Genomic DNA, 144,179 nt, shown 5'->3' on the forward strand with positions numbered 1-144,179 from the left:
CTGGGACATCTATAAATGGAGCAGAAAGCCCCTGGGAGTCCTGTTACAAAGCACTGTGGTCTGTGGGTGCATCTGTGGGTGCTCCTGCCCTCCATGCCATCGTCTTCTGCCCGACTCCCTGACAAACACCAGAGTCGGGAGTCCCCGAATGCCCCCCAGCGGCAGATGAACCTCCTGAGGCAGATGAACCTCCTGCGGGATCACCACAGGACAGGCCGGCTGCTGACCACCTGTAGACTCACGGAATGGCACTGATGAAGCTCAGAGCTCTGCAGCAGGAAAGGAGCTGGGCCAGACATGAGCCACGGGATCCTGTTTCAGATAGGTGTCTGTCCAGGGCCCGGCCATCCTGGTGGAGAGGACTGCGAGGGACACGGAGGTTCATGCTGACAACGATTGCCATAGTGTTGATTCATGTGCCCTAAACTCCCTTGTGGTAAAGGCCTGGTCCTCTGCCTACAGGGCTGTTGGGAGTGGTAGAAGCTCCTGGCTGGGTTTCCAGGCACACACCTTGGGGAGGCTGAGGCAGGAGGATCACAAGTTTGAGCCCAGCCTGTATGGCTTAGCAACTTGTTAAGATCTTGTCTTAAAATAAAATAAAAAATAAAAGGTCTAAGGGTGTAACTCGGTATGAAGGTCCAGGACCACAGTCCCAGTAACATGCACAGTCACACACACACACACACACACACACACACACACACACACACACACACAGGAGGTGAGGCTGCACAGAGAGAGGGCAGGGGACAAAGGACCCTTGGCTGCTTGCTGTGTCTTCTTGCTTCCAGGACCCTCTGAGGTGAACAGGCCGCCACTCCACGCACTCCTGGCATGAGATTCTCTGCCACCACGGCCCAAGGCAGTGGGGCCGAGAGACATGGACTGAAACCTCCGGAACCGTGAGCCAGCATCAAGCTCTTCCCCCTTTTCAGGAGGTGACATTGGGCTTTCTGCAAGAGCAGTAGAAAGCTGACCAGCACAGCGGCCTTCTCCATCCTGCAAGGCCGTAGTTTCCCGCCTGTGTGTTTGCCTCAGCGCATCAGCGCAGTTTTACCTGTTGTTCGAGTGAGTTACACTTCATAATGTTGATTAATTGTTAGATGAAGGTCCTCTGAGAGGCTGATAGATGTCCCACCGAAAGGAGGCAAGAGACTGAAGTAACCTGAGGAATCAACAGGATGGGGGCGGTTAGACGCACTAATTTATGCAGGGCTTCCCAGAACCTCTGCTTAATGTGAACCACGATACATTTCTACTTTTCATTAAAAAGAAAGCAGGAAGTTCCCCCATCAAGTGAACACCTGCTCTGAGGAATTCCAAACTACAAATCAATCCAGGGACATTTTATCGAGGTGTTTTCTTGGGGTTTTGCAGAGTGCAATGGGAATGGCCTTTGGGAGGTGCTGGGGAGACCACAACTAACAGGAAGTAAAGGATGGGCAGGAGGACAGATATGGGGTGCACCTGCATCTGCCCTGCCAGGTCGGGGAGGTGACGTTGGAGCCCTGAATGCCCCATTAGGTCCCCTGGAGCTGAGGCAGCCTAGGAAAGCGGCATCTCTAAGTTTACACCCCTCCAAATGAGTACATCTGGGCAAAGGATACTTTGATGTGTGTGCTTTGTTCAAAAACTTTCTCTTCTGCTGTGACCCCACTGAAAAGGATTCACTCCGACACTCCAGGCCGACCCTTGTGTGTACATCTTGCACTGGATTACCCAGAAATGAAATGAACGCTGACTATTGCCTATGACTGCTGACTGTGCCAGAAATGTCTTGGGGTTGGGCAGAAAACCTTCAGTTGCAACACCTTGAAACAATGTAAGGAAATGAAGAAAAGAAAAACAAATATTTTAAATGCCCCTGAAATTTAAACTTATATGGTCTTTTCAAAGAGATTTCCCTAACAAGACCCAGCATTTCATCTCCTGGTGTGCTGAGCCTTCTCTGCCCAGGTCTGGCTCTGCCCACCCATGGCCTAGCTCACGGGATCCAGGGCACCCGGCAGCCTCTGAGAACCAGTGTGCTTTACTAGGCAGGAAGGAACGAGGTTCCTGGAGTGTGCCTGTGACAGAGCTCGAAAGAATGGTCCGATAGGAGATTCCTGCTGCCTCGACCCGTAGCTGCCAAGCAACCCGGAAAGCACTTAGGCCTCGGTCATACCCGAACGTGCTCAGATCCGAGAGCTGGTGCAGGTTCTCCTGCACAGAAAGCTTCTGCACGATCCGCGCTGCAAAAGATGCTGTCAGATGTGGGTAGAAAGAAGGAACAGGGCTTGCATTAGACAAATCTGCGAGTTTCTGTCCAGGACGAAGGATGTAGGACATATCGCAACCCATCTCAGTCGTTTGTCGTCATTCTAAACCCAAACCTCCTCTAGGCTTCCAAATCCAAAGGAAATGCTGAGAAAATATCCGTGAAGGTTGCTGCACCCAGGGGAGACTCAAAGGGCTGGATTTGGTTTAGGTCTCACGTGACTGTCACCACATGGTGGCACCAGGCAAAACACCCTTTTAGATGGGTGGCCTCCTGGAGCCTCCTTGGTGCCTGGCTTATGGTGGGAAAAGCATGTGTGTGTGTGTGTGTGTGTGTGTGTGTGTGTGTGTGTGTGTGTCGTGTGGTGTGGTTGCAGCCCTTGCAGAGCTCCTGGTGTGAAGCTGAGAAAGAGCCTGGGTCACGAAGAGGCTGGGTACAATCTCTCTCATGTTATCACCACAGTGAGTGGGACTGGAGCAGGTGACCCTGGGGCCCTTTCAGTGCTTCTGCAAAAGTCGTTGCTTGTAAAGGTCTGTATGTATGAGGGTACCTTTGTGAGGGTCCTTGTTTGTCCTCCCGCCGGTTGGCGAGGGTCTTCCGAGTGCGCACAGTAGGCACAGGGGAGACGACGAACACACATTTTACGGTGTACACAGGCAAATGGCATCGACTGGCTTCCCGGCTTTCTTCTTTCCCTTGTGGGACTGTGTGACAAGAGGCCCCAAAGCACAGGGAACTAGGAGGAAGGGGAGGATGGACAGGAGGACCGCAGGGTGAGCTCCTCAGCCTGCAGCGCAGGCACCACAGGGCTGATGGACTTGGACCATTTGTCAAGGCTTGGTTGAAAGCCAAGTAGAAATCAATGTAGCTAAAATCATTAAAGATCTCTATCTATATCTGTCTATATCTATATCTATATCTATATCTATATCTATATCTATATCTATTTCTCTATCTATCTATCTCTATCTCTCTATATTGTGTCACAAACCCTCAGCAGGTTGCTGCAGGCCTCCTGCTTGTCATCAGTTCCCCCCAAGCCACCTTCAGGGCTTGCTGGGACACAGGGGACCGTCAGTCCTCTGCAGGCAGCATCCCTGTGTCTTTCTGTCCCAAGTCAGCTGCAGCATGGTGGGGAGACCAGGGAGACAGTGCTCCTAAGACTCCATTAAGAGTTGCCAACTGTGGAAACTGACAGGTTCACGTTAAAAACAGTTATGGAGCCTCTGGAAAAATTTGCAGCTGTGTGCCTCCCTCAGGGCAGGGGCTGACAGGGGACAAGAGAGAAGACCCGAGCCGGACCCGAGCTCTGCCCTGCAGAGCTCCACCCAGGCCCCTCCAGCCCCATGCCCACAATCACTACACACATTGGGTCTGGGGACTTCTGGAGCTGCTGCCCTGTTCTCTGAGCAAGGGTCAAGTCCCGGGGCGGGACTGAGCCCTGTGTGGGCCAAAGTCCATCTTCCCCTCCTCCATGGTCCTCTGGAGTGACAGAGACCTTAGCTCTTCCCTTTTAAAAAAAACTTACTTATTTAACTGTTTCTATCTTATCCTTAATTCAGAAGTTTTCTTCAAAAATAGGTTCTTTGCACAAAGAGGAAAAAATCACAAAGCACTAAAAAGCATTTAAAAAGATGGCTCCCAACCAATTGCCCTCTCCTGGGGGATGTGTGAACCTAAATTACCCACCAGCCCCTGCAGTCTGCTGTGTCCATTACTTCATTCCAACAGCAATCACTATCATTTCCTGTGCATCTGCGGGTCCCAGCAGCTCCTTCCACAGTCTAGGCTCAGAGAGAAAGGACCACCTGTCCCCTCCTTCTTCACTGAAGTTTCTCTCTTCGCTCCCTCCTTGGGCTTCCATTCTCACTTCGGATCCTCCTGGGTCCTGGAGGCCCACCTCCTTCTTCTCTTCCTCACAGTGCTAAATTCCAATGTCTAGACAACACATCTCAGAGAAGCTCTTTCTCTGCAACTCACCACTCACCACTCCGCCTTCGGGTTTCTTCCATGGCTCAGGAAAGCAAGGCTTTAATAAGCTGCTAAGATCACAGCGGCTTATCTAGACTCAGCCAGACCACAGATAAGTGTGTTACCTGAAAAATGTGGAGAAGTGTCCGGTCGGCACAGGCAGGCAGGTGTGAGATATAGCACAGGGCTGCTTTTTTGAAAGCGTAAATAAAATTGACCACTCCTTAGCCAATGTTACCAAAAAAGGAAAGAAAAGACTCAAATCTATGCAATTGGGAATGAAGAGTGAAACTGCACCAAATCCAGAAAATCATCAACACCCACTTTGAGAACCTATATTCTAATAAGATACAAAGTACCGAAAAAATGGACAGATCCCTAGATACATATGATTTACCAAAGCTGAATCAAGAAGATAAAAAAAAAAAATTCTAAATAAACCAATGTCGGTCAATGAAGTTGAAGACATCATTAGAAACCTACCAATAAAGAAAAGCCCAGATCCTGACAGATTCATTGTTGAATTCTACAAGAAATTTAGAGAACCTAATGCCACTACTTCTCAAACTCTTTAATGAAATTATAAGGGAAGAAATACTCCCAAACTGACTCCTGGAAGCAAGCATTACCCTGTTACTAAAACCAGAGAAGGATCCAGACAAAAAAAGAACTGCAATCTCCTTATGAACATAGATGCAAAATTTCTCAGTAAGATACTAGCAAACAGCAAATCATCAAGATTACATACCAGGACTAAGTAGATTCATCCCAGGAATGCAGGGATAGTTCAACATATGCAAATCAATATATATATCATACCGTATTAACAGAGTAAAGGACAAAACCACATGATCATATCAATAGATGCTGAAAACACAAGTCTAACATCTGTTCATGAAAAAACCCTGATGAAAATTGGAAAGGATGGTCTTTGTTTCAATATGATAAAAGTCATTTATAGCAGACCAACAGCCAATATCATACTAAAAGGTCAACAATTGACCTTTTACTCTAAAGTCAGGAACAGAGAAGGATGCCTATTGTCTTTTTCAATATAGTCCTGGAAACATTACCAGAGTAACCAGACAAGAGAAAGAAATTAAAGGAATAAAGATCGAGAGGAAGAAATTAAATTATCATTATTTGCAGGGTATATGATACTCTACAGAGAAGACCCCAAAAGCCCCACAAAAAGTCTTCTAGATTTAATAATCAAATTCAGTAATGTAGCTGTATATAAAGTCAGCACTCAAAGATCAATAGCCTTGCTATGCACAACCAATTCACTGAGAGAAAAATTAGTGGGGGGGGGGTTGTAATAATAACATCCAAAGAGCTAGAATATCCAGAAGTTAATCTAATGAGTTAAATCAAAGACCTCTATATTGAAATTTACAGTACTCTGAAAAAGCAGATTGAAGAAGATATAAGAAAATGAAAAGATATCCCTCATTCCTGGGTAGGAAGAACCAATATAGTGAAAATGACCATACTTCCAAAACTGTTAAACAGATTTAATGCAATCCTGGTTAAAATTCCAACAGCATATCTCAAAAAGTTAGTGAAAACAATTCTACAATTCATTTGGAACTAGAAGAGACCCAGAATAGCCAAAACAATTCTTGACAACCAAGGGAAGGCAGGAGGCATCACAATCCCTAACTTGAAAGCATATTGCAAAGTTACTGTGATTAAAAACAGTATGATACTGACAAAAAAGACTTGAGGATCAATGGAACAGATTAGAAGATGCAGAATTAATTCCATATACATTAATGTTTAACAAAGGGTCTAAACACATTCACTGGAAGAAAGATAGCCTCTTTAATAAATGGTTCAGGATAAACTGGCTTTCTACATGTGAAGACCAAAACTAGACCCATGTCTATCTCCACTAAACTAAAATCAAAATAGATCAGAGATCTAAATATTAAAGTATAAAGAGTAACTGCTGGAAGACAGACTGTGTAGAACTCTTGAAGACATAGGCATGGGCAATGATTTCATGAACAAAAGCCCTACTGCACAGGAAATACACAGAGTCAACAAATGGAATCTCATCTTATTAAAGAGCTTCTGAACAACAACAGGAAATCGCCAATAGAAGGAAGAGACAATCCACAGAGTGGGAAACAATTTTATCATCTGTTCCTCAGACAGAGGACTAATATCTAGAACATATAGAGAACTAAAAAAATTGCCCCCCCCAAATTTAAAGACCTAATCCAAAAATGGGCATCTGAGATGAATACATACTTCTCTAGGAAGAAGTACAAACAGCAAATAAATACATGGAAAAAATGCTCATGTCACTGGTCATTGGAGAGATGCAAATGAAAACAATGCAGAAGTTCCATTTCACTTCAAAAAGAATGGCTATTATCAATAAATCAACCAATAAAAATTGCTGACAGGGCTGTGGGGAAAAAGGACGCTGGTCCACTGTTGGTGGCAGTGTAGAGTGGTGCCACCACTGTGGAAACCAGTGAGGAGATTCCTCAACAACCTAGGACTAAGGGTCCCACTTGACCCAGTAGCTGGTAAGGGCAGATATTAATTATCGAACCCACTGTTATAGTTTTTTCCTCCAAACTTCCATTACTCTTCCAAAAGTCACTCAGTTGCAGCCTTTGATGGGGCTCCTGTTTACAGCCGGTTTCTGCAAAGGAGAGGCAGCCATCTGGAGCTGCTTGTTTTAACCCTCCTCCTCCACAGAAGGAGACTCAGCACAGTGCTCAGAGGTTAAGGCTGTCCTATACGTTCTAGAATGGTTTACAGATTAGCCTCTTAGCATTTTAGTGACTATGCAGGATTTTTAATGCAGAGAACTGAGACTGCTTCTATCCACTCTGCCCTCAAGCCTGTTCTGTTACAGCTGTTCTTAAAGCTTCAGAGTGCTGTGTTAAATAGGACTGTGCCATTCTTTATTGGTCATTTTAGGGCCCACTCTAATCTACCAGGCCCATTACCCTTAGGAAGTCAGAACTGTTGTAACCCCTCCAAAAAAATAAGGCCCCATGAGATGAAAAATGGGGCAAGACCCCCGAGATGAAAAATGGGACAACATCTTTTTAAAAGAAGTGCTTTTATTTTAGCTGCCCCAGTAACACAGTGCAGATGGAATTTGCAAAGATGTGCAACTCAGTTAGAATTTTGACTGATTTTTATAGTTCATTTATGATTAGTTCATTGATCATTAAGTACATAGCGATGAGAAACAGAAACCAGGTGGGCCTTTGTTCCCCTTTGCTTGAGGTAAGAGGTGTTTCATAGTGGGTGGTTAGCCAATTCATAGCCCTTGGTCTGCCAATTCCAGGAACATTTGTGCCTCCTAAAGGGAACAATGGTTGACACAGCATCATTTGTCTCTTACAAGGGGAACAAAGGTTGACACAGCAAACAGGTTACTAGGGTGGAGGGGGAATGACACATACAGAACAACATAACAACATGGTCAGTTAATTTATAAATAATTTACAACAATGTGGTCGGTGCTCTAGGTACATGGTTACTAGGGTGATAAGCATAGAGCATAAAAATAACACTGAGACTCATCAATATGGTTCCCATGTTTGATAAAGCAGAACAGTTCCATGAATATTTTCATCAAAATTCAAAGACTCTTCAAAAGGAATTCAAATTTACTAGAACACAGGCTAAATGTATCATCTCATCATGCTCTACCTGCCAGTTTATTCCTCAGTCTATTTCACAACAGGGTTGTAATCCTAGAGGTCTTGATGTTACTCATATTGCCTCATATTGCAAATGGATGTTACTCATATTGCCTCTTTTTTTTAAGTTTATTTTGAAAGTAGTAAAAATGCAACAGCACAAGACAGAACAAAACCAATCGAGACAATGCAGTGAAATTGGAATAGGATTTCACAGTAGGATACTGGGATAGTAATAATAGGTACTATGGTGTATCTCTTTAAATTCACAATAGTGAATAGGATTAGGGTTAGTCGTTAGGTTTAGGGTTAGGGTTACGATTAGGATTTGGGTTACGAGTAGGGTTAGGGTTACGATTAGGTTAAGGTTAGGATTAGGGTTATGGTTAGGGTTAGGTTTAGAGGTTAGTGTTAGAGTTAGGGTTAGGGTTAGTTTTAGGGTTAGGGTTAGGTTTAGAGTTAGGTTTAGGGTTAGGGTTAGGGTTAGGGTTAGGGTTATGGATAGGGTTACGCTTAGGCTTTAGGTTACGGTGAGGGTTAGGGTTACAATTAGGTTAGGGTTAGTGTTAGGGTTAGGGTTAGGGTTAGGGTTACGGTTAGGGTTAGGGTTTGGATTAGGATTAGGGTTAGGGTTAGGGTTAGGGTTAGGTTTTGGGGTTACGTGTTAGGAATAGTGTTAGGGTTAGGCTTCTGGTTACTGTTAGGGTTAGGGTTACGATTGGCTTAGGGTTAGGGTTAGAGTAAGTGTTAGCATTTGCGTTAGATTTAGGGTTAGTTTTAGGGTTAGGGTTAGGTTTAGGTTTAGGGTTAGGGTTATGGTTAGGGTTAGGGTTTAGGGTTAGGGTTAGTGTTAGGGTTAGTGTTAGTGTTATGGTTAGGGTTAGGTTTAGGTTGAGGTTTAGGGTTTGGGTTAGGGTAAGGGTTAAAAGTTAGGTTTAGTGTTAGGTATAGGGTTAGGGTTAGGGATAGATTGAGTGTTAGGGTTAGTGTTAGAGGTTAGGGTTAATGTTAGGGTTAGGGTTAGGGTTAGAGTTATGGGTTAGGGTTAGGGTTAGTGTTAGGGTTAGGGTTAAGGTTATGCTAGGGTTACGTTTAGGGTTAGTGTTAGGTTTTACAGTCATGTTTAGGGTTAGTTTAAGGGCCAGGGTTAGGGTTAGGGTTTGGGATTAATGTTAGCTTTGGGGTTAGGGTTATGGGTTAGGGTTAGGGTTAGGGTTCGGGTTATGGTTATTGTTAGGGTTAGGGTTAGGCTTAGGGTTAGGGTTAGGATTAGAAGTTTGGGTTCGGGGTAGGGTTAGGTTTATGGTTGCGGTTAGGGTTAGTGTTAGGGTTAGGGTTAGGGAATAGGTGTTAGGGAGAGGGTTAAAGTTAGGCTTCGAGTTACGGTTAGGGTTAGCCTTACTATTAGGTTTAGGGTTAGGGTTAGGTTTACGGTTAGGGTTAGGGTTAGGGATAGTGTTAGGTTTAGTGTTAGGGTTTAGGGTTAGGGTTAGGGTTAGGGTTAGGTTTAGGTTTAGGGTTAGGGTTAGTGTTAGAGTTAGAAGTTGGTTTAGTGTTAGGGTTAGGGTTAGGATCAGAGCTTAGGTTTAGGGTTAGGGTTCGGGTTAGGGTTAGGGTTCAGCTTAGGCATTAGGGAGAGGGTTAGGGTTAGGCTTCAGGTTACGATTTGTGTTAGGGTTACGATAGGTTTAGGGTTAGGGTTAGGGTTAGTGTTAGGGTTATGTTTAGGGTTAGGTTTAGCCTTATTTCCATATATTGATATGTACAGAGTGGGCTATGTTGTTCCCTTCTCTCTTGAATTGGTAATCCTCAAGGTCAGCCTACAGCATCCTGTTTCTTCACACCATGTTTCCTATAAAAGGTTTAAACACAGTGGGACTGCGGAGCCATTGAGTTCCACAAATGCCAACAGGGTATGAGCCTCAAAGTAAGAGGCTATGAGTCCCAGGGCACAAAAGTTTACATATCAAAACTGAAGCAACATTCTCCTAAAACTATACAAATGCTATCTTAATGGAGTTATATAGACTGATCCTTCTGCATATCATTCTCCCTACATATTGCAAAGATGCTTTTCTCCCTACCTGGCCAACCAGCTCAGGATACTCACATAGTTCCCACCATCCTCACTGTCACTCATCCTTGAACCACTCCCTACTCAATAGATAATAAATTCTGGGAGAGGTCTTGGATCAATGCCTTTGTCCATGTATCACCACTTGATTCACCTTTGAGAGCCCTTGGCTGCCCTTAATTTTGAATATGTCTTCATGCTTTTACTCTCTCTCACATGGGTTGCATGGGAGGTAGTAAACTGGAATTAACTCACTGGAATTCCAGTAACATTTCTATGGGATTACAAATATTATTTCTGAATTATGAGGTGATTTGAAAAAGGATTAAAATATACAATAGTTGGATTTCAGTAGAAGCCACCTCCAGGTCAGGCCTATTCTGCAGCTCCTAGGCCTGTGCTCAAGGCAATGGGTTATGCTAAGGACTTGAGTCCGTGACAAAATGGTTAAAAGCTTCAGTCTTTCCCTGAATCACATGGACATGTGAGCCTTTGTTCTCAAGGTCTGAAGACATGATCCCCACTTGGATCTTTGGGCGAGCCCCATCCTCTAGCTTGTCTGGGTTCTGAATTTTAGGGAGTTCTTAACTGAATTCTCGGGCACTAACTGAGAGTAGGAAACAACTCAGAATCTTGCAAGAATCAGTATCAGGAAATACGCCCTCAGTTTTACCCTGTTACCACCAGGGACCTTTACCAGGCTCAAGGTGGGAAAAAACAAGGTGGAGTGGAGTTGAGGACAGCTCAGGCCCCTTCCAGAACAGACTTTGAATGGTGAGGGACAAATACCACAGTCCAGCATGCATCAAGATACAGCAGGTATCATGGACGTGTCTACGAGTTAGGACTTCAAGAGAACATTCATCATTTTTAAAAAATTTTATTTAAAGAAAGACTAAACAAAACAGAAAATGGGTAGAAATAACACATAAATTCAGAGAAAAAATAAACAGTAAGAAATCACTAGTTAATGTTTACATACTGTCCTTTTACAAATAGTTGCTCAAGATAAAAAAAAAGTGGAACATATAAAGTGGGAATTCAGACAGCGAGACTGCAAACAGTTCTGTTCCACTATCCAACAAAAACTTAGTAATATGGTTGTCAATGCTATACACTTAAACATACATGCAGTTATCCATATCTTCATTTATGTTGGGATTGAACAAACTAAAGCAGGTTAAAATCATTTTGAACAAAAAATAATAGTATTGCTGGATTTTACATTATGACACTCTGGAATCAGCACGGTACTGTAGTGTCTTTTTTTCTAAATTTAATTTAAAGAAAGACTAAACAAAACAGAAAATGGGTAGAAATAATACATATTTTCAAAGAAAAAAATAAACAGTAAGAAATCACTAGTTGATGATTACAGATTGTCCTCTTACAAACAGTTATTCAAGATACTAAAGTAGAACATATAAAGTAGGGATTCAAACAGTGAGACTGCAACCAGTTCAGTTCAACTATCCAACAAAAACTTAGAAATATGGTTATCAATCCTATACATTTAAACATATATACATATCTTCAATAATGTTGAGATTGAACAAACCCAAGCAGGCTAATATCACTCTGAACAAAGAATAATACTATTTCTGGGTTTCACATTATGACACTCCAGGATCAGCACTGGGTACTTTAGTGTCTCTTTTTCTTCAAAATATCTGTTCATTTCATCATGTGTCATAAGATCAGTTCTCATAAACTGTTTATAGATTCTACACATGCATGAGTCTTAACATGCATTTCTATCCTTTCTATATTAGTGGGAGAAACAAAGCAAGACAAAACAAAACATATTCCTATAAACACATGAAACAAAAGACATATAAGACCATTGTACAAGGAGTTCTACCATAGTTCCTGTGCTGTCTCTTGTTATCACCAATAGAATTGGCTATATCATCAGACATAGTATAATTGAATATATTAGTACATAACAGTATTAATAAAAACACAACTTTGTATATAGTATAAAACTTCAAAAACAAGCAGTTATCAAACCAGAATGTGTATCATAGAGTCTTGTCATCTTCAGTGTAGTTGCCTATACTCTCAGACTGATACTATCAATCATATCAGTTTTGAATAAAATCTGTCAATACCAAGCAGCAATCAAACAAACCAGATTTAACTAAGATCAGTCATGATAAAACAGTATAAGTGATACAGGGCTCCAGATTAAGATAACAGGAAATTAAAGATGATTACTGTGCTATATCCTGATTATTTTTGGGTAGCCATCTGTGACCTCAAATCTAATGCAAGTAGACAAACTGGGACGGAATAAAATCTATCAAAAAAAACAATAAAATTTATCTAAGCAGAGTGGTGCGAGTAATGTGGGATTTAAATCCTGATATACTATTAATAATATCTTCTGCCATCTTTTTTTATTTAAGGAGAAAAAGAAAAAAACAGAAAAAGGGTACAAGTAATACAAGATTTAAAAAATAAACAGTAAGAAATCACTAGTTAATAGATTACATATTCTCATCTTAGAAATAGTTGTTCAAGTTACAAAACTGAAGCATATAAAGTGGACTTTCAAACAGTGAGAGTGCAAACAGTTTTGTTCAATGATCCAAAAAAACTCAGTAATATGGTTATCTATCTTATACATTTAAACATATATGCAGTTATAATCTTTAGAACACTTTATTTTCTTTTCTTTTGTACAATGACAATTACACATTTTGGGTTTTATTACTCCCACAGTTCTTATTACTTTTTTTGAAGAGAGTAAAACCAAATGTGACATATCAGAGCAGAGTCAGTCAAATCAAAAGGATGGACATAATAGGTAATGTAAAAACAAAATACAAGGTGATCAACAATGGTTACCATACTGCCTCTTGCTATTTTAAGAATTGCCAGTTATAATAAAATTGAACAAAACAGTAAAGAATAATACCAAAGCATTGGATACATTACAGGACTTTAAAAGAAGATAATAGTCAACCAGAATGGGCGTCATAATGATTCTTATTGTCTTCACAGTTTTGCCTATACTTTCGAACTTGATACTATCAAGCAAAGCAGAATAGGGGAAAATCAGTCAAAACAGGATGGTGAGGGCAATACAGGATTTCAAATCAAGTTAATAGGAAATCAAAGTAGGTTACTATAATGTATCCTACTATTTTTTATTTATTTTTCCCTTAATTAAAAATATAAAAAGAAAAAAGTAAATAAAAAGGGGGGATTGAGATAAAAGAGGACATAACAACAGAATAGCGCAGGTCAAAATATAACCATTTAAGCAAAATAGTGTTTCACCACAAGATATCCTGACATAAAAATAGTTACCATAGTGTCTCTTTCCTTGAAATTTTGAGTATAACTTCGTATACTGTAGCACCAAACTTATCAAGACACTATAAAACCATTCAAGAGAATGACATTGTTACAGGATATTTAGAACCAATTAACAGAAAATGAACAATGGTTTCTGTATAAACTCCTTGTCTATAAAAGTTTTTACTTATATTATCATATATAATAAAATCCAATAAGATACAACCTGTTAAGACTGATGGAGACAGAAGAATACAAGTTTGATGGGACTTCAAAACAAGATGATACCAAATCAGCACTAGCTATTATGATGTCTTGTTTTCTCCAAAATAGCTGTTCCTACCATCCATCCTTCTCTGCCCCATTTCTGTTGAGCTCTTTTTCTGTCGTTTGTTGTCAGTTTGTCTTCATTTCGCTTTCTGCTCCATTCATTGTGGCCTCTCTGCCACTGTTTCTGGTATCTTGGTATTTTCCCTTTTTAGAATATCCTGCAGTATTCTCTGTAGAGTTGAATTGGTGGGTGCAAATTCCCCTAGTTCCTCTTTATCCTGGAAGCACCTTGTTTTTCCATCAATTTCTAGGGACAATTGTGCAGGATATATCAATCTTGGCTGGAGGTTATTATCTTTCAAAGCTTGAATTATTTCCCCCCATGCTCTTTGTAATTTGATGGTTTGTGCCAAGAAGTCTGCTGTAATTCTGATGGGTGTTCCCTTGTAAGTGATCTGTTTCTTGTTTCTGACAGCTTTTAATATTCTGTTCTTATATTGGATTTCTGGAATTTTGATTATTATATGCCTGAGTGTAGTTCTGTTTGGGTTGTAGGTGGCTGGGGTCCTGAATGCCTCATACATCTGAGTATCTTTACCTTTTGCTAAATTAGGGAAATTCTCTTGGATTATTTCTGTGAATAGCCTTTGTAGTTCACTTGTTTGTGTTCCTACTTCTTCTTTTACATCCTTAATTGTTAGGTTATAGATCCTCTTATCATCTTCTAACCTTTGTATTATTGCTGTTTGTTTCCTTGTTATTTTAAAGAAGTTTTTCATTTCATGCTCCCACTTTACAAATCTGCCCTCCAGTTCAGATTCTTTCAAGCTGTTATGCCAGCTTTCAATAGAGTTTTTAGTTTCCTGGTAATCTCTTTGAATCTGCTTCAGGTATTCTATGTTTTCTCTATTTTCTCCATCAAACAATTTTTCCCTTTTTTTCTGTTCTTCCATTCCACCATCTTTTTTCTTGGGCAGTGCTTAGCATTTCTCTATTCTATTTGTATCTTGCTTTACTTCATTAAATACTTCACTTTTAAACTCATCTATGAGGCTCTCGAGATACTGCTTTATGTCTATTGGTGCCGTGTCTGATATTGCATGTTTTCTTTCCTCATTCTCCTTTGCATTTACTTTTCCTGGATCAGTGTTCTCAGGATTGGGGACTGAGGATGCTTTCTTGTTGCTCCCTCTTCCCATACTTTTTGTTCTTTCCATACAAGTGTATATAGGAGGCCAGTTTCTTTCTTTGTTGGTTACAGTTTGTTTGATTGCACCGGCTAGGTGTTCCCACCCAATGCAGTGTACTAGGGAGACACAGACCTGGGCAGCCTCTGCTGGGCCCACCCCTCCAGGTCAACCTAGTGAAGGCTTCACTGCTAGGGTACATCACCAGGTGCTGGGACCTGGTTTTGGCTAGCTTACTGGGTCTTAGTCTGTGGTGTCACCCAGGCCAAGTGCTCCCCACCAATCCCGCTTGAGAGGGGAATATGTGACTAAAGTCACTGCAGCGTGCGGTTCAGCTCATCTGCTTCGTCTCAGAATGTCTTCTGTTCGAGCCTCCTCCTCTATGGAAAGGTCCCCATTCTTCTCACTCGCTGCAGGTCGATGCAGGGCTCACCACCAGTCCTGCTCTCAACTCCATTCACCAATTCCTGCTCTCAGAGCTTTCGCATTGTCCCTGCCATGCCAATTCAGATGCAGCAGTGGTGGCAGGAAATTCAAATCACGGCTTCCAGAGGCATGAGTTCCAGCTTCCGTGCTGAGATTTCATCTGTTCTGGTTATAGCACCGGTATTGCATTTCCAGTTGGTTTCTCTCAGCTTAATTCATTCCTAGGTCGGCAGGGTATATCTCCCCTTGCTTAGGACTCCTCACACTGCACTATTCCTGGATTCTAAGCTGGCTTTCTCAGAGAGCCTCCATAGCTGCTGTTCTCTGGGATCTTGATTATTATATGCCTGGGTGTAGCTCTGTTTCGGTTGTAGGTGGCTGGAGTTCTGTATGCCTCATTAATCAGAATATCATTTTCTTTTCCTATGTTTGGGAAGTTTTCCTTAATTATTTCTGTGAATAGCCTTTGTAGTTCCTTTGTTTGTACCCCAGCTTCTTCATTCACATTTTTTATTCTCAAGTTATAGATCCTCTTTTCGTCTTCTAGCCTTTGTATTGTTACTGCTTGTGTCCTTGCTATTTTAAAAAAGTTTTTCCTTTCATACTCTCACATTGTAAAACTATCCTCCAGTTTGGATAATCTATCCTTAGTTTCTTTCAAGCAGATTTGCCATCTTTCCATAGAGCTTTTAATTTCCTGGTAATCTCTTTGAATCTGCTTCATGTATTCTATATTTTGTTTATATTCTTCATTAAGGTGGGTTGTTCTCTCCTTTATTTGAGTTCCTCCCTTCTTGCATCTATGTCTGCTTGATGGATGCTTAGCATCTCTTTTATTAATCTTCTTATATCTTGCTTTTCTTGGCCAAATATTTCACTTTTGAACTCATCTATGAGGTCCCAAATATATCTCTTTATGTCCACTTGCACTGTGTCTGAGATTGCATGTTTGCTGTTCTCATTCTCCTTTGTATTTACTGTCCTGGGTCAATGTTCTCAGGGTTGGGACCTGGGGACTTTTTGTTGTTGCTTCCTCTTCCCATCTTGTTTTGCTTCTTCCAGGAGGCCACAGTTTCTTTCTTTGTTGGTTACAATTCTTCTGAAGCATGCTAGCTAGATGACCCTTCACACTGCAGTGTGTGAGTTGCAGACAGGGACTGGGTATGCTGGCCCCTTCCCTCCAGATTAGCCAAGCTGCTGTGGCCTGCACTACTGTATTACTTTGTGCTGCCTCCCTCTGGACCAGCCACTGGGCCAGTGTGGTTAGTGTGCACGCTGCTTCAAGGACTTGACCTCAGATAACCTACTGGGTCTCAGCCAGATCATGTAACCCAGGTCTAGCTCAGTCCACCAATCCCATTTGGGAAGAGGTCTCTGAGGAGCTAGTGTCTCCATGCTCACTGACCAGGGATCACTCAGGAGTGTGGATCTCCATGCTGACCAGGGGTCTCTGAGGAGTGGGGGTCTCTGTGCTGATTTAATGGGGGTCTCTGGGGAGCAGGGGTCTCTGTGCTGACTCAATGAGGGTCTCTGGGGAGTGGAGATCTCTGTGCTGACTGACCAAGGGTGTCTGGGGATCAGAGGGCTCTGTGCTGACTGGAGGTCTCTGAGAAACAAGGCTCTCTCTGAAGACTGATTGGGTTCTCTGAGGAGTGGGGTCTCCATACTGACTGACTGGGGGTCTCTGGGGCATGGGGGCTCTCTCTGCTGACTGGGTCTCTGGGGATCAGGGGGCTCCATGCTGACTGAATGGGAGGTCTCTGGGGAGCAGGGTCCCCATGCTGACCAAGAGCTCTCTCCCTGGCGAGTCTCTGGGTGTCCCTGTCACTGATCAGGTGCAGCCTCCATGTGAGGTCTCTGGTTTGCATGAGATCTCTGAGAGGTCTCTGCGTGAGGACGCTGGGTCATTTGTGAAATCCAAGGTCGTCTCAGGAAACAGTTCTGTGTACAACCCAGAGGTCTCTGGGGGTCTCCGCTGGGGTGACACAGGACTGAGAGCTTTGTTATGGTCCTGTGGGAAGCAGGAAGATCCCAGTGTACCACTCACACCTGAGGTAGTCTCTGGGTGCTGTCTCCAGGGGACATCTGAGAGGTCTTCTGGATGTCTTTCCCTAGCCTCGTGGTCCCATATGGATACTGAGTATCAGGACAGAGGAGCATGCTGCTTCTGGGTTCTGCCTGGCCCATCAGCCCAGCTGGCTTAGAGTATTTATGCTGGCAGGAACCCTGTGTCAATGTCCAGCTTCTCTATGTTCCAGAACATTCCTTAGTGTCCTGAGAGGACACAGCAGCACTGGGCACAGCCCCTGCTGAGGTTGGGGTCCCAGCTGTGTGCCACCTTCTCTTGAGCTCCTGAAGGACCAGGGCTACTATGTGCCCCAGGGTCCAGCCCCTCCTGCCAGTCCCAGCTCTTCCATCATGGATGGGTCCACTGTGGGGACCAACACAGGCATCCAGGTCTCTGAGACAGGATGAGGCTGCAGGGCAGCCTGCAGCACCAGCAGGCAGGACCAAGGAACATTGCCTCCTCTCCCCTCCACCAACAGTATAGTTCTTCCCCACAGGGGGAAAGCCAACAGGAAGGGAATCCTATGTTAGAAACAAAGTAACAACATAGCAGGCTGCCCATTTGGACTAGTGCTGCCTCAGGACACTTAGACAAACACTTTCAGATTCCTTGCGGTGCAAACCTGTGTGACCACCCCTTCCCTGTGTGCCTGTGGCTAAGCAGGGCTGGACGCCAGGCAGGACTTGCTGTGTGACACCAGCACAGCCCCTTGACCTTCCTTGCACCCCCTCTCTAGCAGCAGTCCTGGACTACACACATATAAAGGTCAAGGGATTTTGAATCACATCTCAGGGACCCTTGTCCTGTGCTCTCCACCCACTGTCAGTTCATCCTCTCTGCAGGAGGTGAACATAGGCAACTGGACCAGATGTACTAATGAGAAATCAATTAATGATATTCACTGGCACACTTTGCTCCTTCTCAAACCTGGCTCCGTGTGGGACCTAAAGGTTCTGTCTCTGAGTCAGGATCCGGAGCAGGCAGGGCCCTGGGGTGGGGCCAGAAAGAGCCACATGGCCCCTGATGGCCCCTCCTGTCTGCTGCTGGATGGCAGCTGAGCCTTGGGAGCGCCCCATCCCCCCACCAGTCACACTGGCCTCAGGCCACTCTGCTCCCACCTCAGCTCCAGCCTTTTCCATTTCCTCCCACAGCCCACACTGTGCCCAGCGCCTGAGCATCAGTTACTGAGCCTCACATCCACAGCCCAGAACCACTGACTGGAGTTGGGCCATGTGAGATGGACCAGAACAAGTGACCAGGAGCAGGGCCTCCTGACACACAGCTGGATTTTCCCTCCTCACTGCTGCTCTAGAATGAGGGAGCCCGGATCCTGGGACAGGGACTCTGAACTTTCCATCAAAGCTGAGCCCAGAAAGCCCCTCTCCATCCTGGCCTTTGCCACGGAGAGGCAGGGCTCCCCAAGGGTACCATCCTCTGATTGCCACCATCTGATCCTTGATGGAGGGCAAGATCTCTCCTGCTCCTGATCTCAGGGCCCACCATCCTCTGTGCCAACTGCCACCCATTCTGGGACCCTCCGCAGCTACCTGGCTCAATCCTTGCTCAAGTGTGTGGGAATTTTCAGCCTAAGAGGTCTCTGTGTCCCTGGATCCTGCACTGACGTAAGGTAGAGGGAGAAGTGGCAAGGTGAGGTGAACCAGATGCCAGGGTGGGCTCTTCACTGCTTTTCCTCTGCTTGTCTTTAGAATTTTTGTTCCCCTAATGATGGAAAAGGGGATCACTGAAGGAACTCAGGTGGACCTGGGCTTGTACCCCAGTTACCCTCTACCACACTCCACCCCTCCAGACACCAGAGCCCACCCCAAGCACAGAGAAGACACAAACCACTTCCCCCTTAGGAGGAAAAATAGGTATATTGGGCTACAGTAAGTCTCAGGGATGGAGAGTATGAGAAAATCATTTTCTGCTACATAGCACATTGTGTTCCTGGAGGTGCGTTTCCCTAGTCAGAAAGAGCGGAGAGAAATCTCTCGGTTGCTCAGTTAAGACCCCTCTCCAAAGAGAATGCCTGGGGCAGTGATGTTGGCCTGGTGCCCTCGGGACTGAGGGGCCACGCTGGGCAGGGCTGACAGGGCACACAGGCTTGATGGGCACTGAGGAGTGGGGAAGCCTCTGGCCCTGCTGCTCCCAACCTTGCTGTCCAGTTTTCAAGGACTCCTGGGGGGGCCTCTCCCTGAGACCATGGCTGCGGTACTCGGGGGCCACCACATATCCTGCTGCTCCCCTGTGCTCTAAGGAGCAGGGAGCCTGGGAGACCCAGTCTTGACCTCCTTCCTGTCTGTGCTGATCCAACTTCAGGTCACGAACTTCACGCTGAAAACATATTTTAGTTTCTAGCATCTGCCCAACTGGGGTCATGAGCATCTGAGCCTCATCAGCACCACGGTCCACACACAGTCTGCCTGGGGCCGGTCTCCAGCTCCGGTAAGTGGCCCCTGCAGGCTTGCCTTTTTTGGGGGCATCTTCCTGCCCTTTCATTTTTTTTGTGGGTAAAAACCACTGCAGAAATTTCTTCAGGGCTCTTTTGAAGCGGCCTTATGAAGGCACTGGCTGCTTCTGTGGGAGATGCCGAGGGTGCTCCCTCTCCAGGGGGCCTTGCTTTCCCCAACCCTGGGAGGCCAAGCCTCCCATCCTGTCTTCTTGTTTCCCTGGGGCAGTCCCCCTGCTGACCTCCTGCTTGTAAGTGGGGGCAAACATCCTGCTGTGGCTCCTCTGAGAGTGCTGGTGCATCAGGACCCTGGGCTTCTGCTGGCCCAGGCTGCACTCTCTCTGTGCCATTAGGTCACCTAACCTCTGAGAAGCAAGTACCTGGCCTAGGGGCCTGAGGTGGTGATGGCACTGGGGTGGAACATATACCAAATTGTCTGGAAGCTGGGACCCCGAGCCACTCTCTTGAGAACTGTTTGCTGACTTCATCTCTTCATGCTGAAATGTCCTCATGGTGTCTGCCCAATGGCCTGGCTCTGCTGCATCTTGGGCAACATATGTTCCAGGATGCAAGGGGACTGTTGGGTCAGCCCTGCTGACCATTTGAACAATCCTGCTGTCACGGATTGTGTCACCACTGCTGTATGAGAGTTGCTCTGAAGGGCCCTTGATATCCTGTCCCGACAGGGGGCCCTCTGATAAAGGCTGACCGTCAACCAGTGGGACACCTGTGGGTTCTGACTTGGTTTCTTCTAGCACAAGAGGGAAGACCAGGGGACTGCCCAGTGGAGAGACAGACTCCTTGACCCTGGCCTCATCCTCAGGAAATGCCTCAGGTGGTTCCCCCAAGAACTCCGCATCCTCAAGGATCAAGTCTACCCAAGAATCCCCAGAAGATGAGGAGGGCGGGGAAAACTGTGGCAAGGATAAGAGCTGCGCCTTTGTGGGCCTGAAGAGGTTTGCAGCCTTGAGGAGCTTGAGGAGGAGACCCCACTTGCGCTTCACCCTAAACCTGGTGAGGTGCGTCTCCAGGTCCTGTAGACAGCTTGGGTAGCAGACGGAAAACTTCTCGGTGGGGTTCATAGAGATTTCCTGAGCCCTGGAGGATGCTGGCTTTCTGGTCCCCATGTGGGTGTCAGAGGTGGAAAAGGCACCGTGGACACTGAGCCAGGACAGGCGCACTCTCAGCGGGATCAGCCCCTGGTGGATCTGCCCCGTCTTTGTGCCCAAGTGCACTTTCAGCACATCCTCTATGTGCCCCCTGTCAGCACTTCCTGGGGAGTCATTACCAGTGTCTCTCCCCCTGGTAACAATCAGGGTTCTCTCTGACTCCTCAGAGGGTACCCCCTGATCCTTGTCGGGGTAGCTTCGTGAGGCCCTGGACAGATCTTTTGGGACATTGCCTAGAATATGCCCCAGATTCCTGACCGGGTTCGTGCTTGGCTGGAACCTCATCTGCTCATCCTGGCTGCTTTCAGCTGTAGACAGGAGCAGATGGGAAGGCCCAGCCTTGTCCTTTGCCTCCCAGGAAAGAGTCAAGTCACTTGGAGGCTGGGTGAGTCCTGTAGACCCCTGGGTCTTGCTGGTTAGGTCTCCACAGTGTTGAGTGATCCACCTTTGAATGTGCTGCTCCAGCTGTGCTCGGACCTCAGGGTTGAGCGGAAAAGTCCCAGGAAGGGTGGCAGCAGCATACTTGCCTTGGTGAAGGCTGGAAGTGGGGTGGCTATCGCTCCCCTGAGAACTTTGGGCTGCTGAGGGCGCAGCACCCCCACGCTCCAGTTGTTTTGTGGACAAGGGCCATCCTGGGTGTTGAATTTCAGTTGGAACCTGAGACTGTGGGGTGCTATGGGGTGCAGAGCAGGCTGCTCCACAGTCCCTGCTGTGGGACGCAGGAGGTGATAACAGGACTGGGGGAGAGGACCGTGGGTGGGTCTGAGTCAGGGCATAACCCAGAAGTGGGGGCTGGAATTGGGGTGGGGATTGGGGCTCCAGATAGGAGGGGGCCTGGGCCTGAGGAAGCACCAGTGACATTTTCTCCTGCCGGTGAGTTGGGTGAAAATGTGAGGTTTTGTTAAATGAGGAGGATTGAAAGTGGGGAACAGCAGTGTTCGGGGAAATCCAGGCGGCAGCCACTAAGGATTCGCTGTGCAGAGAGGGCAGACCCCAGAACAGCTGGTTCCATTTCTGCTCAAAGTGGAGCCCTGGGATCTTGGGATGTGAGAGTTGATGAGGACCGAGCTGCTGATTTGGCTTCTCTGTAGTGTCCCACCAGGGTTGGGGGGTTGTGGTAGATTTGAGGGGACATGGTGGGGGGAGGGAGTGTGGAAGTGGCTGAGGTGAAATTCTGTCCAGCAGAAGCAAGGGCTCTGGGGGCTGGGAGGAAGTAAGGGCTGTGGGTGAACATTCAAGATCCGAGGAGGTTGTGGACCAGCCTGACGATGGAGAGGAGGCCAGAGGCAGAAGGTGCCGAGTGAGAGGGGAGGGGGAAGCCTCTACTGAGGACAGAGTGGCGGTGTGCACGTCCTTCCCATGTGGCTGCGGGGCTGTGGCAGGTGGACTTGTGCACACAGCAGCAGGATGGTCTTCATCAGGGAGCATCCTCAGGAGGCTGTAAGAAATAGGAGGCGCAGCTGCAGTCAGAAGAGGGTCTGAGGCAGGGCAGGCAGGTGAGGGCCATGGCCCTCCACTGCCTGCCATGAGGACCTCAAAGTTCTCTTCTGCCCTTTGTCCGAGGGCTCTCACATCCCCTTGTCCCAGGATCTCCCCCTCCCAGGTCAGATGGAAGTTGCTTGGTGACCCTGGGGTCTCCACAGGAAGGAGACTGGAGAGAAGGGGGAATTCTTTACCTTTCTGGAACAGAAATGTGGTTCCGGGTCTCCTCCAGGAATTCCCGGTGGTCTACAATAGGAATTAGGAGCCTGGGTTACATGGGTTAAGGGCAGAGAAGGGATTGAGGATTTATAGGAGCCTGAAGGGAACATCTCCTTGGAAGAGACCATGTGTCATTAGACTCTGGAGCCCAAGCTTCAGTGTCCAAGGTCCCAGGACCCAGGCTGACACTTGCTGCCTGGTCCCACTACTGCCTGAATTGCCCCAAGTTGGTGACACCTTCCCTTGGCCCAGCACAGTTTGCTCCTGAGCAGGGAGCCTGACAAGCGTCCCCCTGATGACTGCTTTCCCAGGATCCCTCCTTTCAGGGCTCTGTGGCTGACATCCTGGGAATGCCGGCCTTGGTTGCTGGGGACCAGGTCATGTTGGTTCGGGGGCTGCAGGACTGAAAGGCAGAGCCTCACCTCTGAAAGCGCCCGTCCTCTTCCTGGTCCTGCTCTTGCTCTTCCACCTCATCCGCACTGGACGCTGAGAAAGAGGGAAAGTCGTGAGGGGTCCAGGAACGTTCAGCATTCATAAGCTAAATTAAGGCACTATTTTTCCTGTCCTTCTTTGGACACACACAAAGACTTTCTAACACAAGATCCCCATAAGTGGCCTTTGTATATTAAAAACTGGTGGTCAACCTAACACCAGATGAATTGAGTCAGCGTGGTCTGAGAATGGATGGCCCATCTGAGGACTGTTTGCCAGCACAAAAAGGAGACCTGAAGAGGAAGAGCAGCATTGTGGGTTCTCCTAAGTGCTGCTGCTGTTTGGAGCTGTTGGTTGTCCTGGAGGGCAAGTCATGCTGGTTCCCCTACATGAACACAGCTGTTATCATCAGAGGAGTTCAGGACCTTTTTGTGGCTGAGAATGGCTGTGGTTCACTTTGGGGGAGCTCTGGTCCTTATGTTGAGCTTCACCTCCTGGCTCTGGAGGGGAAGATGCATGCTGTTTAATTTCCAGGAGAAGCTTGTCCTGCTGGTCCTGATCTGAGATGGCTGTTCTCATCACTGGAGGAGCTTGGGACCTCATTGGCACTGAGGTACTTTTCAGGGGAGCCCTGGTTCTTATTTTGAGCCTTACTTCTTGGGTCCGGTGTAGAACCCTCAGCCTACTGGCACAGCTCCTTCACCCCACTGTCGTAGAATTTCTAGCTTCCACCACTGACCTTTGGACCTTCACAGTGCAGATCCATAAAACAGACTTGCATAAGTCATGGTTGTGGGCTCTATACTTCCAGTTGCACACATGGGTGGTATTGTCCTTGGCTCTAAGTCTTCAGCTGGACTTATGCAGGACACTGCTGCATCCAGGCCCTCAGCTAGACTTTCTAGGTCTTTAGTGCTGTGGACAGATTTCCTGCATTTTCCTGTATTTAACTTTAGGTGGCCATCATAAAATATATTATAAATTCTGTGTCCTGTATGTAATTGTTGTCCTTGCAACCCTTGACTACAACAGGTATCTTCGATCCTCTGCACAAGAGACAACCTGATCTCACAGAAGCATCAGAGACCATGGTGGCTGCAGCCTGGAATGGGACTGGACTCGCTCAGGCCCTCAGTACAGCCCTCAGATCTACCCTGCACAGAGCAGAGGCTGGGCCTGGAGGCGTCTGCCATAAGACGTGGACGTGTACCAGTGCGAGGGCCTGGTCCCTCCCCTGGGCTCCCTCCTCTCAGAATCCAGTCCTCACCCACCGAGTCCCCATGTTCTGTTTGCTCTGGCACCGCCAGCAAATCACAGAGGTCTGAGAGCAGCGGACAGAGTCCTGGTGGCCATGTCCCCTGCCTGCCCACCTGTCCTCGGGGAAGAATGTTCTGTTCTTTCCAGAGGTCTCCCCTCTCCACAGTCTCTGTCCCCTTGATGTGGGAAAGCAGAAACTGGTAGAAGGAGTCAGAATCGTTCTCTGCTGGGTCTGAGCTGTGGGTTTCTCACCTTTCTGATGGTTCTAGTTCTCCTGGATGGGGGCAAGGATGGTTCACCCGGGAGCCAGGGCAGTAACAGGAGGTACAGCCCCACTCCACACACAATGGCAAGGACCATGTCCATGGCAAAGGTGGTGGAGCTGGGGCTCAGCCACGTGGCGCTAAGGCTTTTCAGAGGAGTGAGAAGATTCTCCATCATCTGAATCGCAGTGCTGCTCTCAGGCAACTGAGCCCTGAGAGTTCTGTCTGGTAGCAGGGAGGGGTCCCAGGTTTGCATCACAAAGCTGTGGCCTCCTCATCACAAAGGGCTCCTGGGCTGGGGGAGGGGTGAGGAGAGGCCCAGCCACAGCTTTCCCCCTCCCCCACTCTCTAGCACAGTGGGTGCTGCACCCTCCTGGGCCTTCTGGACCCCAACTGCCCAGCCTGTCAGAGACAGACCAGAGTCTATTTTGTATTCATCCTCCCTGGAACACGGGTGTTACCTGGCTGTCTAATCCAGTGGAGCTCTGGTTGATGCCAAAACTTTATAGTGATATTTTCATAAGTGTACAGCATTTATATTCTTAACTGCACAAGGTGGTCTTAAGGACTACTGTATGTATACACACACAGACACCCACATCCTTTTACAAACCAATCTAGTATTTTTCACAAAACAGTCCAGTATTTTCAATTCCATTATTTTCTCATTAGTATCAGGAGAAGGCCAATCACATCTACAGTGAGAGATACCATTGTACTCTATTTAAAAGACTATAATAATTATTTCTAATACTAGCAATAAGCTGGGAGTAGTGACACACACCCATAATTCCAGCTCTTGGAAGGCTGAGGGAAGAAGGTCACTGTGAATCCAAGGCCAGCCTGGGCTACATAAGCAAGTTCAAGGCCAGGCCCAACTTGTCTCATAGCGAGACCCTGTCTCAAAACAAAGTAAAATAAAACAAAAATGCTAGCAAGGATGTGGAGAAAGAGGAACTCTCATACAGCATTTGTAGGACTGTGAATCAGCACAGCCACTATGGGGAGCAGTCTAAGGGTTCCCCACAAAACTAAAAGTAGGTCTACCATTTGGTCCAGCATCCCATTTTGGGGAATATATCCAAAGGTGATGCAGGGAGTTCACTATCCACAATAGCTAAAACAGGATGGCCACCTATCAATTGATGAATAGAGAAAGTGACCGATACACGTGCCCTGTTCAGCCAAAAAAAGAACTGGACCCTGTTGTTGGCAGCAAGGATAGAGTGGGGCAGGGGGTCACCTCATTATGTGAAATGAGGCAGATGCCAAAAGACTGGTGCTGATTGTTCTCACTCATGCAGAAGTTTAAGAGACATGGACTTGAATGGAGGAGAGTGTTAGAGGCTAAGAAGGGGGTTGGTCCATGAAGGACAGGGATCAGTGAGTGCTATATCTGTGTACTGAAATGCCACACTGAACCCTGTTAATAGGTACAATTAGTGTTTTTAATAAAAATGGATTTATGTACTGTCTTTATTTGGCTTTCTTGTGGTAATGCTGACCTCATAAAATAAATTAGAGCATATTCCTTCTCCTCTTCAGTGTTTAAAAGAGTGTGTGAAAGTGTTCTTCTCCTCCTCTAAATGTTTGGTAGAATTCCCATCAAACCCTTCTGGTCCTGTGTGGAAGACAACTCCAGTGTCGCCCTTTGAATCCAAAACAATTACTGTGACTTTGAATATTTGGAGACTCATTTCCTTATACTAATATGTAAAAGGGTGGCTAGGGTATTTCCTTCTCTTCAATAAACTCTGAGTTTTGCAAATAAGGCTAGCTGAGGTGCTAATATGCAAAATCTATAGCTAACAGACAGTCCTGTTTCCTCACATGGTGCTCTTCACATACAGGATTGAGCTGGTGAGATGTTAAAACAAACAGCTACAGGAATGTCATCAGGGTAGAGCCTCAAGGTAAAGAGGCTATGACTCCCCGGGGCACAAGAGTTTGCATATCACAAACAGAAGCCATAGCCCCCAAAACAATTCCACTGTTACCTTAATTGGATTATGTAAATTGATCTTCTACATATCTTTATCTCTGCAAGAGATGCCAATCTTGCACCTTGCCAGCCAGCTCAAGTTACTCAGTAATCTCAGACATCCTGACAATCACTCATCCCTGAGTGACACCACCCCACCCCACCCCCACCCCCCACCCCCGCTTTCTTCACAAGATAACAAACGCTGGGAGAGGCCAAGGATCAAGGCCTTTGTCCACATGTCCTCACGGGAAATGGATTTAGGACCCCTTGGCTGTCCTTAACTTGGAATATGTCTTGGTGTCTACTGTCACAGTGGGTTGCATTGGTAATGGTAGATTGGAATTGACTGGCTGGGATTCCAATAGCGTCTCAATGGGATTACAAATATAACTTTTTGGATTGAGAGGAAATCTAAAAAGAGGATTACAATACTTGGATGACTGAACTCGATATTTTGGTTTACAATAGTCCTAGACTACTATGTTAGGAGGTTTATGATTCCTGATTCAGTCTCCTCATTCATGACTGATCTGTCCAGACTTCTTGTTTCTTAAAGTTTTATACATTTCTAAGAATTTCTCCATCACTCAAGGCTATCAATTTGTTAGTGTACAACTGTTCACAGTAGATTCTTAGATCCTTGTATTTCTCTGGCATCAGTTGTTGGCTTCCTGTTTCTTTGCTAATTTTATTGAAATCTTGTTTTTTTCCCTAGTCAGACTAAAAGTTTATGAATTTTTCAACAAGCCAGAAGTTTTGTTGATCCTTTATATTACTTTGTACACTCTGACTCATCTTTCTGTCCTGATATTTGTTGATTAATTTCTTTATTTTGGACCTTTTGCTTTTTGAAGGCATAAGTTCAATTGTTCAGATCCTTGATCTTCATGCAGGCATTTACCTGATGAACATCCCTCTTAGAGACCACCTTTGCTGTATTCTGTAAGTTTTGGTACACTGGTTTCCATCTTTGTTTTTTGTCCCAAGATACTCTATCTCCCTTCTGATTTCTTCTTCGACTTATGAATTGTTCAAGAGTTTGTTTTTTTAAATGTCCAAGTATTTATGAATTTCCCAAATTTTCTCCTACTGACACCTAGTTTTTTACCTCTGTGGAAAGAACAGGTATATGATAATATTTCAGTCTTCAGAAACTTCTTAAGACTTGTTTAGTGGCCTAATATACGTAACTGGTATTAGGTAACATTTTGTGTGTGCTTAAGAATCATTTGAATTTAGCTGCTATTAGATGGAATGGCATATATAAATCTATAGTGTACTTCAAATCTGTTGTTTCATTATTGGTTTTTTGTCTGGATGAATTATCCATTGTTAAAAGTGAGGTAGTGAAGTCTCTTACTATTACTGTGTTGCTGTCTATTTCTCCTTTCTGATCTGATATTTGCTTTTATATCTAAGTGTCTTAATGTTGGATGCATATACATTTGCAATTGCTATTGATTCTTGGTGAGCTCATCCTTGCATCATTATGTAAGACCTTCTTTTTCACTAGTTGCAGTTTTGTACTTAAATTTTGTTCACTGAGTATAATACTGAAATTCACCTTTTGGTTGTTATTTGTGTCTGGGTGTCACAGAATCAGACTGTGAAGAATCCTGTGTCTCAGAACACATGATACAGGTCCCTTGGCAGACAAGGAAAAGGAAGCAGCCAGAGCAGGTGACAGCAACATCTGGATGGCTTTCTAGACTCATTTCTTTGAACAGTGTTGGATGGAAACATCACACCGAGCTCCTCCCATTGGACCAGAGTCCGGGGGCTGAATTCCCACATTTCCAGGTTGACACAGTGGCAGGCATCCAAGAGCAGGAAGAGATGCTCTGATAAGATACACTGGGACCAGAGCTGCTGGTGGCAGCCAGTGCCCCACAGGCAAACGTGAACTTGTGATGACTCGGTCCTATGTGGAGGCAACTAGCATCAAAAGTGTCTCCATGCCCAAGCCTCACAGTCCCATCAGTTCTGCGCACAGGACAAGGCAGCCTCAAGGGCACTGGCCCAGAGGTAGATGTAGGAACAACAGCCACGACCAAGGAGGCAGCCATTGAGGAGAACTATCTCCCTCTCCGGGTGGAGGCGTATTGTGAGGTGGCTGTGGGGGACAGTGAGATTGGTATGCAAGGACATTCCTCTGAGCTCCCATGATGAGATCTGCTGAGGTGGAAGAGAGCCACAAACAATTGTTTGGTTGCATAGTTCAGGCTTGTGGAAATCAAGGCTGAGTAGTAAACTCCTTATCCTCTTTCAAAGTTCTGCTTGATCAGGTGCCATCAGGTGAAAAGCTTTTTGCCCGTCATGCACCTCTGCCATGCAATTTCTGGCTTGGAAGCAGCCACCCATGGACCACAACCATTACCTGCCCCACTGTGCTCTGTAAACTCATTAGAAATGACATGTGATCTGAACATCATGAATCTCTGTCCAGTGCTACACAACTCCACGTCGTGGGCAGCGCTTCCCATCTCACTTTAATGCCAAGTAGAAAAGAATCTGTTTCCATCTCGAGGAAATAGAGAGAAACATCTGAACATCTAATTTGACCTTCCAGAAAGGAAGCATGAAGTCACAGCAGGGACACTTCATTTTTATTAAGTGGAATTACTGAAAAGAGCAACAGGGATTGAGCACAGCCAGCAATTCCTATCTTGTTTTACAAACGTCATAAAGAATGCTTTGGTTGAGCTCATTGTCTGAAGATACAGCAGCAGGTCCAGCAGAAGGCAGAAGCCAGGACACCTGCAGCCACACATGCAGGCTGACAGGGTTCAGAACAGAATTCACCAGCTTGCTCACCCCGTCTCAGAATACGGGTAAAAGAGAGAGTGTTGCCATCAGTTTGCACCCGCATGCCTGTTTGCCTTTTAAGGTGGCATCTTAATAGACAGTTGGATAAAAGAATACAGAGTTCAAGGGGAACAAATTAGACAAAGGCAAAGATTTACACACTGGCCAGAGATTATTTTCAAAAGGAGACTAAGAGGCGAATGCCCTAGGGGGCAGATCCTCACTGCTCTCGCACTGGTGGAGCCCTTGTTTGTTTTGCTTTGATATCAAACTGTGCATCAGCTCACACTGTGCTGCTTCTTTGTACCTTGCCAGCTACACAGTTAGCCCATGGGGCCAGGAGAGTGTCACTTAGTGCTCTTCCATCCGGGTAATCACTAGAATTTAGGAAATACGGAAAGGGGACCCCAGAGAGGGGGTGGAACAGGGCACTAAGGCCTGTGCTTGGACATCTCGGGGGAATTCAGGTTCCCAAATGCAGTGAACCATTTGGATGACAACTACACTTTCCAAGATAGAATGAATCATTTCATGCTCAAAGAATCATTTGGAAGTGTGAATTACTACCCAAGCAAAAGGTTTTCCCTATGGTGCCTCATTGAGTATTGCAGTCTTTGTAATTGATGCTAAAATGCATGTGCAGTTGTGCTTCTTATTCCAAAAATTGCATTTACAAGACTATTTTAAACTTCTGTTTATTATGGTACTTCCAATGACTCTATTGCTATTAGAAACCAAAGAAGTTTCTTCACACATATGCCTGACAGCAGACCAAAGCTTAAGGTGTAGCAAGAATGGATGATGACGTTTAACATGAGATTTCACAAATATTTGATCATTGGGAATTAATTTAGAAAGCCTTGCAGTTTTATGATTAAAGAATATATTTCATTTAATCAGTTCTGGTTTACTGGCAGTGCAAACTAATTTTGAAGATACTACTATATAATTCATTGGAAAATTTTTACATGTGATGTAAAGATACACATTTCTCTGATGAAACCCAAGAGGGTATGTGAATAGAATTCAATGCCAAGAATGTCATAAGGTTTTATACTTTCTCTATTAAAGATTTCACATTTTGGAAGAAAAACAGACATTTCTTGAACATTGATCTCAGGCCCCTGCCCTTCTTCTGGCCCATTTCGGTTTGTCCTCTGATTTCACTCCATAACATTGTGTGGATTTTGCCGTGAGTGAGTCAGACCTGGGCATTGATTGACCAGCTGCATCATCTTGCACTCAGCCAGATCACACTCCGGCCTTCTGAAAACTGGTTCATCTAGGGGCTGACCCGAGACCACTCCTATTCAGCCTCTGCCTGCCCAGCAGAAGAAAGCCAGCTCTCTGTAGCATGTCCTATTCTGGCACCTCTGCTACCTGCACAGCCCTGAGGAGGCCCTGAGGACAGGGCTGGAATGTGGCGGCTCATCCCCCTGCTCACCTCATCTCCTTCTACCCAGCCCTCTGCGCAGTGGCCACATGTGCCTCTGCTTGTCCCCCAAAGACAGTGTTTCCCACAGTTCTGGAATTCTTGATTCTACATGCATCTGGTGGGAGGCCTAATATGTTTCATAGACTTCTAAAATTCCTCAGAGTCTTGGTAGTGTGAGCTGCTCTTTCTCTTTTGGACCCACAGCGCAGCCTGTGCCATCCACATCCCACATCCACTGGTTCCATCGAGGCTGGAGGGGGGAAAAAGCAAGGATGTCAGGGCCTGGACAGTTAGGGAGTGCGAACATCACTAGGACCTCAGGAGGAGGCTGAGTCTTCTGGAGAATGGAGAGGGTGGGCCTTCTCAGCAGTGTCCAACCCAGCTGGAGCAACCGTGCAGGCTGCCACTTGTACGAGGCATCTGACTATGTCACAAGTGCACCCCCTCGTCACTCCCACACACACCAAAGAGCTCCAACCCGAGGTTGGTGGGAAGAGTTCTGAGTGCCAACAACGGCAAGGGCAAGGTGCTGCATCTTCATTTTCACTGACGTCAAACACAGCTGTGCATTTCTTCCCATCATGAGTAACGTGAGTAACAAACCACAGCAGTGTCAGCACCACCACGGTGGCCTTGTCAACAGATGACATCTCAGTTGTTTTCATTTTTCCCTGGAGTAAGGTTTGTCTTATGAATATTTCATAATGATAGCTGGCCATTGGAGAAACGCAAACGGAAACAACTTTGTAGAGTAAGATTCCCTCTTACTCTACAAAGAATGTCCATTTTCAAGAAATCAAATCCTAACACATGCTACAAGGATGGGGAGAAAAGAGCCCTTCCACACTGTCAGTGGGAACATCAACGAAGGCAACCACCGTGGGATCAGGGTGGCACTCCTCAAAAATGCTGAAAGCACAAATCCCCCTTGAAGATATCTTCCTGCAAGAGTTAAAGACATCAAATTATATAAAAAATTATAGTGATACATGTATATCCATGGATATAGCATCTTAACTCATAATAGCTAAGATTTGGAAGCAGCCTTTGTGCCCATCAACAGATGAATGGATTAAAAATGTGGTATTTACACATAGTGCAGTTCTATCCTGTCATAGTGAAGAATGAACTTGACAGGAAAACTTGTTAGGAAAATGGATGCACCTTGAGACAATAATGTTAAGTAAAATAAATCTGATCCACAAGCTTAAGTGTTACATGGTTTTTCCTATATGAAAAACCCAAAGTATAAAAAAGAGCAAAATAAAAGATAGGTGATATAGGGCTGGGGATTTAGCTCAGCGGCATAATCCCTGGTACCAGTAAAAAAACAAAACAACAACAACAAAAACCTGAAAAAAAAAAAAAAGGTAGGTGATAGGAAGTAGGGAGGTAGATCTTTCTAAAAGGGGTAAGGATCAAAAGATGGAGGGAGGGAAGGACAGAGAGGGAATGGGGATTAAAAAGGAATTAAGATATTTTATATATGTATATCAACTTCACATAAGGAATGTAAATATTATGTACTGGAAACGTGTAGTAATAAACTATAGTCATCAAAAGCCAAGGCTTTTTCACTACGTTAATGAAGAAATGCAAGTTATTGTAACTGACACCCACAAAACTGAACTTTACATGTTAGATTATTTTCCTTAGAGACGAGTAGTTTCTCCAAACTTCCTCAGGCGTCTCCTGAATGAGTGGACTGAACACGAAAACCCAGGGGTCAGGGATTTAGCTCAGCGGCATAAGCGCCTGCCTTGTAGGCGCATGGTTGTGAGTTCCATCCCCAACACCATAAATAAACAAAATAAATAAAAAGAATATGAAAACCCAGAACCCCAATCCAGAAAGGATGGCACAAGCCCGAATGTGTCTATCATTCCAGTCTTTCCCTCCCTTTTTCTATAAAAGACGCTTCTCTACCTGCAGATGTAGAGACAGTAATTTAAGGAAACTGGGACCCTCCACCTCCTCAAAGCTAACTCTGAACAAATCCTTTTTCCTCTTTATCAGAATTAATGACCTCCTTTGATTTGGTCAGCAGCAAGCAAAGAACCTGTGTGTGGGAATCAAGGGGGCTGATAACATTACCATGCTGTAAATATACTCTCGTGCTGTAATACTGATGTTTCTTTTTCTGATTTTCAATAAAAAAGACTTTGGTTTGCACAGATGTTCCTCGATCTATGTTGGTGTTACATCTCCATAAACCCATTAGGAGTTAAAATTACTGTAAGTTTAAAATGCATTTAATGCATCTAACCTTCTGAACACTACAGCTTAGCAAAGCCTGCCTTAGCATATGCTGGGTGGACTCATCTACTATAAAGTTATCTTATGGTAAAATGATGAGTATTCCATGCAATTTCCTCAATATCTGCAGCCCCAAAATCCTGGTGTCACAGTACATTACTCAGAGTCCATCATTTCCCCCAGGATCACAGGATGACTGGGAGCTGGGGCTCCTGCCACCACCCAGCATCACGAGAGAGACATTACGCATTACATATTACTAACCCAGGAAGCTGCTTTCAAGTATGGTTTCTACTGAAGCTCACTGCTTTACCCTCATCGTAAGGCTGGAAAATGGTAAATCTAACCGTTGTATGTGGGGATCTGCCCGTGATCCATCATTCGGTACCTCTGCCCACAGAGCTCCGGACACCGCCCATCATCAAAGTGAGTCCCACAAGTTAACTCTAAATTTCTGTGAGTGGACAATGCACATAATTGCCTGTGTAAAGATAAAACCAAACCAGAACCGAAAGACGAGCAGAACTCTGAGACTATTCCTATGACACAAAATTAACACCAAAGCCTGCCCTTTTGTGGATTGAAAACAAACAGGTAGAAATTGAAATAATAAAACACAGAATACCTTTTACTACTGATTCATAGAAAATAAGTACTAAATCTGAACCTAAGAAAAGATAAATAGGGTCTGTATAACAAAAATCATAATGTGTTGATGAAATAAAAGGAGATCTAAACACTTAGAGAGACATACTGTGTTTATGGATTGGAAAATCAACATCATTTAGATGTTAATTCTCTCTAAATTAACTTATACATTAATGAAATTCCTGTAAGATCCCAGCAAATTTCTTTTACAAATAGCCTAATATGTATATGAAAAGGAAAAGATCCAAGAAAATCCAAAAATAAATTTTGAATGACAAAAATAAAATAGAAAGACTCTCCATTCCCAGTGTTAAAGCTTGTTACAGCAATCAGGGCAGAATGGTGTTTGCAGGGGGCTAGACATGGATCAACAGAGCAGCACCCGAAAAAGACCCACATAAATACACCTGTTCCACCACTGACAAAGGAACAAAACCAGTTCAAGAGAAGAAATACAGACACCATGAATGGCGCTGGAATACATGAGAACGCAAAGGCGAGCAGGAAGAGGAGGAAGACTGAAGCTCAATCAAAACTCCACACCTTAGCGAGGATGACTCAGCCTGGATTGTGGACTTAAATGTGAAAATGTAGAGCTGGAGGATGCTGAAGAAAATCTGTGGGACCTGGCGCTGAGCAAAAAATTCTTAAAATTTACACAAAACCATGATCCATCCCTTAGCAAGTATGAGGTCATGAGTTCGATTTCCACTAGCAAAAAAAAAAAGAAAGACAGAAAAGAAAAGAAACAAACAAACAATATATTTGATTTCACCAAAATCTGAAATACTTTCTCTGTGAAAGACACTGTCGAAAGAAAAGACAAGTCATTTACAGGGATGGAACATCTACCGTGATGTGTCTGACAAGACCTGGGGTATATAAACACTCAACTCCCAACCCTAAAAAGAAAAGCTACACCTGGAAGACAGAGGAGAGGCCCACACAGTCACCCTACCGAGGTGATCGGCAGGAGGCACTAAGCACTGGGGAAATGTTCACTGTCACATTGACCCGAAGAGCTGAAACCTGAACCACAGAGATGTTTCATGAATATCCAAGACATTTCATTCATATCATTAATATTCATTAGTATCAGGTGAGGAATCATGACATCAAACGCTGGCATGCATGTGAGGAATCGGGTCCCTCATGCCTTGCCAGGGATAAGGGAGGACGTGCCAAGGGCTAGAGGAAACAGCTCGGTAGCTTCCTCCTGGGCTAAGCAAGCCCACGGCTGGGTCCCTGTGCCCTTGGGCCTCTGTCCCAGAGAGCAGAGACTAACTTTGGGTCAGGATCTTGGAAACAAATCGTCTCTGGGCTCCTGGGAATCCATCCAGAGCCCTGCTTGGTGGAAGACACCGCTGACCATGGGACCACAGAAGGGAGCAGAAGGGCACACGGGGACTCCTGCAGCCCATAGTAACACATCTCAGGAGGGGTAAGCCGGGGGCACGCTCATCCTGGTCACTTGGTCAGAAGTCCTGGTGACAGCCTGGGCCTGGTGGCTGTCACAGCAGTGAGGGGAGTCTTGGGGGCTGGAACCCTCCCCTAGTGGGTTCTTCATGATTCTTCATGAGCCCCAGAGAGACAGCGTTAGCAGAATGCAACTGCAGGATGCTGGTGGGGTCCCAGGATCCCTGGGAGGGGGTACCTTTGGATTTGGTCATCTTTTCACTGCCTATTTGGCAAACATACGTCCTTAAGGTCATCTTAGGGACAAAATGCAACTTGAGGTTGCTCACCCGTTTCCTAACTGGAGTGTTGCTGGTAAGGAGTTTTTTATATTCTACATACATGACCTCCTCAGATGTTTTGGTCAGCTTCCAGGAATCGTCAGAAGATTTTCGTGCTTGATTGCAAGTGCAGTGGTGGGGCCATGTTCAAGTATAAGTTTAGTTTCTTGAATGCCATGATTTTTCCTGAAACAATTATGGTGACATGTCCACTAAAGTTATAGAGGCATAGCGGAGAGAACTGCTGGTGCCTTAAAATGTCAAGACAGTGGCATTGCAGGACAGCAATAGTGATTCTACGTATCGCTCTCACACACTTGCACTATGAAGGCCAGATCCAGCCACCTGGGGAGCTGAGGCAGGAGGTTCCTCAAGTGTTCAGGACCACACTGGCAGCTTTAACTAAGCAACTGACTAATAAATATTATTGTCTTGAGGCTCGGGCCACTGCCAGACTGGGAACAGTCAGACCCCAGCCTCTTCCTGTGAGTCAGTACCATACACAGACTGGGGTTGGGAGAGAGAACAAGGTCACACCAGCAAACAAGCCCAGTCTGGGAATCAGTGCCATGCAGGCCGCCGCTGGGCTGGGAACAGCCAGACCCCATCATCTTCTGACAAGTGGGCTGGCAAACAAGAGGAGACAATCCCACCACCCCCCATACTCCCGTAAGTAACCGGCTTACCCAGAGAAACACAGGCTGTGATGACAGCTATGCACGCACATGAAATGCAATTGGATGCCCATGATGCTTCACTAACATTGCAGGTCTAGGGCCAGTGGTCTGATCATGGGTTCAGAGGACAGCGGTACACAGTGTGGCATCTAGGGGGATCTCCTTCTGAGGGTGGTAGCCACTGTTGATTCCCTACGGTCTTGTTTTGAGGTCCTGTATCATTTCCACTGTTTTGTTGGGTTGGGTTTTATGCTCTTTTGTTTTGTTTGATTAGGGTAAATCCGATGGCAGAAGCAGCTATTTCAAAGATAGCAAGATATAGTAGCAATTTTGGATTTACTATTGGCTTGTTTTGAAGTCTTATATTGCATTCATTGTTTTGTTTTTATTGTTTCTATTCTGTTCTGTTTGATTTTTACTATGTCTGAAGTTATCTGCAGCTATTTTTGAAGCCATCAAAGGGCATTATGGTAACTATTGTTGATTCTGTAATGTTTTGAAATCCCATGGTTTGTTTTGATTGGTTTTATTCTATTTTATCTTAAATAAAATAAAATGAAGTGACCTCTAAGCATAAAAATAAATATTATTCAATCTTGACCATTGAGACTGCATATTTTAATAACATGTGGTGAAATGAAATGTACAAGCCCCACACTTCTAAATAACAAAATGAATGGGAAAAAGAATAAATTAGGCACAGATCAATTTAAAAACATGGGGATTGCATAATGGCGAACCATACTTGGGGATGTGATAGTTAAGTGACAGGTTATGCATTTTTGATGTGAAATAAATGTTCCAGTAGTGGAGAATTCTATGACTATTCTTTCTGCCACAGAGGTTACAAATTGCATAAATAACCACAGAATTCTAGTGTTTAAGTGGGGGCTGCACACTGTACAAATATATTTGTAAACTTTTCTTTTAAAATAATCTGAAAAGTAAGGAGAAAAAGAACTCTTCCACATTGTCGGTGGGAATATAAATTATTACATTATGGCAAGCAGTTTAGATATTCCTAAAAATACTAAAAACATAAATTCAGTTTGATTCAACTCTTCCCCTTCTAGGTTATGTTCCTGAAAGACTGGCTACATTTGTGCTCTAAACAGCTTCCAAAGACTTTGTGGACAGTGACCTGCCGAGACCAAGAAGCCATTCTGCTTTGCCCTTTGTGTTGCCAGAGGCTGTGCACAGGTGAGTTTGTCACCCAGTGACCTTAACAGGCTTCTCAGGGAAACCCGGGGTACCCTGTGTTCACTGGTAGGAAAAATGAGCCACCCTTGCGTTTTCCCTGGCACATTTTCTGTTTGCCTTTCTTGCTGACCAACATCTCCGGCAGCTTCTGCACATCCAGTGGATGAAAGCGTGGTCCCCTCTGCCTGCCTCTGCCAGCCAGTGGGTGGGGCCTCCCCAGAGCACAGTGTCTGGTGGGTGGTGAGACAGAGGTTCTTGCTGGGATTTGCCACATGCTCAGGTGGAGAAAAACGTGGTCTTGACAATTGCCCAGAACTGGGTAGTTTGGGCAAATGTGGCCCACAGTCTCTCCACTGTCCCGCACCATAGGTTCACAGAGTCAGCCCCCAGCATGCTGTCTCCCATGGAGTTAGCAAGGAGGTGGAAGTGGAAAGCCCCTCACCATTGTAGAAGTAAAACTAGATCCCGAGTCTCCTCCACTTCCCTGCGGCAGTCTCTGCAAGCTAGAAGAATAGACTGGGTTATGGCAGAGAAGGGAGGCACCTGGGATCTTACAGGAGGCTGAGCAGAATGTCACCTAGGAGACACCACATCAGATTCGACCTGAAGGCCAGCCATCAGTGTCCAAGGCTCCTCACAGTGATAGCCAGGAACAAGGAGGGGATACTTTCATCCCTTGCAAGATTCTTCCACATCCACCAACCCCTACTGTCCTCACAGCCACCTCATGGGGAAGAAAGGACACTTCATCTAATGAGGACTCGGCTGTAGAGAAGTAAACTGCACTCCCAGTTAGACCCCTAAGTTCACCTGCAAATGTCAGCTGCACTGCTCCGCTGTGACCCACACTGTCCCTCTTGGACATCAGCCTGTTCCAGAAGAATGATAGCATTACTGAGATTTCCACCATCATTGTCTTGAAGGCCTGAGGCTGGTGGTCTTGGGTAACTATTTAGAGGATAACAATATGCAATATAATAACAGTTGTTAATTTCCTATTGTCCTATTACCGTTTTGTTTTGTTTCATATTACTGTTCTGTTTTATTCTCTTTAAAATAAAAAAGAATATCAATACAATTGATAATCATAATACATGCTCATTAAAGAAATAAAAGACATAAATAACTAGTATATGGAACAAAAGAGGGGACATCAATATGGAAATTATGTATATTAAAAGGATAATATTTACCCACAACTCAGATATTTTACATGAAGTATGCTAATTCTGTGAAAGATATAACCTGCCCAAATCTACATAAATACCAACGGGCCGTATGCATAGGACCATATTTATGAAGCGCTGTAATTGAATCAATAGTATTAACCTTCTAAAACTAAGAACAACAGTGGCTTCAGTGTGGAGTTGTTCCAAATACTTAAGGAAGAAATAATATCATTTTTCTTTAACCTTTTTTCCAGAAAATGAAAAGGACACTTTCTAATTTATCCTATGAGGCTACCATGGCTCAAATAAAAAATGAGTAAAGACATTACATGTAAAGAAATCTGCAAACAGCCAGGCGTGGGGGTTCACGCCTGTAATCCCAGCACTTGGGAGCCTGAGGCTACAAAGTGAGCCCAAGGCCAGCCTGAACTGCACAGAGAGACCTTGTCTCAAAAAGACAAAAAAAAAAAGAAATCTGCAGACTAATATTCTTATGAACATGCAATCCAAAATTGTATAAAAGAATCACACCATGTCTAACTCGGACTTATACAAGGTATGCAAGGGTGGTTCAACATTCAAAAATAAACTAATGTCATCTATTATTTCAGTAGGCTAAAGAAGAAAAATTGTTTGGTGATATCAAGATATGTAAAAATATTTAAAAATTCATACAACATCCATTTACAATAAAATCTCTTAGAAAAAATAGGATAAATGGGGATTTCCTCAACCTGATAACGTTGGTAAAAGTGAGCTGGGTTTAGGGGGAGCACACCTGTAATCCTAGCACTCAGGAGGCTGAGGCTGGAGGATCACTACAAGTCTACAAGTTCGAGGACAGCCTGGCCTACATTGTGTGTTCAAGGCCAGCCTGAACTACATAGAAAGCCTCAAAAAAATTCTTTTACAAAAATCCTACAGTAACCTATTTAGCAGTGAGAACCTATATGATTTTCCTCTAAGTGTGAGAAAAAGTTAATGTTTTCCCCTCTCATCAGTCCTCACATTGTACTGGGAGTTCCAGCAAATGAACTATAACAGGAAAATAAATGTATGGAGATTTAGAAGGAAGAAGAAGTACATATGTCTGTGTACAGATGACATGAAGATTTTTTCAGAAAATAAAAAAATCATTAAAAATATTATTGAGATGAGAAAGTGATTATAGCAAGGTTGCAAGATATAAAGCTAATACACAAGTTAAGTGTCCATTGCTTAACCATATACGCCTAGTTCTGTGTACCTACAGGTCTTATACCTGTGGATTCAAACAACCACAAACTAAAAATATTTTTAAAAATCTACATCAATGCTGAACACGTGAAAACACTTTCTGAGGTCATAATTCCCTAAAAATACAGTATAATAAGTGCTCACATGACACTAATATTATGTATTATAGATAATATATGAGTACATCAGTGGACATAGGTATATTATACACAAATATTATACTTAAGCAGCTATAGCATTTGGTATATCCCAAGGTCTGATTGTACCACCAATGAATAAATATTTTAGGAATAAATTCAACAAAATACACCCATGACCAATTTAAGGAAAAATACAAAGCCAATAAGACAAACAACAGTGGGCTGGGAATTTAGTTCAGTGGCTCAAGTGTTTACCTGGTAAGCACGAAGTTGTGAGTTCAATCCCTGGTATAAAAAAATAAATAAATAAACAACATCAAAATAAATGGAAAGATAATCCAGGTTTCTGGCAGATGCTTCAGTATTAAGATGCTAGGTTTCCCCACTTGATGTATAACTGAATATATTTCCAATTAAAATCAAGACAATCTATGTATAGAAATTTCAGTTATTTCCAACTCATATTATATGTAAAGACAAAATAACCTTTACAGTACTAAAGAAGGCCAAATTTGGAGCACTGACACTATCCAACTTCAAGATTTATAGTTAATCAATCACTGAAAAAGACACTATAGTAGTAGAAAATGGTAATGAATCAAGGGAAAGTAGTAGCAAATTCAAAAATAGGTCTTTAGAAATATACTCATCTAAAGTTTTACAAATCGATTAGGTCAGTGTAGAAATATTGAATTCTTAGCAAGTGGAGCTGGACTAACAGAATATCATGCATAAAAGCCTCCAGCCAATGATCTTTAACAAACATTTTAATAATCACAACCAGGTACTATTAAAATTATACAATTTCTAGAATAATAATAGAAGAAATATCTAGATAACCTTAGTTTTGACAATGACATTTTATGGCAGACAAAACCAAAAGCACAATCAAAAAATGACAATGTTGACATAATTAATGTTAAAGCATATGAAACTGAGTTTTCTGCTGCCCACAGCACCTAGCTATATGGCTGCTTCCAAAGGGAGCGCTCTCTCTGGCAAGATGCCTTTGAACCTTTGTCTCCTGTGGACTTGCTGTGGACCGGGAAGCCATGCACGGAGATGGCACTGGACGTGGAAGGCAGTTGGGCACTGGTACGTAGGATTCCACACACTTGAAAAAAGCTGGATGGTCCAGGACTAGAGATTTGGTAAGCCAAGGCCTCACTCTTGAGTGCTGCAATGAAAATTGGCCTCTAGTAAAAATACTTTGCCAAACATGAGGAAGAAATGGGAAATTTGAGGCAGAACTTCAAGAGTTTGTGGTAGGGAAATCACTAGACCGAGGTACAATGAATGGAAAGATGCAGGATTCCCTGAGGTGGAAGGGATCCGCAGATGTTAAGAATACCTGGGAACCTCAAGAAAACTTAGGCTGTCCAGAGATAATTGAAGTATCTCTTAATTCTAAAAAAACAAAAACATAAAGAAAACGTACAACAAAACCTTTACATGACCCAATGTTCAGAAGATAATGCTAGCAAATCAAAGAAGGAAAAGGAGATGTAGCTGCCAAACTGAGAGGCTTTGCCACAGGTCTAGATCCTGAATGAATAGTTGGTGTCACAGGAGAGTGGAGAACTGATGTAGTTCATGAAACGGAAAGATAAAGTGAATCTTGGTTTTTCATGTACTAGTGTAAGACAGTAGCTGCATTCTGACACCAGGTTTAATATGTCATTTCAAAAGTAGTTCTGGGGAAGTTTTGGGGATTTTTGGTGTTGTTTTGCATCACTAGAACTGGTTACTTTGAACGCGTACCACCTTTCTGTACATAGTTGGATCCTTCATCAGAAAACAGCATTTGATAGCCTGATATATTTCCTCTGCTTTGCTAAATGTTGAGGAAATTTTCCATAGTCTAACTGGATCAGAACCCAGTTTTTCTCACTTGTGTAAGGACTACATTTTCATTTGTTTGTGGGCATCTAACTGAAACACTTGTATAAGTGGTTTTTGTTTTGTTTTGAAACATTCACCAAAACAAAAACCCTGAGCGAGAAGCCCCTATTTTTGAGATGGCAGTGGTATGGTGAATGGTGTCACAATGGCTGTCTCTCTATCAGGGCTGGTAGGGAGTGGCAGGCACTCTAACACAGGCCCAGAGGAGCCTCAGCCTGTCAAAGCTGTGGAGGCGGGTCCACCTGACCAGGCGGATGGCCATAAGTGTCTACTGACTATGGTGATATCAGCTCCCGTATCCCTCAGTCCAGTAAAAGACATCCCATTTAACTTAATAGTACAAGTACGAACTGAAATACCCTGAGAACAAGAAATCTTGTTTAAAGGCTCTCTCTGCTAGGCTCACATGAAGGGTTAAGCTAGGAGTTGACTGAATTCCAGGAAAAAGCACGACCTGAGCAATCAACCCCCCAAATGCCAGTGGAACATAGCACCACAGGTATTTCCTGATTATAACCCCCATCTGTTAGGGTTGGTGTTACAGTAAAGCCTTTAGAGATTAAGCTTCCTTTTCCAATAGTCATTCCCATGGTTCCTCTGGCAGCAGCTCATAGATTCCAGTGGGAATTAAAAATGGCTTATGTCTCCCCATAAAGGAATGTGAGAAGGGGAGGTGTGGATAACAGTTTGAGGAATTATCTTGTGTTTTTGATTGGCTGCTCAGCTTTACTGTCTGGCCCTTCTCCCCTGACAGGTCACTGCCTCTTTCTTGAGGCTCAGTCCTAGCCAGCAGCATGCCATCTCTCAGCCTCGCTCAGGGTTAGTAGTCAGGAGCTATAGGCAGGGGATCACTGACATGTAACACAGCTTCAAACGCTACATGTCAGTGACTTGGCTAGATCCCTTTGCATGGCTTAAAGCTAATTGAGGGGGCAGAGTATTACCCTAGCCAGCTCTATACATATCAATACAGGGAAGTAGGCAAGCTTTACCAAAATGGAGAGAAATGCTCTTCTTTCAAGGAGAGCTGTCCCCATGATCCACCACAGATGACAGGAAGAAGGTGCTCCTTGAGAGTGAGAAGTAGCCCTGGCGACCCTGCCTTCTTCAGGCACCCACCCAGCTCCTATCCCTGTCTCCAGCTTCAGTTGCCCTTGGGTGGTCACACTGGAAGGTAACTGACTAGGACTGCAGCATATGAATTTTCTAGGAATGCAGTTCAGCTCATATCACAGATGAACTATAAAAACATGATGTTAGGTGAATAAGCCAGACATCAGGGATAGATACTGTATGATTACAGTTAGATGGAGTACCTTGAATAGGAAAAGGTAGAGAAAGTTGACTAGTGATTGGCAAAGCTGGGGAAACAGACTGCGAGAATAGGAAGTTGGTGCTCAATGGACATAGTTTCAGTCTACCATGATGAAAAAGTTCTGAAGATCAGTAAATGTGGTGGTCGCACAATAATAAGAATTCATGTTAATGCCACAGAGTCACACACTTTGAAATGGTCAAAATGGTTAGTTTTCATGTGTATTTTACAGTAATAAAAAAGAAAATGGCAGAAATTTTTTTAAAACACAGTAACAAATAAAGAATATCTTCCATGGGCTTATTAGGACACTCATCACCAAAAGAGAAAGAATCAGTGATATTGAAGACAGGTCAATCCATTGGAGAAGGGGCAAATTAAAATTAATCATACTGTTCTTACTCATGTAACTTGTTAAAAATAATAGTATTCTGACCATACGATATAGCTATCGTTACTGACAGTTCTATCACAAGGGTCAGGCAGGAAGCCCTGAGAATCCTCAGTTATGAAGTTACTTACTGCACTTGTGAGGTGAAGCTGTGTCACATGAATGTGGCTTTAGATATCAAAATGGGTATCACACTATAAGACAACCACTAACAGCTTTAGAAGTATAATTGATAGCTTATGAAAAGAAATAAAAATGGAATTAGATGTAGTATTCAATTTAGAAACAGGAACAGGAAACAACAAGTACCAAACCTGAGAAACTGAACCATCAGTCTATTTCAGTGATCATGCTAATTCTGAAAGGTCCAACATGCTTCTGCAACTGTACTTCCCAGAAGGCAGCAAAGGGAAGCCCATGTATGTTAAGGAGAGACACAAAAGATATAAAACATCAAATCAAGTTTATATAAATAAAATATAGTATCTGATATTCACTGAATGAAGGAAGACAACATCACAAAGGCAAATAGTCATGGATATAGTTACAGCATTTGAAAGTATGTTATATTCTATATACAAAGAAAAAGAAACTGATAAGCAGAATCATAAAATAGTAAATAATTTTTTAAAATTCATTAATTTATCTTAAATTTCAAAATCTCTCAAATCTTCATAGGCTATAAAAGCAGAGGGAAATCTGTCCACAGAATGTAGAAGAGGAACAGTGATAATATCCAAGCAAACCCAAATCATCCTCCAAGAATGCAAGCAGCAGAAAATCTTCAGTGAACTTGTAAAAGGATGCATTTACCAACAACCAAGGAAATGAAAATTCAAGTTGAAAAAACATCTTCTCCCATAAGAAAGTCAAACTTTTCATAGTGAAATGCCCAAGGTGTGCACAGGTGGGAACTCAGATTTCTAGGAGTCATGGGTCAGTGAGGTGAACTGTAAATCTGCCTTAAAAAACAGCATATTTAACACTATCTAGGCTTTTAAGATACAGTACATTTAAGAAACGAAGATCACTAATTGAAGGCAATTCACGTCTTAACATATTATAAAAGCACGCTACCAAACCCATAAGGAGTGACATCATTAAGGCTAGGGTTGTTGGAGCACCTCCAGATTATCAGGATCAAGCCATATCATCAGTAATCCAACACGGCAGTGCCAGCATTTCCAACTAATGTGGAGTGATCAACAAACGGTCAGGATCCAAGCCACACTTGTGAATCTCAGTAGGTAAGAGGGAAACACAGGGAAATGAGCTCCTGCGACTCTCCCTCCTGTTCTGAGGGGACCATGGCTGTCAAGACAGCAGCAGCTCTCAGTGGGGAGGGCATGGACTGCAAAGGTTTACAGGGAACAAGTAACAAGATTACTGCTGTCGTGCTGGGAACAGTTTCCCCTAAAACAGTCTGTTTCGGTGGAAGGCAGTTAAAGCCAACTTCCTGTCTTGAAAAGGGAGCACAGATCTCTTCTTTCTCTTTCCCACTGAAAACAACTACGGAGCCTTGGAATGACACATTAACACCCCAAACAACTGTGCGATGCTGTGAGAATATACACGGTAGCAGGGCCTTCCTGCCCCACCTGCGTAAGAGGACCGCGTCCTGCTGGGCCACAGCTGCATACACCAGGCACTCAGCAGGCACATCCCTCCGGGAGCCGCTCTGACCCGCAGCCTGTACATATCCACCCCATGCCCTGAAAGGCTCGACTGCTGGGCCGGGTTTGCAGCTCTGGGGACCTTTTCAGCCTCCTTCCTGCTGCGAGGCCGCCTGAAGATGCTGCTATCGCCCAAGATGCCCAGGGAGCCTACAGGTCCTGCAGAAGGAACCTGGCACCAGCTCCAGGCCCTGCCAGGATGAGGTATGCACGCACAACCCACTGCCTGCTCCCCACATGGCCTCCAGGGAGAGCTGCACCCCAGACTCGGCCAAGAGGGACATGGTGGCAGGGTCAGGCTGGAGGAGACTCGAGGCCCTGGGACAGTCCTGCACGGCAGGATATACACCTGCAGACTCCTGCAGAGCGGGTTCCCTGCCACCTTGTGTTGGAATTCAGAGCAAGTTCTCCTGAGACTCTCAGGGTAGCAGCAGACACAACCCATGGGAACCCCACACCCAATACCCAACAGCCGCTAGACAGAAGAAAGTTAAAAATGACTCAGGAGAGTGGGGACAGGAGTATTTATACCCACAGAAAGAGTTTTGGCCCAGACAGGACACTATAGCTGGTAAAGCCTCAGGTCCACCTGGAGCTCCCTCCCATCTCCCCCACCCCAAGGAATTTACCTATGGCGCCAAACAAAGACCAATGGGCTACCTGTGCATCCCTAATGCTCCCTCAGGCTCCACCCCAAACCAAGGCTACTTATATGCCTCCACTCCGCGTGTTCCACGGAGAGATCGCTGACCCCGGGGGGGGGAGATGCCATGCCCCAGGGGATCGGGGGTGTCTCTCCCAGCATTCTCAAAATAAAGGTCATTTATATTTCATACTTCTTATCTTTTCAGCCACTGCTGGTCCCCCACAGTCCTATCATATGGTTTCCTGACTGGGAACGACAGATGAGAGACTCCTGGGCTTTCTCAGTTTGAGTCCCCAGTTGAGTCTCAGTTTGGTCTTTCAGGACCAAGACTGGACTGTGTCCTGCATTAATTCCTCACTTTACACTCGGGAGCTGTAAACTTGTCACTGCTCGCTCACAAACAACACCGACCCAATTTACCACAGGTGAGCGACCCCCTGAAGATTGCCCCTGGGCCAGGCCCCAGGAGAGTTTTCTACCCCTTTCCATGGGTTTGAGGGACACTCTCACATCCTTAGATAGTCCAAGGCAGAGTCTTTCTTGGCTAATCTGCATCCACACTGGGGGACTCTCACATCCTTTGGGTTTGGATAGCCCAAGGCAGAGTCTTCCTGGGCCAACCTATGTCCACACTGAAAGACTCTCCATCCTTCAGAAGGAGAACTTTTTAAGTTCTCACGGGCAGAGTTGTTACTAAACCCAGGTGAAATCCACTCATATATTGGTGATGGTCAATTATTATGAGTTTTGGAACCATATAATATACTGATCAGTCTATAAGTAAAAAGTGACGACTTTAAACTTAGCAGACCACAGTCCATTGCCTCATCTGGCTATAACTCTGTGGGCTAGACCCCACACCAGATTTTATCTTGGGGACCTGTCCCCTCCAAAAAACCATACCTATTTATAGCTTATCACACTGATGACAAGTTTACAAAACTATCTTTAAGGCTTTGTTTTGAGAATGTGTCCTTTCCCGCCAGCATCCCTGTCCCTTTTGTTTCCTCGCCACCTCCTCCCCCCTCCCCCCTACAGTGCATGCTGACCCATTCCCTGCCAAGATGGGAAATGAGCCCAAACAGTGTTGAGAGATATGTGCAGCTACTTTAACCTCTCAAGCATGCTCCAGCCCAAACAGTGTTGAGAGATACTGCTGCTTTAGGCTTTCAAGCCGCATCCCAACTCCATGCAATATCTCAGCTCTCATGCTGAGCTCCAGGTCCACGCAGGCTCGGCTTTAATGCCGTGCCCTAATCCGTGCGCCCCGAGAGCAGTTTCAGCTCCACGTGGCAGCTCAGCTCCACGTTGGTTGGTTACTGGCTGGGCCTCCTGGAGCAGCCCCAGCTTCATGAGGCATCCCAACTCCGCCTCCCAGCTCTGCCCCGGTGTGCCACGTGCCCATGTGCCGCCACCACTGTGAGGCTGCTGCCGCCATGAGGCCACCACTGCCGCCCTGCATGCATTTCCGGGGGCAGTTCCACCCCCTCCCCACGTGCTATGTCCTGATGCTCGCTTCACTCTGCATGCGCCGCCCCCACCCTGGTGCCCTGCCTGCCCTAAGCACCCTGCCCACTCTGCATGTTCCACCTACATGCTGCATCCCAGCCCCTGCCCCCAAGCACAGGTACGACTCTGTCTGCAGGCACACTCTGTCAATGCAGAGAACAGTGCAGCAGACAATTGTGATCTGATGCTGTATTTGTGTTTTCAGATATAAAGTTCTGATTGTTTCTGCTGCCTTTTTTTGTGTGTTCCAGCCATGATAAATGTTTTCTTTTAGATCCAGATGCTTAACAACTAAAATTAAAAATAATTATACATTCCTTTTGCTGGGAACCACTAGGTCTTTTCCAAGACAAGGGTTGTATGATATATGCAAAACAGCAAAACCGGCACTGTGGCAGAAGCCAAACTTAAACCTTTTCCCAGCCTATCTGCCTGCTCTGGCTCAGTCCTCCACCGAGCCATAATTAACTATATTCAACTGATATTAAATAACACTGTAGCTGCTGATTTCTCCCCTAAATAAAAAGATAAAAAATTAATTAAACAGGCCATCCTCCAAATATCAGATGGCATTAGACATTTTAATAACATAAAGAGATACTTATATATATGACATAAATAACATGTCAGTTCCTAAAGTTTTCTGGACCTTGTCCTCCTTATGAAAAGCCATTACTAAAATTATAAATACCCTGTTGATTATATTTAACTCCTGCATACTTACTTAATTCTACAGGTACCTTCTACTATAGTCCAGATCCCAAACAAAAAGGCAAAACTTGACATTCAAACCTCATAGAGACCTTAATATGGCTTTTCGTGTTTTCAACAACAGAAATAACACTTGTGACACTTGGAGTTCTGAGACAGGTAAGCCAACACAAGGTGGAGCTGCCTAGCCCACCCCCATGGACCATGCCTCAAATGCAGCAGAAGACATTGGGCAAGAGAGTGCCCCATCCTGGCGTTCTTTGAGACCTTACCCCAGGGCTTCTGGACTGTCCTAGCCACCAGAGAGTGGGTAAGCCATCCTAACTTCTAGCCCTCACAGGAAATGCCAACACTGCGAGATTCATCACTGGCAGATCTGCTTAAACTTGCTGCTGAAGACTGACAGGGCTCAGGGCCAACAACAGCCCCCTTTATGGGTGTCCGTCTCAGAGTCCAAGTCCCACTAAAAGTCTCAGGTAAGACATCCTCTATACTTGTGGACATAGAGGCCATATGTACAGAGTTCTTCCTGAGTTTTCAGGCCGCTATAATAAGTCCTCAATCTCTAAAAGACATTGAGCGTCAACCTACGCCATTTATAAACAGGGCCTATTTCGTGCAGGTCCCAGTTCTAAGTCTTAAAATGCTTGTCATTCCCTTGTGTTTTATACAAACTGACTTAGACACACTGAGGCCTCAACAACTTACACCTGTTATTGCTAGTAAACCTCTCCTCAGTGATACAGACCACCTCCTTCCTTTCTTATTCACCAATTTCTCAGGCAACCCTGGTCAAGATTGACAGATAAATTTTGTCTTCTCACTTTGTTTATACTTTTTTCAGGATACATAAAAGCCTTTCCCACAACCAGGGAGATTGCTGGTATACTTGCTAAAGTTCCATTGCAGCAAATTATTCCAAGGACTACAGCCAGGTTAGAGCAACCCATACCTGATATTCTTGGCAACCTCAACAGTGATCAAATTTGCTAGACTGCCATCCTGGTTTTACATCACTCAGGCTAAGCAGCGCCCTCTCAGCCCTAAATCTGATTATTCTGAGTGGTCATCTCATCTTCTGTTGCCCACCCGTCCCCGTTTCATAAAGGCCTTGCAGCCACAGTTAACAGGCTAAGTCATGTTTTTGTTATCCACTTTGGTTCCTAATTTCTTACATTCTATTAATGATCATTTTTACAGCAGGACTCTTGACAATCTTTCCTAAAGACCCCCACATCATGCATAAGATCATCTTCATAATGTTCTATGTAATGACTGTCTTAGTTCTTTCTACCCTCAGCTGTTTGGTTAAACGTGACATCCCTGAAAGCCTAGGCCCTTACCTTCCCTATACTGGTACAGCCATCACCTTCCCTGCTCCCCCTATTTTTTCCAGTTCAACTCCTGGACCAGAGACAAGTTTTACCCACCCCCTCTTAACTTTTACACTTTCAGATGGGGGATCACCTCTCATAACTTTAGTCCTCCTAATTTTTCAGAATTCTACCTCACCTTGACAATGATCCTAACTCAACGTGGTCCTGATATAATGACATGTCTAAATCAAAGGCACCTTTCCTTCTACCTCACCTGGTTCCTTAAATATGACAGCGCCATGCCTCTTCATAACATCTTGTCTCTTTGTTTTTCCAGTCTAACATACGTGCATTCACCAGTGAAGTTGTCCTGGCTAAAACACCTGGCACCAGCTTCTACAACTGTCATCCCGTCAACTCCCCTAGACCCCAGTACAGCACCCTTTTCCAGCAGGAAGTAGTTAAAGAGAGAAATCTTTGCCCCTTTTTATAATAATAATCGTAAGACAGGATATGAAAGAGTTTTGGCCAAGCAGGACACTATAGCCAGTAAAGCCTCAGGTGGAACCAAGGAGCTCCATCTCCCCCACCCCAAGGAATTTACCTATGGCGCCAAAGACCAATGGGCTACCTGTGCATCCCTAATGTCCCCTTAGTTTCCACCCCAAACTGAGGCTACTTATATGCCTCCACTCCATGTGTTCCACAGAGAGATCACTGACCCCGGGGGGAGATGCCTCGCCCCAGGGGGATGGGGGGTGTCTCTACCTGCATTCACAAAATAAAGATCATTTATATTTCATACTTCTTATCTTTTCAGCTGCTGCCAGTCCCCCACAGTTCTATCACCCACCATAGTCAAATGAGGTATCCTAGGACTTGTTCTGATTGGATAACTTGGAACGCAGAACTACAACTCTGAATGAATAATGCTTTTGGTGACATAGTCAATTAGAAAATGAAAGTTTGAAGTTAGAGTGCTGGCATAAACCTGTGGGCCCAGCACTCTGGGAAACTGAGGCAGAAGGGTCACATGTTGGAGCCCACCTGGCAATTTAGCAACTTAGATGCATCCTGCCTCAGAATAAAAAATTCCAAAAAGGTCAAGCCCCTGGGGTCAATTCCCAATACTACAAAAACTGTATTAATGAAAAGCAACAAAGAATTGAAAATTGTACAAATGTACAAGATATTAATGTAGAAGAACTTCTGTGTCAGGTGATAGAGTGAGTGGGGGACTCTTTCTGGTTCTGAACCATTTTCACTATACCTGAAGCTGTTCTTAAAATGTCTATTAACTTTTTTAAAGTCTATGTTACTCTCCCATGGCTCTCTTTTGTTAAAAAGTCAGATGTGTGCACACATTCAGTCTCAAGGAAGGTTATCTCACAGAAACAGGGTGCTACAATAATCTTTTTCCAATTTGGATTACATGTGTAGTTCATTGTAATTTTAAACAATGTCCTCTCCCCTCAACTACGTAGACTTCTAAGGTCACATATGTTGGTGTTTTAGTTTTTATATTTATTGTGTTTCTTAATTTTTATGAAATATTTTATGTACCTTCTCTTTTTTTAAAATTTTAAGGAAAAAAAGAAAAAAAACAGAAAAAGGGTACAAGTTATACAGAATTTCAGAAAAAATCAACAGTAGGAAATCACTAGTTAATAGATTACATATTGTCATCTTACAAATAGTTGTTCAAGTTACAAAATTAAAGCACATAAAGTGGACTTTCAAACAGTGAGACTGCAAACAGTTCTGTTCAGTGATCCAACAAAACTCAGTAATATGGTTATCTATCTTATACACTTAAATATACATGCAGTTATAGCCTTTAGAGCACTTTCACTTCCTCTCTTTGGTACAATGACAATTACACACATTTTGGGTTTTATTACTCCCACAGTTCTTATTACGTTTTTTTTGAAGAGAGTAAAGCCAAATATGAGATAACAGAACAGAGTAAATCAAATCAAAAGGATGGACATAATACATAATGTAAAAACAAAATACAGGGTGATCAACAATGGTTACCATACTACCTCTTGCTATCTTAAAAAGAATTGCCTATATCATCAGTTATAATAAAATTGAACAAAACAGTAAAGAATAAAACCAAAACATTGGAGACATTACAAGACTTCAAAAGAAGATAATAGTCAACCAGAATGGGCGTCATAATGAATCTTATTGTCTTCACAGTTGTTGCCTATACTCTCGAACTTGGTACTATCAAGCAAAACAGAATAGAAGAAAATCAGTCAAAACAAGATGGGGAGAGCAATGCAGGGTTTCAAATCAAGTTAATAGGAAATCAAAGTGGGTTACTATAATGTATCCTGCTATTTTTATTTATTTTTCCCTTAATTAAAAAGATAAAAAAGTAAATAATAAAAAAAGGAGATTGAGATAAAAGAGGGCATAACAACAAAACAGTGCAGGGCAAAACAATCATTTAAGCAAAATAGTGTTTCACCACAAGATAATCTGACATAAAAGTAGTTACCATAGTGTCTTTCCTTGAAATCTTTGAGTATAACTTCATATACTGTAGCACCAAACATATCAAGACAATGTAAAACCATTCAAGAGAATGACAGTATCACAGGATATTTAGGGCCAACTATCAGAAAATGAACAATGGTTTCTGTATAATCAATCTCCTTGTCCATAAAAGTTTTTGTTTATATTATCACATGTAATAAGATACAACCTGTTAAGACCAATGGAGACAGAAGAACAAAAGCTTGATGAGACTTCAAAACAAGATACTAAATCAGCACTAGCTATTATGATGTCTTGATTTCTCCAAAATAGCTGTTCCTACCACCCAACCTTCTCTGCCTCATTTCTGTTGAGCTCTTTTTCTGTCATTAGTTGTCAGTTTGTCTTCATTTCGCTTTCTGCTCTATTCATTGTGGCCTCTCTGCCACTCTTTTTGGAATCTTGGTATTTTTCTTTTTTAGAATATCCTACAGTATTCTCTGTAGAGTTGAATTGGTGATTGCAAATTCCCCTAGTTCCTCTTTATCCTGGAAGCACCTTGTTTTTCCATCAATTTCTAGGGACAGTTGTGCAGGATATATCAATCTTGGCTGGAGGTTATTATCTTTCAAAGCTTGAATTATTCCCCCCCCTCCACGCTCTGGCTGCCCAACATGGCTCTGGACAGTGCCTTGGTTCAACGCAGACTTCCCAGTTCTTCCAAACATGAAAATTGCACCCTCCGCTTTTTGCGCCTGCGCCAGCATTCCCCCAATCAGCTGTCAAAACGTCACTCTGTTCACCCCTTAAGCTCCACCCCCTGTTAAATGGAACAAAAACCTGCTGTTTGTCAACTTCTAAGGGATTTAGCGGTCTTCTGCAGCCCTCCAGTGTCTACAATAAAGGCCTTTTTTCCTTTCTCCATTTTCTGTCCTTGTTTCTCTGCTGCACCAAGGAAAAACCTAACACTGTGCATGTGCTAAAAGCAACTTTGCTACACACAACTGTACTCACCACAAGACACCATTGTAATCCGGCCTTCACCTACTAAAGCCTATCTTATTTCTGTAACTTCTATTTGCCACCCTATAAAAACAGATACACTCTCTGTAATCAGTGTCTTAATCTTTTGAGATTACTCTTCTGGGATCTGCTAGCATTCCTTAAATTTCCTTTCTTCTCCTGAGCTCCTGGCTGCTGTCGACTCAGTTTTTCCCCCAGCGAAAGGATGCAGGGAGTATGTGTGTTTGTGTGTGGGTATATGAAAGACCGCTTAGTGCAGTTTAACATTATAAATACTATATACATATATAAAAACAACACTGAAGTCTTGACATCAGCCAGATCTTCACTGAATACAAGAGCCAGGTAACACCTGAGTTCTAGGAAGAACAATGGAAAAGGACTGTATTTTACAAGTGGGGCAGGTGGAGGCAGAAGGAGTGGTCTAGAAGGCCCAGGATGGGTGCAGCACCCACTGTGCTGGAGAGCGAGGGAGGGGAAGGCTGTGGCTGGGCCCCTTATCCCCGCCCCTCCCCCAGCCCAGGAGCCCTTTGTGATGAGGAGGCCACAGCTCTGTGATGCAGGCCTGGGACCCCTCCCTGCTCCCAGACAGAATTCTCAGGGCTCAGTTGCCTAAGAGCAGCACTGCGATTCAGACGATGGAGAATTTTCTCACTCCTCTGAAAAGCCTTAGCGCCACATGGCCCAGCTTCACCATATTTGCCATGGACATGGTCCTCGCATTTGTGTGTGGACTGGGGCTGTACCTCCTGTTACTGCCCTGGCTCCCGGGTGAACCATCCTTGCCACCATCCAGGAGAAATAGAACCATCAAAAAGGTGAGAAACCCACAGCTCAGACCCAGCAGAAAACAATTTGCTCTCCTTTCACTTACCAATGTAGAGTAGAGTAAAGAGAATGCAGAAGGGAAAATCTCAGGAAAGAATAAAGCAACCCTCATCGGGGACAGCTGGGCCAGGGCAGAAGCAGCAGGATGCCTATCTGATGCTCTAAGACCACATGTGTGGTTTGCTGGCCAGAGTTAAAGAGAATACAGTGACTCAGGGGAGGATGCCAGGATGCCTTAGAGATGGGGGCCTAGTGTCAGGTGCCTCTGGATCCAGAATCCCACCTGAAAGGGCAAAAACTGCTCTAGAAATGAGTCTGTGTTTCCTGAGAAAGGGAGTAAGGTAACCATTGGTAAATCTCACACATGAAGTCCTCTGTAAGTTTTTGGAGAAAAACAACAAAAAAACATTTTTATATCTATTTTAAAAATGAGAAAAAGAAAAAACCCAGACTCCTTAATTCGATGAGTATCATAATACTCATGAATGCTGAGTGTCCATAGCTGAAAGATGAGAACGGGGCCTGGGCTGCTCATGACTTTCCCTCTTTCTCAGCGTCCAGTGCGGATAAGGTGGAACAACAGGAGCAGGAAGAGGACAGGCGCACTCAGAGGTGAGGCTCTACCTTTCAGTCCTGCGACCCCAGAGCCACCATGACCTGGTCCCCTGCGACCAAGGCCGACTCCCAGGATGCAGCCACAGACCTCTGAGAGGAGGGATCCTGGAAAGGCTCTCAGCAAGGGGACATTTCTCAGGTCCCCGGAGAAGAAGCAAATTGTGTTGGGACAATGAAGGGTTCTGTCCAGCAGGGGCAGTGCAGGCAGCAGTACAGCCATATGCCCTGGACTTGGAGTTGGGCCTCCAGATCTGGGCCCAGCTATCACAATTGCCTGAGGCTGATTCCTCTGTGAGATGACCCCATGTGTCCAGCACAGCACCGCTGTGAGAACCACAGATGCTGAAGGATGCAGAAGCACTTTGTACAGACACAGTAATGACCCCTTTGTGCACTGTGCAATCACTGTCAGCCAGGGCCAGAAGATGCCTGGGCTGCAGAGTCAGATTGCCTATGTTGTTCTGTAAGGGGTTCCCTTCAGCTTCCTGTGAAATCAAAATCCCCTTTACCCTTGACCTTTTATAACCCAGTTTCCCACTTCTCACATTTGCAGACTGCCAGATTTATCAGAAGTTAGACAATACCCTAAGTTCCCTTCTGAGAAGGTAAAGAGTTTTCCCCTTTCCTCCTGCTAATGCTGCCTATGAGGACTCCAGCAGCACTGGACTGACTTGGGAGGGAGGGATGCTGGGAGTGGGAGATGTGACACCCTGGGTGGGGGGTGGCAGGAGTACTGTGGAGTTGGGATGTGGAGGGGCCATGGTCTGCACAGACTCATTTGGCACCCTGGCTGCAGTTAAATCTTCTATTTATTACAGCTTCCAGAAGCTGCTGCCTGAACAAGAAAGCCCTCAGCAGCCCCCACATCCACAATGTCTTCCTGCTGTGTGCACAAGCCCACCTGCCACAGCCCTGCAGCCACATGGGAAGGATGTGCACACCACCACTCTGTCTGTGGTAGAGGCTGCCTCCTCCCCTCCTACTCGGCACCTTCTACCTCTGGCCTCCTCTCCATCGCCAGGCTGGTCCACAATCTCTTCGGATCTTGAGTGTTCACCCACAGCCCTTACTGCCTCTCAGTCCCCAGAGCCCCTGCTTCTGCTGGACAGAATTTCACCCCGGCCACTTTCACACTCCCTCCCCCCAATGGGTCCCTTCAAGTCTGCCTCAGGCCCCCAACCGTGGTGGGATACTACAGAGAAGCCAAATCAGCAGCTCAGTACCCATCAACCCTCACATCCCAAGATCCCAGGGCTCCACTTTGAGCAGAAATGGAACCAACCGTTCTGGGGTCTGCCCTCTCAGGACAACGAATCCTTAGTGGCTGCGGCCTGGATCTCCCCAAACCCTAGTGTTCCCCAGCTTCCCTCCTCCTCATTTAACAAAACCTCACATTTTCACCCAATTCACCGGCAGAACATGTCCTCACTGCTTCCCCAGGCCCAGGCCCCCTACTGTCTGGAACCCCAATTGCCACCCCAATTCCAGCCCCCACTTCTGGGTTATGCCCTGACTCGGACCCACCCATGGTCCTCTCCCCCAATCCTGTTATCACCTCCTGTGTCCCACAGCAGGGACTGTGGAGCAGCCTGCTCTGCACCCCATAGCACCCCACAGTCTCAGGTTCCAACTGAAATTCAACACCCAGGATGGCCCTTGTCCACAAAACAACTGGAACGTGGGGGAGCTGTGCTCTCAGCAGTCCAAAGTGCTCAGGAGGGCCACAGCCGCCCTACTTCCAGCCTTCACCAAGGCAAGTATGCTGCTGTCACCCTTCCTGGGACTTTTCTGCTCAGCCCTGAGGTCCAGGCACAGCTGGAGCAGCACATTCAAAGGCAGACCACTGAACACAGTGGGGACCAGGCCAGCAGGACCCAGGGGTCTGCAGGACTCACTCAGCCTCCAAGTGACTTGACTCTTTCCTGGGAGGCAAAGGACAAGGCTGGGCCCTCCCATCTGCGCCTGTCTACAGCTGAAAGCAGCCAGGATGGGCAGATGAGGTTCCAGCCAAGCACGAACCCGGTCAGGAATCTGGGGCATATTCTAGGCAATGTCCCAAAAGATCTGTCTAGGGCCTCAGGGAGCTACCCCGACAAGGATCAGGGGGTACCCTCTGAGGAGTCAGAGAGAACCCTGATTGTTACCAGGGAGAGAGACACTGGTAATGACTCCCCAGGAAGTGCTGACAGGGGGCACATAGAGGATGTGCTGAAAGTGCACTTGGGCACAAAGACCAGGCAGATCCACCAGGGGCTGATCCCGCTGAGAGTGCGCCTGTCCTGGCTCAGTGTCAACGGTGCCTTTTCCACCTCTGACACCCACGTGGGGACCAGAAAGCCAGCATCCTCCAGGGCTCAGGAAACCTACATGAAACCGACCCAGAAGTTTTCTGTCTGCGACCCAAGCTATCTGCAGGACCTGGAGACGCAGATCGGCAGGTTTAGGGTGAAGCACAGATGGGGTCTCCCCCTCAGGCTCCTCAAGGCTGCAAATCACTTCAAGCCCACAAAGGCGCAGTCCTTATCCTTGCCACAGTTTTCCCCACCCTCCTCATCTTCTAGGGATTCTTGGGTAGACTTGATCCTTGAGGATGCGGAGTTCTTGGGGGAAACCCCTGAGGCATTTCCTGAGGAGGAGGCCAGGGTCAGGGAGTCTGTCTCTCCACTGGGCAGTCCCCTGGTCTCCCCTCTTGCATCTGAAGAGACCAACTTGGATCCAACAGGTATCCCACTGGCTGATGGTCAGTGGTTATCAGAGGGCCCCCTGTCTGGACAGGACAGCAAGGGACCCTCAGAGCAACTTACACACAGACTCAGAGGCACAACCCATGACAGCAAGACTGTCCAAATGGTCGGCGAGGCTGACCCAACAGTCCCCTTGCTTCCCGGAACATATGTTTCCCAAGATGCAGGAGAGCCAGGTGATTGGGCAGACATCACGAGGACATTTCAGCACACAGAGATGGAGTCAATGAACAGTTCTCAAAAGAGTGGCTCGGGGTCCCAAATTCCAGACAGTTTGGTGTTTGTGGCACCCCAGTCCCATCACCACAACAGGCCCGAGTCACAGAGGTTAGGTGACCTAATGGCGCACAGAGGGAGCAGCCTGGGCCAGCAGAAGCCCAGGGACCCGATGCACCAGTGCTCACAGAAGAGCCACAGCAGGACGTTTGCCCCCACTTTCAAGCAGGAGGTCAGCAGGGGGACTGGCGCAGAGAAACATGAAGGCAGGCTGGGACGCTTGGCCTCCCAGGATTGGAGAAAGCAAGGCCCCCTGGAGAGGGAGCACCCTCGGCATCTCCCACAGAAGCAGCCAGTGCCTTCAGAAGGCCGCTTCCAAAGAAGCCTGAAGAAATTTCTGCAGTGGTTTTTACCCACGAAAAAAATGAAAGGGCAGGAAGATGCCCCCAAAAAAGGCAAGCCTGCAGGGGCCACTGCCCGGAGCTGGAGACTGGCCCCAGGCAGACTGCGTGTGGACCGTGGTACTTATGAGGCTCAGGTGCTCATGACCCCAGTTGGGCAGATGCTAGAAACTAAAATCAGTTTTCCGTGTGAAGTTCGTGACCTGAAGTTGGATCAGCACAGACAGGAAGGAGGTCAAGACTCGGTCTCCCAGGCTCCCTGCTCCTTAGAGCACAGAGGAGCAGCAGGATATGTTGTATCCTCCGGGTATCGCAGCCATGGTCTCAGGGAGAGGCCCCCCCAGGAGTCCTTGAAAACTGGACAGCAAGGTTGGGGGCAGCAGGGCCAGAGGCTTCCCCACCCCTCAGTGCCCATCAAGCCTGTGTCCCCTGACAGCCCCGCGCAGCATGGTGTCCCAGTGCTCAGGGCACCAGGCCGATATTATTGCCCCAGACACACTCCTCTTGGGAGAGGGGTCTTGACCGAGAAACCAAGAGATTTCTCTCCACTCTTTCTGACTAGGGAAACGCACCTCCAGGAACACAATGTGCAATGTAGCAGAAAATGATTTTCTCACACTCTCCATCCCTGAGACTTACTATAGCCCAATATACCTATTTTTCCTCCTAAGGGGGAAGTGGTTTGTGTCTGCTCTGTGCTTGCGGTGGTCTCTGATGTCTGGAGGGGTGGAGTGTGGTAGAGGGTAACTGGGGTACAAGCCCACGTCCACCTGAGTTCCTTCAGTGATCCCCTTTTCCATCATTAGGGGAACAAAAATTCTAAAGACAAGCAGAGGAAAAGCAGTGAAGAGCCCACCCTGGCATCTGGTTCACCCCACCTTGCCACTTCTCCCTCTACCTTACATCAGTGCAGGATCCAGGGACACAGAGACCTCTTAGGCTGAAAATTCCCACACACTTGAGCAAGGGTAGAGCCAGGTAGCTGCAGGGGTCCCAGAATGGGTGGCAGTTGGCACAGAGGATGGTGGGCCCTGAGATCAGGAGCAGGAGAGATCTTGCCCTCCATCAAGGATCAGATGGTGGCGATCAGAGGATGGCACCCTTGGGAAGCCCTGCCTCTCCGTGGCAAAGGCCAGGATGGAGAGGGGCTTTCTGGGCTCAGCTTTGATGGAAAGTTCAGAGTCCCTGTCCCAGGATCCGGGCTCCCTCATTCTAGAGCAGCAGTGAGGAGGGAAAATCCAGCTGTGTGTCAGGAGGCCCTGCTCCTGGTCACTTGTCCTGGCCATCTCACATGGCCCAACTCCAGTGGTTCTGGGTTGTGGAACAAGGATGTGAGGCTCAGTAACTGATGCTCAGGCGCTGGGCACAGTGTGGGCTGTGGGAGGAAATGGAAAAGGCTGGAGCTGAGGTGGGAGCAGAGTGGCCTGAGGCCAGTGTGACTGGTGGGGGGATGGGGTGCTTCCAAGGCTCAGCTGCCATCCAGCAGCTGACAGGAGGGGCCATCAGGGGCCATGTGACTCCTCCTGGTCCCACCCCAGGGCCCTGCTTGCTCCACATCCTGACTCAGAGACAGAACCTTTAGGTCCCACACGGAGCCAGGTTTGAGAAGGAGCAGAGTGTGCCAGTGAATATATATCATCAATCGATTTCTTATTAGTACATCTGGTCCAGTTGCCTATGTTCACCTCCTGCAGAGAGGATGAACTGACAGTGGAGAGCACAGGACAAGGGTCCCTGAGATATGATTCAGAATCCCTTGACCTTTACATATATGTGCAGGACTGCTGCTAGAGAGGGAGTGTGAGGTTGAGGGGCTTCCCTGGTGTCACACAGCAAGTCCTGCCTGGCTGCCAGCCCTGCTTACCCACAAGCCCACAGGGAAGGGGTGGTCACACAGGTTTGCACCACCAGGAATCTGGAAGTGACTGTCCAAGTGTCCTGGGGCAGCGCTGGTCCAGAATGAGAGCCTGCTCTCTTGTCACTTTGTAACATGAGCTTCCCTTTCTGTGGGTCCTGATCCTAATGGAAAAGCAGGAGGGCTGCAGAATCAGGGAGAGAGGAGCTGTTTCCCGTGTGTGGCACATAGGCCAACATCAGGCAGTCTTGTCTTTGGAGAGGCTCTGCTCCATGGGCCTTGGTCCTGGAGCCGAGCATCCCTCAGTGGGCCAAGCTGACCCAGACACAGGTGAGAGGCCCTGGCTCCCTGTGGGGATGTCCTCCACCTGGGTGTTTGGGTAAAGAGGCACCACTTGTTGGGCCTGGCTGGTGGTGCTGCAGGCTGCCCGCAGCCTCGTCCTGTCTCGAGGAACTGGATGCCTGTGTGGGTCCCCAGAGTGGACCCAACTGGTGAAGAGGAGTGGGACTTGCAGGAGGGGCTGGGCCCTGGGGCACAGAATAGCCCTGGTATCTTGGGATGGTAATTTATCTGGGAGGATTCTCAGATTTGTATGGAATCGTACTGATGGCTATGATTTATTATGTCTGTATGATACAATGTACACTCAACAAATGGATAAAGATCCAGGGTGTGAAGACACTGGGAAACCATGTACAGGCTTCTAACAGTCCTTTCCCAGTAGAATTATGCAAGGCACATTCAATATCTCCAGCAATGAATTGTCACAACCTGGGACATGTCTTCTAAGAAATACCACCAAAGGATGAGAACACAAGCACTGTACTGAGAGCTACCACATAAGCCCATTTAAACATCCCTTGATATATGTTTTTTTTAAAATTTCAGGATCACAGGTATTCAATACAAATTACATTCTTGGCTCATATAATGAAGTTGAAATGCATTTCATCTAGTCTCTGAAGAGTGCAGAAACTTTGCAATATTTCAAATTCCTGGATGTACATGGTTTCTTTGTACACAATTTCCTACAAAACCCCACTTCCTAGGGAGGACGAAGCAGGCCATCTTCAAAACTGCCATTACAGTCCTGCTCAGTTACCGGTTTTCTGCAAAGTAATAGAAATTACTCAAGGCCAAAGGAAACAATAACGAAGGAACATAGCAACGACAGAAATAGAGAAAAGGAAATGTAAAATAGATGGAAACATGTATATCAATAATCTCTGGAGATATAAATGGATTAAATTATTCAGAGGCAGATACAAGATTTTTATAATGCTGTTTCCATATGATATCTGAATACATTTTTAATTCACATACACAAATAGTACAAGAAAAGTAGCAAAAAATAAAAAACCAGTATGAGAGCCATTATAGCCTATCGTAATTAAAAAGCAATCAATCCAAAGCAATAAAATTTCATGAACTACAAAGAGCAGCATTTTCAGTAATAAAGGAAAAATGGAGAGAGAGAATCATGAAAGTGCATCGTAATCAGCCTTCCATATCCGTGATTTCCACCTCTGCAAATACAACCAAACACGAGGCAAAAATATTTTTTGAACTGTGTCGCTTCTCAGTTTTCCTCATCAACATTATCTAAACATTACAGCAAAACTATTTTCATTGAGTTAGGTATTAGGAAGAACCTAGAGACAGTATAAAATGTAAGGGAGAATCTGTAGGTTCCATGCCAGTACTGTGCCAGTACTGTTCCATGCCAGTATTTATTTTACATAAATTTGTCGAGCATCAGTGCATTCTGCTACTGCAGGAGGTCCTGGAACCAACCATCTCTGGGTGCTAAGGCATTATTTATTTTATGTACAAAGGAGGAGAGCTCTAAACACATGAACCAAAACCTGACAGAGCTGAGGGGGAAAGCTTACAACAGCAAAAAAGCCAAAGATTCTGTCCTTACAGTCAATGATGTGTATGAAACCTAAGCAGAAGAAAAACAAGCACACGGAAGACTGGAACACTATGCAAAAGACCAGAATAAGTACAGAGTACTTCACTGATCAGCAGAACAGACATTTTTCTCAAACACATGTGCAATCTGTCCAAGATAGGTTATATGCTAGCTGCTAAGCCATAAAACAAGTATTGGTAAATTGAAAAAGCATCATGTAAAGTATATTGTCTGACCATAATTAATCAAGTCTCTAAACAAGTAAAGGTTAGTCAGTTTAATAATATTTGGAAATCAGTACCACATTTCTAAATACCCATTGGCTCAAAAGGAATTTCAAGAGAAGTTAGACGATACTTTGCCAGAACTCATGGGATGTAAACAACGAAATTCTTGGGATACATTTTATATGTATAAGGCATACTTTTAAAAGACAAGCCAAGGGGGAGGAGCAAAGATGGCAGATAGACAACAACTGGCTACAGAAGCTCCCTGGTTGGTCATACACAGTTTTTATCAAATTGAAGTAGGAACCTTCTGTAAATATTTCCTTCAGAATTTTTGTCATGAGTAGGTGTTGGCTTTTGTTAAAAGCTTTTTATGCATCTGTTGATATGACCACGTGAATTTTGTCTGTGCTTCTATTTATGTGTTGCATTCAGCCCCACTTTCTCAAAACCCGTGAGACAAGAGCCAGGGAGCTCAAGTGAACCCCAAGGCAGGGCCACGTGGCAGAGGACTCTTGCTCATGGTGTAGCAATCAGGAAGCAGAGAGAGATGAAGGCAAGTGGAGGTATGTACCCTTCTGGGCCACACTCCCAGTGACCCACCTGTTCCCACCATGCCTCACCCCCCCATATCACCTTTAGCTATAAGCTCATCTTTGACTAATCTGCTGATGAGTGTCATGCCTCTCTGATCCAGTCACCTCCCAAAGCACCCTGCCATGACAGCATGAGGCTTTGGGGACATCTAGTTATAAACTATAACAAGGGAAGTCCCTTCCTTCCTCTGGGGTCTTATAATATTGAATAAATTGAGGGTAGAAAAATTCCAAAATTGGAATTCCTGGATTCCCAGAGAGCCCTCAACAACAGGAATGGGTATCAGCAAACTTAATACAACCAAACTTTTGCCCATGAAAAGGCTACAACAAGAATAAATGTTTACCTACTCATTAGGCTCATTTTTTTCTTGGACTACTTAGTGAGGCAGGTGTTATTTTATGTGTTTTATCATTGTCATGTTCAGATGAAAAAATAGTCCCAAAGAAAAAAGATGAATTTACCAAGGCAAAGTTTATGGCTTTACATGGTTCAGTAAGACCAAAAAAGACAAAAAGTAAAGTTCTTTGCTTTTATATGGAATTATCATTTTTGTAATATAACCAAGACAATCCAGATGAGGGGGGAGAAGTGCATTTTTGCTTAGCAGATGCCTTTCCAAACAGGAGGCCAAAGGGGGAGGTGGCAATCAATGGTACCCAATAAGATTGGTTTTCTTCTAAAGTAGAGCTCTTCCAGCTCCAAAAGCACTGAGTCCAAGAAAACCTGGCTTCTTATGTGCATTGACACCGAGCTGCCACGAGGTGTCACAACTCTCCATAATGAAATGAAGCTCGGCGAGCATGAAATCTCGCTCTTGCTTTCTCCAACTAGAATATGCTTGCTGTTTTGTTTTTTTAGAAATTCAACCTTTTTTTAAATTTAAGGAGAACTAGTTTATATACACAGTTATAATTTTGGCCTGGAATTTCTTCCACCTTCCTGCCCTTCCTCCACTCCTTGATAACTCTGAAATCATCACCTATGACATCATTTCTCTAGAGAATCTCCCCTCCCCGGGTGAGGTACATTCCCTGAGCATACAACCCCAGAGAATTGTTTGGTCACCATAATATTTAGTTCTCCTGAAGTTTCTAATATCTATATTTTTAAGGGCGAGGAATCATGTTGATATTACTTACAGGTCAAAGCTAGAGGCCAACCCAATATTTGAGTAAAACTAGGCATGTGGTATACATACTATTCAGCGAATAAATTAAGAGTAAACAAATAGTAGAAAAGTAGATTACTTGCAGATTCAAAAGATTTTAGATGAAAAAAAATCTTCCCATCAAAAATACACAGCCACCAACTATCTTATCTGGTCTTTAACAGTATATAGCAGTAGATTAGCAATGCTTACAGACTATGCAAAAATTCCTTAGCATCACAGTGTTACCCACAGATATCCATATGACACAGCAGTCAACACGCGGAGCAGTCGTCTACAGTGACTGTAACTAAGTCTCCAGCACTGGGTGGGAACAGCTCCTGCAGGTGTGGGAGGGATTTCCTGGGGCATCTGCCCTCCAGAAGCTCCTGGCTTTCTCCAGGAACAGGGCCTGATGAGTGGGGTCCTCCAAACTACACCATGGCAGCTCTGCGGGCTGAAGTCACCCTGGTCAGGCAAATGCAAAAACCTCCTGGAGAGTTTTAATGTAATCTCTGCTGCCTTTTATTTGCATACGAAGTTCATCTTGTCTCTAATGAAATTTAATTCACCACTGCAGGAAACTGCTGAGTGCTGTAAGGAACATCCAGATGTGAACTGCAGGACTCTTGTCCTTAGAGAGTGGGCAGAACAGTGATTATTTCTGCAATTACTGTGATTTTATAATTCACATTGAGTGTAAATTTTGAACAAATGATTCTTTAACCCTCAGGACAGCCTGATATGAACTTGCCTTCACTGGCAAGTAGGCTAAGGGGAAGTCGGGAAGCGACTGAGAAGGGTACACTCAATGTAGCATTGATGTTTTTCTAAAACAAGATGATTCCAACTGATATCGATTATATGCTTTTTAAGTTGAGGAAGTGAGGCCTGACGGGTGTTCAAAGAGGTTGGCACAGAGGTGTCCTTTTACAAATCCTCTCCCCAGCGTCACCGTTCCCGACGCTCCAGTGGTCATCTATTCACAGACAGCTCCCACGCACAGAAAACCCAGCAGGCATGATCCGCACTGTAGGTCTCACGGCCTCACCTTGCACGCCGTGTCCTGCCTGGGCTGCTGCGGGGCTGCGTGCCTTGCCAGGCAAACCTCTTAGCCGCAGACCCAGCACCAGCCCTGCAGTCCCCTGGTGTGTCTGTGCACACTGCCTGTCTGGAGAGGGCAGGCACGGTGCCTCCTTCCCCCAATTCTTGGAGCTCTGCAAAGGGCCTGGGACCCTGAAGTGCTTCCTTCCCCCCACCTGCCGCCTCCACCCCCTGTGATATGGGAGCCTTTGGGAGGCGGGAGTCAGAAATTCCTCATCTTCTCAACATCTGTGTAGCTGGGACCTAAATAATGAGTTACTTTTCAGGAGGAACTTTTCTATGAGATCCATACAGGCCATCAGTTGACATTAGACTGAATACTAATTTGTCTGCCTTCTTTTTTCTCAAGATGAAACTACATTCACGTGCACTGTTTCCCTTCAGCCCTTAAGAAAAACACTGTTTACAAAATATTAGAATCATTGGGTTGGAAAAATCCTAAATATCATCACATCTAACCATGGTTCACATGAAAATTATGATCAGGAAAGGCAAAAGACTTTTCTAGAGTCCTAAGACTCCACAAGAAACGAAGGCAAGTTAGTTTTTCATTGCTCCATAACCAATTGCAGGGTATTTAGTGGCTTACAAATCACCCACTTACTGGCTCACCATCTGCAGCTTTCAAGTGCAGAAGGAGTGGCTGGTCCTCTGCTCAGTGTGCCGAGATAGTGCATGTCGGTGTCAGCCCTGCTGGGTGCTCATCTGGAGGCTCTGGGGAGGGAGGGACCTGCTCCCAGCTCCTGCTGTTGACAGGCTTCGACAGGGTTCGTTCCCAGTTGGAGGCCGAGGGTCCTGTTGATCAGCGATTGCTCGATTGCTGGATTGCTCGCAGTGCCTTGTGGCCCTCTCCATTTTCAAGGCCAAAACAGTGCACCACATTCCTCCCATTAACTCCCTGCTTGTGAAGATGTGCTGTGAATAGCTCAGGTTACCCCCAAATGCTCTCTCTTCACATGGCTCTGCTTTTTACACAGATTCCTTTCACCTCAGATTCACATTCTGGAGGATGATACAGGATTTGTATTGGGGGGGGGGGATCTTGGAAGACATCAAGCCCCGATTCCCACCCAAGGACTTCAAAGTCATACAGATGTGGATTTGCTAGCAGATTTATTTCTCACTATCTCAGCAACTGGGCAATCACCAAATGTCACTGTGCTTGTGTTTCTTTCTCTATAGGATGAGAACACTAAGTATCTCAGCATTTGTGAAAAGTTCATAAGAAGATGAATATGAGAGTAGTTTTAAAGCATAAAGCACAAAAGGCTCTTTAAAATTAGAAGCTATGACTGCATGGTGTGAAACTTCCTTTCTCTTTGTCATAATAACATGGAAACTTACGGTACAAAATAGCAGCTAAAGGGTTTCAAGTCTTATTTATTTTGTATCTATCTGGAGTGCTTTCAGCCTGAAGCTGCAGGTGAGACTTCTTCAAGTGACTGGGCAGCCCTGATCCTCTAAGCTGGTATGACTCCCCTTGTGCAGAGTGGGTGTCTAACCTGGAAGGACTGAACCCTGGATGAGAGCAAGGCACTGCCCAGATGACCAGCACAGTCCATCTACTTCTTCCACTTCTGAACACAGCTTAGGGCAGAAATTGTGAATTATGGCAACACCCAGTCATAACTCTAGTTTAGACACAGAGAGAAAGTCTGTGTTATCTGAAAGAATCACTGAAGTCCACCTGGCACCAAAGCCTGTGGGAGCCCTGTTTTTCCCTTCTTACAGTGTGGCAGTATTTGAGAAGGAAGCATAGAGTGATACCTCTGTGGTACAGTGGTACCTCGGTTCACAACTTAATTCTTTCTGTGATTCTGGCCACAAACTGGAAAAATTGAAATTTCCCCATGAGGTCAACATTGAACCTAACCCTTCAATTTGATTTGCTTTGTGACCAGAATTATGAAAAGAACTAAGTTTTCAAGCCAAGGTACCACCGTATTAACTTCATTTCCCCCCAAGTTGAGGAAATCATTAGGCGACAGTCTCTCTCAGCCATTTCTTGCTAAATATACCAAAGAGAGCACCGAGCCTGCTGCTATGATTTAACACATTTATGTCACACATTTATGTAACACATTTATGTCACATTTGGTTTTACTCTCTTCCAAAAAAAGTAATAAGAACTGTGGGAGCAATAAAACCCAAAATGTGTAATAGTCATTGTACAAAAGAGAGGAAAAGAAAGTGCTCTAAACGATATAACTGCCTGCATATTTAAGTGTATAAGACAGATAGTGATATTACTGAGTTTTGTTGGATCATTGAACAGAACTGTTTGCAGTCTCACTGTTTGAATGTCCACTTTATATGCTTTAATTTTGTAACTTGAACAAATATTTCTAAGATGACAATATGTAATCCATTAACTAGTGATTTCCTACTGTTTTTTTTCTGAAATTCTGTATAACTTGTACCCTTTTTCTGCTTTTTTCCCCTTTTTATCCTTAAATAAAAATTTTAAAAAAAGCAAGTAGAAACTTGAAAAATACAAAAACAATGAAAAATTCACCAGAGAAACTCAACAGCAGACCTGAAGTTACCAAAAGAGAAACTGGAGAATGCAAGGCTTGAACTGGATCTTCCCACACCGAAGCTGCGTGCCAGCAGAGGCACTGTCCTCAGTGGGGCTCATCAGCAAACACAGGAGGGCATAAAACAGGTAAGATAGGATAAGGAATCTTGCAGGTCCCTAGACATCTGGAGACACCTGAAAACTTTATACTAGATGTTTTAAGGACTCTGCCCACTAAGGTGCAAGACAGCCAGAGAACTTTGACTGCAGATATTTATTAACCCCTTCCTGCCTAATGTCCCTTGCATTCCTTCAGTCTCTATAAAAAGCCCCAGTTATCTTTGTTCCCAACAGATGGCCTTATCATCGTCTTTCTGCCTGCACTCAGGTATTAAACCCTGAGCCTGGTGGCTTTCAAAAGCCCTGAGTTTAATTCCCAGTACTGCAAGTCTAGTAGTCTCTCCCTCACTTCAAGTTCCTTACACAGAACTTGAAGAGACATAGAAATCACATAGTCTCAAGAAAAGAGAGAATAAAACAATGAAGAAAAGTGAATAAAGCTTTTAAGAAATATGGGACAGCACTTAATGAACCAATACACATATAGCAAAGGTGAGCAAAGAAAAGAGAAGAAAAAAATATGACAAGAAATAATGGCTTAAAACTTTCTTAATGTAGCCCAGCATGGTGGTCCAGGCCTGTTCTAGCAATCTGGAAGACTGAAACAAGAAGATGGTCGAGTTTGAACCCAGCCTGGGCAACTTAGCAAATCATATCCCAAAAATAAAAATAAGCTGGGCTATACCTTAGTGAGAAAGCCCTCAGTTTAAATCAGAGTACTGTAAAAATAAACAACTCAAAATACTTTCTCCAATGTGGTGAAAACATTAATCCACTCATTTAAGAAATTCAAGAAGATCCAGATAGAATAAACATACAGACCCACATCAAGACACATCAAAGTAAACATTCTCCAAGATAAAAAGAAAAATGTACAAGGTAATGCAATAAGATAATTGATTTCTCATCAGAATGAGAAAAAAAAAATGGAGACCAAAACATAGAGGTATGACATATTCTTTTTTTAAAATTTAATTTAATTTAAATTTTTTTTTGTCTTTTGCCTTTTTATCGGTACTGGGGATTGAACTCACAACTGCCTGTTTGCAAGGTAGGTGCTTATGCCGCTGAGCTAAATCCCCAGCCCCGAGGTATGACATATTCAAAGTGCTGAAAATAAAACAATGTTAACCAAGAAGCTTATATCCAACAAGAAGGAGAAATATAGGCATTCCCAGAAAAAAAGAAAACTGGAAAATTTTTTGCTAGCAGATCTACCTTAGGAAAAACAATAAAAGAAGTTCTTCAGATTAAAAGCAAGTCACTCCAGACAAGAAAGAAAGGGCATTGATAAATTACAAAACAGAGTATAACAGTCAATAATTATATAATTATAATTACATAGTATAAATGCTTGTTTTTCTTCTTTCCTGCTTTAGGTGATTTAAAGAGGACTGTACAAAACAAGGTGAGGAACTGCAGTGTTGGGTCTGTAAGATATAGAAATGTAATCTACAAGACATGTTCAAAGAAAGTGGGTGAGAAAAAAAAAAGAAAGTAGGTGGCAATGAAGTTGCCTAAAGTAAGTAATACAAGATACTCACACAAGAACAAGTGAAGAAAAACAGCAAAAAAGAAAGTTTAAGATACTAAACAAATATTCAGAGCATAAAAGGCACATGAAAAGATGTTAAGAACTGTTAGTCATGAGGGAAAGAAAAGCAAAACCTGGCAGTTTCTCAAAATGTTAGACAAAGACTACCATCTGATTCAGCAATTTCATTCCTGGGTTTATGCCCAAGAGCAATTAAAAGAAAAACTGCACACAAAATGGATACAAATGTTTATAACAGTATTATCTGTAGTCACCAAAAGTGGAAATAACCCAAGTGTACATCACCACAAATGGACAAATAAAATGTGGTACAACCGTACGATGGAAAATTATTCAACAATAAAATGGAGCACTGGTACATCATGGATGGACTCTGAAAACATCAGGCTAAGTAAAAAAATGGCAGGCACAAAAGATCATACATTTTATTCTTTTATTTATATTAAATATCCTAAATAGGCAACTTCATAGGGACAGCAAGTAGATCAGGGATTGCCAAGGATCAGGGGGAAGATGGGATGAGAACAGAAGGCTAACTGGTACAGAATTTCTTTGGGGGTTTGTTGGAAATAAGCCTAAAGATTTAATTTGCCAGTGTAATGAAGCACTCAGACACCAAGGAATCCTGTTGGAGACCACTATGAAGCAGCTCTGAGCAGGATTTAAATTTTACTAATTGGCTTTCTATGTTTATCTGTGAGTCTGTCCTAGGTCTTGGCCCCTTGCCTGGTGACAGGAGCTGATTCATAGTAAGTGAACCTCTATAAATCATTGGCCCTGGCTGAGGCCTGTGGTGGCCTGTGAGGCCAGATACCTCAAAGGGCAAGATAAGGCCACATGCACATGCACCCATGTTTATAGCAGCACAATTTGTAATAGCCAGATCTTGGAAACAACTTAAGTGTCCATCAACTGAGAAATGGATAAAAAAGTTGTGGTATTTTTATACAATGGAGTACTACTCAGCTATAAAGAATGATCACATTGAGATATTTATAAATAAATGGACGCAACTTCAGACCATACTCATAAGCGAAATAAATCAAATTCACATGTATAAATACTGTATAGTCTCCCTAGTAAAGGAAATGGTAAGAGGGCTGGGGATTTAGCTGAGTGGCATAAGTGCCTGCCTTGTAAGCACTTAGTCGTGAATTTGATATCTGGTACCGATAAAAAAAAAAGAAATGATAAGAGTACATAAGATTTTATGGTAATCATGGGTGCACATTACATTGCTTTGAAGCCTAATAGTGTTTTCATTCATTAGTTGGAGTGGTTTTATTCTGTTTTATTTGATTTTATTATGTGTGATGATAATGAACAGCTACTCTGAAGAAAATTTATGGCAGCCATTGCTGATTTAATATCATCTTGCTTTTAAGTCCTACCATGCTTTTGTTCTTCTGTTTCCATTGGTTCTATCATGTTGTGTCTTACTGGATTTTAATATGTGATAGTATAAACAAATTTTTCATGGAAAATGGAGATAATATAGTAGCCATTATTCGTTTTCTGTTATTTGGTTCTGAATGCCCTGTAATACTTTCATTCTCTTGAATGGTTTTATACTATTTTGTTATGTTTGATACTATTGTATATGAAGGTATGATCAACTATTTCAAAGAAAGAGACATTATGGTAACTACTGTTATATCGGGTGTCTTGTGGTGAAATACTGAGTTGCTTAAATTGTTCTGATCTGATCTGCTTTGTTATGTCCTCTTTTGTCTTAATCTCTTTAAAATAAAGAAAATAAAAACAAAAGAGAAGGCCACAGCAGAAGACACCTTGGCTCCAACACTAATTAAGTAAATAGAGACTTTGCAGCTGAAGGGATTTCACTCCTGCAGTCTCAGTCCTACCATGTCTTTATGAAGATAAGACAGTCCTCCTAAACTAACATGATTACTTGGAGAAGTCTTTGAAATGACTCCCAAGGTCCTGCTCATTGCCCACACTTTCCTCAGTTTCCCCACTCTTTGTTTGGACATAATAAAAGTGGGAGGTCCAAAGAAGTCTTTGTCTTAGTCCTCAGAATATGGAACTCAGCTAAAGGGTTTTGATCCTCCTGGAGCCCTAAAATCATACTACTTGTCTCATTTATTTAAGCCTTCATCGTACACTCGTTTGGGAGATTGGGAATCTAGGTCAGGACCTTAAAGAATCTCAACAAGACTTTCTACTTTTGCAAAAAGGACATAAGCACATCCCAGCAAAGAGGTGGCAGGTGCAAAAGACAAAGGAGGGTCTCGTCTTTTATCCCTAACACAGGAGAAGCAGCTGACGTTTCCCCACTGATCGTGCTGAAGGTTCACAACCTATCCCTATTGGCTAGTTTGCCAGAGGAGGATCTAAAGAGCTGCCGAGAGAAGGAAGAGTGGGAGGGAAGAGGGTATAAGGCACAGACAGTTCTTGGCTGCTGATAAGCTATCCTTGGTCTGCAGCTATGCTCCCAGAATTTAAACTGAGTAGGCGCTCCTCGTTAACTTTGGTGCACAGGGTGGGGAAGGGCAGCCTCAGGTGGACTAGAGTCTAAGACAGAGGCACTTCACTTTACATCCACTGATGGAAAGGCAGGGCTGCAGTTTCTCACAGGCTGATGAAAATATTCTGGGTTAAGGTAATGGTGATGATTGCACTGCCCTGTGTAACGACCAACGATTACTTTAAAAGGGTGAATTGTATCTCAGTAATGTTAAAAAACAAATCAGCAATTTGAATGGGCATTTTTCCAAAAAAGATATAGAAATGGTCAAAGACACATAAAAAGATGTTCAACATTGTTAGTCGTTACATAAATACATATTAACACCACAATGAGTTAAGACAATATTAACCCGGGCCAGGGATAGAGCTCAGTGGCACAGTGCCTGCCTGGCAAGCATGAGGTTATGAGTCTGAGTCCTTGTACAAAATAAAAAAAGAAAGAAAAGGAAAGCCAGTGGTGGTGGCACACACCTGTAATCCCAGCACTTGGAAGGCTTAGGCAGAAGGATCGCCGCAAGTTTGAGACCAGCCTGTGCTACAACATGAACTCAAGGCCAGCCTGAACTGCATAGTGAGACCCTATCTCAAAAAGATTAAAAAAAAGAAAAAAAAAAAAAGATAATACTACCCAGAAGGGCTATATTTGAAAAGTCAAATGGAAGCAAGTGGTGAGGATATTAAACAAAACAGAACAAACAAACCAGGAACCCTTAGACATTGCTACTATGATAAACAGAGCAACCACTTAGGAAAAGCCTTGTAGTTCTTTACATAATTAGAGTTAACATTACAACTCACCTAAGTATATACCCTCCAAAAATGAAAACATTATGTCCACATACAATCTTGTACACAAACATTCAAGGCAGAATAATACATACTAGCCAAAAAGGGAGAACAATCCCATTTCATCATCAATTAACACATGCATTAGTAAGTGCGGTATACCAAACAACTGAAAATTAATATACAAGTACTAACAATGTAACAATATGTAACATCTTGAGAAACATTATGCCATGGGAAATAATCCAATTATAAGATACCTTATATTGCATGATTTTGTTTATACAGCTATTCAGAAGAAGGAAATCTGTGGATTCAGAAAGTCGATTGGTGGTAACTATGGGATAGTAGGGAGGTGGGTGGAGCACGAGGTTGGTTTTTAGGGTTAGGGTTAGGAAGGACTAAGGAAGTAAAGACACTGGAAATAATAAAAGGCAAGTCTATCATTCTTGGAGCAGGAAATTATAAACAGGCAAAAGGATGGAATAATGGTAGAATGCTGGATTTGAACTAGATGTAACGACATGCATATACACTGTATGTTGCAGATTCAGGCAATCTGCAGTATAAACCCAAACTGTGTGTATAAACCTGTATTTCCGCCTTTTGTCCCCTGAGAGGGTTGGGAACCTTTACATGCCAGGACTAAGAAGTGAGCACTCCCAGATCTGGGTTCTAAGCACCACTCACCAAAGCACCTTGCGGACACAGCTGATTTCAGGGTGCGCAGGGAAAAAGCAAGATGAACTGGGAGATCCCACTGTGCCAGAGTGAGGAATGCAGAAAGGGTAGGAATGGGACAAAGGACACAGACAACATCAGAAGGGGCAGCTCCTACTGGCTACACATGGAATAGGGGAAGCCACAAAATAAATGAGATTATTTCTACTGAACAAAAAAGGATTCTACACCGAAATAAGTAACTGAACAAATTAATGAGAAAATTCCTCTTTTTAGCAGAATGCTACCCAATAAATGCAGAAGAAATGATGGAATTAGAACGTTTCCATTGAATTATCACTGTCATTATTAACTCAGGCAAGAAATAAAATACATGCTAAAAGCACTGGGTCAGAGTTCAACATGGAAGAGAGTATGTGGTTCCAACTCATCTTTTCATAATATATGAACTATGAAGAGAAAAAGAATAACTTACGATGGACACATCTCAGGAGCCACTGATTAACTAATGTGATCAAACTGTATCTTTAGTGATGCGGAAAATGACATCTTGTGCCATGTGGAGGGGTGCAGTGGGAAAAGCAGAGTCAACTCTGATGTTTCTACCAGAAAGGTGTAACCCTGCAGAACAGCCTGAAAACTTGGAAAATGTCAGAAAAACATTACAAATTGTTACTGGGACAGTTGGCAAAATCTTAATGGAAGTTTTTGGTTGAACAGAAGATAGGAGATTTCTATGTGTGCTTTTCTTATAATTTTTCTGTAAGTTTGAAGTTATTTCAAAACAAAATACTATCGTTGCAAAATTAGGCAGGATAGGGATCCTGATGGAGGAAAACTTTGCATCCTATGAAATACTCTTCACAATGAAAAGAAATCTGATTTTACTCTATCTCCATCTATTAATATATTGAAAATACCATGCAGACAGAATCAGCAAAATACAGATACTGGCAAGATGTACAAGGCCAAAATCCAGATTTCTTCAACTAATAAATTAAGCAAATAGAGAGACCAGAAACACAAGTTTAAGAAACTTCAGCTGTATAGCTACCAATGACAATATATTGAGATTTTTTTGGATCCCAGTATAAATGTTACGTATAAATATAACAGATATAAATAGTAGATATTTGATGACATTAAGCAATTATTAATTATTTTGCTTATGGTAAAGACAAGATAGTTACTAAACGAATAAAACAACAGTGTCTTTAGTTACCTCCAAAGCAATCTGATGTGGGGGAAACAAGGGGCTGCGTGACTGAGAGACACACATCTGTGGGACGGCACACGTAGGGCAGGTGACGAATGAGGATGTGGGCCTTTATTTTACTCTGTATACTTTGTAACTATTTGAAACTCTTTATAACAAAAATGTTTTTTTTTTTTTTTTTTGCTTTACTTTCAAGTAGTAAAACCAAGATTTAAATCTAGGTCTGTTTCTCATTTCAAATCTAGTTCCTGATGATTTTCTATTTTCCTGTAAAAATATGTAAGTACCCTACTGATAAGTTGACCTATGAATTTACTAGACAACATTAAAAAAAATACTTTCAACTCTTAAAATTTAATGACGTATACCTACTTTATAGATGAGATACACTAAGAAAGTAGAATATGAAATGCATTTTATCTTTTTCAGTGTTTTCCTCACTAAAATTAAGCTGCATTTACATAATAAGAGAAATTTTTACTGAAAAAAGATATTTTGGGGAAAGGTAAACATCAGCTTACCTAGTGGATCACAAAAGAGATAGCATTTGGAAATGTGTAGGGTTTTTCTGGCTGTCTTTGGCACCTGGAGACACCACTAGACAGGAGGGTGTGTGTGTGTGTATGTGTATGTGTGCGCATGTGTGCGTGCTCAGGGCCCTCCTATACACACCACTACTGCATTTGTTTTAAGAGCACGTCTCTCTAAGGCCAGGAAAACCAACAGTAAATATGGCCTCTATAAGCTGTCTACAAATGGCAGTTAGCAGGAGTATTAGTTTCTCTAGAGTCAGACACAGCGGGCAGAGGGAAGAGGATCTACACAGATCTGGAATTTAGGCAAAGTTCAACACAGGATGAACGAGTGCTCCTCTTGATGGAGCTGCCAGATTCCAGCAAACACAAAAGTAACTCTGAGAGCAAACTGTTCCCAGAAATCCCTGAACTGTAATCCTTTTAGTTACTCTTCCTTCTTGTGTCTTCCTTATATAACCACATCTTGGAAAGAAATACTGCAAAGTTCCTATATAGGAGTACTAAAGGAACTCAGCCAAACCCAGCATAGAGAATTAAAAAATAACGCCAGCACAGTATCACCAAAGTGAAATCACTCACGTTTCTCCTGCTTAACCTGGGTGGCAGCACCAAGGTTGATGCCAGGTGTGATCTGAACTGTCCCATGAAGCGTCATGTACCATAGGCTTGGGTGTCAACCTGGGTGCTCCCAGGAAGTGGTGGAACCATTAGCAGGGGAGGCCTACTGGGAGGCGAGCCTTGGACCTCCTGAAGTGAGCACTTTCCTCTGCCATAAGGTACTGCCCCAGCTGAGGCAAAAGACCAAATGACCATGGACTGAAACTTCTGAAACCAAAAGCCAAAATAACCTTTTCCTTCTTTAGGGTGACTTGTCTCAGCTACCTTCGCATCGTAACAGAAACCTGAGTGATAGCCATCAAGGAATCAGGACAGCTCCCAGCTCAGACACACAATGCAGTGAAGGGCAAGGGAGGCAGCGGGAGTCCAAGTCACAGCATACTTCTCTGCATGAGGTGCAGTAGAAAAATCAAGTGTGTGGGAAGGAGACGTAAGAGCGAAAATAACCCTGGGAGAAGCAGGGCTCCAGGGCTCTGAATGTGCTTCCTAAGTGGCACTTGCAAGAAACTGGAGGAGGAAAAAATGAATAGTTGATTCATAAGGAGGCGTTGGGTGATAGGCGCAAAGGCATAATCTCAGTCTGAGATAATAATGCAGGAGATAAACATGTTTGAAACTTCCCTTCTAGAAAGGCCACGATCATTATTCAGAGTTTTCAAAGGAATCTTAATAGTCCAAAGCGGTAAGGTAGAAATCAACGAAAGGCCTTAGGAACACCCGGATCTTAGCATTTCTAAATGAAGAACTGAGACTCTGCTTCCACACTCATTCACACACTTACACAAAGGGATAAAAATGTATTAAAGAGACATTACCCTTCACGTATGCCGCATACCCACTGTTATTCACCAGCACAGAGTATGGTGGTTCACTGGGTGGCACGACTCCCGCAGCCATGGTAATCTGTTGGGGGAGAAGGAAAAAAACACTATTTTTGAAAGTGTATCTTGGGATACTTATCTACTAATTATCACAATGTGCTGGGCCTCTGCTGTCCAGTACAGCATCCTTCATTAAAATGTGGCTAGACCAGATTGAGACCTGCTGTTAATGTAAAAGGCAGGATTTTGAAGACAGCATAAAAAATAAAACTTCTCACCAGTAATTGTTAAATTGATCACATACTGAAATAATGTTGATATACTAGATTAAATATATTATTAAAATATTTCCTAGTTCATTCTAAAACTTTGATTTACGCATTCTGCAGTACTGGAGATTGAACCAAGGTCTTCTGCCCTGAGGTACACTGAGTTGTATTTATGTGTTTTTGGAGATAAGGTCTCACTAAATTGCTCAGATGAGACCTGAACTCATGATCCTCCTGCATCAGTCTCCCAGAGTGCTTGGTTATGGGCTTGTACTACCATGTTCAGCTTTTTAAAGATTTTTAATTCTGCTGGGAGAAAACCTAAGATTCAGTGTATATGGCTCACAGGACCTAGGAAGTAAGGACATTATGGAGAAAAAGGAGAGGTACTCTCCTTTGTGCATTTACAGACTCCTGGAAGACAAGATGCAGACACAAACACTGCTAACTGTGCAAAGGGTCCTAAGAGGGTTCAGACAAGCAGGAGGGCTGTTCAATGTGAAGGCGGATATGACTTCAAGGAGGAAAGAGCATTTGCTCCAGGCTCAAAGAGAAATATTTATTGTGAACAGGAAGGAACAGGAGGCAAATGAACAGATCCTTTATTCCATCAAGAGAACAGTTTCAAGCAATGGTTCACTGTATTTACAGGACATTAATCTGTAACTGCCGGTCTGCAGCTCACGGCTTCATCTAGCTCTGGCTAAATCAGACAGCTAAGTGGCTGCTGTGTTGCTCAAGTGCCACGGTCTCCAGTGAGGAAAAAAATTTTTTTTTACTTTATTTTAAAGAGATTACAACAAAAGAGGACAGAACAAAGCAGATCAGAACGGAACAATGTAAGCAACACAGTACTTCACCACAAGACAACCAGATACTAACAGTAGCTACCATAATGTCTCTTTCTTTGAAATAGTTGGGCATACCTTCACATACAACAGTATCAAACATGACAAAATAGTGTAAAACCATTCAAGAAAATGAAAGTATTAAGGGGCATTCAGAAACAAATAACAGAAAATGAACAATGGCTACTACATTATCTCATTTTCCATGAAAAATTTGTTATACTATCACATATATTAAAATCCAATAAGACAAAACATGATAGAACCAATGGAAACAGAAGAACAAAAGCATGGTAGGACTTTAAACCAAGATGATATTAAATAAGCAATGGCTGCCATAATGTCTTGTTTTCTTTAAAAGAGCTGTTCATACCATCACACATAATAAAACCAAATAAATCAAAATAAAACCATTCCAACTAATGAATGAAAACATTATAAGGCTTCAAAGCAATGTAATGGGCAATCATAATTACCATAAAATCTTATGTACTCTTACCATTTCTTCCACTAGAGAGACTATACAGTATTTATATATGTGAGTTTGATTTATTTCACTTGTGAGTATGGTCTCAAGTTGTGTCTATTTATTTATAAATATCTCAATGCGATTATTCTTTATAGCTGAGTAGTACTCCATTGTATAAAAATACCACATCTTTTTTATCCATTCCTCAGTTAATGGACACTTAGGTTGTTTCCAAGATCTGGCTATTACAACTTGTGCTGCTATAAACATTTGTGCACACATATCACTGTGGTATGTTTTCAGTTCTGGGAATATGCCTAAAAGTGGAATAGCTGGGTTGAATGGGACTTCCAATCCCAGCTTTTTGAGGAATCTCTAGAATGACCTCCACAGTGGTTGCACAAGTCTACACTCCCACCAACAGTGCAGGAGAGTTCCTTTTTCCTCATAGCCTCTCCAGCATTTGTTGTTGTTGGTTTTCTTGATCCTGGCCATTCTTTCTGGAGTGAGATGGAATCTCAGTGTGGTTTTAATTTGCATTTCCCTAATGACAAATGATGATGAACATTTTTTCATGTATTTATTTGCCATTTCTATTTCTTCATCTGAGAACTGTGTATTCATCTCAGATGCCCATTTCTGGATTGGGTCTTTGAATTTCGGGGGGCTGATTTTTAAAAATTCTTTATACATTTTAGACAGAAGTCCTTTGTCTGAGGGACAGTTCACTAAGATTTTTTCCCCAGTTTTTAGGTTTTTCACTATGCTGGGGATTTTTTTCGACATACAGAAACTTTTTAATAAGATATGATCCCAGTTATTGATTCTGGAAAGTATTTCCTGTGTGGTTTGATTCCTGTTCATGAATTCTCTACCTACCCCTATGTCTTCAAGATTTTTACCTAATTTGTCTTCCAACAGATTTAGTATTTCTGTTTTAATATTCAATCTTTGATCCATTTAGATTTTAGTTTAGTACATGGTGATATGCATGGATCTACTTTTAGTTTTCAGCATACGGAGAGCCAATTTTTTCAGCATCATTTATTAAAGAGACTGTCATTCTTACGGTGAACATATTTGGCCTCTTTATCAAAGATAAGGTGGTTGACTGTGTTTGTAGTTGTATCTTCTAATCTATTCCATTGACCTTCAGATCTATTTTTATTCCAGTATCATGTTGACTTTATTACAGTAGCTTTGTAGTACAACCTCAAGTCAGGGATTGTGATGCTTCCTGCCTTGCCTTTGCTGCTTAGCATTGCCTTTGCTATTCTAGGTCTCTTCTGGTTCCAGACGAATTTTAGGAGTGATTTCTCTAGATCTATGAAGTATGCTAATGGCATTTTCATTGGGATTGCATTGAATCTGTATAACAGTTTTGGGAGAATGGCCATTTTCACAATATTTATTTTTCTTATCCATGAACAAGCGATGTCCTTCCACTTTGAGATCCTCTTCAGTGTCTTCTTCAGGGTATTATAATTTTCCCTGTATAGATCTTTTACTTCTTCTGTGAGATTAATTCCTAAGTATTTCATTTTTTTGGATGCTAGTGTGAAGGGTGTGGCTTCTTTTACTTCTCTGTGATTATGTTGTTAGTGTAAGAATACTGTTGATTTTGAGTACTAACTATGTATCCAGCTACATTGCTAAAGTTATTATATCTAGTAGGAGTCTTTCAATGGAGTTTTGGGGGGGGTCTTCTATATAGAGTATCATGTCGAATGCAAATAATGATAATTTAACTTCCTTTCTTTCCTATCTTTACTCCTTTTATTTCTCTCTCTTGTCTAACTGCTCTGGCTAATACTTCTACTACTATGTTAAAATAGGAGCAGTGATAAAGGACATCCTTGTTTTGTGCCTGATTTTAAGGTAAAGGCTTTCAGTTTTTGGCCATGAGATGGCCTTTATCATACTGAGGTAAAAGACCATCTATTCCAATTTTCTGTAAGGTATCATCAATGAGAGTTGGACCTCATCTATAGAAATGATCACATGATTTTTACTTTTGGCTCTATTGATATGTTGGATTACATTTATTGATTTTCATATGTTGAACCATCCCTGCATGCCTAGGATGAATCCCACTTGTTCATAGTGTATAATCTTCTGGATGATTTGCTGCCAATATTTGATGATTTGTTTGCCAATGTTTTATTGAGAATTTTTACATTAGGGAGATTGGCCTGTAGTTCTCTTTTTCAGTTGAGTCCTTCTCAGGTTTTGGTACTAGAGTAGTATTTGCCTCCAGGAATGACTCAGGAAGAATTGCCTCCCTTTTGATTTCATTGAAGAGTTTAAAGAGTGTCGGCATTAAGTCTTCTTTGTATTTCCTGTAGAATTCTGCAGTGAATCCGTCTGGGCCTGGGCTCTTCTTTGTAGGTAAGAACTTAATTACATTTTCAATTTCATGAATACAAACTGGGTTATTCAGCAATTTTACGTCTTCTTGACCCAGCTTTGGTAGTTCATATGTTTCTAGGACTCTGTTCGTCTCCTGTGTGTTATTGAACCTATGAGAGTAGAGTTTTTTGAAATAGGTGTTGATGATCTTCTGTATTTCCAGTCTGTAGTGATTGTACCTTTTTTATTCCTTATTGCATGAATTTGAGCTTTTTCTTTCCTTTTTAAAATGAGGTTGGCTAGGGGCTTATCAATTTTATTTATTCTTTCAAAGAACCAACTCTTTCAAAGCATCAGTGGATTCTTTGGGTTGTTTTCTTAGTCTCCATTGCATTAATTTCAGCTCTGATTTTTATAATTTCCTCCCTTCTTTTGGCTCTGGGCTTGCCTTGCTCTTCTTTTTCTAGATGTTTGAGGTATAGCATCAGGTTATTTGCGGTCGTTCGTTTTCCTCATGTGGGAACTCAGTGCAATAAATTTTTCTCTGAGAACTACTTTCATTGCATCCCACAGATTCTAGTAAGTTGTATTTGTATTTTCATGTGCTTGTAGGTATCAATTTCTTAATTTCCTCTGTGACCCCTGATTGCTCACGTGTATTAAATTTCCATATGTTTGTGGGCTTGTGTTTTCCAGTTTCTTTTATCATTAATTTCTAGTTTCATGGCGCTATGATCTGATAACATGCATGGGATAATTTCAATTCTTTTGCATTTACTTAAATATGTTCTATGGGCTAGTATATGGTCTATTTTAGAGAATGTCCCACGTACTGCTGAGAAAAATATATATTCTGATATTGTTGGATGGAACACTCTGTATATGTCTATCAAGTCCATTTGTTCACAGGTGTGAGTCAGTTCTGTTATTTCTTTGCTGATTTTCTGCCTGGTTGATCTGTCCCTTTGTGTCAATGGTATGTTACAGTCTCCTGTTATAATTGTGTTATTGCCTATTTGATTTTTCATTTCTGTTAATACTTGCTTTGTACACCTGGGTGGTATGGAATTTGGTGCATATATATTTAAGATTGTTATCTCTTTCTCTTGAAGTTTTCCCCTAACCAGTATGTAGTGACCTTCTTTATCTCTTTGGATCATTCTTGTAGTTCACATTGTCTGCAAACAGAATAGCTACCCCCACCTTTTTGGGGGGGGGTTCCTATTGCATGAAGTATTGTTTTCCATCCCTTGACTTTCAGTCTATGAGTTTCCTTTTGGGTTAAATGGATTTCTTATAGACAGCATATGGTTGGATGTTATTTCTTGATCTATTCTGTCAGTCTGTTTAATTGGTAAACTGAGACCATTTACATTAACAGTTATAACTGTTATATACTGGTTTATTGTTGACATTATTTTCTGCTATTGCAGCTTTACCTTTCCATTCTGTTTAACTGTCTGCCTTGCTTCGTGGTTTTTTCTTATGTGTATCTAGAATGTCTTTCAGTATTCTTTGCAGGGTTGGTTTGGTGATCATGAAGTTCTTCAGCTGTTCTTTGTCATCGAAGTACCTTATTTATCCATCCATTCTGAAGGACAGTTTTGCACGGTACTAGGCTAGAAGTCATTTTCCTTTAGGATCTGAAATACTTTGCTCCATGCTCTTCTTGACTTCATTGTTTGTGCTGAGAGTCTGCTGTGATTCTGATAGGTTTTCCTTTATAGGTGATCTGTCTTTTCTAACAGCTTTTAATATTCTATTCTTATGTTGGATTTCTGGGATGATGATTATTATATGTCTGGGTGTAGTTTTATTTTGGTTATGGCTATTTGGAGTTCTATGTGTTTCACTGATTCTGATGTCAGTTTCTATTTTCATGTTGGGAAATTTTCAGCTATTACTTTTTTTTTTTTTTTTTTTTTTTTTTTTTTTGTCTTTGAGACAGGTCTCTCTATGCAGTTCAGGCTGGCCTTGAGCTCACTTTGTAGCCCAGGCTAGTCCTGAACTCGAAATGATCCTCTTGCCTCAGCCTCCCGAGTGCTGGGATTACAGGGGTGAGACACCACGCCCGGCATCCGCTATTACTTCTGTAAATAGCCTCTTGGTATCATTTGTGTTGTCCCCTTCTTTTTCATTGATCCCTATCAACTTTATGTTGTTTTTCTTTGTATCATCTTGCAGCTGTTGAATTGTTATTTCCTGATTCCTTGTTATTTTTAAAAGATATTTCCTTTCCTGTTCACTAGCTGCAATCTTGTCTTCAAGATCTGAAATTCTATCTTCACTTTCGGTGAGGCAGTTTTGACAACTTTCAATGGAATTTTTCATTTCCTGTATATCTCTTTGAATCTGCTTCATATATTCTGTGCTTTTGCATTTTTCTCTAATTTTTAAACTGTGCCTTTAGATGTGTTCAACATTTCTTTCATTACTTTTATCATTTCTTCTTTTACCTAGATTTCTTTTAATTTGAATTCCTTTAAAGCTTCCCAGAGTTACTTTGTTATTTCAGTTGCTATTATTTCATGTAATGCAGGTGTATGGCTTATATTTTCTTCTATGTATATGGCTCCTAGGTTTTCTTGGGATGGGCTGGAGGTTTGAGATTGCATTTTGATCTTTCGTCTTGTCATTTTCCTGTATTTCTGTGTTTCAAGTGATGTTCCAAAGCTTCCCCTGGGCATGTTGGAAATCATCTCCTATGCCCTTGGCTCCTGGGACTGAGTAGACGTTGCTGAATATGGCCCAGTCAGGCCCACAGGATCTCTCGTTCCACCTCCAGTGTTCCAGGAAGCTGGGCGGGCTCCTAACCACTGTGGGTGATGGTCTAAAGCTCTCCCCGGACTAGCACTGATGTGCTGGAACTCATCTCATGTGCCCCCAGCTTCCCTGATTGAATGAAGGTTGCTGGGTATGGTCTAGTTAGCCTTCAAAACCTCACAAGCCTAGTCCAGTGTGTCTGGAAGCTGGGCAGGCACTTAACTGCTGGGAGTGATGATCTTAGACTCTCTCCAGGTCCACACCATTGTGCTAGAACTCATCTTACATGGCCTCAGATCCCTGGATTGAAAGAAGGTCACTGGGGATGGTCCAGTTAGGTCCACGAAACCTGGTGCGCCTAGTCTAGTGTGGCTAGACACTGGGAGGGCACTTAACCACTGGGAACGATGATCTTAAACTCTCCCCAGAACCCCTGCCAGTGTGCTGGAACTCACCTCATGCAGCCTCAGCTCCCAGGTTGACAGAAGGTCACTTGAGATGCTCCAGTTAGGCCCATGAAACCTGCCGAGCCTAGTCTAGTGTGGTTGGAAGCTTGCGGGCACTTAACTGCTGGGAACGATGATCTTAAGCTCTCCCCAGGCCCAAGCCAGTGTACTGGAACTCCAATGAGGAAAATTATGCAAACATTTGATGTGTCAAAAAAATGATCACTTCTCTTTAGCACTTACTTACTAAATGCTACACACAAATATTAAATCACTTTTTTCTTACAAAAACTCTACAAAGTAGCTATTATTCCTTACTTAAAACTGAAATACACAATACCAGACTAAGTTTCTTGAATCTATTCTTATTTATTTCTGTATCCTAAAGCCCACTGAAAACATGGCTATTCAAAAATGCTGGTTAAGCTGGGTATGACGGCACCTGCTGTGACTCTAGGTTCAGGCATGAAGGATGGCCATGACTTCAAGCCCAAGCTGGGCCAGCCTGTGAGTTCAAGGCCAGCCTACACCACACCAATGACCCTGTCTCAAAAAAAAAAAAAAAAAAAAACAAAGCAGCAAGCAAAAACATCTTTGTTAACTGTAACTCTGAGTCAGAAAGAGCAGAAATATGACTGTGGAACATCTTACAAAATTTTTTTGTAGTAGCAATGTGGCTGTGGTGGCAAACATATATAATCCTATCATTCTGGGACCCTGTCTGGGCAACTCAGCAAGACTCTGTCTCAAAATAAAAAGGTCTAGGCATGTAGCTCAGCGTGAAGCCCTGGATTCAATCTATAGTATTGAAAAAAAATCTTTCTAACTAGTTCCCTTTCCTCCTGAAAGTTGCAAGGAAGTTCAGAAGACCTTCACAAGAATCCTAATCAAACATACAAGTCCTCTCTACAAGACCTTTGTCTGAACACTAAGTGACATGGTTACCCAGCTCTAATAGCTGGAAAGTTGTTTACAATTCTGCGATTTAGTTGCTATCCATTGGTCCTGTTTCTGCCCACACAGATCAATATACACTTTCCTTCATAGCTCCACAGCGGACAATCCTGGTCCCCTATTACGGATTTCTATCCTGCTGAGCAATGCATCTGCAGGTCCCTTAACTGTTGTAACACGCAGCATTCTAGATGTCCCCACCAGCCTGCACGCCTTTCCTATCACACTCTACAGTTGTTAAAATTGTGCTCAGAGCTGATGTACCCCAAAGGGATAGAAACAGTTACTTCTATCAGCACATTAGTATTTCGGTGGACTCAAGACATTATCAGGACATACCAAAAGTCAAAGAAAAATCCTGGCTGTAATGATTTGCAATACTTACTTTAAAAAAGACATTGACTAAGGATATTTAAACATATATAAAATTTTAAATAAATGATACAAAGAATGAAAAGTCAAGTCTCCATCTTAGTCCTGGATAAATTTTACTCCCTAGACATAAACAGTATTCGCTTTAGTTATTCTGGACAGCAATCAGAATACTTAGCTCTTTCTTTTGTTGCTTGTTTTTGAAATAGGTCTCGAATTCCTGGTGACATTCCTACTTCAGCCTCCTAAGTGCTGGGATCACAAGTATATAGCTAGATCTCTGATTCTTATGCTATCATCTAAACCCTAAAACTGAATTCATGACATAAAAGAAACTTGTTCATTTACCTTCTTTCTACGCCAAGCCTTCTCCCATTTAATACATCAAATATGACTATATAATTTAAAATTATATTCTTTAGTCATCTCTTATGAACTTTGAAAAACATGCTGATTCCCTCTATGTAAAATAAGTCTATTAGTTTACATGTCTACTCTCCTTTCGTGTTATTTTCAAGTTCTGTTAAGCATGCCATTTCTTCTTCTTCTTTTTTTTTAATTCCTTTCTTTGGTACCAAGGATCAAACTCACGATCTCTTGTCAGGCAGGCACTTATACCGCTGAGCTAAATCCCTAGCCCTAAGCACACCATTTCTATTATATCAAGATTTTGAACATTTAACTATCAGTTAGTCTATCATTTACTTTCTCATGCTAAGGTTTATTCTAAAATGTGAAACAACACAATTATGTATATGCATGATGAAGTTTGAAGATTATAGCTATGTGTTAATCTGTATACGCACTTTTAACCAAGTACCAATACTGAAAAAAGTACCTGTAATCTTGTATCACCAAACCTGTGCTCATCAAAGTAAAACATCTGAGCTTCAGTGTCAAATGAATTAACTTTTATCCTATCTGTTGTTTAAACAGGGACATATTTTGTTTCATTACCAAAGTGGACAATAACTTTCTTTTGCAAACTTCTCCCTGGATTATAATAACCTTTTTTCTTACTGAGAAAAATAAGTAAATCATTGTCACACATCTATAATCTTCTAACTTCTTCTTATAACTACCTATCTTTTGAAGATTTTTTCCCCTGTGTTCTTTGTATTCCTTTTCTGTTAGCACCAGGGCTTCTGCGGCTTCCTATATACTTCTCAGTCCAGGGTTTCTTTTAATCCCACTCCTGAATTGAAGTTGTATTTTCTTGGCTTCTGCTGACTTTGAGCAATTTTTTCTTGGCAAATGAAAGGAAGGTAAACTTTCTATGTCTTTTCATTCTGAAAATAACTGTATATTATGCACATGTAAAGCTGATGATTTAGCTACTCAGAGAATTCTAGGCTGAAAGCTAGCTGTGCATGTCAGAACTGTGAAAATACTGTGTGCTGTGTTTTAGCAAACAATAATGAAAAGTCCAATGCCAGGCCGACTCTGGCAGCAGCTGAGCCGTAGATTTTTCTCTGTGGGGTTCTGAAACTGAGCAATGATGTATATTAGAACCTTTTGGGGTTCTGAAACTGACCAATGATGTATGTTAGAACTCAATTTCCCTTGTTATTTAACAGCTAGAAGTGACTGTTCACATGTGCCATGACCTACAGTGAGTGGCTTATGTTACAAAATCCATGTCTTTCTCACAGAAGCGCTCAGAGAGGTACTATGGGCAACATTCACCCTACTGTCTCAGGTGGGAAATCCTGTGGGTCTGGCTGGCACAGACCCTTAACATCAATCCAATGTGCCCCTCAGAAAGATTAGCCCAACTTACAGAAATTAGAACAGAGTATCTTTGGTCTTACTCTTGCTAATGGTGGGCTTTTTAAATCTTAGCACAACTGTCTCATTACTCCCTTACTTCACAGTTCTTTACTTAGTGAAATGGGATTTTCCAGAGGTTTGTCTTATGCGTATCCTATTAACAGAGTGACCATTCAGGGCTCTATTGCCTTTCTTTTATATGTCAACTCTAACATCATTATCCAGTTCACATCATGTATGCCAACTCTGTATCATGTATGTAGCACATTTAAAAAAATCAAGTTTACTGTAGTCTAACTACAGTAATGGTGTGTTTTGCCTGGAAGTCTTACTTTTTCACATAGCCCAAAAATGTATGATTTCTCCTTCTGTAGTGTTTTCTCTAGTATGAAAGGTTTTCTCCAGTTCAAAGGTGTAAATCCCAATTTAATGCCTTCTATTTTGGGGTGGTGGTGTCCTGTTGTTGCAGGTTAACAATAATATTACTAAAACAGAATTATCTACAGAATGAATGAGTTCACACTCAAAATCCTAAAAAACAGCAAAGTTAAAAAATTATTTGTAGGAACCGGAAAAAGATGGCGGATAGATAATAGCTGGCTACAGAGGCTCCCTGAGATAGTGAACTTAGAATTCAACATAATACAGCGTGGGGAGCCCCGAACAGAGGGAGATGAATTCTCTCATCCCAGGAAGAAATGAAGGTGAGAAGACCAATCAAACATACAGTCCTGGTGCTACTATCAGAACAGCTAAAGGTTAACTGGTCCCACTGCAGTGGGCAACTTGCCGAGCTGTCCAACGTCCCGCCGCTTCGACTCACTGGAGGCACAGTCACACTGAGGTCGGGGGTTGGCCAGCCAAACTGAGAGCTGAGCTGGCCGGGAGCCTGCATCGACCTGTAGTGAGTGACAGGAGTGGAGCCATTTCACACAAAGTGGGGCTCCAGCCAATGACACTTTGGGATGGGCAGGACTGGCAAGTATAAGGGGCAGCAGTGACTTTAGTCAGTTGTTCCCTTCCTGCCTGGGATTGGTGGAGTGAGCTAGGCCTCAGTCACGTGACCTGGCTGAGAGCCAATAGGTTATGTGAAATCAATTCACTACAGCGGCTGTGCACACTACCCCAGTGAAGCCTCAGAAGTTCGACTAACCCAGAGGGAAGGTAGTGCTCAGCAATAAAGTGCAGGCCACAGCAGCTTGACTGATCTGGAGGGCAGGGACCAGCATATGCTGCCCCTGTCTACAACTCACTAGCACACTGCAGTGGGAAGGGTCACCTAACCAGCATGTTTCAGAAGAATTGTAACCAACAAAGAAAGAAACTGGGGCCTCCTGGAAGAAACAAAAAACATGGGAAGAGGAAGCAACAACAAAAAGTCTCCAGGTCCTAACCCTGAGAACATTGACCCAGGACAAGTAAATACAAAAGAGAATGAGAACAGCAAACATGCAATATCAGACATGGCACCAGTGGACATGAACAGATATCTTTGGGACCTCATAGACGAGTTCAAAAGTGAAATATTTAGCCAAGTAAAGCAAGACATAAGACATAAGATTAATAAAAGAAATGCTAAGCATCCCTCAAGCAGACACAGATGGAAGAAAGGAGGTACTCAAACAAAGGAGAGAACCATTTGATGAAGAATATAAACAAAATATAGAAAACATGAAGCAGATTCAAAGAGAGTACCAGGAAATTAAAAACTATGGAAAAAAGGCCTGGGGATTTAGCTCAGAGGCATGAGCACCTGCCTTGCAAGTGCGCAGTCTTGAGAGTTCGATCCCTGGTACCAAAAAAAAAAAAAAAAAAAAAAAAAGCAAAAAAAACCCCAAACTCTATGGAAAGATGGCAAATCTGCTTGAAAGAAACTAAGGATAGATTATCCAAACTGGAGGATAGTTTTGCAATGTGGGACTATGAAAGGGAAAACTTTTTAAAAATAACAGGGAAACAAGCAGTAACAATACAAAGGCTAGAAGACGACAAGAAGGTCTAGAACTTGAGAATAAAGAATGTGAATGAAGAAGCGGGTACAAACAAAGGAACTACAAAGGCTGTTCACAGAAATAATTAAGGAAAACTTCCCAAACATAGGAAAAGGAAATGATATTATGATATATGAGGCATACAGAACTCCAACCACCCACAACCAAAACAGAGTTACACCCAGGCATATAATAATCAAGATCCCAGAAATTCAATATAAGAACAGAATATTAAAAGCTATTAGAAACAAGAAACAGATAACCTATAGAGGAAGCCCTTCAGAATAACGGCAGACTTCTCAACACAAACCATCAAGTCAAGAAGAGCCTGGAGTGAAATATTCCAAGCCCTGAAAGAAAATAACCTCCATCCCAGACTGATACACCCTGCTACACTGTCTCTACAAATTAATGGAGAAACAAGATGATTCCAAGACAAAGAGAACTTGGGAAATTTGCAACACCAATCTAACTCTACAGAGAATACTGCAGGGCATTCTAGAGAGGGAGAAACGTACTAGGACTCCAGGAACAGTGGCAGAGAGGCCTTGAAGAATGGAGCAGAAAACAGAATGAAGAAGATAAGCAGACAACTGATGGCAAAAGAAGACCATAACAGAAATGAGGCAGAGAAGGTTGCTTATAATCTCTAATACAGATGGCCTTGATACAGTAAATTAAAAAAAAAAAGAACCACATGTGGAGTAGATCAGGAGGCAGGGTCCACCAAGATGCTATTTATAGGAAATATAATTAAGATATAAAAGAGTACATGGACTTAAAATCAAATAGAAAACAATGCTCTATGTGATAGAGAACCAGAGAGTAATAGGGGCAACTAGACCAGTATTTGTGGATAGGTTGGAAAGACAGGCTTTAGCAGGTAAAGGAATACAATTAGAGATCAAGTTCAGGAGAGAGAAGGTTCGGAACCACTTAGGTAAATAGCAGGTTGCCTCCCATTCCAATTTAAAACTAAGGGTCTTGGTCAGACTCAAAAATGCACAGTGTATGCTGGGGAAGTGAAAGGGAAGACAGAGTCTTAAAAAAGATGGCAGAAGATATTGTTAATAGTGTATCAGGATTTAAAACCCACATTACTTGCACCACTCTGCTTAGATAGATTTTATTGGTTTTTTTAATAGATTTTATTCTGTCCCAGTTTTCTACTTGCATTAGATTTGAGGGCACAGATAGCTATCCCCAAAACATCAGGATATAGCATAGTAATCATCTTTAATTTCCTATTATCTTAATCTGGAGCCCTGTATGACTTATACTGTTTTATCATGACTGATCTTAGTTAAATCTGGTTTGTTTGATTGCTGTTTGGTATCGACAGATTTTATTCAAAACTGATATGATTGATAGTATCAAGTCTGAGAGTATAGGCAACTACACTGAAGATGACAAGACTCTATGATATACATTCTGGTTTGATAACTGCCTGTTTTTGATAACTGCCTGTTTGATAAATACAAAGTTGTTTTTATTAATACTGTTATGTATTGATATATTCAATTATACTATGTCTGATGATATAGTCAATTCTATTGAAGATAACAAGAGACAACACAGGAACTATGGTAGAACTCTTTGTACAACGGTCTTATATGTCTCTTTCCTTTCAACTGTTTATAGGAATTTGTTTTGTTTTGTCTTGTTTTGTTTTGCTTCTCCCTCTAACATAGAAAGGATAAAAATACATCTTAAGACTCATGCATGTGTAGAATCTATGAACAGTTTATGAGAACTGATCTTATGACACATGATGAAATCAACAGATATTTTGAAGAAAAGAGACACTAAAGTACCTGATCCTGGGGTGTCACAATGTGAAACCCAGCAATAGTATTATTCTTTGTTCAGAATGATATTAGCTTGCTTGGGTTTATTCAATCTCAATATAATTGAAGATATGGATAACTGCATATATGTTTAAGTGTATAGGATTGATAACCATATTTCTAAGTTTTTGTTGAATAGCTGAACAGAACTGGTTGCAATATCAATGTTTGAATCCCCACTTTATATGCTCCACTCTAGTATCTTAAATAACTATTTGTAAGAGGACAATCTGTAATCATCAAATAGTGATTTCTTACTGTTTATTTTTTTCTTTGAAATTATATATTATTTCTACCCGTTTTCTATTTTGTTTACTCTTACTTTAAAATTAAAAAAAAAAAAAGACACTATAGTACCTAATCTGATCTTGGAGTGTTTTGATGTGAAATCCAGCAATACTACTATTCTTTGTTCAGAGTGATTTTAGTCTGCTTTGGTTTGTTTAATCTCAACATAAATGAAGAGATGGATAACTGCATGTATGTTTAAGTGTATAGGACTGATAACCATATTACTACATTTTTGTTGGATAGTTGAACACAATTGTTTGCAGTCTCGCTGTTTGAATTCCCACTTCATATATTCCACTTTTGTATCTTGAACAACTATTTGTAAAAGGACAGTATGTAAACATCAACTAGTGATTTCTTCCTGTTTATTTTTTCTCTGAACGTATGTATTATTTCTACCCATTTTCTGTTTTGTTTTGTCTTTCAGTAAATAAAATTTTTAAAAAGAGAAAAAAATTACTTGTAAATTACTATGTAAAGCTTTAATACTATGCTTTTAGTAAAAACAAAACAAAACATGAGCACATGATTTTTACGACAAAGTAATTCATCTGTCCTAGAAAAAACAGGGAATATACCAAGTTTTCATTACTGACATAAATACTTCGGTTAAAGTACCAGTTTTCAAGGGCCTGAGATACACAGTAAGACGTAAGTGTGAGAAACAGACTCTTTCAAGACCTTCCAAAGACTGAGTGGTAAGAGAAGTCAGATTTTTTCCTCCTTTCTCTTCTGGGCCAACCACCTGCCTTCACTGGAGAGGTTCAGCGGCCTCATGTCCACGGCTCTGCAAAGGAACCACTTTCTCTCTGCTTGAACACCTGTCATATGCCTTCCTGACTTACCTTTCTTAGGCCCTTCCTCAAGGAAATCTCTACTACATATTCATCAGGTCTTGATTTTCTTTTCTTTTCTTTTTCTTTTTTTTTTTTTTTTTTTTTTTTGCCTTAGCAGAATAGTTATTTAGAATCAGTGGGGATCTGTTCAAGGCTTGCTTCCACCTGCTGCTTGGGTGTCCCAGCTAGGGAAGCAGGACCTCCTGCCAGCCCTCTAGGAGCCCAGGAACTGTTCCATCTATTCCTTTCTGTTGTCTTTTCCTGGCTTCAAGCAGTCTATGCAGATCAGCATTACAAACACCTGAGACCAGCAAGGCCTTTGGGGACCTCTGCCCAACTCTGGAGGCTCTTGCATGGGGCACTGCTCCATTCTGAGACCTTCACTGCAAATTCTAGCATCTTCAGCCACAGTGAGCTTTGCGCTCTGTCTATCTCTTAAGCCAAGTCTACAAACTGCCCCAGGGAGACAGCAGTGCAATCCTGGTGTAATTCACCAGGTTTACTTTTCTCATCCTGGCAAATAAAGCCTGGCGCTGCCCGCTCTCCTATGTCCAAAAGCCACTTTTCACATGTGCTGTCCAGTTTTCTCGTTAAAGTTGGGGGATACATCTGGTCTCTTTTTGTGTGTTGGAAGTACAACCCCCACCCACTCTTTTTCCAAGTATCTCAAATCCAGGGGAACTCTGGAACAGGCCCCACTGTGTGCTGCCATGGCATGAAAACACTGATAGTCTAATTGTACATGATTGCTGCTTGAAACTTTAAGCACGCTGTAGTCAGAAGCTCAGGATTTCAATGTGGACCCTCTTCACTGCCAGGAATATGAACCACTTTGAGTTTTGATTTCCTCTATCTAATGAGGATTATAGTATCTACTTTCCTGTGCTGTGAAGATGGACAGACTCTGTGCATATGTTTCAGGCAGAATGCCTGGCATAAAGGTATTCAGTGACTGCAAACCAGTATCTGTTAATACCTTTTTGTTTCTTTACCTTTATAATCTGTATTCATTTCATTTTACTCCAGTTTTATAAGAATTTGTAAATAATTCTATTCAGTACCTGTTCAACAGTCTTGCTAGTACACAGTAATGACTGATCTTTTAAGACAACTTATGAAAACATAACCTCTATTCACAAAACAATTTGAGCTAACATCGTCTGGACATTATTTCATGCTTGTATCTCATACTATAAAGATAACAATGCATAATGTATTAATTATTGTTACTGTCCTATTAGCCCGTTTTCAAACTCTGGTTTGTTTTATTTCTATTTTTCTTCCTCTCTTTAAAATAAAAAAATGAATTCATTTCATACGCCTGGTTATACAATCAGGAAGGAAAAATCTGAACAGTAATCCTGACATTTCACTGCACAATCACTTGTCATGTCACTTCAGTTCCTATCCAACAACGTGTTTAGCTCACTCAAGCTTACAGTTCCTTTTTCCCTGAGAGCCCCCAGATGACTCAACCATTCAGAATTAGTCACACAATAATTAGCATTTCTGCTTAAAACTGATGTGCAGTGATGAAGTGCTACTCACACTGTTCAAGGAGCAGTCATCAGGTAGGAGGAAGAATGCACTGCTTCACAGCTCAGTCCCTTCATACACCCTGCATTCTGAGAGGGTCTCAGGACAGCCACGTCACTACTTCCCCTCGCACTTTCCAGATACATGGTGCTCTGCCAAAACCTCCACATGTGTTTTTGGACAGAAGCTGGGGGACACTATGTTAAGCAGTGCCCGAGAGGGCAGAAGTGATGTAATCTCTCCCAGATGCTCACGGCACCAGCACCCCAGCCTCAAGATGCATCAGATTATCTTGGAGGCTGTGGAAATGCAGAGTCCTTGTCCTTGCTCTCAAAGTCTGTGCACTAGGAGGAGGATAACAGTCTATGCATTATCAATGACACTCTAGATTATTCTGATACTAGAGGGCTCTGTCAGCAGTTAAAGCAGTACTACACTGACACATCAATGTCCCCCAAAGGCCATCTCTTCATGAGACCTCACGTTTGGAGCTGTACATGCTGTAAGTTAACACAGATGCTTGTGCCATGGCCTGTGGCCTGCCTTCTCGTTTCTCCCTCTTCCTAACCTCTGCCAACCACTGATCTTCTGACTGCTCCACATTTCTGCCTTTTCTAGAGCGGTACACAGTTGGAATCTCACTGTATGGAGGCTGTTCAGACCTGCTTATTTTAAGATTCCTCCATGTCTTTTCATGGCTCAATACCTTATCCACTATCTGAATGTACATAGTTTTACCCATTCATCTACTACAGAGCGTCTAGGCCACTTCCAAGTCTATGCAATTATTAACAAAACTGTCATAAACATTGATATACAGGTTTTGTGTGGGCCGAAGATTTTATCTCATCTGGGTAAGTATCAAGGTACACAACTGTTAGACCAGAACTACTTCCATTTTACGCATGTGGAAACCAAGACAAAAAGAAATCAAACAGTCTGCTTAAAATCATACATCTATTAAGTAAGAGAGCCGGGAATCTGAGTTCATTTCTTATGTTTTCCCCTAAACCACTAAACACACAAAGTCCCACTGTATTTTATTAGAGATTTGTGAACCACTCAACATTCTCTCTAGAAAACAAGTTCCCTGAGGGTAGCACAATCATGAGCTTTAGTAATGACAAGAAAATGGCCTGCTACAGAGAGCAGGCTGGTCTTCAGCAGGTTATACTTTCTCTGTACAGGCTAAAGGACAGGGGACTTTCTATTGTAACAGCTCAGGCTGATTGTTTCTCCTGCCTCAGCCATCTGAGTAACGAGCATGAGCCAGAGCACCCGAGTCTTGAGATTCAGTTTGACTGTGTGGCACTTAACATGAGTGACCCCAGTTTGGCTTGGTCTTCTGGGGCCTCAATGTAAGAGCTCAGTCCAAATCTGTGGGAGATCACCAACCTGTGCTCTCCAGAGAAAAGAAGCCCTTTGCCTCCAACTGTTCCTGAGCTTCATTTCAGCTCTACTCACTGAGATACACAGAGCTGGCTATATTGAATCAAATGATCCCTTAGCTACCTGTCTTAGTTACTTTATGCTCGTCGCTGAGACAAAATACCTGATGCCCAAGTTGGGAAAGGAAAGGTTTATTTCTTACAGTTTTTCGAGGTTTCAGTCCACGCTCAGTTGGCTCCCAGGCAGGTGGGCATGACTGGGCTGCAGTTCATGGCGGCCGCAAACAGCAAGCTTGAGCCAGCAAAGAGAGAGACATACCTTCTTCCTGCCATTACATCACATCCTGGCTCCACCCCTATGTGGGTGGAGCACTGACACCATCAATCCAACCACTAGGCAATGAACCAATCACAAATACACAATGCAAACTCATGAGGCCTGGGGGACACAGACATAAACCATTCCACCCCTGGCCCCCAGGACTCATGTACATCCTTTATACAAAAGACATTTAGTCCACCTCCAAGAGTTGCCAAAGTCCTAACAGCTTCAGCATTGCTGAAAAGTTCAAGTCACAAGTCTCCTCCAAGATCTATGGTAAACTCATAACTGTAACCCCCTGTACAAATGAAACGAGGTTAAACATTACTGAAATGCAAAGGCACAAGATAAACATTACCATTTCAAAAGTTACAAACAGGGGAATATAAAGCATTGGAAACAAAGTAAGTCCAACATCTAGCAGGATGAACATTAAGTCCTAGAGTTCCAAGCTCAGCATCTGAAGCAATTTGGTTGCAAGCTCCAAAAGCCTTTGGGTGGCTCCAAAAGCCAGGGCACTTCCAGCGATTTCAACTCCCACAGCTTTTTCTCTTAAATCTTCTCTGCTCGCTTTTTGTTGCTTCCCTTGGATCATCCACATTCCTAGCTTTTCCAAACTTCTGGGGTCTCCACTGCACCTTCGGCTTCACACTTACATCTTTACAAACTCCCTCTCAGGGGCACACTGCTTGGCCAGCCAGGCCCTTTGCAATCGAGGTGGAAGCCGTCTTACCCTCAGAATTTGTGCATTTTCCTTGCACCTAAAAGTTGTGGATGCCGCCAAGGTTTGCTGCTAGCTGAAGCACTAGCCAGGCTTTTCTCTCTCTTGGCTATAGGGATCAGTTGCCTGGATCGCAGGGCTCTGTTTACCTGATTGTGAGAAAAAGCTTCTCTATGTTGCCGCCATCCTGGAACCTCATGTGGCCGCTGTCGCCATTCTGGAACATGGCGCTCTGCAGCTTTTCCCTCTGAGCAAATTTTTTCACCTTTGCTGTGAGGCTGCACAGGGTGGAGACCCGCTTCCTGGGATGCCCCGGGGCCATCTTTCTTATCTCTCTGTTTCTCCTCAGGAATCAAAATCTCAACTCTGTCTTTACAATCCACAACCTTCCTGGAATTTTCCTTCGGGCCAAACTCAGAGCATTGTACATTATCCTGCTAGGCTCTTTGCCCCTGATTTGAAACATAAAGCTGGCTGAAAGCCCCCAACAATAGCCATGCCACAGCCTCAATGTTCAATTGCTTTTTAATTTCTTTTTCAAGATTAATCAGTCCATTGCCCTATGTCTCAGTCTCAGGCAAAGTCTCTGGGCAGGAGCAAAATGCAGACAAACTTTCTGCCAAGGCATAAAACACATCATGTGGAGTCTAACACCAATGCAGTCCTTCCCAGCAGAAACCTGGCAAGCCTGGTCTTTACAATCCAGCTTTCTATCAGCTTTCTGGTCTCCTGAGCTCTGACCAGAATCTCCTCTACAGAACAGCCTAAACTGCTCCAGCTCTATGCATCCAGGCGACATGTCTGAACCTTTCCAAACCCCACCCACAAGCCATTTCCAAAGCCTCTTGAAAAGCATGGCCAGGTATAGTCACACGAACGACCCCACTCTCGATACCAAATTCTGTCTTAGTTACTTTATGCTCGTCGCTGAGACAAAATACCTGATGCCCAAGTTGGGAAAGGAAAGGTTTATTTCTTATAGTTTTTGGAGGTTTCAGTCCATGCTCAGTTGGCTTCCAGGCAAGTGGGTATGGCTGGGCTGCAGTTCATAGCGGCCGCAAACAGCAAGCTCAAGCCAGCAAAGAGAGACATACCTTCTCCCTGCCATTACATCACATCCTGGCTCCACCCCTATGTGGGTGGAGCACTGACACCATCAATCCAACTACTAGGTAATGAACCAATTACAAATACACAATGCAAACTCATGAGGCCTGGGGGACACAGACATAAACCATGACACTACCCAAAAGCATGTGATCCAGTCTGGTCAAGATGCCACTGTGTCTCACTGCAGCACATGGACATGAACTGTCCCCTCGCCCAGCTACTGGGTGGAATAGGGACTTGAGTAAGAGCCTGTGAGATTCCAGGACTATGACATGAGACAACATCTCAGCTGAGGCCATGGGACTCAGCCAGAACTATACCTTCCTGGCAGAAGAGGTGTCAGCCTTGAGTACATCAAGCTATCCCTTGTATTGCTAACTGAAGGGGGCCTCTGTGCCTGGTAAAAAACTGCTCTATTTTGCTTTACAGGCAATGTCTGCAGAGTTTCTTTTTCCTAGCACTCTGCTGCGGCCCCCACCCACCTCCCTGATTGATACCAATAAAATCCTTGAGCTTTTGGAATCATAGCCACAGAGAACACTGGTCATCTCCAAGCTCCTCAATTGCTGGTTTTGCTCTGTCTTTATTTCATATCCATGTGCAAAATACTGCCAGGTGGAAGACCTGAACCCTCTGTGGGGATTTTGGTACAAATCAATGGACTCCCATAAATTTTATTTAATGGATCTCACACTGAATAATGAATTCCTAGTTATGTGCTTCATTTTGAAACAGTTATACTGGATTCTGCACCATTATTTCCATTTACAATTCCTTTACATGCAAGAAACTTTGTAGACCGTCCTTTCCACAGCAAGATTTTCAAACTTGTTTGCTTTTGTTCTTTTGTGAGCCTTCACCCAAATGATTATTCACTGACATCCTAAGGACAGATTCCAGCAACACAGCCCCTTTACACATTTTAGCTGCCTCCCTCTTAAAAGAAATGAAAATGTAGCTGGTTTCCCTATAAGAAAGTACAATGCAAAGACACTTTGAATAGAGGAGTGGCAAATGTTAGCTTTGTGATCTTAAGCACATTTACTAACATCTCTGAGACTTACTAGCTGCCCTGCTGGATTACTGTAAAGATTACATGAGTGTGAATACAGACCTAATTGCATGCCTGACACATAATTCAGTAGCCAGAGATATCTTGGCTTCACTTGCTACCATAACTGACTCCATTCTGACAAGACTCTCTAGCTTTTCCTTTCTGAGCTGCTCTTCCCCTCAGTATATTTTAAATTCCAGAAGCACTGGTCTGATAAATTTTCTGCAAAGCAAATGGAGACTGGTGCAGCCCCACTGATCTGACAGATAAACATCCTGTGAAACAGATGGAGATTGCCCCTTGATGAGCAGCAACTTCTGTGGCAGCAAGAAGACTGTGGGGCCAGTCCCAGGATAATGCTCAACCAGATTGCAACCTGACCAGGATCTTAGCTGTGCAAACTCCTCCACGGCTGCTTTTGCTTTCCCCCTTACACAATCTCAAGGCTGCCACTGGCAATCCCAAAACAGCCCTTAGATCTTCCCAGGGCACTTACCCCAGAAGTGCAGTTCCTTTCCTCTTTCACCATCAGCTTCTCTCCCTGATTTTCTTTTGGGATGAGTAATGAGATCTTGTCTGTGGGGAAGCCCAGCATCACACTTCTGCCCATGGTTCCAGTAACACATACACTTCCGCCAGTCATGTTACTCCTCTTCGCACAACCACCCACACCACCCTCCTGAAAATGTTCATCACCTCCCTTTCCATATTTTCCCACAGCACTTATAAAGAAAACACATTTACAGTGAGTCAAGTTACGTATTTGTGCTATTTACTGTCTGCCTTCCCCAAATAGAATGTAAGCTTTATGAAGCATAGGTTTTTTTCATTTGCCTTGTCAACTGCTGTAGCTCCAAAGCCTCGAATATAGGAATCAGTTTTACTTTGCTTGATCACATTTATTTCTTTAACTTATTATTGATATTCTACCTGAGAGATTTGTGTTTCTAATTCCTTGAAGGATGGGTCAGTTTTATTTTCAGCCAAATATGCATGGTGGCAACCATTTCAAACATCAGGCCAAATCTTCTCTCCATTAGGATGCACTTCCATATGTGAGTTATGTATTTTATTCATAACCCCTCATCAGGATGGGCTGAGGGAAGACATATCTAGGTCTGTATGGCTCAGATGCTATAAAAACTCATCCTAACACCACAGGAATATTTTGTTCTTAAAGAATTCTTAAAATACTCCTTAGGCTCCTTAGTAAAACCTAACAAAACAAACATTAAAAAAATTGAAATGTGCTCACCTCCAAATCCGTAACTTCACATCGAAGCTATATAAAGTCACCTTTTCTTCTCAAGTCATTTCCTAGAGGCCAGCAGGTAACTTTAATAAACAAAGAAACAGAAATATTTTCTTGTTATACCCCTTCAATATTTCTAGCAAGTTTAGTTACCAGAACACAAGACAATGGGCGACCTTAAAAATACACTGTCTAAAGCTCACTACTAATTTCACTGCAGTTTTAAACACACCTTAGGGAAACTCCAAGGCTCTCAGGAGACCACTCACAGTGATCAAGCAAAACAACACTTCAGCAGAAACCCTACTATTTCGTCATTTTAAAAATACATTGCTTAATTCAAAATCTTCAGAAAACACAGCACAAAAAACCAGATGAAGAAAATGTGAACCCAGGGAGGTGGATCTATAAGCAAAGTTTCCATATCCTCTGTCCTTTCCCACCAGCAGTATACGTGGCTATAGGTCTGAACCGGGCTCAGAGATGATACCTCGAATGCCTCGAACCTCATCCTGAGGTGGACAGCAACTAACACCAGAATTTTACAGAGGGCTTTCTTAAAAACTTGGTGGGCAGGGCTCCACTCCTAGCTTGAACTTGGTCTAGGGTAGCACTGAGAAACTGCACTTGTAAGTACAGCCCATGATGCCTCGATGCCTCATGCTTTTAGGACCACTGCACTAGGTAAGCTGTTTGCATTTACTCATCAGCAAGTATTCACACTCACAGAAGGCACTGGGAAGATCTGTTTCCTGGGTTCTGTTCAGCTGTCAAACATTAAAAACTACACTTCAAAATTCGCAGCCCAGTCTTCACAAAAATCACCACCAACCAGCTTAGAAACAGGCTCATATTCCTGTGTGAGAGTGGGGACTAAGGTTCTTGTCAAAATTCTGTTTCAAATTAAACATTTTACCTGAAATCAGGGCTCTGCTACCTAGGGAGTATCAGCAAGAACAAAGACTCCTCATAACCTGTGTCACTTAGGGGAGTAGCAAATACCACAGTTTGCAACACGTTAATGGGAACTTCTAACCAATACATGCTCATGATATGAATATCTCTGTTAATAAATACATATGTTCTACAGATGTATAATTATGTTTAGTGTTAAATATAGTTTGTTATATTTAGTTTGTTAAATATATATGTTATATTTAGTGTTAAATATAGTTTGTTACCTTACTTAAAATTTTTTTAATCAGTAAGTTCAGGTACTTCAACATGAAAATCCTAAAACACTGAGAAAGCAGAGTTTGTTATTTACTTTACCAATTATTTAGTCTAGGAAAGTGCTACAGTGTATATCTAGAAATCACCCCAAAGCTCATGTGGTCCTAAATGAGGCTTTGGGGAGGGGACTGGATCATGGAGTGTGATACTCCTCAGTGGATTATTTTCTTAACGAGCTTATGGCTAGATGAGATGTTGGGAGGTGAAGCTTAGCAGGAGGTCAGTCACTGGGGCGTGGTCAGGAATTGGTCTTTTTCTCCCCTCCCCCACATCTCTCTTTGCTTCCTGCTACCATGCTAGGAAGTCCTTCTCCTCTGCCCTGTCCCTCTGCTGTGCTGCCCTGCCTTGGAGTCACTCAACTATGGACTGAAACCGATACAAACTGTGAGCCAAAATAAACCTTTCCTCCTCAGAGTTGTGCATGTTATGTACAGTGTCTCAGCCATGCGAAAATAACTAAGACACAGAAGCATAAGAAGGTGTTCTACCTGAACAGAGAAGAAACTATTCTGCACAATATGTTTCACATGTCTGGATGACAAGCTTGGATGACTTAAAACATAGTGGGACTTCAAAGGCTAAGATTGCACCTTCTCTAACAGGGCAGGCACAGTAGGATGTCTGACTTAAGTAGTGGTGAACTCATACTATCTGCTCCTGCCTCCTGAGACACAGTAAAAAGATTACAGAAAATTTTAAAAGAATAAGGCCACACAGCAAGGAGTAGAAGGGGTTTATCAATGAACCAGCTATCTCAGTAGTCTAGTGGAGGACAGAAAGTACATGAAGATAAAGGGGCAACTGAAACCAAGAGGAAGAAGTTGTAGTCTGGATTATGACTAGAAAAAGATGCTGAATGTATCTCATTAGAAAAGATATCCAGCCGGGGATTTGGCTCAGTGGTGACAAGCATGAGGTTGTGAGTTTGATCCCCAGTATCAGAAAGAAAAAAGAAGAAATATACAGTAAGAAGAGAGTATCATTTCTTCAGAATGTTAAAAGAATTCATACCAAGCTAAACTATCCTCCAGATTGAAACAAAACTTGAAGAGAATCTGTTGCTAGTGGATTTGACTTAAAAGACTAATCATTCAGGCTGAAATTGAAGAACACTCAATGATAACTCTCAAACTCACAGAGGGAAATAAACAGCACCAAAAAGTGTAACTGCAGACATATATAATTCTTCTCTTGATATGTTTTAAGACACTTGAATAAAACATTAATTATAAAAGTAAACCAATAAACGTAGAACATGTGAAGATGTAATTTGTATTTTATGACAGCCATAGTACAAAAGAAGTGAATGGAATGGAAGTTTTTATGTACTCTGAAATTAAATTGGCACTAATCTAGACTGCCTTTTATATATTAAGGCGTTTTATATATTAAGACGTTTTATATATTAAGACGTTAAATGCACTCCTCAGAGCAAACACTAGAACTGTAACTCAACAAAAACAACAGAATTGCAGAAGTACAATAAAAAATATCTAACATAAGAGAACAAATGACCTAAGAAATAAGGGAGCATAAAATACATAAGACACATTAAAAAAAATAAAGAAATGAACAATCAAAAGAGCAGACATAAATTCTAATTCATTAGTGTTTACATTAAATATAAATGGATTGATTAAATTTAAAAGCCCAGATTCACAGAAAAGATTAAAATTTAAAGACCTGATAATGTCCTGTTGACAGGAAATACACATTGGATTCAAACACAATAGGTTAAAAGTAAAAGGATAGAAATCTATTTACCATGCAAGCAATAACCAAAATAGAGCTGACATAGATATAGGTAATATATAAAACACTCTAAGAAAAAAGTATTAAAAAAAAACATTTTATGGTAAAAAGAAGGTCATCAATTCATCAGGATGATATAATTATTATAAAGGTATGTATCTAAGAACAGTCTCAAAATATATCAAGTAAAAAGTGGTAACACTGAAAGGAGAAACAGAAAATTCAACAATTGTCATCTAGCAAAATGAAACAAGACATTAAGAGGAAATCAGAAGACTTAAACATAATTACCTAGTCCTAACCAACATTCACAGAATGCTCCAAACCCATTAAGCACAGAACTTAACATTCAGTGTACAGAAATAATTCCCCAGGAGAAATCAGATTATCAAATAAGGGAGCTGAGGCAGGCAGGACAGAAGCATGGACAATGAAGTAAGATCTTGTTTCAAAAATGAAAATATAAATTCAGATATAAGTCACTGTAAAGGTCTTGGGTTCAATCATCAGTACTGTAAATAAGTTAATAAATAATGTGACATCAAAATTTGTAAGATATCGCTAAAACAGTATTTAGAAAGACATATTTTGAAAAAGAATAAAGAATCAAAATCTGTAACTTATACTTTCAGCTTTCCAAATTAGATAGAATCAAATTACTATAAAGCTAAAGCAAGGAAAGAAATAATAATTCACTCACCAAAAAAAAAAAAAAGTAGAGAAGTCAAACATTACCTGTATCAAGAATAAAAGAGGGGCAATCATTACTAATCACGTAGACACCAAAAAAATAATAAAGCAATACTATGAACAGATCTATATCCATAAATTTGATGTCAGAATAGGCAAATGTCTTGAATGGCACACAAACCACCAAAACTCTCACAAGGTGATAAAGGCAACATGAATAGTCAGATATAAAAGGGAAATTATACTAGTAAAAATGGTCAAAAAAAAGGGAAAATACCAGACTCTGAGGGTTTTACTCTTAAACGTTTTCCAGCTTATTCTGTAAAGCCAGCATTAACCAAACACCGAAAATAGATTTTAAAATGTCTTTAATCTATTAAAAACTATCTTAAAACATTATGCTTATTATTGAGAGTCTCAGTTTTTCCCCTTTCAGAGACAAGGCATAAATGTCTTCTCTAAATATTTCTATTGAACTTCAACTGAAAGTTCTAGCTAAGTGTGTTAAAACCAGAAAAATGAAAGACATACAGATCAAAAGGGAAATAATACAGCTACCTGTATTTGTAAACAAGATCATATATAACATATACATGCCTCACTAGGACATGTACATGATAATTAGCAAGGTTGTAAGATACAAAGTCAATATTCAAAAATCGATTGCTTTTCTACCTTCCAAAAATGTCACTCAGAATTTGAAATGTAAAAATAAATTTATATTAGCATTCCCAAAATGAAATCTAACAAACTATGTACAAGATTTGTATACATACAAAATACGGACGAAAGAAATCAAAATCTAAAAAAATGGAGACAGATTTTTGTGTCTGATTTCAAGAGTTGAAGAAAAATTTATTGGCTTTTCCCACTGCTGGTATAACATGCCTGACATGCACATCGAAAGGAGGACAGGTTTATTTGGCTCATGGATCCAGAGAGTTCAGCTCATAGTCAGCAAGGTCCAGGTAAAAACATCATGGTGAAAGGGCTTGGTGAGGCGAAGCCAATCACTTCACAGCAGCTAGAAGCAGAGTAGGTTGGAAAGAGTGCCAAGAAAGACCTCCCATCCAAAGGCACATCTCAGGCTCACCGCCTCCATCTGGGCCCCAATGCCAAATAGCATATTCGCTTATCAGCATCAGAGAATTCATCCACTGATGTGTTTCATGCTCTCAGGATCCAATCACCCCTCTAGGTGTCTCTTAACCCAGTCACACTGACCATTAAGATTAATCTGCACAGAAGATGTTGATTCTCTCCAAAGTCATCTGTATGTGTATTAAATTCACGTTAAAATCCCAATGAGGCTATTTGTGGATATGCACAAGACTTTCAAAAACTTAAGGGGAAAGAACTCTAATATACCAAATTTACTTGTGAAAAAAAGCAGAGTTTGAGGAGTAACATTACTTGATTTCAAGACTCACTACATAAAGCTATAGGAAGAGTATGAGCGGGTGAAAAAAAAAAAACCACAGTAAAGCAATGAAACAGAATAGAGACTGAAAACAGATTCAGCAAAATTGAGTCAATTTATGACAAAGGTACAAAGACAGTGCAAAGGAGAAAGATGCCAGAACTTTGGAAGTTCAAATGCAAAAAATTGATCACATCTTACATATACATATACAGCTCCAGGTGTAGAGCTAGATATAAATAAGACACTGTGATACTTCCACAAAAGCACAGTAGGAGAAGCATACGGCTTTAGGTTTGCTGATAAGTTTCAGACACAATATTCAAAACTGTAAAGTGGGATGTAAATAAAAATTAGAAACTTTTACTTTGTAAAAGTACATTAACAGGATGAAATGACAAGCCATAGGCTGAAAGAAAACATCTGCAAATCATGTAGTGATAAAGACCTTGACTGCAACTTATATAAGGGAGAACACTTATTTGGCATGTGTGAGACTATGCATTCAGTCCCCATCAACACAAAAGATGTGTCTGAGAGAGGAGACTAAACAAAAAGGGGAGAAGGGAGCATGAAGAGAAAGGACAGAAGATTTCAAGGTCGAAGATAAAATGACTACACTTTCCTAAGACTGCTACTCTCTCCTGTAAATATAGGTTCATTTGGATATGGGAAATATTTGTATAGTACATTTAAGAAAATAAAACATACTCTCCTGAAGGCCATTACGGTGTGAAAGTGTGTTTAATGTAGTACCTTTATGTAGAACATAAAATGGAAATAATTTAAATATTTTTAAATAAAAATGGTAGAGCAAATTAAACCATATATTCTTATGGAATATAAATCTGCTATTTTTTTTTAACAAGTGAGACTTACACACAATAACCAGGAATATTGACAGGAACACAGTAATTAAGTTAAAAGCAAAGTTGGACTTGCTGGCACATGCTTGTACTTCTAGCACGCTGTAAGGCTGAGACAGGAGGAATGCAACTTTGAGCCCATTCCAGGCAGGAGTCACTTAGCAAGACCCTGTTTCAAAATGAAACATTTAAAAAAGCAATGAGAATATAGTTCACTGCACTGGATTCCACCCCTATGAACACAAAAAATTGGAAACATGAATTGTTTATCTCTGGAATTTTTCATTTAATATATTCAGGCCGTAGTTAACCAGATAAATAATTGTAACCATGGGAAGCACAACTGTGGCTAGGGAGGGATTTCTGCAATACAGATATGCACACAGGTTATTTACACACATATATTTACTAGCTTTACTGTTGGGGGACTCAAAGCAATGACACACATCAGATGAACACATCACAGAAAATCTCCTTTCTAAGACCATTTTCAAATACAGTGAGACAGGGCGCCTAGAATGGCTGATTTTAGGGTTGGATATATCAAAAAAGACACAGAAGCCAACTGAAATAGCTCCTGTTAGCAAAATGGAATAATTTGAACAATAAAATAATGCCATGTGAAGTTATACATGGCCAGGAGAAAAATAAACACCATCTCCACCCCCCACCAAATCCCACCTTGACATGCTATATAAGTTAGGTCATCTTTGGTATTATCCCAACTTTTAAACATAAAGTTATTTTGTTGTACAGGCTGTATTTTTAGGAAATAGGATAGAATATACCAGAAACACAGCTTTATATATAAATAGACAAACTATAGAATGCTCAGAAAGGAAGAGCCCATGTTATGGGTGGTAAGGTTTTTGACACATTTAAGGGAGAATATAAAGTAAAAAATGGCCTTTGTTCCAAGAATGTGGGGAGAACTCCATGACTGCCAGGGCCTGGCTTTCTTTGCTGGAAACGTGATGTGGGGGGCATACATATAGTTTCAGAGTGGGGTGATGCTTAGGGTAGCATTGCTGATGTGCAAGCAGCTGATTGGGACTTTTTTCGCACCACAGTAAGTTGTCATAGGGGAGGGGAAAGTGACCTCAAAGTAAACATCCCTTGGTCCTGCCTCCCACTGCCGTAATATCATATCTAGGGCAAAATCCTTTCAATGGGCTCAAATGAACAGCAGTACAGTACAGTGTTATACTTGAGCCCTTATTGGGTTCCAAGAACTATGGGAGTGAGCATAGGGACATAGGAAAATAAACAAAACAGTCCTTAACTTTGTTTTTGAGACAGGGTCTTGCTATGTAGTACAGGCTGGCCTTGAACTCATTGATGTGGCCCAGGCAGGCCTCAAACTCATGGTGATCCTTCTACCTTAGCCTCCTGAGCGCTGGAATTACAGACATGTACATGTACCACCACACCTTGCCCAGTCTTTGACTCTTAAAAGCTAACTGCCTAATAAGAGAGGAAAGGCTACGTATCACTCACACAATAATACATGCAATTACTTAGAGGAGTGTGAATGGAAAAGGAGTCAGATTTGTTCAGTATGATCTAAGGAGCAGTCAGGAATGAAGGGTGATATCTGTAACAGGCTGAGTGGAGCCTCACATCTGGCATTCAGTGAATGATTAATATAAGATCTCTGGCCTGGGGATGTAGGTCAGCTGTGGAATAGTTAGTGCTATGTTAGGTCCTGGTTTAATCCCCAGTGCTGCAAAGAACAAAACGAAACTCTCCCACAAATGCTAAATTCTGCTAAAATCAACGTATCTCACCATAATCAGTATAGAAAAATACAGCTTCCATTTTATTTTTTATGGTAAACTAATGGTTTAAAGTATAAAAAGGTAAAAGTCTAAAATGTATTAATATAAAATTTAGTTTAATTTTATCTCTACCTTCACTAATTTGTAGTTAGCATAATTTGCCTATCAAGGAGGTTGCCACCATTGATACAACAAATAACCACTTTTAGACTATGGTGTAGGTATAGGCTAAAAGTGTAATTACCCTAACATCTACTTTTTATTAATGCATGTGTGAAGTATGCAATGTTACAGTCCTTGTGCAGAGTTGGTACACATACAGAATGCCTGTTAATTCCTTGTATCATCCCCTCCCCCTCCCACTGACCTCCCTTCCCATGAGAAAGATCTCTCTATCCAGTTCCTATACGCTTTTATTTTTTATTTACATTTTGGAATTCTCATACAACAGAAACCACGAGACATTTAAGCTTGTGTGTCTTAACTTAATGTGACTTAACGTTACAGTCTCAAGATATAACTCAGTAGGGAATTCAGCCTCTAAAACTGCACAAACAATTAGCAAAACCCTGCTTTCCCTGTTTTGAACTATCTAATCATAGGGATAGGGGTGGGATAGGGGGTGTTGGAGGTGTTGGCACTGGTGGCTGTGCGCTCTGGGTTGGAGGAAAGTATAAAGCGAGTCCTCAGCAAGACACTGGCTTCAGAAAATGTGTTTGCTGTGACGACTTCATCTTCCCACACCACCGTTATCTCTGGCACCTTAAGACTGGGAAGTAAGGGCTGGGGATGCTACTTGTGGTACAGTGCTTGCCTTGCACGCAAAGGTCCTGGGTTTGAGCCCCACAGTGAAAAAAAAAAAAATGATTAGGAGGTAAATTCCAAAAGCCTGTGGCATCATGGCTGTGCCAACTGTGCTGTGTTTCTAATAACGCAGAGGACAACAAATGCATGTCCTGTATGGCTGAGTGACCAGCAAGTGCAGTCCCTGCTTCGAGCAGCAGTGGTGTACCTGTCTGTCTTCTGGAGACTGCCTAGGGCTGGACAAGCTCAAAAGGCCTGAAAGGAAATGGGACAGTGAAGTGTGCATTCTGCAGAACAGAGCAGACTACACCACGTGTGCAGCACGTGAAAGTGCCAAGCCAGGCAAAAATCTCACTTTCCAGGATTGGCATACCTTTCTCATCTTTGAATCCAGCGGCTTCATCCTTCAAATGCGGTCCCCTTCATTCTCTTCTGAGCCCTCTCAGAGCATAACAAACACTGGAAATTTTAAATCTGGAGAGCAGAGAAGACTCAAGTGTGTGTATCGTCTGACTCAGTTCACACAGCCCATGAGCTTTAAAATTTCTCAATCAACTGGAGATTTTAAATTTGGAGTTTCAACTGATTCTAACAGTGAAGAAGTTAAAAAAAAATACAGTAGTAATAATAATTTTAATTCTAGACTTTCTCTGGGGCAGCAAGAAGAGAGGAACAGTCAACAAAGTACACTTTAGCTTCTGGAATGCAAACCGGAGTCACAGCTGATAAAAGTGCAGCAAAGCCTATTTTCAGTTTCCTGAACAACACCACTTCCTCTAGGTCAAGCAGACACAGGCCACTGCACTTGGGGGTGGCACACTTGGTTATGCCGCCTTCTCCTGCACTGCACCTGTGGCTGCCTTTGTGTCTGGACAGGCCAGCTGGCCTGTGAGCAGCTCTCCGCTGCTCAATCCAGTCTTGCTCAGTCTGTGCTTTTCTCTCAGGATAGCACACGAGCAGCCATATCCATCATAGCTACAACCATCATGGTGTCTGCCTTTGAACCAGGCCCCAGCAGTGAGACTACTGTACCCTCGGCTTTCAGCCTGGGAGTGACACCCACTTTTAGCTCTGCAGGACCCCATGGTACTGGGTGATCAGCGCCATCTGCCAGGCCAGCATTTAGTGTTAACCAGATTATACCACTTGGAAAAAATCAAGAGGCCAGACTGGCTAATGCCCTGAGCTTTAGATCTCTATCATCTTTAACTGCATTATTTTCCAGTGGTTTTTAGCCTATGCTGCCTACTTTTGGAGCTGTGTCCAACAGAAGCCACCTCCCGTATTTGGACAACTGCCTTGTCGGTATGCATTTAGCTCTGGAACAGCCTCCAAATCCCAGTTTGGTCCCCCAACTTGGCAAGACCACAACAAATCTCGATGTCACAAAAAATAATCAGGAGCAGACACATCTGAGGCCAATCCTAGCACACCTGCAGCCTCAGCTCAGCCCGGGAGGCAATGCATTTACCCAGTCCAGAGCATCAGCATTTAGAATGGGGTCGAAAAGGAAAGGTATGTTCTCTTCTTGTGGATCCTGTTCATAGTCATAAGGTAAACACTACTGTTAAGGACAGGAATTAAAGGTCATAATGGTATGATACACAACAGGTTGAACACAGTTAGTGCCCTTCATCCAGATATTGGATTACAACACATGCCAGGTTTCTCTCAACTCTGATGCCAAAGACCTCAACTTGGAATTTCTCTTTTTATTTAAACCCCCCTTCCTATCTCTCCAATCCCATTTACCCCCTATTCTCTAGAAACACAGAAATAGTATCTAGAGTACCAACTGATTCTTCAAAAAAGCACCTGATTCACTGATTTCACATAGTCTGGCCGTACGCAGGAAGAGATCCCATGTGATAAGCAGCTTTATGCACAGATTCAGCATCTGCACCACCAGGTATGTTCCTAAGCACCTATGGGATGCACTGACATTGTAATTATATCTGAGGGATTCTGTATACATTAGAATTCTGCATAGAAGACACTGAAATAATTTCTATGCCAAATGTGTGCTGGGACAGGTTTGCAAAAATTATCTAACAGGGAAAGCCTCACTGAAGCATGGCAAAGACTTTTTAGATCTTCTTAGATCTATCTCAGTCTCCATGTAGGATTTATATGTGACTTTTTTATTTTCATTTTTTTATCAGCTCTTTCCTTTTTCATGATTTTTTAAAACTTCTATAAATATAACTTGATGTCTGTAATTTTTTGTCATAACATAAATCTGTGAACTTGAAAAAAAAAAAAGGAAACAGTAAACATTCTAATAGGCCACCTGGAAAAGTGTAAAAACAGAACTAGAGTATAAATGTGTGACTACAGAAACCTTCCTCCAGAGACTCCCCTACAGAACTGTCCTCGACTGGGGTTAGGAGAGCCGAAATAGGACATCAGCAATTTAGGGAAGGAAGGCAGGAAAAGAGCAGAGAAGGGAATTTTGTTTCTGGGTCAATAGTTTGGGTTTCTGAATTTATCCTGTACAGTAACTTATTAACAGAGTTCTTCAGCTCCCAATTCTAACAATAAAACACCTTTGAAAAGAATTAGAATTCTGGAAGTAAAAACATACTTATTTACCTTATAGTATCAGATTGAAAATATATAAATTATGAAGTACAATATAGATTATGCTGTCAGCTTTACAGATGGAACCCAGACAAAAGACCAGAAGATTATACACTAAAATATAAACAGGGTAGACTAGAAATAGTTTAAATCTTCTGATTATTGATATTTTCTAAAGCTGACATGTAAGATGTATCATCTTTAAATGAGAATGTTATTTTAAAAAGATGATTATGTTATTCTACAAATTTCTTGGGAAACAGTACTGACAACAGAATAAATTAAAAGCAAAACTGTTGAAACAAAGTTATTTTAATTCTTATAACCAAAGACTCAAAAAAATGGAGAATTAAACAGGCAATTTAATTCCTAAAACAGAAAACCCAAGAAAGTGAAGAAAATATAAAATCTCTAGAACCCTTCCTGGTAAAAGTAGAATCAATTTTTATAAAGAATAAAAATAATTATCAAGGCTGACTTGGCAAAGGCAGGAAAATGTTTCCATGAGCAGCTAAGACTGTGTGAGCCTTCAGCACACAGGAATTTGCCATGGAATCCTGTAGTAGATCCATTTGAGCCACTAAAATAATCTGGGGCACATAGGAAGTACTCAGAGCTTTCTGATGGAAAGATGTCCAGGGCTCATAAATAGGCAAGGCAATTTTCCTCTTAAAGGTAGAATCCCACAAATTACAAGATATACGGGTGCCTGCAGAACACAGTACAACTGCAACTACAACAGAAATGACCCTTAAAGATTTTTTTTAAATGCATGACTTTGTTTCCCTCAAGTAATTACTCACGGGCCTTCTATCAGTGCCCAGTAATGGCCTCCTCAGTGTGCAACACAGGCAGGAAAGCATGTTCTAGGGATTGACATTTACTTACCCTCACACAGAAAGGTCAAAGAGAAGAAGTGTTCTATAGATCAGGCTAGATGATGACCTCATGGTAAAAACCTGTATTGAAAAATGTTCTGGCTGAAATCCTAAGTATCACTGAAGGAGCAAATGTTAGGTTCCAAACTACAACCAAAAAAGCAATCTAAATAACCCACACATACATGGTGAACTAGCATTTGGCAAGGTTTCTAAGCATCCACAATGGGGAAAGGATGACATCTTCATTTAAGAGTGTATTCAACACTTTTCCTTGGCTGGGAAAAAATGCCCACAAGCCAAATTACATGACATTTATTTTGCATCACGGTTTTTGGGTGGATTTAGCCCATGGTCAGCTGGCTCTGAGGCAGCACTGTGATGGAACAAGGGCATGGTTGAGGGAATGCTGCTCCACCCATAGAGGCAAGAAGCTGAGTATAAAGGGAGAACCCTGAGAAGAAGCTGTACCTCCAGGCCCAGGGACACACCTCCTGCTACCTTTGTGCACTAATGAGTACAGAAACTCACTGAGGAACATTTTAGACTTGTATCAAAAGGTATCTGGAAAGCTGCACACTCACATGCAAAAAAAAAAAAAAAAAAAGAGAGAGAGAGAAAGAAATACCAGACATCATCTTTATATCAATATAAAAAATCTTTATATCAAAATCAACTCAAAATGGATTAAAGAATTAAATGTAAGACTTGAAACTCTTAAACTCCTAAGAGAGGATACATAAAGCTCCCTGACATTGATCTTGGTGATGTTTGGGTATCATAACAAAAACACAGGCAACAAAAAGCAAAAATAAACAAATAGGACTCAAAATGGGACAACAAAATGAATAGGCAACCAATGAAACGGAAAAAAATATTTACAAACCATGTATCTGGTAAGTGATTAATATTAAAAATACTCTGGAACACACGCAACTCAACAGCAAAGAAATCAAATAATCCAATTATGAAAAGGACAAAAGGATAAACAGACATTTTTCCAAACTGTGCATAAAACTGGCGAAGAGGTACACGAAAAGGTGCTCAACATCATTAATCATGAGGGAGAAGCAGATCAAAAAAATGTGAGATACCACCACATACCCATTAGGCTAGCTCCCACAAAGTCCAAAGGAAGTGTTGTTAACACTGGAGAAAGCAGGTCTGTAAGTTGGAACAGCCATTGTGAAAAAAGCATAGAAGTCCTCAAAAAACTGAAAATCTCACTTGAGTGCTTACCCATCCTGTTTTATTTATTTACTCTTGAAATTTTTGAGACAGGTTCTTCCTAAATCGCTAATTCCAGCATTCTGAGAGACCTTGATGGGAGGGTCACAAGTTTGAGGCCAGCCTGATCAACAGAGAGACACTGTCACAAAATAAAAAGTTATAAAAGGATGCGGTGGGAGGCAGCTCAGTGGGAAGACTCTGGGTTCACCCTCCTCACTTCTGCTAAGACTGACAGATCTGGCAAACATTGATCAAATAAGCCAAACGAATGAAGTTAAGCGCACGTCCTCACTCACCAATGGAACCTAGACCATTCACATCCATGGCAATTAAGGACTGTGAGGTGGGGGAAACGGGGAGACACAGTCAAGAAATACAAGGTCGCCCGCAAGAGTAAGTTTTGTTAAAACCTACTGCACAGCACGGTGCATACAGTTAATAACAGGGAACAGGAAATTTCAAAACTGCTACGATACCAAATGTTCTCACAACCGCAGTAAGCACTTACACTGATACATACATTACTTTACGTCACAAATCACATCACTCTCATAGGGAATTACTGTCAACTTACAATGGAATGCAAATAAAACCGCACAGCAGCATATTTTACTAACTTGATGCTCCTACAAAATTTCAGTGTCACAGACACACCGTGTTCCGCGCCCCCCGGGAATCCCAGCTTCGCGGGTCGTCACCCAGGTCGGGAAAGGCGACTTGGTCCAGGTCACGTGACCAAGTTAGTGCCTGAATTAGCACTAAATTAGAGGTCACGAATTCAGACTTGAACCAATTTGCAAATCACTTTTTGTTGTTGTTGACCCCTCAGATTTTTATCCAATGCATAGCCAGCGTTTAGAGCTAACAGAAACCCCAAGTCCTCAGCATCTCTGAACAACCAGTACGGCTCCCCGCGCGCAGGGCCCAGGGCGCTCCGACCCGGCCACGGGGTGCTGCAGCCCGGCCCCGCAGGCAGGGAGCCGACCGCGCAGCCCCGCACCCCCAACCTCCGCGCCCCTCAAGACAGCGCCTCCCGCAGCGTCCGCGCTACCTGCGCCCTGGAGAACTCCGTCTGGGGGCCGCGCGGAGTGCGCAGGCGCCGGCGGCGGAGCCCGAGTGTCTCTCCACACCGCGCCCTCGCCCCGGAGACCCGCGCCGCTGCTCCGTTTCGCTGTTGGCGGGGCCTGGGTGCAGGGAGGTAGCGCGCAGCCGCCCGAGGCGCGATCCTCGACGGTCTACACACACCCGAGTTGAGCGCGGCCCCGCGCCCCCTCGCGGTCTGCCCAGCCTAGCGGTCCTGGCCGCGTCTGCAAGGGAGCGGGGCCCCGCACTAAGCGCTGTGCAACGGCCTCCAGCGCGCGCACGCGCCACACACCGCCCTGCGTGCGCCCCCCCCCCCAGCCAATCGCACCGCCTTCCCAGGCACGTGACACGCACCGACCAATGGCCGCCCAAGGCGGCCCCTGACGCTGTAAGCGGCTCCCAGAGGTTTCGAATCTGCGCGGGAGGCCAAGGGAGGCTGTAAGGATCGCGAAGGGACAGCGGCTGCAGTGCCCACGAGACCGCTGACATCCCTAGATCTGATAGAGGTTGCCTAGGTGGAGCTAGAAGCTCCTGCAGCCGCAGTGTCAGAGCCACGCGTGTGTACATCTCCCCCAGCGGCTTCCCGCTCAAGCTTGATGTTCTTGGTCCAACTCAATACTTGAGTCCTAGTCTTTATTGGTCGGGCTTCAGGTGTTCCAGAGAAATCCTTAAAGGGGTGGAATCCCTGGATTCCAGTGAGGTCCAGTACTTCACATAGCGGCTGATGTACTGCCTGCAACCGAAAGCCCCAGAGTGCAAAAGACCTTTTGGAATATCCCACCCAACAACTTCTACCTGTATGTTACAGAGTTCAGTCCATCAACCTGGCCTCACCAAGCTGGGAAATGTAGTCTTAGCAAAGGCATATTGCTGTCCTTTTTTCTTTTTCTTTTTTTTTTTTTTTTTTAAAGACGTTAAGACAAAACAGGACATAACAGAGCAGATCAGAACAGAACAATGTAAGCAAAACAGTATTTCACCAAAAGACAACTCATAATTAACAATAACTACCACGATGTCTCTTTCTTTAAAATAGTTGAGTATAACTTTATATACAATAGTATTAAACCTAACAAAATATTATAAAAACATTCAAGAGAATGAGAGTGTTACAGGGTTTTCAGAACCAAATAACAGAAAAACCATGGCTACTCTCTCATTTTCCATAGTAAATCTGTTTATACTTTCACACGTAGTATAATCCATTAACATACAACAAGATAGAGACAATGGAAACAGAAGAGCAAGAGCATGGTAGGACTTCACAGTAAGATGATATTATATCAGTACTGGCTATTATAATGACTTGTTTCTCTCAAATTAGCCGTTCATACGGTCACAGATAATAAAATTTAAAAAAACCAGGACAAACACATTACATCTGAGATCTTTATAAGGCTTCAAAACAGTGTAGTGGGGAATCATGATTACCCAAAAGTCTTATGTACTCTTTCGTATATTAGGGAGACTACGGTATTTATACATGTGAGTTTGATTTATTTTGTTTAGGAATATGGTCTCAATTTATTAGTAAATTAATTAGTAAATTAGCCCATTTATTAGTAAATATCTCAATATGATTATTCTTTATAGCTGATTAGTACTCCATTGTATAAAAATACCACATCTTTTTTATCCATTCCTTAGTTGATGGACACTTAGGTTATTTCCAAGATCTGACTATTACAAATTGTGCTGCTATAAACATGCGTGCACATACATCACTGTGGTATGATGTTTTCAATTCTGGGAATATGACCAGAAGTGGAATAGCTGAGTTGAATGGGACCTCCAACCCCAGATTTTTGAGGCATCTCCAGACTGACCTCCATAGTGGTTGCACCAGTCTGCACTCCCACCAACAGTGCAGGAGAATTCTTTTTTCCCACATCCTCTCCAGCACTTGTTGTTGGTAGTTTTCTTGATCCTGGCCATTCTTTCTGGAGTGAGATGGAATCTCAGTGTTGTTCTAATTTGCATTTCTCTAATGACTAATGATGATGAACATTTTTTCATGTATTTATTTGCCATTTGTATTTCTTCATCTGAGAACTGTGTATTCATCTCAGATGCCCACTTTTGGATTGGGTCCTTGAGTTTTGAGGATCTGATTTTTAAAAATTCTTTATATGTTTTAGACAGAAGTCCTTTGTCTGAGGGGCAGTTCACTAAGATTTTTTCCCAGTTTGTGGGTTTTCTTTTCACTATGCTGTAGATTTCTTTTGACATGCAGAAACTTTTTAATGAGATGTGACCCCAGTTATTGATTCTGGGAAGTAGTTCCCATATGGTTTGATTCCTATTCATGAATTCTCTACCTACCCCTATGTCTTCAAGATGTTTACCTACTTTGTCTTCCAACAGATTTAGTGTTTTTGTTTTAATATTCAGATCTTTGATCCATTTAGATTTTAGTATATGGTGACGGGCATGGGTCTAGTTTTAATTTTCGGCATATGAAGAGCCAGTTTTTCCAGCACCACTTATTAAAGAGACTGTCATTTTTTTTAGTGAACATGTTTGGCCCCTTTATCAAAGATAAGGTGGTTGAGTGTGTTGGTAGTTGTGGTTGTATCTTCTAGTCTATTCCATTGATCTTCAGACCTATTTTATTGCAATACCGTATTGCTGTTCTTAATGAAATCCCGTTGCAAAGAAGACAAAAAACAGTTTGGATAGGTATCTAGCAGTTGCTGCCACTTTCCTGTTTTTCCAACTTTGCAAGTGGACTTGTTATTTTACACAACTCAATAAAAAGAAGTCCTCCCCAAGATGTGCAGAACAATTTACTGAGCAAGTTCATACTCTGGCAGACCCTGTACTGGATACTTATTGACTGTTATTACTGATTCTAAGATACAAATGACACCGGAATACAAATGGTGAAAAAGTAGAAGGAAGAGGAGCTATAGGATGCCATGGTGGTCTGATATGAGTTATCTGTACAGTAGTATAAGTCTATGGAATTAAGAATAATAATCCTGTGGGTTAGTTGACAAAGGTCCCCCTGGCTAATGGCCAGAATGGTCAACAAACATGGAGATAAATCATTGCCTTGTAGCTCAGAAACAGCTTTCATGTTATATGCCCATACAAAAAAAGAAAGATTGTCACATCAGAAAACCAGTATAGTAATGTTGGAAAACATTGTTGTACATGGTAGAGTAAGAGAACCGAAGAAGTTGATTCGGAATTTGTTTCATCACTATGCAAGGGAGAACTGTACCCAATCTCGGGATTTTTCACAAGTAATGGAATTGGTTTTATGGATTTGATAAACAGTGCACATTGTACACTTGTGCTAAGTATCAATTTGTGTGGCAAATGTCACATTGTGCTGTCCACAGTCTATGAGGAGATGTGAATGTACAGAAACTTTGAATACATAACTATAGTGGTAGTTTGGGGACTCGTGGGAAGGGCAGCCAATCTAGAAGGGAAGAGGAAAAAAGACTTGTTAGAGAAAACTTCTAAAGAGGGGATCACTTTCATAACCCCAAACTAAATACCTAGTATGTTAAATGAGCACTGTGTTGGTAAATCCAGGTGATATAAACATCAGTTCTCTAATACAATCTGGATGGATATTCCATGAAGAGTCTAATAATATGGACAAGAATCTTGTCAGTTTTACTGTGATTTTACATTTACCTAACATACTTTTTGGATTTTTAAGTCTTTCTTAGGGCAGCCGTCATAATAAATCTATATGAACATTTACGTTTCTTTTTAACATTTCTGTTGTTTTCAAACTTCTAGTTCATCTGGAATTTGTTTGTACATTACTATTTATATCATAGTTAGGTCTTTACTTTTTAAAGGTAAATTTGTATTTAACTTCAAAAATTACAAATTAATAGGGTGACGTGACGTTTCATTCTGTAACATAGCTTGGATACTGTTTAAATCAGGTTAAGCATATCTACCTCCTCCTTTGTCATTTCTTTCAGTAAAATAGTTCTAAACTCTATCTGCTTGAAATATACAGTACATTATTGTTATCATGATAGTACATGAGTACCAGCTCCTAACCAGAATGTAGTACCCAGACCCAATTGTATTGTTAAATAAGCATAACCTGATTTTTACTTAAATCTTACACAGCTTTGTACAACAAAGCACCATAAATTTATTGGTGGAAAGCACCACACATGCTCTTTCAGGTTTGGGAGCCATAAGTCCTGTCACAGCTCCTGTCCCTAGGCCACAATCTATGTATTGACCAGGAGTGTCAGTCCCCGCAGGGGCTTCACTGAGGAAAGTTCCAGGTCCAAATCCCTTCAGTTTATTGGCACAATTCCTTTTGTGGTTTCACACTGAAGCCATTTTCTTACTGACTGAGTCACGGGCTGTGTATCTCTAACAATTTGTATAAATATCACCCATAGATGTTAACATTGTTTCAACTTTTTCATTAGTATAATCTGTTAAAACAGTGAATATACTCATTTGTAGACCTTTGTGACATCTCTATCCTGTTTTTTAGGATAACTGGAGATTTAGCTCAGTGGCATAAACACCGACCTGGCAAGCACAAGATTGTGAGTTTTTCCTCTGGCATTTAAAAAAAACTAATTTTTAGGGTAGTTTCCAGAAATGGAATTGTTGTTACATACTTTTAAAATCTTTTTTAATGGCAAAATAGCCATCTAAACAACTAAGCCCATCTAAACCTCTAAGAATATATGAAACTGTTGGTTTGTACATTTACCATCACTGGCATTATCTATAAACTTAATATTTGCAATTTTTAAAAAAAATTATTTTTAGAAGATACAACCACAACTACAAACACACTCAGCCATCTTATCTTTGATAAAGGAGCCAAGCAGTTTCACTGGAAGAACGACAGTCTCTTTAACAAATGGTGCTGGAAAAACTGGTTCTCCATTTGCCGAAAACTAAAGCTAGACCCATGTCTATCATCATGTACTAAATTAAAATCTAAATGGATCAAAGATCTGAATATTAAAACAGAAACACTAAATCTATTGGAACACAAATTGGGTAGAAACCTTGAAGACATAGAAGTAGGTAGAGAATTCATGAACAGGACTCAAACCGCACGGGAAATACTGCCCAGAATCAATAATTGGGACCACTCTTATTAAAAAGTTTCTGCATGTCAAAAGAAATCTCCAGCATAGTGAAAAGAAAGCCCACAAACTGGGAAAAGATTTTAGTGAACTCTCTTTCAGACAAGGGACTCTTGTCTAAAACATATAAAGAATTAAAAGAAACTCAGACCCCCAAAATTCAAAGATCCAATCCAAAAATGGGCATCTGAGATGAATATGTACTTCTCAGATGAAGAAATGCAAATGGCAAATAAATACATGAAAAAATGTTCATCATCATTGGTCATTAGAGAAATGCAAATTAAAACCACACTGAGATACCATCTCACTCCTGAAAGAATGGCCAGGATCAAGAAAACCAACAACAACAAATGCTGGAGAGGCTGTGGGGAAAAAGGTACTCTCCTGCACTGTTGGTGGGAGTGTAGACTGGTACAGCCTTTGTGGAGGTCTGTCTGGAGATTTCTCAAAAAGTTGGGATTGGAAATCCCATTTATTCCAGCTATTCCACTTCTAGGCATATTCCCAGAAGAACTGAAAGCATCATACCACAGTGTTATATGTGCACCTATGTTTATAGCAGCACAATTTATAATCGCCAGATCTTGGAAACAACCCAAGTGTCTATCAACTGAGGAATGGATAAAAAAGTTGTGGTATTTCTATACAATGGAGGATTATTCAGCTATAAAGAAGGATCACATTGAGATATTTATCAATAAATGGGCGCAGCTTGAGACCATACTTATAAGTGAAATAAATCAATCTCGCATGTGTGAATACCGAATAGTTTCCCTAATGTAAGTAATGATTCAAATATATAAAAATATGTGGTAATCATGATTCCCCATTATGTGGCCTTGAAGCCTTATAAAGTTTTCACTTACTAATTGGAAAGGCTTTATTCTGGGCTTCTTGATATGGAAATATTTGAAGCTATAGTATATGAAGTTTTATTCAAATATTTCAAGGAAAAAGACAGACACTATGGTAACTAGTACTAAGTCGGGTTATTTGGTGGTGAAGCACTAGGTTGCTGAAACAGTCATGCTTTGACCTCTATTGTTATATTGTTATGTCCTGATTTATCTCAATCTCTCCCTTATTCTTTAAAAAATTATTTAGTTATTTCTTATATTTGTTTTAATTAAGGGGAAAAATTAAAAAAATAGCAGGATATATAATAGTAACTTTTTTTGATTTCCTATTAACTTGTTTTGAAGTCCTGTAATACTCCCACGATCTTGTTTTGACTGATCAGACTCTGTTCCATTCTGTATGATAGTATCAAGTTTGAGGTTATAGGCAACTACTTTGAAGGCAATAAGATTCACTAAGATGCCCATTCTGGTTTGACTATTGTCTCCTTTGGAAGTCCTGTAATGTTTACAATGCCTAAGTTTTATTGGTCTTGTTCTCTACTGTTTTGTCCAACTTTATAATATCTAATGAGATAGACAATTCTTTTTAAGGAAACAAGAGACATCGCTGATAACCATTGTTGATAACCTTGTACTCTGTTTTACATCATGTGCTATGTCTATCCTTGGTTTTGACTGACAGCTTTGTTTTGCCATATTTGACTTTATTCTCTACCCCCCAAAAAAGTAATAAGAACTAAGGAGCAATAAAACCCAAAATGTGTAAATTTTGTAGTAAAAAAGATAGGGGAAAAAAAAAGAGCTCTAAAGTATACAACAGCAAGTGTGTTTAGGGGTGTTAAATAGTTGACCATACTAATGTTTTTGGTTGGATCATTGAACACAACTGTTTGCAGTCTCACTGTTTGAATGTCCACTTTGTATTCTTTGATACTGTGATTTGAGCAACTATTTCTAAGATGATAATATGTAATCTATTAACTGGTGATTTCTTACTGTTTTTTTTTTTTAGTTCTGTATTACGTGTACCCTTACACTGCTTTGTTTTGTTTTGTGTTTTTCTCTTTTTCCTTTTAAATAAAATTTTTAAAAAAATAAAAAAATTTATTTAAGGAGAAAAAGAAAAAAAAACAGAAAAAGGGTACAAGTTATACAGAATTTCAGAAAAAATAAACAGTAGGAAATCACTAGTTAATAGATTACATATTGTCATCTTAGAAATAGTTGTTCATGTTACAAAATTAAAGCATATAAAGTGAACATTCAAACAGTGAGAATGCAAATAGTTCTGTTCAATGATCCAACAAAACTCAGTAATATGGTTATCTATCTTATACACTTAAATATACATGCAGTTATAGCCTTTAGAACACTTTCTTTTCCGCTCTTTTGTACAATGTGTACAGTTACACATTTTGGATTTTATTACTCCCACAGTTCTTATTAATTTTTTTGAAGAGAATAAAACCAAATGTGATATCACAAAACAGAGTCAGTCAAATCAAAAGGATGGACATAATACATACTGTAAAAACAAAATACAAGGTGATCAACAATGGTTACCATAATGCCTCTTGCTATCTTAAAAAGAATTGCCTATATCATCAGTTATAATAAAGTTGAACAAAACAGTAAAGAACAAAACCAATAAAACCAAAACATTGAAGACATTACAGGACTTCAAAAGAAGATAATAGTCAACCAGAATGGGTGTCATAATGAAACTTATTGTCTTCACAATTGTTGCCTATACTCTCAAACTTGGTACTATCAAGCAAAACAGAATAGGGGAAAATCAGTGAAAAGATAGTGAGAGCAATACAGGGTTTCAAATGAAGTTAATAGGAAATCAAAGTAGGTTACTATAATATATCCTGCTATTTTTATTTATTTTTCCCTTAATTAAAAAGATAAAAATAAAAATAAATAATAAAAAAAGAGATTGAGATAAAAGAGGGCATAACAACAAAACAGCACAGGGCAAAACATAACCATTTAAGCAAAATAGTGTTTCACCATAAGATATCTAAACATAAGAGTAGTCACCATAGTGTCTCTTTCCTTGAAATCTTTGAGTATAACTTCGGATACTGTAACATCAATCATATCAAGACAATGTAAAACCATTCAAGAGAATGACAGTATTACAGGGTATTTAGGACCAACTATCAGAAAATGGACAATGGTTTCTGTATAATCTCTTTGTCCATAAAAGTTTTTGTTTGTATTATCACATATAATAAAATCGAATAAGATACAACCTGTTAAGACCGATGGAGACAGAAGAACAAAAGCTTGATGGGACTTCAAAACAAGATGATACTAAAACAGCACTAGCTATTATGATGTCTTGTTTTCTCCAAAATAGCTGTTCCTACCGTCCAACCTTCTCTGCCTCATTTCTGTTGAGCTCTTTTTCTGTCATTAGTTGTCAGTTTGTCTTCTTCATTTCGCTTTCTGCTTCATTCATTGTGGCCTCTCTGCCACTGTTTCTGGAATCTTGGTATTTTTCTTTTTTAGAATGTCCTGCAGTATTCTCTGTAGAGTTGAATTGGTGGTTGCAAATTCCCTTAGTTCCTCTTTATCCTGGAAGCACCTTGTTTTTCCATCAATTTCTAGGATCAGTTGTGAGGGCTATATCAATCTTGGCTGGAGGTTATTATCTTTCAAAGCTTGAATTATTTCCCCCCATGCTCTTCGTGATTTGATGGTTTGTGCCGAGAAGTCTGCTGTAATTCTGATGGGTGTTCCCTTGTAAGTGATATGTTTCTTGTCTCTGACAGCTTTTAATATTCTGTTCTTATATTGGATTTCTGGAATTTTGATTATTATATGCCTGGGTGTTGTTCTGTTTGGGTTGTAGGTGGCTGGGATCCTGAATGCCTCAGACATCTCAGTATCTTTACCTTTTGCTAAATTAGGGAAAAATTCCTGGATTATTTCTGTGAATATCCTTTGTAGTTCATTTGTTTGTGTCCCTACTTCTTCTTTTATGTTCTTAATTCTTAAGTTATAGATCCTCTTATCATCTTCAAGCCTTTGTATTATTGCTGGTTTTTTCCTTGTTTTTTTAAAGAAGTTTTTCATTTCATGCTCCCACATTACAAATCTGTCTTCCAGTTAAAATAATTTATCCTTAGTTTCTTTCAAGCTGTTATGCCAGCTTTCAATAGAGTTTTTAGTTTCCTGGTAATCTCTTTGAACCTGCTTCACATATTCTATGTTATCTCTATTTTCTCCATCAAAAAATTCTCCCCTTTTTTCTGTTCTTCCATTCCACCATCTGTTTTTTCTTGGGCGGTACTTAGCATTTCTCTAACTATTCTACTTATATCTTGCTTTATTTCATTAAATACTTCACTTTTGAACTTGTCTATGAGGCTCCAGAGATATCGCTTTATGTCTATTGGTGCCGTGTCTGATATTGCATGTTTTCTGTCCTCATTCTCCTTTGCATTTACCTTTCCAGGATCAGTGTTCTCAGGATTGGGGGCTGAGGACCCTTTCTTGTTGCTCCCTCTTCCCATACTTTTTGTTCCTTCCATACAAGCGTATATAGAAGGCCCAGTTTCTTTTTTTGTTGGTTACAGTTTGTTTGAATTGCACTGGTTAGGTGTTCCCTGCCCACTGCAGTGTACTAGGGAGACACAGACCTGGGCAGCCTCTGCTGGGCCTGCCCCTTCAGGTTAGTCAACCTACTAAAGGCTTCATTGCTAGGGTGCACCGCCAGGTGCTGGGACCTGGTTTGGGCTAGCCTACTGGGTCTTAGTCTGCAGGGTCACCCAGGCCAAACGCTCCCCACCACTCCCGCTTGAGAGGGGAATATGCAACTAAAGTCACTGCAGTGTCTTGTTCCGGCTAGTCTTTCCGGTCCCAGAATGTCCTCTGTTGGAGCCTCCTTATCTATGGAGGGGTCCCCATTCCTCTCACTCACTGCAGGTCGATGCAGGGCTCTCTACCAGTCCCACTCTCAACTCTGTTCACCAATTCTGCTCTCAGAGGCTTCATGTCTCTCTCCCTGCTCTGTTGATTTAGTCGCAGCTATCGCAGCAGGAAATTTAAATCGTGGCTTCCAGAGATGTGGGTTCCAGCTTCAGCATTGAGATTTTTTCTGTGCTGGTTATAGCATCAGTATTGCATTTCCAGTTGGTTTCTCTCAGCTTAGTTCATTCCTGGGTTGGCAGGGTATATCTCCCCTTGCTTAGGACTCCTCACACCACACCATTCCTGGATTCTAAGCTGGCTAACTCAGAGAGCCTCCATAGCTGCTGTTATCTATCTGCCGTGTTCTCCCGGAAGTCCAATTTTTGCAAATTTTTATGGATAAAAAATATTTAGTTGTTTTACTTTGTATCTCTTTGATTACTGAAGTCAACCACATTTACTGAAGGTTGTGTCTTGTGAACTATCTCTACTTTTGCCCAATTTGCAATTATGAGTGCACTCTGTGTTGTGTTCTTTGTGGATTACAAATCTTTGCTTTAGTTTATATGTTTGCTAATTGTTTACATCTGATGATAATTGGCCATATACCATTATTAAACATTTTATGAGGTCACATTTGATATTATCTTAATGCTCTTTGTTTTTGATGATGTGCATAGAAATGCTTTTTTCACCTAACTGTATAAAACCACCCATTTTTCTTACATGGTTTCATAAAACATTGTATGGCTTTACTTTATATTTATATTTAATTTTTCTGGAATCATTGTTTTAAGATAGATTTATTTAGTATGTTTTTAAATTGAGTTATTATAAATGGATAACTCTAAAACTATTTTTGAAGAAAATATCTTGTTTCTGTAGATTTGTGGGAAGTGCAGAATTGTGGAATGTTTTCTTCCTCATCCAGTTTTCCAAGTATTTTTTTCCAGCAATGTATACTTTTTCCTGAGGTTTTATGAAGGATATTCTTATGCTATAGTAACATTATGAAAGAAGGAGTTTGTCCCAAATTTGGCAAGAGGAAATACATTAGTGTTATTCACCCAAAGGACATGAAATGAAGACCAGATCACAAAAGAACTTAACTAGGAGGGCAGGATGATCTTGCCAGAATGTTATTACTCTAAAAATTAATAATGTCGGTGCTAGGGGGACCAAGGCTTCTGTTGAGAAAGTGGCATCATTCTTCCCTGCAAGTTCGACCTGAAGACAGGGAGGAAGAAGAGGCCGGGAGAGAAGCTCAGGCCTGGCTAGGGTGTGCAGCAATTTCTTGGGTACACTCTTCTGCTCCAGTGATATTCAGAGAAGATTCTGGTAAGCAGGGAGTCACAGGATCTTTCAAGAATCAGATTTCTTAATGACTGAACGTGCAAAATAAAAAGCCGGAAGCAGACATCCCATTCAAAGTCTGGGACTCGTTGGCCTGTGACTGCCAGCACACGGCACCGTGCCTGGCTCGGCTCCTGTCCTCAGTCGATCTTCATTTCCTCCCTCTTCCCTGCCCTGTCCTCTTAGGTATCTCACGCCGGGTTACCAGAGCAGTGGTCGGCGTATAATAGGCACCTGGTGGTTCTGAAATGGGTTTCATCAGCTGCGGTTTCACTGCTATGGATGGTTTGAAGAAATCTGTGCACTGGTAGTCAAGAGCGAGTTTACACGCTGAGGCAGTGACACAGCGACGCTCCGGAGATGCTGAATGCCTGTTCTGTTCTAAGCTCCTAGCATGCTTAGTTCCTTTAATCTTTGTGATAACCCTGCCAACTATGACTATGTTTTTAACCCCATTTGATATGGGAGGAAACAGAGGCTCAGAGAGGTGAAAGGAACCAAAGTTACAGTTACTAAGGGGGAGGAATTGAGGATCGAAATCCTGAACTGAGACTACTTGGACTACAAAATCCAAGTCATTTTTTTCAGTATTCCCTCACAGCTTCTTAAAAAGCCCTCCAGTCACTGTGGTAAGAGAACCCTGATCATTGTGTGGGCAGTGCACACCGAGGCATATCAGGTGGGTTTCATCTTCTACGTGGATGGGACCCACACCCACAGATGACGTGAGACCCTTGAGCTGCAGAGAGGGAGCAGCTCACCTCCCCTAGGTCCCTCAGCTGGGATCCCCAGAGGACGAAGCTCAGGGATTCAGTGTGCTGCTCTTACCTCAGCCATCCGTCCCGTCTTTAGAGACAGTGTCAGCTGGACAGGCTGGCTGGGAACCTCTCAGGGCTGCTGGAGCTGGCCCATTTAAGTCTCACTGCAGCCTGCATGTTAAACCTCTTCGTAAGGCAGCTCCTGGGCCAGTGCGGTGTAATGAAAGAGAGAGAGGTGGGCATCCCAGCTCACTATATATTATTCACCCAGAAAATGTTTTCTAAGTATATCTGGAAGTTATATTCCAAATACATAAATAGACATAGCAGCAGGCTCGGTGCTCTCTTTGGTATATTTAGCAAGAAATGGCTGAGAGAGACTGTCGCCTAATGATTTCCTCAACTTGGGGGGAAATGAAGTTAATACGGTGGTACCTTGGTTTGAAAACTTAGTTCTTTTCATAATTCTGGTCACAAAGCAAATCAAATTGAAGGGTTAGGTTCAATGTTGACCTCATGGGGAAATTTCAATTTTTCCAGTTTGTGGCCAGAATCACAGAAAGAATTAAGTTGTGAACCGAGGTACCACTGTACCACAGAGGTATCACTCTATGCTTCCTTCTCAAATACTGCCACACTGTAAGAAGGGAAAAACAGGGCTCCCACAGGCTTTGGTGCCAGGTGGACTTCAGTGATTCTTTCAGATAACACAGACTTTCTCTCTGTGTCTAAACTAGAGTTATGACTGGGTGTTGCCATAATTCACAATTTCTGCCCTAAGCTGTGTTCAGAAGTGGAAGAAGTAGATGGACTGTGCTGGTCATCTGGGCAGTGCCTTGCTCTCATCCAGGGTTCAGTCCTTCCAGGTTAGACACCCACTCTGCACAAGGGGAGTCATACCAGCTTAGAGGATCAGGGCTGCCCAGTCACTTGAAGAAGTCTCACCTGCAGCTTCAGGCTGAAAGCACTCCAGATAGATACAAAATAAATAAGACTTGAAACCCTTTAGCTGCTATTTTGTACCGTAAGTTTCCATGTTATTATGACAAAGAGAAAGGAAGTTTCACACCATGCAGTCATAGCTTCTAATTTTAAAGAGCCTTTTGTGCTTTATGCTTTAAAACTACTCTCATATTCATCTTCTTATGAACTTTTCACAAATGCTGAGATACTTAGTGTTCTCATCCTATAGAGAAAGAAACACAAGCACAGTGACATTTGGTGATTGCCCAGTTGCTGAGATAGTGAGAAATAAATCTGCTAGCAAATCCACATCTGTATGACTTTGAAGTCCTTGGGTGGGAATCGGGGCTTGATGTCTTCCAAGATCCCCCCCCCCAATACAAATCCTGTATCATCCTCCAGAATGTGAATCTGAGGTGAAAGGAATCTGTGTAAAAAGCAGAGCCATGTGAAGAGAGAGCATTTGGGGGTAACCTGAGCTATTCACAGCACATCTTCACAAGCAGGGAGTTAATGGGAGGAATGTGGTGCACTGTTTTGGCCTTGAAAATGGAGAGGGCCACAAGGCACTGCGAGCAATCCAGCAATCGAGCAATCGCTGATCAACAGGACCCTCGGCCTCCAACTGGGAACGAACCCTGTCGAAGCCTGTCAACAGCAGGAGCTGGGAGCAGGTCCCTCCCTCCCCAGAGCCTCCAGATGAGCACCCAGCAGGGCTGACACCGACATGCACTATCTCGGCACACTGAGCAGAGGACCAGCCACTCCTTCTGCACTTGAAAGCTGCAGATGGTGAGCCAGTAAGTGGGTGATTTGTAAGCCACTAAATACCCTGCAATTGGTTATGGAGCAATGAAAAACTAACTTGCCTTCGTTTCTTGTGGAGTCTTAGGACTCTAGAAAAGTCTTTTGCCTTTCCTGATCATAATTTTCATGTGAACCATGGTTAGATGTGATGATATTTAGGATTTTTCCAACCCAATGATTCTAATATTTTGTAAACAGTGTTTTTCTTAAGGGCTGAAGGGAAACAGTGCACGTGAATGTAGTTTCATCTTGAGAAAAAAGAAGGCAGACAAATTAGTATTCAGTCTAATGTCAACTGATGGCCTGTATGGATCTCATAGAAAAGTTCCTCCTGAAAAGTAACTCATTATTTAGGTCCCAGCTACACAGATGTTGAGAAGATGAGGAATTTCTGACTCCCGCCTCCCAAAGGCTCCCATATCACAGGGGGTGGAGGCGGCAGGTGGGGGGAAGGAAGCACTTCAGGGTCCCAGGCCCTTTGCAGAGCTCCAAGAATTGGGGGAAGGAGGCACCGTGCCTGCCCTCTCCAGGCAGGCAGTGTGCACAGACACACCAGGGGACTGCAGGGCTGGTGCTGGGTCTGCGGCTAAGAGGTTTGCCTGGCAAGGCACGCAGCCCCGCAGCAGCCCAGGCAGGACACGGCGTGCAAGGTGAGGCCGTGAGACCTACAGTGCGGATCATGCCTGCTGGGTTTTCTGTGCGTGGGAGCTGTCTGTGAATAGATGACCACTGGAGCGTCGGGAACGGTGACGCTGGGGAGAGGATTTGTAAAAGGACACCTCTGTGCCAACCTCTTTGAACACCCGTCAGGCCTCACTTCCTCAACTTAAAAAGCATATAATCGATATCAGTTGGAATCATCTTGTTTTAGAAAAACATCAATGCTACATTGAGTGTACCCTTCTCAGTCGCTTCCCGACTTCCCCTTAGCCTACTTGCCAGTGAAGGCAAGTTCGTATCAGGCTGTCCTGAGGGTTAAAGAATCATTTGTTCAAAATTTACACTCAATGTGAATTATAAAATCACAGTAATTGCAGAAATAATCACTGTTCTGCCCACTCTCTAAGGACAAGAGTCCTGCAGTTCACATCTGGATGTTCCTTACAGCACTCAGCAGTTTCCTGCAGTGGTGAATTAAATTTCATTAGAGACAAGATGAACTTCGTATGCAAATAAAAGGCAGCAGAGATTACATTAAAACTCTCCAGGAGGTTTTTGCATTTGCCTGACCAGGGTGACTTCAGCCCGCAGAGCTGCCATGGTGTAGTTTGGAGGACCCCCCACTCATCAGGCCCTGTTCCTGGAGAAAGCCAGGAGCTTCTGGAGGGCAGATGCCCCAGGAAATCCCTCCCACACCTGCAGGAGCTGTTCCCACCTAGTGCTGGAGACTTAGTTACAGTCACTGTAGACGACTGCTCCGCGTGTTGACTGCTGTGTCATATGGATATCTGTGGGTAACACTGTGATGCTAAGGAATTTTTACATAGTCTGTAAGCATTGCTAATCTACTGCTATATACTGTTAAAGACCAGATAAGATAGTTGGTGGCTGTGTATTTTTGATGGGAAGATTTTTTTTCATCTAAAATCTTTTGAATCTGCAAGTAATCTACTTTTCTACTATTTGTTTACTCTTAATTTATTCGCTGAATAGTATGTATACCACATGCCTAGTTTTACTCAAATATTGGGTTGGCCTCTAGCTTTGACCTGTAAGTAATATCAACATGATTCCTCGCCCTTAAAAATATAGATATTAGAAACTTCAGGAGAACTAAATATTATGGTGACCAAACAATTCTCTGGGGTTGTATGCTCAGGGAATGTACCTCACCCGGGGAGGGGAGATTCTCTAGAGAAATGATGTCATAGGTGATGATTTCAGAGTTATCAAGGAGTGGAGGAAGGGCAGGAAGGTGGAAGAAATTCCAGGCCAAAATTATAACTGTGTATATAAACTAGTTCTCCTTAAATTTAAAAAAAGGTTGAATTTCTAAAAAAACAAAACAGCAAGCATATTCTAGTTGGAGAAAGCAAGAGCGAGATTTCATGCTCGCCGAGCTTCATTTCATTATGGAGAGTTGTGACACCTCGTGGCAGCTCGGTGTCAATGCACATAAGAAGCCAGGTTTTCTTGGACTCAGTGCTTTTGGAGCTGGAAGAGCTCTACTTTAGAAGAAAACCAATCTTATTGGGTACCATTGATTGCCACCTCCCCCTTTGGCCTCCTGTTTGGAAAGGCATCTGCTAAGCAAAAATGCACTTCTCCCCCCTCATCTGGATTGTCTTGGTTATATTACAAAAATGATAATTCCATATAAAAGCAAAGAACTTTACTTTTTGTCTTTTTTGGTCTTACTGAACCATGTAAAGCCATAAACTTTGCCTTGGTAAATTCATCTTTTTTCTTTGGGACTATTTTTTCATCTGAACATGACAATGATAAAACACATAAAATAACACCTGCCTCACTAAGTAGTCCAAGAAAAAAATGAGCCTAATGAGTAGGTAAACATTTATTCTTGTTGTAGCCTTTTCATGGGCAAAAGTTTGGTTGTATTAAGTTTGCTGATACCCATTCCTGTTGTTGAGGGCTCTCTGGGAATCCAGGAATTCCAATTTTGGAATTTTTCTACCCTCAATTTATTCAATATTATAAGACCCCAGAGGAAGGAAGGGACTTCCCTTGTTATAGTTTATAACTAGATGTCCCCAAAGCCTCATGCTGTCATGGCAGGGTGCTTTGGGAGGTGACTGGATCAGAGAGGCATGACACTCATCAGCAGATTAGTCAAAGATGAGCTTATAGCTAAAGGTGATATGGGGGGGGTGAGGCATGGTGGGAACAGGTGGGTCACTGGGAGTGTGGCCCAGAAGGGTACATACCTCCACTTGCCTTCATCTCTCTCTGCTTCCTGATTGCTACACCATGAGCAAGAGTCCTCTGCCACGTGGCCCTGCCTTGGGGTTCACTTGAGCTCCCTGGCTCTTGTCTCACGGGTTTTGAGAAAGTGGGGCTGAATGCAACACATAAATAGAAGCACAGACAAAATTCACGTGGTCATATCAACAGATGCATAAAAAGCTTTTAACAAAAGCCAACACCTACTCATGACAAAAATTCTGAAGGAAATATTTACAGAAGGTTCCTACTTCAATTTGATAAAAACTGTGTATGACCAACCAGGGAGCTTCTGTAGCCAGTTGTTGTCTATCTGCCATCTTTGCTCCTCCCCCTTGGCTTGTCTTTTAAAAGTATGCCTTATACATATAAAATGTATCCCAAGAATTTCGTTGTTTACATCCCATGAGTTCTGGCAAAGTATCGTCTAACTTCTCTTGAAATTCCTTTTGAGCCAATGGGTATTTAGAAATGTGGTACTGATTTCCAAATATTATTAAACTGACTAACCTTTACTTGTTTAGAGACTTGATTAATTATGGTCAGACAATATACTTTACATGATGCTTTTTCAATTTACCAATACTTGTTTTATGGCTTAGCAGCTAGCATATAACCTATCTTGGACAGATTGCACATGTGTTTGAGAAAAATGTCTGTTCTGCTGATCAGTGAAGTACTCTGTACTTATTCTGGTCTTTTGCATAGTGTTCCAGTCTTCCGTGTGCTTGTTTTTCTTCTGCTTAGGTTTCATACACATCATTGACTGTAAGGACAGAATCTTTGGCTTTTTTGCTGTTGTAAGCTTTCCCCCTCAGCTCTGTCAGGTTTTGGTTCATGTGTTTAGAGCTCTCCTCCTTTGTACATAAAATAAATAATGCCTTAGCACCCAGAGATGGTTGGTTCCAGGACCTCCTGCAGTAGCAGAATGCACTGATGCTCGACAAATTTATGTAAAATAAATACTGGCATGGAACAGTACTGGCACAGTACTGGCATGGAACCTACAGATTCTCCCTTACATTTTATACTGTCTCTAGGTTCTTCCTAATACCTAACTCAATGAAAATAGTTTTGCTGTAATGTTTAGATAATGTTGATGAGGAAAACTGAGAAGCGACACAGTTCAAAAAATATTTTTGCCTCGTGTTTGGTTGTATTTGCAGAGGTGGAAATCACGGATATGGAAGGCTGATTACGATGCACTTTCATGATTCTCTCTCTCCATTTTTCCTTTATTACTGAAAATGCTGCTCTTTGTAGTTCATGAAATTTTATTGCTTTGGATTGATTGCTTTTTAATTACGATAGGCTATAATGGCTCTCATACTGGTTTTTTATTTTTTGCTACTTTTCTTGTACTATTTGTGTATGTGAATTAAAAATGTATTCAGATATCATATGGAAACAGCATTATAAAAATCTTGTATCTGCCTCTGAATAATTTAATCCATTTATATCTCCAGAGATTATTGATATACATGTTTCCATCTACTTTACATTTCCTTTTCTCTATTTCTGTCGTTGCTATGTTCCTTCGTTATTGTTTCCTTTGGCCTTGAGTAATTTCTATTACTTTGCAGAAAACCGGTAACTGAGCAGGACTGTAATGGCAGTTTTGAAGATGGCCTGCTTCGTCCTCCCTAGGAAGTGGGGTTTTGTAGGAAATTGTGTACAAAGAAACCATGTACATCCAGGAATTTGAAATATTGCAAAGTTTCTGCACTCTTCAGAGACTAGATGAAATGCATTTCACCTTCATTATATGAGCCAAGAATGTAATTTGTATTGAATACCTGTGATCCTGAAAGTTTGAAAAAAACATATATCAAGGGATGTTTAAATGGGCTTATGTGGTAGCTCTCAGTACAGTGCTTGTGTTCTCATCCTTTGGTGGTATTTCTTAGAAGACATGTCCCAGGTTGTGACAATTCATTGCTGGAGATATTGAATGTGCCTTGCATAATTCTACTGGGAAAGGACTGTTAGAAGCCTGTACATGGTTTCCCAGTGTCTTCACACCCTGGATCTTTATCCATTTGTTGAGTGTACATTGTATCATACAGACATAATAAATCATAGCCATCAGTATGATTCCTATACAAATCTGAGAATCCTCCCAGATAAATTACCATCCCAAGGTACCAGGGCTATTCTGTGCCCCAGGGCCCAGCCCCTCCTGCAAGTCCCACTCCTCTTCACCAGTTGGGTCCGCTCTGGGGACCCACACAGGCATCCAGTTCCTCGAGAGAGGACGAGGCTGCGGGCAGCCTGCAGCACCACCAGCCAGGCCCAACAAGTGGTGCCTCTTTACCCAAACACCCAGGTGGAGGACATCCCCACAGGGAGCCAGGGCCTCTCACCTGTGTCTGGGTCAGCTTGGCCCACTGAGGGATGCTCGGCTCCAGGACCAAGGCCCGTGGAGCAGAGCCTCTCCAAAGAGACGACTGCCTGGGGCACTGATGTTGGCCTAGGTGCCACACACGGGAAACAGCTCCTCTCTCCCTGATTCTGCAGCCCTCCTGCTTTTCCATTAGGATCAGGACCCACAGAAAGGGAAGCTCATGTTACAAAGTGACAAGAGAGCAGGCTCTCATTCTGGACCAGCGCTGCCCCAGGACACTTGGACAGTCACTTCCAGATTCCTGGTGGTGCAAACCTGTGTGACCACCCCTTCCCTGTGGGCTTGTGGGTAAGCAGGGCTGGCAGCCAGGCAGGACTTGCTGTGTGACACCAGGGAAGCCCGTCAACCTCACACCCCCTGTCTAGCAGCAGTCCTGCACATATATGTAAAGGTCAAGGGATTCTGAATCACATCTCAGGGACCCTTGTCCTGTGCTCTCCACCATCAGTTCATCCTCTCTGCAGGAGGTGAACATAGGCAACTAGACCAGATGTACTAATAAGAAATCGATTGATGATATATATTCACTGGCACACTCTGCTCCTTCTCAAACCTGGCTCCGTGTGGGACCTAAAGGTTCTGTCTCTGGGTCAGGATGTGGAGCAAGCAGGGCCCTGGGGTGGGACCAGAAGGAGCCACATGGCCCCTGATGGCCCCTCCTGTCAGCTGCTGGATGGCAGCTAAGCCTTGGAAGCGCCCCATACCCCCACCAGTCACACTGGCCTCAGGCCACTCTGCTCCCACCTCAGCTCCAGTCTTTTCCATTTCCTCCCACAGCCCACACTGTGCCCAGCGCCTGAGCATCAGTTACTGAGCCTCACATCCACAGCCCAGAACCACTGACTGGAGTTGGGCCATGTGAGATGGCCAGGACAAGTGACCAGGAGCAGGGCCTCCTGACACACAGCTGGATTTTCCCTCCTCACTGCTGCTCTAGAATGAGGGAGCCAGGATCCTGGGACAGGGACTCTGAACTTTCCATCAAAGCTGAGCCCAGAAAGCCCCTCTCCATCCTGGCCTTTGCCACGGAGAGGCAGGGCTTCCCAAGGGTGCCATCCTCTGATCGCCACCATCTGATCCTTGATGGAGGGCAAGATCTCTCCTGCTCCTGATCTCAGGGCCCACCATCCTCTGTGCCAACTGCCACCCATTCTGGGACCCCTGCAGCTACCTGGCTCTACCCTTGCTCAAGTGTGTGGGAATTTTCAGCCTAAGAGGTCTCTGTGTCCCTGGATCCTGCACTGATGTAAGGTAGAGGGAGAAGTGGCAAGGTGGGGTGAACCAGATGCCAGGGTGGGCTCTTCACTGCTTTTCCTCTGCTTGTCTTTAGAATTTTTGTTCCCCTAATGATGGAAAAGGGGATCACTGAAGGAACTCAGGTGGACGTGGGCTTGTACCCCAGTTACCCTCTACCACACTCCACCCCTCCAGACACCAGAGCCCACCGCAAGCACAGAGCAGACACAAACCACTTCCCCCTTAGGAGGAAAAATAGGTATATTGGGCTATAGTAAGTCTCAGGGATGGAGAGTGTGAGAAAATCATTTTCTGCTACATCGCATATTGTGCTCCTGGAGGTGCTCCCTAGTAAGAAAGAGTGGAGAGAAATCTCTCGGTTGCTCAGTTAAGACCCCTCTCCAAAGAGAATGCCTGGGGCAGTGATGTTGGCCTGGTGCCCTGGAGACTGAGGGGCCACGCTGGGCAGGGCTGACAGGGCACACAGGCTTGATGGGCACTGAGGGGTGGGGAAGCCTCTGGCCCTGCTGCCCCCAACCTTGCTGTCCAGTTTTCAAGGACTCCTGGGGGGGCCTCTCCCTGAGACCATGGCTGCGGTACTCGGGGGCTACCACATATCCTGCTGCTCCCCTGTGCTCTAAGGAGCAGGGAGCCTGGGAGACCGAGTCTTGACCTCCTTCCTGTCTGTGCTGATTCAACTTCAGGTCACGAACTTCACAGTGAAAACACATTTTAGTGTCTAGCATCTGCCCAACTGGGGTCAGGAGCACCTGAGCCTCATCAGCACCACGGTCCACACGCAGTCTGCCTGGGGCCGGTCTCCAGCTCCGGTAAGTGGCCCCTGCAGGCTTGCCTTTTTGGGGGGCATCTTCCTGCCCTTTCATTTTTTTCGTGGGTAAAAACCACTGCAGAAATTTCTTCAGGGCTCTTTTGAAGCGGCCTTCTGAAGGCACTGGCTGCTTCTGTGGGAGATGCCGAGGGTGCTCCCTCTCCAGGGGGCCTTGCTTTCCCCAACCCTGGGAGGCCAAGCCTCCCATCCTGTCTTCATGTTTCCCTGGGGCAGTCCCCCTGCTGACCTCCTGCTTGTAAGTGGGGGCAAACATCCTGCTGTGGCTCTTCTGAGAGTGCTGGTGCATCAGGACCCTGGGCTTCTGCTGGCCCAGGCTGCACTCTCTCTGTGCCATTAGGTCACCTAACCTCTGTGAAGCAAGTACCTGGCCTAGGGGCCTGAGGTGGTGATGGCACTGGGGTGGAACATATACCAAATTGTCTGGAAGCTGGGACCCCGAGCCACTCTCTTGAGAACTGTTTGCTGACTTCATCTCTTCATGCTGAAATGTCCTCATGGTGTCTGCCCAATGGCCTGGCTCTGCTGCATCTTGGGCAACATATGTTCCAGGATGCAAGGGGACTGTTGGGTCAGCCCTGCTGACCATTTGAACAATCCTGCTGTCACGGATTGTGTCATCACTGCTGTATGTGAGTTGCTCTGAAGGGCCCTTGCTATCCTGTCCGGACAGGGGGCCCTCTGATAAAGGCTGACCATCAACCAGTGGGACACCTGTCGGTTCTGACTTGGTTTCTTCTAGCACAAGAGGGGAGACCAGGGGACTGCCCAGTGGAGAGACAGACTCCTTGACCCTGGCCTCATCCTCAGGAAATGCCTCAGGTGGTTCCCCCAAGAACTCCGCATCCTCAAGGATCAAGTCTACCCAAGAATCCCCAGAAGATGAGGAGGGTGGGGAAAACTGTGGCAAGGATAAGAGCTGCGCCTTTGTGGGCCTGAAGAGGTTTGCAGCCTTGAGGAGCTTGAGGAGGAGACCCCACTTGCGCTTCACCCTAAACCTGGTGAGGTGCGTCTCCAGGTCCTGTAGACAGCTTGGGTACCAGACGGAAAACTTCTCGGTGGGGTTCATAGAGATTTCCTGAGCCCTGGAGGATGCTGGCTTTCTGGTCCCCACGTGGGTGTCAGAGGTGGAAAAGGCACCGTGGACACTGAGCCAGGACAGGCGCACTCTCAGCGGGATCAGCCCCTGATGGATCTGCCCATTCTTTGTGCCCAAGTGCACTTTCAGCACATCCTCTATGTGCCCCCTGTCAGCACTTCCTGGGGAGTCATTACCAGTGTCTCTCTCCCTGGGCGCCATCAGGGTTCTCTCTGACTCCTCAGAGGGCACCCACGGATCCTTGTCGGGGTAGCTTCTTGAGGCCCTGGACAGATCTTTTGGGACATTGCCTAGAATATGCCCCAGATTCCTGACCGGGTTCGTGCTTGGCTGGAACCTCATCTGCTCATCCTGGCTGCTTTCAGCTGTAGACAGGGGCAGATGGGAGGGCCCAGCCTTGTCCTTTGCCTCCCAGGAAAGAGTCAAGTCACTTGGAGGCTGGGTGAGTCCTGTAGACCCCTGGGTCTTGCTGGCTAGGTCTCCACAGTGTTGAGTGATCCACCTTTGAATGTGCTGCTCCAGCTGTGCTCGGACCTCAGGGTTGAGCGGAAAAGTCCCAGGAAGGGTGGCAGCAGCATACTTGCCTTGGTGAAGGCTGGAAGTGGGGTGGCTATCGCTCCCCTGAGAACTTTGGGCTGCTGAGGGCGCAGCACCCCCACGCTCCAGTTGTTTTGTGGACAAGGGCCATCCTGGGTGTTGAATTTCAGTTGGAACCTGAGACTGTGGGGTGCTATGGGGTGCAGAGCAGGCTGATCCACAGTCCCTGCTGTGGGACACAGGAGGTGATAACAGGACTGGGGGAGAGGACCGTGGGTGGGTCTGAGTCAGGGCATAACCCAGAAGTGGGGGCTGGAATTGGGGTGGGGATTGGGGCTCCAGATAGGAGGGGGCCTGGGCCTGAGGAAGCACCAGTGACATTTTCTCCTGCCGGTGAGTTGGGTGAAAATGTGAGGTTTTGTTAAATGAGGAGGATTGAAAGTGGGGAACAGCAGTGTTCGGGGAAATCCAGGCCGCAGCCACTAAGGATTCGCTGTGCAGAGAGGGCAGACCCCAGAACAGCTGGTTCCATTTCTGCTCAAAGTGGAGCCCTGGGATCTTGGGATGTGAGAGTTGATGAGGACCGAGCTGCTGATTTGGCTTCTCTGTAGTGTCCCACCAGGGTTGGGGGGTTGTGGTAGATTTGAGGGGACATGGTGGGGGGAGGGAGTGTGGAAGTGGCTGAGGTGAAATTCTGTCCAGCAGAAGCAAGGGCTCTGGGGGCTGGGAGGAAGTAAGGGCTGTGGGTGAACACTCAAGATCCGAGGAGGTTGTGGACCAGCCTGACGATGGAGAGGAGGCCAGAGGCAGAAGGTTCCGAGTGAGAGGGGAGGGGGAAGCCTCTACTGAGGACAGAGTGGCGGTGTGCTCGTCCTTCCCATGTGGCTGCGGGGCTGTGGCAGGTGGACTTGTGCACACAGCAGCAGGATGGTCTTCATCAGGGAGCATCCTCAGGAGGCTGTAAGAAATAGGAGGCGCAGCTGCAGTCAGAAGAGGGTCTGAGGCAGGACAGGCAGGTGAGGGCCATGGCCCTCCACTGCCTGCCATGAGGACCTCAAAGTTCTCTTCTGCCCTTTGTCCGAGGGCTCTCACATCCCCTTGTCCCAGGATCTCCCCCTCCCAGGTCAGATGGAAGTTGCTTGGTGACCCTGGGGTCTCCACAGGAAGGAGACTGGAGAGAAGGGGGAATTCTTTACCTTTCTGGAACAGAAATGTGGTTCCGGGTCTCCTCCAGGAATTCCCGGTGGTCTACAATAGGAATTAGGAGCCTGGGTTACATGGGTTAAGGGCAGAGAAGGGATTGAGGATTTATAGGAGCCTGAAGGGAACATCTCCTTGGAAGAGACCATGTGTCATTAGACTCTGGAGCCCAAGCTTCAGTGTCCAAGGTCCCAGGACCCAGGCTGACACTTGCTGCCTCGTCCCACTACTACCTGAATTGCCCCAAGTTGGTGACACCTTCCCTTGGCCCAGCACAGTTTGCTCCTGAGCAGGGAGCCTGACAAGCGTCCCCCTGATGACTGCTTTCCCAGGATCCCTCCTTTCAGGGCTCTGTGGCTGACATCCTGGGAATGCCGGCCTTGGTTGCTGGGGACCAGGTCATGTTGGTTCGGGGGCTGCAGGACTGAAAGGCAGAGCCTCACCTCTGAAAGCGCCCGTCCTCTTCCTGGTCCTGCTCTTGCTCTTCCACCTCATCCGCACTGGACGCTGAGAAAGAGGGAAAGTCGTGAGGGGTCCAGGAACGTTCAGCATTCATAAGCTAAATTAAGGCACTATTTTTCCTGTCCTTCTTTGGACACACACAAAGACTTTCTAACACAAGATCCCCATAAGTGGCCTTTGTATATTAAAAACTGGTGGTCAACCTAACACCAGATGAATTGAGTCAGCGTGGTCTGAGAATGGATGGCCCATCTGAGGACTGTTTGCCAGCACAAAAAGGAGACCTGAAGAGGAAGAGCAGCATTGTGGGTTCTCCTAAGTGCTGCTGCTGTTTGGAGCTGTTGGTTGTCCTGGAGGGCAAGTCATGCTGGTTCCCCTACATGAACACAGCTGTTATCATCAGAGGAGTTCAGGACCTTTTTGTGGCTGAGAATGGCTGTGGTTCACTTTGGGGGAGCTCTGGTCCTTATGTTGAGCTTCACCTCCTGGCTCTGGAGGGGAAGATGCATGCTGTTTAATTTCCAGGAGAAGCTTGTCCTGCTGGTCCTGATCTGAGATGGCTGTTCTCATCACTGGAGGAGCTTGGGACCTCATTGGCACTGAGGTACTTTTCAGGGGAGCCCTGTTTCTTATTTTGAGCCTTACTTCTTGGGTCCGGTGTAGAACCCTCAGCCTACTGGCACAGCTCCTTCACCCCACTGGCGTAGAATTTCTAGCTTCCACCACTGACCTTTGGACCTTCACAGTGCAGATCCATAAAACAGACTTGCATAAGTCATGGTTGTGGGCTCTATACTTCCAGTTGCACACATGGGTGGTATTGTCCTTGGCTCTAAGTCTTCAGCTGGACTTATGCAGGACACTGCTGCATCCAGGCCCTCAGCTAGACTTTCTAGGTCTTTAGTGCTGTGGACAGATTTCCTGCATTTTCCTGTATTTAACTTTAGGTGGCCATCATAAAATATATTATAAATTCTGTGTCCTGTATGTAATTGTTGTCCTTGCAACCCTTGACTACAACAGGTATCTTCGATCCTCTGCACAAGAGACAACCTGATCTCACAGAAGCATCAGAGACCATGGTGGCTGCAGCCTGGAATGGGACTGGACTCGCTCAGGCCCTCAGTACAGCCCTCAGATCTACCCTGCACAGAGCAGAGGCTGGGCCTGGAGGCGTCTGCCATAAGACGTGGACGTGTACCAGTGCGAGGGCCTGGTCCCTCCCCAGGGCTCCCTCCTCTCAGAATCCAGTCCTCACCCACCGAGTCCCCATGTTCTGTTTGCTCTGGCACCGCCAGCAAATCACAGAGGTCTGAGAGCAGCGGACAGAGTCCTGGTGGCCATGTCCCCTGCCTGCCCACCTGTCCTCGGGGAAGAATGTTCTGTTCTTTCCAGAGGTCTCCCCTCTCCACAGTCTCTGTCCCCTTGATGTGGGAAAGCAGAAACTGGTAGAAGGAGTCAGAATCGTTCTCTGCTGGGTCTGAGCTGTGGGTTTCTCACCTTTCTGATGGTTCTAGTTCTCCTGGATGGGGGCAAGGATGGTTCACCCGGGAGCCAGGGCAGTAACAGGAGGTACAGCCCCACTCCACACACAATGGCAAGGACCATGTCCATGGCAAAGGTGGTGGAGCTGGGGCTCAGCCACGTGGCGCTAAGGCTTTTCAGAGGAGTGAGAAGATTCTCCATCATCTGAATCGCAGTGCTGCTCTCAGGCAACTGAGCCCTGAGAGTTCTGTCTGGTAGCAGGGAGGGGTCCCAGGTTTGCATCACAAAGCTGTGGCCTCCTCATCACAAAGGGCTCCTGGGCTGGGGGAGGGGTGAGGAGAGGCCCAGCCACAGCTTTCCCCCTCCCCCACTCTCTAGCACAGTGGGTGCTGCACCCTCCTGGGCCTTCTGGACCCCACCTGCCTAGCCTCTCAGAGACAGACCAGAGTCTATTTTGTATTCATCCTCCCTGGAACACGGGTGTTACCTGGCTGTCTAATCCAGTGGAGCTCTGGTTGATGCCAAAACTTTAGAGTGATATTTTCATAAGTGTACAGCATTTATATTCTTAACTGCACAAGGTGGTCTTAAGGACTACTGTATGTATACACACACAGACACCCACATCCTTTTACAAACCAATCTAGTATTTTTCACAAAACAGTCCAGTATTTTCAATTCCATTATTTTCTCATTAGTATCAGGAGAAGGCCAATCACATCTACAGTGAGAGATACCATTGTACTCTATTTAAAAGACTATAATAATTATTTCTAATACTAGCAATAAGCTGGGAGTAGTGACACACACCCATAATTCCAGCTCTTGGAAGGCTGAGGGAAGAAGGTCACTGTGAATCCAAGGCCAGCCTGGGCTACATAAGCAAGTTCAAGGCCAGGCCCAACTTGTCTCATAGCGAGACCCTGTCTCAAAACAAAGTAAAATAAAACAAAAATGCTAGCAAGCATGTGGAGAAAGAGGAACTCTCATACAGCATTTGTAGGACTGTGAATCAGCACAGCCACTATGGGGAACAGTCTAAGGGTTCCCCACAAAACTAAAAGTAGGTCTACCATTTGGTCCAGCATCCCATTTTGGGGAATATATCCAAAGGCGATGCAGGGAGTTCACTATCCACAATAGCTAAAACAGGATTGGCCACCTATCAATTGATGAATAGAGAAAGTGACCGATACACGTGCCCTGTTCAGCCAAAAAAAGAACTGGACCCTGTTGTTGGCAGCAAGGATAGAGTGGGGCAGGGGGTCACCTCATTATGTGAAATGAGGCAGATGCCAAAAGACTGGTGCTGATTGTTCTCACTCATGTAGAAGTTTAAGAGACATGGACTTGAATGGAGGAGAGTGTTAGAGGCTAAGAAGGGGGTTGGTCCATGAAGGACAGGGATCAGTGAGTGCTGTATCTGTGTACTGAAATGCCACACTGAACCCTGTTAATAGGTACAATTAGTGTTTTTAATAAAAATGGATTTATGTACTGTCTTTATTTGGCTTTCTTGTGGTAATGCTGACCTCATAAAATAAATTAGAGCATATTCCTTCTCCTCTTCAGTGTTTAAAAGAGTGTGTGAAAGTGTTCTCCTCCTCTAAATGTTTGGTAGAATTCCCATCAAACCCTTCTGGTCCTGTGTGGGAGACAACTCCAGTGTCGCCCTTTGAATCCAAAACAATTACTGTGACTTTGAATATTTGGAGACTCATTTCCTTATACTAATATGTAAAAGAGTGGCTAGGGTATTTCCTTCTCTTCAATTGACTCTGAGTTTTGCAAATAAGGCTAGCTGAGGTGCTAATATGCAAAATCTATAGCTAACAGACAGTCCTGTTTCCTCACATGGTGCTCTTCACATACAGGATTGAGCTGGTGAGATGTTAGAACAAACAGCTCCAGGCATGTCATCAGGGTAGAGCCTCAAGGTAAAGAGGCTATGACTCCCCGGGGCACAAGAGTTTGCATATCACAAACAGAAGCCATGGCCCCCCAAACAATTCCACTGTTACCTTAATTGGATTATGTAAATTGATCTTCTACATATCTTTATCTTTGCAAGAGATGCCAATCTTGCACCTTGCCAGCCAGCTCAAGCTTCCCGGTCCACAGCAAATCCACAGGAGACAAAGGTTCAAAGGCATCTTGCCAGAAAGAGCGCTCCCTTTGGAAGCAGCCATATAGCTAGGTGCTGTGGGCAGCAGAAAACTCAGTTTCATATGCTTTAACATTAATTATGTCAACATTGTCATTTTTTGATTGTGCTTTTGGTTTTGTCTGCCATAAAATGTCATTGTCAAAACTAAGGTCATCTAGATATTTCTTCTATTATTATTCTAGAAATTGTATAATTTTAATAGTACCTGGTTGTGATTATTAAAATGTTTGTTAAAGATCATTGGCTGGAGGCTTTTATGCATGATATTCTGTTAGTCCAGCTCCACTTGCTAAGAATTCAATATTTCTACACTGACCTAATCGATTTATAAAACTTTAGATGAGTATATTTCTAAAGACCTATTTTTGAATTTGCTACTACTTTCCCTTGATTCATTACCATTTTCTACTACTATAGTGTCTTTTTCAGTGATTGATTAACTATAAATCTTGAAGTTGGATAGTGTCAGTGCTCCAAATTTGGCCTTCTTTAGTACTGTAAAGGTTATTTTGTCTTTACATATAATATGAGTTGGAAATAACTGAAATTTCTATACATAGATTGTCTTGATTTTAATTGGAAATATATTCAATTATACATCAAGTGGGGAAACCTAGCATCTTAATACTGAAGCACCTGCCAGAAACCTGGATTATCTTTCCATTTATTTTGATGTTGTTTATTTATTTATTTTTTATACCAGGGATTGAACTCACAACTTCGTGCTTACCAGGTAAGCACTTGAGCCACTGAACTAAATCCCCAGCCCAATGTTGTTTGTCTTATTGGCTTTGTATTTTTCCTTAAATTGGTCATGGGTGTATTTTGTTAAATTTATTCCTAAACTATTTATTCATTGGTGGTACAATCAGACCTTGGGATTACCAAATGCTATAGATGCTTAAGTATAATATTTGTGTGTAATATACCTATGCCCACTGATGTACTCATATATTATCTATAATACATACTATAACATTAGTGTCATGTGAGCACTTATTATACTGTATTTTTAGGGAATTATGACCTCAGAAAGTGTTTTCACATGTTCAGCATTGATGTAGATTTTTAAAAATATTTTTAGTTTGTAGTTGTTTGAATCCACAGGTATAAGACCTGTAGGTACACAGAACTAGGCGTATATGGTTAAGCAATGGACACTTAACTTGTGTATTAGCTTTATATTCTGCAACCTTGCTATAATCACTTTCTCATCTCAATATTTTTAATGATTTTTTTATTTTCTGAAAAAATCTTCATGTCATCTGTACACAGACATATGTACTTCTTCTTCCTTCTAAATCTCCATACATTTATTTTCCTGTTATAGTTCATTTGCTAGAACTCCCAGTACAATGTTGAGGACTGATGAGAGGGGAAAACATTAACTTTATCTCACACTTAGAGGAAAATCATATAGGTTCTCACTGCTAAATAGGTTACTGTAGGATTTTTGTAAAAAAATTGTTTTGAGGCTTTCTATGTAGTTCAGGCTGGCCTTGAACGCACAATGTAGCCCAGGCTGTCCTCAAACTTGTAGACTTGTAGTGATCCTCCAGCCTCAGCCTCCTGAGTGCTAGGATTACAGGTGTGCTCCCCTAAACCCAGCTGACTTTTACCAATTTATCAGGTTGAGGAAATCCCCATTTATCCTATTTTTTCTAAGAGGTTTTATTGTAAATGGATGTTGTGTGAATTTTAAAATATTTTTACATATCTTGATATCACCAAATAATTTTTCTTCTTTAGCCTACTGAAATAATAGATGACATTAGTTTATTTTTGAATGTTGAACCACCCTTGCATACCTTGTGTAAGTCCGAGTTAGACATGGTGTGATTCTTTTATACAATTTCGGATTGCATATTCATCAGAATATTAGTCTGCAGATTTCTTTTTTTTTTTCTTTTTGAGACAGGGTCTTTCTGTGCAGTTCAGGCTGGCCTTGGGCTCACTCTGTAGCCCAGGCTGGTCTTGAACTCGCAACGATCCTCCTGCCCCAGGCTCCCAAGTGCTGGGATTACAGGCGTGAACCCCCACACCCGGCTGTCTGCAGATTTCTTTACATGTAATGTCTTTACTCATTTTTTATTTGAGCCAAGGTAGCCTCATAGGATAAATTAGAAAATGTCCTTTTCATTTTCTGGAAGAAAGGTTAAAGAAAAATGATATTATTTCTTCTTTAAGTATTTGGAGCAACTCCACACTGAAGCCACTGTTGTTCTTAGTTTTAGAAGGTCAATACTATTGATTCAATTACAGCACTTCATAAATATGGTCCTATGCATACGGCCCGTTGGTATTTATGTAGATTTGGGCAGGTTATATCTTTCACAGAATTAATATACTTCATGTAAAATATCTGAGTTGTGGGTACATATTATCCTTTTAATATACATAATTTCCATATTGATGTCCCCTCTTTTGTTCCAAATACTAGTTATTTATGTCTTTTATTTCTTTAATGAGCATGTATTATGATTATCAATTGTATTGATATTCTTTTTTATTTTAAAGAGAATAAAACAGAACAGTAATATGAAACAAAACAAAACGGTAATAGGACAACAGGAAATTAACAACTGTTATTATATTGCATATTGTTATCCTCTAAATAGTTATCCAGACCACCAGCCCCAGGCCTGCAAAATCAATCAAACAATATAAATGTCAGGTTGCTTCCCTGCTTCAGTTACTTGGGTTATTGTCATCTCAGCAATCCTCTATAATGCTGAATCAAAATTCAAGACATCTCAGTGAAAAGAAAAGTAAGTCCTGCAACTGAGGTAAACCAAACAGTTGTTTTTGTTTGTGGCAGAGTGGGCCACAATATTATGTCACACATATATAGCATGCTTGAAGTTCAAGGTACTGGGAGCAGAATGTACATTTGTTTAAGGAGAATTTAAATTCTTTTCTAACAACTCCCTTATCTTCCCTCCAAGGGGAAGGGAAATGGACTTCCTGAACAGCACCACTGTTCTAAATCGGATTGGTCAGTTGGACCTGTGTAGTCAGGTTGAAGGTCAAGTTTGCAGTTGTGTTCAGCACAGTTTCCCCTCTGAGCTCTTCCCCAGGTGTGGTTTCCGCAGGCAGCCCTGCAGCTCGCAGCCTGTGATGGTTTGGGCTCTTCATTAAAGGCTTGCAGACCAGCCTGCAGGGTTCAGGAGGCTGGCTTGTGAACCCAGGATGGGCAGAAGGGGCAGGAGACCAGGAACAGCAGGAATTCCTTCCACCCCCATGGGCTCTCGCTCACCTTCCTGGCAATTTCTCTCACAGTCTGTGTCACCTACTGCTCTGGGAAAATGTTTTAGACTTCTTCCTGGAGGCCACCCACCCCCTTCCCCCCATCTCACCTTATTATCCAGCTGTTCTTGTGAATGAATTTAGTTTCCAGGTTCCAGAAAGATATACATTTTTGC

General features: G+C 42.8%; 3 protein-coding genes across 10 annotated transcripts; 1 reads left to right on the forward strand and 2 right to left on the reverse strand.

The window, feature by feature from the left end:
- Positions 1 to 19,085: 19,085 nt before the first annotated feature.
- On the reverse strand, positions 19,086 to 112,955 carry LOC101787882 (spermatogenesis-associated protein 31A3-like). 8 transcript variants are annotated; one of them, XM_063227290.1, is made up of 12 exons: positions 112,624 to 112,955; positions 110,353 to 111,693; positions 107,258 to 107,358; positions 104,316 to 104,471; positions 98,345 to 98,424; positions 97,586 to 97,665; positions 82,907 to 83,072; positions 75,748 to 75,835; positions 38,053 to 38,190; positions 22,972 to 23,035; positions 22,525 to 22,576; positions 19,086 to 22,286 (listed from the first exon to the last, which is right to left on the reverse strand). In XM_063227290.1, exons 10-12 carry the CDS (start codon positions 23,021 to 23,023, stop codon positions 19,787 to 19,789), a joined length of 2,604 nt encoding a protein of 867 aa, XP_063083360.1. In that variant the 5' UTR covers positions 23,024 to 23,035; positions 38,053 to 38,190; positions 75,748 to 75,835; positions 82,907 to 83,072; positions 97,586 to 97,665; positions 98,345 to 98,424; positions 104,316 to 104,471; positions 107,258 to 107,358; positions 110,353 to 111,693; positions 112,624 to 112,955; the 3' UTR covers positions 19,086 to 19,786. The 8 variants fall into 8 exon arrangements, with proteins under 8 accessions (XP_063083360.1, XP_063083357.1, XP_063083359.1 ...); XM_063227287.1 differs by lacking the exon at positions 38,053 to 38,190; XM_063227289.1 differs by lacking the exons at positions 82,907 to 83,072; positions 97,586 to 97,665.
- LOC134471093 (putative spermatogenesis-associated protein 31C2) lies at positions 53,338 to 113,097 on the forward strand. Its single transcript, XM_063229005.1, has 6 exons — positions 53,338 to 53,578; positions 54,143 to 54,200; positions 54,757 to 54,808; positions 55,022 to 58,014; positions 107,761 to 107,970; positions 112,475 to 113,097. Exons 1-6 carry the CDS (start codon positions 53,399 to 53,401, stop codon positions 113,095 to 113,097), a joined length of 4,116 nt encoding a protein of 1,371 aa, XP_063085075.1. The 5' UTR covers positions 53,338 to 53,398.
- A 20,136-nt stretch (positions 113,098 to 133,233) lies between these two features.
- Positions 133,234 to 139,538, reverse strand: LOC134470857 (spermatogenesis-associated protein 31A1-like). The gene is made up of 4 exons (XM_063227293.1): positions 138,606 to 139,538; positions 137,087 to 137,150; positions 136,640 to 136,691; positions 133,234 to 136,401 (listed from the first exon to the last, which is right to left on the reverse strand). Exons 1-4 carry the CDS (start codon positions 138,870 to 138,872, stop codon positions 133,266 to 133,268), a joined length of 3,519 nt encoding a protein of 1,172 aa, XP_063083363.1. The 5' UTR covers positions 138,873 to 139,538; the 3' UTR covers positions 133,234 to 133,265.
- Between the last annotated feature and the right edge of the window lie 4,641 nt (positions 139,539 to 144,179).

This window comes from Cavia porcellus, unplaced genomic scaffold (genome assembly GCF_034190915.1).
Source record: "Cavia porcellus strain 051 isolate PalLab524CR breed Dunkin Hartley unplaced genomic scaffold, mCavPor4.1 scaffold_17, whole genome shotgun sequence".
Lineage (NCBI taxonomy): Eukaryota > Metazoa > Chordata > Mammalia > Rodentia > Caviidae > Cavia > Cavia porcellus.

Coding starts and splice junctions, on each gene's coding strand:
- LOC134471093 (XM_063229005.1), top strand. CDS start 53,399: ATGGAGAATTTTCTCACTCCTCTGAAAAGCCTTAGCGCCACATGGCCC. Junction 54,201..54,756: donor GAGGACAGGCGCACTCAGAG/GTGAGGCTCTAC, acceptor TCACATTTGCAG/ACTGCCAGATTTATCAGAAG. Junction 58,015..107,760: donor TGACAGCCCCGCGCAGCATG/GTGTCCCAGTGC, acceptor GTGTCTGGACAG/GCCAGCTGGCCTGTGAGCAG.
- LOC101787882 (XM_063227284.1), bottom strand. CDS start 24,757: ATGCAAACCTGGGACCCCTCCCTGCTACCAGACAGAACTCTCAGGGCT. Junction 23,036..24,490: donor GAACTAGAACCATCAGAAAG/GTGAGAAACCCA, acceptor CCTCTTTCTCAG/CGTCCAGTGCGGATGAGGTG. Junction 22,577..22,971: donor GAGGACGGGCGCTTTCAGAG/GTGAGGCTCTGC, acceptor TTCCTATTGTAG/ACCACCGGGAATTCCTGGAG.
- LOC134470857 (XM_063227293.1), bottom strand. CDS start 138,872: ATGCAAACCTGGGACCCCTCCCTGCTACCAGACAGAACTCTCAGGGCT. Junction 137,151..138,605: donor GAACTAGAACCATCAGAAAG/GTGAGAAACCCA, acceptor CCTCTTTCTCAG/CGTCCAGTGCGGATGAGGTG. Junction 136,402..136,639: donor CACATTTCTGTTCCAGAAAG/GTAAAGAATTCC, acceptor TATTTCTTACAG/CCTCCTGAGGATGCTCCCTG.